At 49.0% G+C, this 141,373-nt stretch overlaps 2 protein-coding genes across 3 annotated transcripts; both read right to left on the bottom strand.

The window, feature by feature from the left end:
* Positions 1–4,460: 4,460 nt before the first annotated feature.
* On the bottom strand, positions 4,461–58,831 carry Crispld2 (cysteine rich secretory protein LCCL domain containing 2). Its single transcript, XM_050165185.1, has 15 exons — positions 58,691–58,831; positions 44,484–44,798; positions 42,091–42,209; positions 40,438–40,570; positions 40,014–40,129; positions 37,540–37,640; positions 32,620–32,763; positions 32,229–32,289; positions 29,204–29,270; positions 28,663–28,793; positions 27,636–27,679; positions 26,702–26,774; positions 24,249–24,324; positions 17,852–17,985; positions 4,461–7,183 (listed from the first exon to the last, which is right to left on the bottom strand). Exons 2-15 carry the CDS (start codon positions 44,721–44,723, stop codon positions 7,129–7,131), a joined length of 1,494 nt encoding a protein of 497 aa, XP_050021142.1. The 5' UTR covers positions 44,724–44,798; positions 58,691–58,831; the 3' UTR covers positions 4,461–7,128.
* Positions 58,832–87,881: 29,050 nt separating this feature from the next.
* On the bottom strand, positions 87,882–136,604 carry Usp10 (ubiquitin specific peptidase 10). Of its 2 annotated transcripts, none has more exons than XM_050165239.1 (14): positions 136,456–136,604; positions 119,980–120,048; positions 115,167–115,224; positions 109,988–111,019; positions 101,260–101,351; positions 100,674–100,783; positions 99,983–100,038; positions 99,657–99,760; positions 97,446–97,545; positions 95,923–96,100; positions 93,095–93,260; positions 90,875–91,019; positions 89,167–89,232; positions 87,882–88,873 (listed from the first exon to the last, which is right to left on the bottom strand). In XM_050165239.1, exons 1-14 carry the CDS (start codon positions 136,474–136,476, stop codon positions 88,686–88,688), a joined length of 2,385 nt encoding a protein of 794 aa, XP_050021196.1. In that variant the 5' UTR covers positions 136,477–136,604; the 3' UTR covers positions 87,882–88,685. The 2 variants fall into 2 exon arrangements, with proteins under 2 accessions (XP_050021196.1, XP_050021198.1); XM_050165241.1 differs by having other exon boundaries at positions 109,988–111,016.
* Positions 136,605–141,373: the final 4,769 nt, after the last annotated feature.

The raw sequence follows: 141,373 nt of genomic DNA, 5'->3' as shown, positions 1-141,373 counted from the left end.
GATTTTTGAGACAGGGTTTCTCTGTAGCTTTTTTTGGTTCCTGTCCTGGAACTAGCTCTTCTAGACCAGGCTGGCCTCAAACTCACAGAGATCCGCCTGCCTCTGCCTCCGGAGTGCTGGGATTAAAGGCTTGTGCAACCAACGCCCGGCTAGATGTTGTCTTAGTCACTGTTCTGTTGCTGAGAAAAGACACCATGACCACGCAACTCTTTTTTTTATTATATTTAAATATATATGTGTGTGTGTGTGTGTGTGTGTATCAATCCAAATTCCCACTCCCTTCCTTTTTTTTTAATTTTTTCAACTCTTATTTAAAATAAACATTTAATGGGCGCTCACTTACAGTTTCAGAGAGTTAATTCGTTATCATCATGGCAGGGGACGTCATGCGGAGCCTGGCAAGCATGATGCTGGACAAGTAGCTGAGAACTACATCCTGACCCACAGGTGGAGACAGTGAAGGACTTGGTCTGGCACTGCTTTTGGAAGTTCAAAGCCCGCCCCCAGTGACACACTTCCTCCAACAAGGCCACACCTCCTAAATCCTTTAGAAGAGTTCCGCTAGTGACTAAGTGTTCAAATAGATGAGCCTTTGAGAGCCAGGATCATTCAAGCCACCACAGATACCAACAAGACCAGCATCTCCCTGACCCCTGATTTCTGGAAAGAGACCAACCATATCCACCGAGTCTCCCTATCAGGAAGCCACCAGCCATCTCGTGAAAACTCACACCAGAGTGTCCATGCAGAGGACCCAGGCTCCGGCTATGGCTACCACACAGGGATTTATTTATTTATTTATTTATTTATTTATTTATTTATTTATTTATTTATTTGACACGGGGTCTTACAATGTAGATCAGCTGGTCTCAAGCCCACAGAAATCTTCCTACCTCCATCTCCCATGTGCTGGGACTACACCCTCTGAGCCACCATGCCTGGCCTCCGAGGGTTCTTATACAACAACAATAACAACATGTGAACTAAAATAACCTGCTTTTATGAAAAGGCCACTGTTCCGTAGCCGTGACCAGATGTTTGTCTCAGGAAAGAGACAACAGAAGCTAAAATCAGTGAGAGTTTTCTAGAGACCAGGATGCCCAGCCTCAAGCTTTCTGTAGTGGTTTGAAGGAAAATGGCCCCTCAAAGGGAATGTCACTATTAGGAGGTGTGGTCTTGTTGGGGGAAGTGTGTCACTGTGTGTGTGGGGGCTTTGAGGTCTTATATATGTTCAGCCACGCCCAGTGAGACAGACCACTTCCTGCTGCCTGTGAGTCAAGATGTAGGTATTTCAACTCCTCCAGCACCATGGTGGGGGACAATTCTGTATTCTGTCAATTACGTTTTAAATAAACACTGATTCGCCAGTAGCCAGGCAGGAAGTATAGGCAGGATAACCAAACAGGAAGTAGAGTTAGGGCAATGAGAACAAGAGTATTCTGGGAAGAAGGAAGCTTCCTCCACAGTCCTGCCCAGATACTGAAGAAGCAGGATGTGATCTACTCCGCTGAAAAAGGTACTGAGCCATGTGGCTAACATATACTAGAATAATGGGCTAATGTAAGTTATAAGAGTTAATAAGAAGCCTGAGCTAATGGGCCAATCAGTTCATAACTTATGTAGACCTCTGTGTGATTTTCTTTGGGGCTTACCGGCTGTGGGAACTGGGCAGGACAGAAACCCCAACAAGCAGGCCTTCATGTTACAGCACCATGTCTGCCTGTGAGTTACCATAAACCCTGCTGCCTCACTCCCCACCATGATGATAATGGATTAAACCTCTGAAACTGTAAACTGTTGCCTCCATTAAATATTTTCCTTTATAAGAGTTGTCATGGTCATGGTGTCTCTTCACAGCAAGAGAAACCCTAAGTAAGACACTTTCTCTATGTAAAATATTTAGTTAGTTAGTTAGTTAGTTAGTTTCATTTTGCTTTTTTGAGATAGGGTCTCAAATTCCCCAAGCTGACCTCAAACTCACTATGTGGAACTGAGAGTTCCAGCCAGCCTGAGCTCCATAACAAGATGGAGGCTAGCCTGAGCTACATAACAACCTGGAGGCAAGCCTGAGCTACATAACGAGTGAATTACTGTCAAAATAAAAAAAACAAAACAAACCCAGAAGTGGAGTTTCTCATCTGGGATCTCTTAACAAGTGAACAGAATGGACACCAACTGGGCCTCCGGTGTGACACACGAGGACACAGCGTCCCTTCTGTGATGTCCCTGCCCAGCATCCACACCCTGTATCTTACTGTGACCAGATGCTGGCAATCTCGGCAGAGGCACATCCCACAAGCCACACTGGCAGCATAAATGGAGAAGCAAAGCACAACCTTCAGATGCGAGGGTGCCCAGGACACGTGAGCCACACGCAGCTGCCCGCCGGCACTCTGCCATTTGTGCCACAGGGGTGGTGAATGTGCTGGGGCAGGCTGGGGAGGGGGAAGAGGAGCCACAGAATGGACCTGGACCAGGGCCTGGCTTTTCTGGCTACCACATCCCTCTGACAGGGATGGGACTCACAAGATGGTTCCTTCGTAAGCTTGGTGTAGTGTCTCCCTGGAACACACACTCACTGGAAGCAGCCACTCACAGCAAAAAGACATCAGCACCTGTGTGTGACAGCTGTCACACTATACCATGTGCTCAGGGCCACTCATGTTAGCCTCATTCCACCCATAAACACAGGACCATAGACAACAAGACGCTATTGTTGCTGCCTCTGGCTGGCATGGTGACAGATGCTCAGAGGGGTGCAGCTGCCTGACCAGTGTCCCACGGTGGGCACTGAGTAGTGTAGGCCCGCAAAGTAGAGCATTTGAGTCTCAGCTCCCAACCAGTACCTGAGGCAAGTCTTTCCAAGTATGTAAAGGTGACCTTCATGGCCCTGAAGCCCTCCTCTGACCCCTTGCTTATGGTTCTAGAAACAGGTGTGTGACTTATTTATTTATTTATTTATTCATTTATTTATTTATTTTGGATTTTTGAGACAGGGTTTCTCTGTAGTTTTTGGTGCCTGTCCCGGAACTAACTCTTGTAGACCAGGCTGATCCTCGAACTCACAGAGATCTGCCTGCCTCTGCCTCCCGAATGCTGGGATTAAAGGCGTGTGCCACCACCACGAGGCGTGTGACCCATTTTAAAGGGACATAAAAGCTGAGAATTGGGATGAGGCTCAGAGGGAAAATGCTGTATGGCACACAGAGTCCTGGGTTCAATCTCCAGTACTGTAAGTCTACCAACCAACCAGCCAAGCAACTGACCAATCAGCCGACCCTACACACAACCAACCAACCAAATTAACAAACAACCAGCCAGTCAATCAACTAACCAGTCATCCAAACCCACCAACCAATCAATAAAGTTGCCAAACAACCAGACAACCAATCAATCCATCAAACAAACTAACAAATAACTAACAAACCAATCTACTAACCAATCAACCCAGCAACCACAAGCCAATCAGCCAAACCCACCAAACAACCAAATAGCCAAACAAGCAATCAACGACTTATCAAACAACTAATAAAATTATGCACAAACAAATAATCAAACAACAATCAACCCCAGAAGCAGGCTCACACCCCTCTCTTTTCTGACAAAGATGCCACAAGTAGGAGTGGGGTGGGCCTTCCACACCTTTCTTCTTGTGTAGGGCTCAGGCCACCAGTCCAGTGTCCTCGATAAAGGGCAGAGAGTGAGAATTGGGGACTCCTGGCCCAGCACCGCCCCAGCTTTCTGATGCTGTGTCTGTTGTGATGAGCAGAGTCCATGTACAACAGATCTCAGCATGGGTGCTTAGGAAGAGTGCTAGGTGGCAGGGTCCCTGGAGGAGAAGCCACCCCCTCCAGGTATTGCAGGGCTGTCCCTGAGCTCTTGCTTTGAAGAAGAGGCCAGGTTGGGACTAAGTGCATCCTGTCTAGACGCCTGTGTTGGATTTCTGACCCTTGAAGGGGACATGTGGGGATGTGGGGTCATGACATGACTTGTTCTTACAGGGATGAGGGAGAGGTCAGGTGGACACACAGAGGCCCTGCCGTGGAGGGCACAGCAAGAGGATATAAACTCTGGCCAGAGGCCTCCAGGATGCCAGCCCTATCCACATCTGATGTTGGATGCCTGCCCCCCCCTTCTGTCATTAAAACCACTCCCCCAGTCTGCAATCCTGCCACTGTAGCTCTCACTGACAGGTCCTTGACAAGGGCCCAGTGGTCGGCACTTGCTCAAAGTGCAATCTTGGGGCTTATGGGAAACACAGCATCTTGACTCCTGTCCTTGCTCTGTGTTCCAGAACCTACATTTTCTTAGGTCACTAGTCTCTTGATCACACTTTCCGGTAATGTCTCTGAGGTCCCCCACAATGCCACCTGGGTCTCACCGGCTGCTTGGGACTTGCAGGGACAAGACAAATGAATTCACAAGTGACGGGTCTGGAAAAGACGCGCTATAGGCGTGTGTTAGAAATCAAATCAGTTTTATTGAAACCATAGCAACAACCAGTGTGGCCCTATTCATGCAAAGCACAAAAACTTACAATAAACTTTTGTACATAGGAAGTTGTAAAATATATCATTTTTCATAGAAAAAAAAAGCACACAGTAAACTGTGGGCCAAGAGAGCCTACAGATCACGGAGAGTCAACACACCCCTCGGGACAGACCAGGCACAACTTGGAAGCAAATGGAAGTTGTTATCACAGGACAGAGCAGGGATGCAGCTGGCATGGGCGTGGTCACTTTAAACTTGGGAGAACTGATGGGCACATGGGGTCAGAAGTGCTCTGATGTTAAGATCATTCATGGTTTCGTTTCCACCTTTCTTTTTTTTTTTCTGAAGAAAGGGGCTTCCAGTTTCTAACTATTGGTGAGGATCAGTGAGGCCCTTCTGCCTGGTGGAAGGGCCTGTCGAGGAGCGAACAGGACCCTAACGCAGGCCCTCAAAGCAAGACTTCCCTGGAGATGGGATTGATTGCTTCTTCTAGAAACCCAGGAGCAGAGCAATTTTCCTTTGCCATCTCAACCTTGCCCTGCAGGCTGGGTGAAGTCAGAGTCCCACAGTACTCCTTGCGGCTGGGAGTTTCTCAGATGGTTGGTAGCCACCAGGAGCCCCCTCCAGAAGCTGAGCAGATGTGTGCTCTGACATCTGGACTGGAAGAGTGGATGCCTGCCGAGATGCCACACTCACGCAGGTGAGGTGGAAAAGGCCCAGGGAAGGCTAGCTGAGGCTGGCTCAAGGTTGTGTCCTTTTTATAAACTCCCTGGAAGGGATGGACTTGGGGAAAGCTATCTCAACACACAGGAGGCCAAGCCTGGACTACAGGATGAGGCAAGGCCAGCCTGGACTACAGAGTAAAACTCTTGTCTCAAACAAATAAACAACTATTTAACCCAACTAGGTCCACCTGGCTCCCTGTGGGAGGAGCTTTGCTCAGACTCCCTTGGGTTTTTTTTTTTTTAAATATTTATTTATTTATTATGTATACAATGTTCTGTCTGTGTGTATGCCTATAGACCAGAAGGAGGGCACCAGACCTCATTACAGATGGTTGTGAGCCACCATGTGGTTGCTGGGAATTGAACTCAGGACCTTTGGAAGAGCAGGCAAATGCTCTTAACCTCTGAGCCATCTCTCCAGCCCTCCCTTGGGGTTTTTTAAAGAACTATTTTACTTTTCTTCAGGTGTATGTGTGTGGTACCTGTGGGGATCATAGATCCCCTGGAGTTACAGGTGGGTGTGAACAGCTTGTGAGAGGCGGGAACGGAACTCAGGTCTTCTGGAAGCCATAAGAGTCATCAGCCACCAAGCCAAATGTTAAGTTAGTACCTTGGGGGCAGCATTTTGTTTTATTTTCTGCTTTTTCTTTTTTTGTTTCTCTTTGCCTAGGAAATAGTTGACTGGACCACGAAACTCCATTTGAAGCCAGCACTCACGGAGCTCATGGGCAATCTGCAACATCCCCAGGGCTGGGGTGGGATTTCACCTTCGCTAGAGTAAGCTGTTTACAAAAGCATGTTTCATTTTACAGTGGGTTTGGGCCAGGTTCCTAAGTGATGGAAGCCAGGGCTCACCACACTCTTGGAACTGTGGGGATGCTGGCAGGAGCTGAGCTCCACCAATAGGAACAGGAGTCCTTCCTGTGTGTCCCGGCCCCTCTCCCTGGTGGCTGGCGTGTCATGGGCGGTTTTACAACCACAAGCCACTCCATTAACCTCCGTGAGGAATGTTCCAGGAATCCATTCCTCCCACAGCTAAAAAACTAGGTCACCCAAACTAAGGGGAAGGTGACATTGAGTTGTCATTCACACAGCAGCAGGGAGACAGCTCTTGTTCTAAGGAGAGAGCAGACATCTAGACCTGGAGCCTTGTGCAAAGCCAAGTCCCAGGGGAGGACACCTAGACCAGCCTGGGGTGGGGCAGAAGCCACAGGGTCATGGAATAGGGAGACAAGGAAGGCTCCTGATGCATCGGTCCTCCATGAGACCAAAGGTCATTTGAAAACAGGCCACACAGACAAGGACAAAGACAAGATAAATCTCTGGAGTGCTGCCAACTTTAAATAGACCAGCTCTGCTGGATACATAAGCACGTGACTGCCAAGAGGGTTGGGGACACAAGCAAAGGACACCACCAGGGCAGAGCCCAAGTCTTGCCCCGGGCCTCTCTTGCAGCCCATCTGTCTGACCAGCAAACATAGAACCTATTTCTCTGTTGATAGGATATACTGTGACTTTAGGGCTGTCGTCTCTACCCAGACAAGAGTCCCACTCGTGACACATCTCAAACCTGTATCCTCAAGGGTTCGAACGCCTCCCCCTCCCCCCACCAAAGCAAACGTGGTGAGGAGTGCGTCGGTGAAAGGACATGAGCGACCAGATGAGGACTGCAGCCTGGTCAGTCTGGGCATTGGTTGTCCACCCGAGACTCCACGGCATTCTGCTCACAAACTGACAACGCTACGTTACCCTCGCTAGAGGCCACAAAGGGACAGGGCATTCGATGACACAGAAAGAAAGATTCCTGACTCTCTGTAACCCCACCCCCACCCCAAAAGGACAAAGTACAGATAGAAAGCAGGACCCCAAACCCGGTAGATGACGGCCCCTTCTCCCCGGGTCTCCACATTCTTCACTGCCTGACAGCGAAGATCCGGAAGGCGTTTCCACTCTGAGGAGCACTCAGGCTGCAAGGGAAGAGGGAGGAGGAGGTTACAAGAGCTGTGGGCAGGGGGATGGCTGATAAGGCCAGCGTGGTGAGGACAGAGCCCACAGAAGTCACACCTAGCTGGACAAGCCCACTCGTACTAACAGGAAGCTGCAGTGTGAGTCCAGGCTGAGGCTTCGAAGTGACATTCTGACTCAAGGGTTTCTGGGCCCCCCAGGGACCTGGATCTGAGCTCCACCCCTGCCACCCCCCCTCCCCATGGGTTTTGCTGACATCTGTCTCAGAAATCTGGCTGACAGATGATTTAAAGGAGGGCACGAGGGAAACACACACCGAATGCAATGCGAATCTGTTATCCTGGGTCCAATATCCTCTCCAAAGCAGGCCTATCGTTACTGCCTGTATGTGCAGGTGAGACACATAGACAGCAAGCAACCAAGAACCCAGCCAGAGTCACGCGGTTCATCAAAATCATGCTCTTCTAAGGGAGTCAAAATTCTTCAGGGGTTTTTGTCTGTTTTTTTAAGACAGGGTCATGCGCAGCCTAGACTGATGTCAAACGTATTACACAGATGAGGATCCTGACGCCCCACCTCCCAAGTGCTACTGCACCTAGCTTATGCGGTGCTGGGAATTGGACCCAGGACTTTGTGCATGCCAGGCAAGCGCTCTGCCGCTGGGCTACCAAGCACTGTGGAATTCAGCCATGTCCTCTGACCTCTATGCCAGTACTGTGGTATGTATCCACACGGGATGAATAAACGTTCACAAAGATTCCCCTCCTCCCCCCCTACCTGGTCTCCCCTCTTTCCGTGCTGCTCCCCTGCCTCTGTGGATTTGCCTGTTCTGGATGATAAATGCTTTCTGCCCACAGAGTCATACACTTGGGAGGTAGATACTGTTAAACTCCATCCACCTTTTAACAAAGTCAAAACCAGCTTCTTCTAAAGTGGCCTCATTGTGTCCCGTGCCCATCCACAGGGCACTGAGTGTTTTGGAGGCTCCAGAGCCCCTAGTGACATCACGGTTGTGTTATGGCCGGCCGCCTTACAGGTGGCCTGAATCTGCATCTTACTAGTGCTCCAGGCGCATGAGTGCCCCATGGCTCAGTAGCTGTCCCTGGAAGGAACGGCTGTGGCCAGGGAGATGGATCGTGGAGCGCTGACAATTCTTTCTAACATGGTGGTGGGGATGGAAACTGAGGCCTGGTGCACGTTAGGCGAGAACTTTACCGAAGAATGGCAGCTAGAGTTGCAGCCCCGCTCCGTCTTCCAAGTCAACCAGGTTATCTCAGTCTTGAGTTTATACACAGGTGTGTTCACGTGCAGGCACACGCATGCTCACACACACAAGCATGCCCACTTGTGGTGTGAAATCCTTTAGTACATATACAATTTGCAAAATGGCTCTGTCGTTCTGCAGCCAGCCTTCCTGCCTACCCCTCTCCCTTCCTAACCCTCACCTTCCTCGCCTCCCCTCCCTTGAGGGGAAAACTTGTCTCCTCACAGTTTTAGGGTCCCATCACAAAGAACTCCTGTGGGCCACACTCTTTGGCAGCAGACAGCTAGGATGTTTTGTTTGTTTTCTGAGACAGGGTTTCTCTGTGTCAGGATAGCCCCGGCTGCCCTGGAACTCTCTCTGTAGACCAGGATGGTCTACAACTCTGAGGCCCCCAGTCTCTGCCTCCAGAGTGCTGAGATAAAAGGTGGGCACCGCCACACCCAGCTCCTGGCCAGGCATCTTGCTGGCTGTCACGCAGCTTACTCTCTCAGTACACATACATTTGGTGTCTAGTTTTCTTTCTTCTTTTATGACTTTCTTATTTTTATTTTATGTGTGTTCCTGAGTGTTTATATGTGCACCACATGCCCACAGTGCCCGCGCAGGACAGAAGAGAGTCAGAACCTCTGGAGCTGGAGTTACAGGCAGCTGTGAGCCTCTCAGTTTGGATGCTGGGAGCCAAACCCAGTTTTCTGCAAGAGTCCTGAGTGCTCTTAACCACCGAGCCATCTCTCCATTCCCCTTTTCTTCGTTTCTTTAATGGTGTCTTTAAAAAAAAAAAAAAAAAACAAAAGTTGCTGGGCAGTGGTGGCACATGGCTTTAATCCCAGCACTCAGGAGGCAGAGGCAGGCGGATCTCTGTGAGTTCAAGGCCAGCCTGGTCTACAGAGAAACCCTGTCTTGAAAAACCAACCAAAAAAAAAAAAATAAACAAAACCCCAAAAGTTTAAAATTACACAATTCATCAATTTTCCGCACCCACACTTTTGGTGCTATGCTTGAGAGAGCAATCCCTAGCTCCTGATCACACAAGCCTAAGTTCATCTGTTCTAAGAGCTTTCTAAGTTTTAGGCTTTCCATCCATTTGTGTCTGTCTTTATACATGGTAGGAGGCCTGGCACAATTTCACAATTTTGCCTGTCAATTTTCAGCTAGGGAGGCCTCTTACACCAAAATTAAAATGGAAAATAAAGACCAGTGAGATGATTCAGTGAGTAAAAGTCCTGGCTGCCAAGCCTGCTGGCCTGAATGTGAACCCTGAGACCCTCTGAACTCCACGCACATATGTGCACACGTGTGCGCACACACAGAGAGAGAGACACACAAAGCTATTTAATGGGAAGGCAGAGTACTAGCTGTCATGTGGGACACCCTGCACACAGTTCTATACTGAACAGGAGGGAACCCTTTTCTTTCCAGTCCTGCGGCTTCATAGTGAGCTCTGCTCCCTTAAAGGCCTCTGCTGTTTAGGTTACCATATCCTACCCACAGACATCTCATGGATGTGACCACATACAAACCACATGCACAGAGAGAGAGAGAGAGAGAGAGAGAGAGAGAGAGAGAGAGAGAGAGATCTGAATCTTGCTTTCTTCACTTAATAATGGAACTCAGGCTTTTATTTTTGTTTTTGGAGCTGGGTTGTGGCTGGGTAGCCCAGGTTGGCCTTAAACTTGTGACAATCCTCCTACCTCAGGGTCCTGTGTAGTGGGATTACAGACATGGGCCACCATACCTTGCTAGAATGTTTTTATTCTGTTTTCTCAGCGGCAGAGTACTCTGATAGGTTGAAGTTATTTTTTATCTGGGACTCCACAGATGGAGATCGAGTTCTCTCTAGTTATTTCATGGCAGTCAAGGCTGTCACTGTCACACACCCACTTCTAAGTCCTGAAGCCCTGGGAATGGAATTGCTGGATCAAAGTACAGATGTGAGCCGAATGGGGTGGCACATGCCTATAACCTAGCACTTGGGAGGCCGAGGCAGAAGGATCATGAACTCCAGGCTAGCCTGGGCTACAGAGCAAGATTCTGTCTCCAAGGGGCAAAGAAGGCACGAGTACCAGGGTCATGGCCATATAGCGAGTGGCAGAATGTTTACTTAGCATGTATAAAGCTCTGGGTTCCATCCTCAGCACCACATATAATAGTAATTGTGATAATAATAATAAAAACATGGGTGCATCGGAGAACCTGATAGCTGCCAAAATGTTTCTCGTAAACATCGCACTAATTGATACCTCCTGGAGGAGGCGTGCAGGGTGGCCGGTTAACTCTCGAGGTCCCATTCTCAGTGGGGAAGGGTGTCCACAGTTGCAGCATACATAGCCTGATCATGATCTAAACAACCTGTCCATGATTTATCAATGCTATTTCCCGGAGGGTCTTCGCCGGGAGCAGGAGATCCCAGATTGCACCAAACCCCTACACCTGACAGCTGGCCAGGCCCTGGGCAGCCCAGGGAGCTCCAGTCCTGCGGGAACAGCTGCTTGGAATTCCTGCTTGTTTTTCTGCCTTCCCCGTGGCAGCCTCATGCTCTTGGCTACCCCAGGGATGAACCCTGGAAAAACATATCAGATAGGCATGCTCAAAGAGACCAGAACATGGTGGGATGCTCCCAGAGGTTGCCAAGGCCAAGCAGGGGTAGATGGACAGCTACCCAGAACCAGGCTTACCTAGCAGCTGGGCTTTCTGGAAAGTGCCTTCTGCTCCTTGGTTGAAGGGCTCCTAGGGATCTGTCCAGTGAGTAGCTGCTAAGAACCACCCACTGCCACGTGCTCCCTGCCTGCCCCACATGTGAACAAGCCACGTGGGGGAATAAACAAGGAAGCTGGAAAGGGTTCTGGTAGAATGCTGGGTGCTGGTATGCACAGCCCTGTCAAGAGAGCCCCGAGGCTGCCAACCAGGTGGGAGGCTCCAGCCTGGAGCACCCAACATCGTGCCTGTAACTAAAGAAGCACTTCAGAGTACTCTGCCCACCTTGCAGCAGAGAGCCCAACAGAGGGGTCCATGTGAATGCTGGCCCCTCTGCTCTCTCTTCCTGAAGCCATGACACTCATTAAATAGGTTAATCACCCACCCGCTGTGTGTGTCTGAGGGAGGCGTATAGGCTGTGGTAAATCATAAAGTAGTCTTTCCCCAACCTGCTTTTCCCAATCCTGGCCCTCAGATATTCTTTATAGGTTAACTCATGACCCCCACATATGTCTGAGGACAGTATAGTTAAAGCACTTCCAGATTGTCTCTATGAAATTGGGATGGGGGGCAGGGGGAGTTTAGGGGTGTGTATGAACCAGAAGTTGACAACGGGTGTCCCCCTCAATTTTTCTCTACCTTACCTTTTTAAATTTTTGTTTTGTTTTGGTTTTTGGTTTTTCAAAACAGGGTTTCTCTATTTCTCTGTGTAGCTCTGGCTGTCCTAGAAGTTGCTCTGTAGACCAGGCTGGCCTCACACTCACAGAGATCTTCCTGCCTCTGCCTCCTGAGTGCTGAGAGGAGGCATGGGCCACAACACCCAGATCTACCTTACTTTGGGGAGCAGGGTCTCTCACTGAAGCTGGAATTTGCCCTGTAGGCTAGGCAAGGTGTCCAGCGAGCCTCCGGGGTTCGTCTGTCTCCACCTTCTTTATAACATGCACCACCATGTCCAGCTCTATGTGGGTGCTGGGAATCTGAACTCGGGTCCTCATGCTTGTATGCTTTACCTACCCAGCTATCTCCTTGGTCTTGGGGTAACTGGATTTCATAAAAATCAAAGATAGCCAGGCAGTGGTGGCACCCACTTTTAATCCCAACACTCAGGAGGCAGAGGCAGGTGGAATTTCTGTGAAATCGAGGCCAGCCTGGTCTACAGAGTTGAGTTCCAGGGCAGCCACGACTATATAGAGAAACCCTGTCTTAAAAAACAAAACAAGGGGCTGGAGAGATGGCTCAGTGGTTAAGAGCATTGCCTGCTCTTCCAAAGGTCCTGAGTTCAATTCCCAGCAACCACATGGTGGCTCATAACCATCTGTAATGAGGTCTGGTGCCCTCTTCTGGCCTGCAGACATACACACAGACAAAATATTGTATACATAATAAATAAATATTTAAAAAAAAAGAAAAAAGAAACAAAACAAAACAAAACAAAACAGAAAATCAAATACCAAAAATTTGATAAAAAGGCATCAAGAACCTCTCTCAGCTAGTTGTAAATGACTAGCTAGACTCAAGAGTTTGCCTATCATTCAACCACTGTTTACTGCAGACCTGGCACATGCCAGGCTCCGAGTTCAGTATGTTGGGGGTAGGGCTGGTAGCAAAACAGATGGAGCCTTCAAGGTGCCTACACCAGACAAACATGCACAAGGAAATGCCACAGAGTGGTGACTGAGGAAAAAAACAGGCAGACTGGACCTGGAGTGGGCAATGTCAGGAGGAAGAAGGCCTCCCAGAAAGACAGCACAGGATGCTGAGAAGGCTCAGGGTCAGAAGACAGCCAGTGCAAAGGGCCTGGGGTAGAAATGGCCTTTGCAAGTTCCAGGAACAGAAAAGACCACAAGGATGGGGGGTGGGGTAACTGCAGGCAGAGCAGTTGTGTTTGTAAGTCCCCAGCACGGCAAAAAGCCATGAGTGGGAAGGGGCTCCACAGGAGGCGAGTGGAGCCCGAAGAAGGTGGCTGTGGCTGTTTTCAAAAAGGAAGCTACCTGAGGGACCTGCTGGGAGCCAAAGGAATTGTGCAAAGGTGTTCCTCATTTGCTTAGTGCAATCCGAACAAGGAAGGAAACAGCTGCATAAGAGGCCATCTGGTAAACAATGAGGCCACCCTGGTAAATAAACAGCTATCTGCCTGCCACATGAGTGAGTGTCCTGTGCCTCCCAGAAGGCATGTCCACAGGGTGCTCTGATCCCCTCTCTCGGTGGTACACCCTTCTAATCCTAGAACTTGGGAGGCAGGGGTAGGCAGACTTCTGAATCTGAGTCCAGCTTGGTCTACACAGTGAGTTCTAGGCCAGCCAGGGCTACACAGTGAGATCCTGCCTAAAACATAAAAAACTATTTTCACTACCAAATCCCAGGAGATGGCTCAGGAGGTAAAAGAGCTAGCCACAGGAGCCTGAAAACCTGAGTTTGATCCCTAGAAACCAAGTAAGGAGCCAGTGTGCTGGAATTCATCTGGAACCCCAGCACTCCTGCCGCTAGATGGAAGGTAGAGAAAGAGGAAGCCTCTGGAAGGTCACAGGTCAGCTAGTCTGGAGTACCCTACTCAGCAGAAACAAGTGAGACCCTGGCTCAAAAGGAGAGAACTGAATCCCGACATTTATCCTCTGGCCACACACACACACACACACACACACACACACACACAGACTGAGACTGAGAGACTAAAAACCTCTTGGCTCCACCAGGCAGTGGTGGCGCACAACTTTAATCCCAGCACTCGGAAGACAGAGGCAGGAGAATCTCTGTGAGTTGAGGCCAGCCTGGTCTACAGAGCTAGTTCCATGACAGCCTGTATAGCTCAAAAAACCTCTTGGATCCTCTGAAGGTCTGAAGGAGAAAAAAGGAGGGGGAAGGGGGCAGGGAGGCCCTCTTGAAGGCCAGGGCACAGCTGCTAAGAGATGTCTAGGGAATCAGGCCTTCCTCAGGGCAGGAGGATCAGCCCAGCAGAGTTTCCTTCTAAGAGGATGAGCTCTTGCCATCTGGAACCTTCCAGCAGAGCCTGGAGTGAGAGAGGGAACAGCTGGTTCCGGAGCAGCACGACCTGTGCCTCTATGGGCTGGCGGCTGGCCCCAGGGAATCATGGAATCCTGGGACACAGAGAGGTCCATGACTCTGGTCATGGAAAGGTGGGGTTCTGTTCTTATTGCTAAGAGATTCTGAAGATGGGCCTGGTGGAACAGGCCTGTGTCCCCAGCTACTCAGGAGGTGGTGGCTGAAGGATCCTTGATTCAAACTCTATCTGGGCTACAGAGCGTGCTCCAGCTCAGTCTGTGAAACTTAGTGAGACCCTGTCTCAAAACACAATGCAAAAAGACAGGTTGGAGATGTGGGTCAGTAATGAGAGTGCTGGCCTAGCATGGGACACTGGGTTCCATCCCAGTCTAATACGGAAGAGAGGGAGGGAAAAGAGAAGGGAGGAAGCCCTTGCTGGCTCTAGGCACATATATGCAGCTCTCTCCTAGGTAGACAGGTGTGCCCAGCCCTGTGTGTCTGTTCCTGCCGGGTGACCAGCCCAGGAATGTTTCTGTCGCGTGGTCTAAGAAGAGCCCTGAGTGCCTGCTCTCTCTGAGGATGCGGCTTAGCCAGCCTAGGCCCCACATCTGAGAGAGAACAGGCTGTCCTGGAGAGCCTCACTTCTACCCACCCACCTTTCACAACTTCCAGGAAACCTCCTTCTCCAAGAAACTGTTGCGAAATCAAAACTGTCACACCAGCCAATGTGAGCGGCACCCCATGCCACTCAGGATTTAAAATGCCACTTTCCAAGCTAGGAGCAGTGGCATTGGGCCTATATAATCCCAGTACTTGGGAAGTGGGGGCAGGAAGATTAGAAATTCAAGGTCATTCTCAGCTACTCAGTAAGTTGGAGGCCAGCCTGGCTTACGGGAGACCTGATCTCAGATAAACAAAATGAAAACAACAGGGGCTGGTGAAAGGGCTCAGCAGGTGAAGGCGCTCGCTGTCAGCCCGGTGACAAGAATGCCATCCCTGGGACCCACGTGGTGGAGAGAGCTGACTCTTGAAAGTGGCCTCTGACCTCCCCGTGCTACTGTGGCACATATAAGTGTACACACACACAATAAACAGAAAAATAAAGTTATTTTAATTAGAACTAAAATGCTGCTTGGAAAACACTGGCCACCGAATGTCCTATGCCTTAATGACCATTGGGACTATCTGTGACTCCAGGGTATCAGCAACCACTGGGAACAGACCTGCCCTCTGACCTTGAAACAGGTAGAGGAACTTGCCAACCACATCACTTCATGCATCAAGGGTGGCTGAGGTCCTTAGACATAAGAGGAGGCCAGGGCACTGCCACACTCAAAGACAGGGTCTCTGCTGTAGACTCACTGCCAAGGAGGGCCCAGGGTCCCCAGTCCTCTGCCCCGGGTGTCACTTCTGTCTGTTCCTATCGGGTGACCAGGCATGCACTACAGGACAAAGGTCCAATGTCATGCTCCTTGCTGGGTTCAGTGCCTAGGAATGCAAGGGCTTCCCATGTGGAGGAATCCCCATGGGTGAGTAGGACCTAAAGAGCCCACACCTTTAATTCCAGCACTCAGGAAGCAGAGGCAGGCAAATCTCTGTGAGTGTGAGGTCAGCCTGGTCTACAGAGTGAGTTCCAGGACAGCCAGGGCTACACAGAAAAGTCTTGGAAAAAACAAAACAAAAGCCCACTGGTGTCAGGAAGAAGGAGTGTATATAAGGGCCTTGCACCCCTCTGAGAGCCAATTCCTGTGGGTGTTTTCTGAACCAGAGCCACCTGGCTCTGTGAGAGGACCCAGTGTCCAAGGGTTTGGAACAGACCAGAGAGTCATGCAAGCAGCCACGGCCGCTGGACCCCATCATCCACTTACTGGGAGCCACCTGCTCTAACCTTTGTTTCCCAACCAGAACTTTCTCTCCTGGAGGGAGGGAGGAGCCTCACGATCTTAGGAAGATCCTGAGGGGTACAGGATTCACAGCCTGGGAGAGAGACAGACCTGGGACACACGAAAACACAAGAAGCAACTAACTGTCCACAGCCTCAGGAGACAACGAACGTGCTCACACCTCTGCAGCCTCCAGAATCATCATGGCGGTCAGAGTGTACTACTGTGAGCCAGGCCCTCTACTCAGGCCCTCAAGGGAGGTTTTTTTTTTTTTTTTTTTTTTTTTTGGTTTTTCGAGACAGGGTTTCTCTGTAGCTTTGGTGCCTGTCCCGGAACTAGCTCTTGTAGAGCAGGCTGGCCTCGAACTCACAGAGATCCGCCTGCCTCTGCCTCCCGAGTGCTGGGATTAAAGGCATACGCCACTACCGCCCGGCTTAAGGGAGGTCTTTTGACAATCCTGCCCACCTTATAGGTCAAGGCTGCACAGTGTGTGTGGGGGTTTGTGGGGGGGTGGGGGGAGGGTGGGTATGTGGGGGTGTGTGGGTGTCACTTCTCTGAAGTTAGTGCTGTCAAGAGGAAACCGCAAGGGAAATGGGTCTTCGCAATTCACTCCACAGAATAGGGTCACATGAATAAAGCAGCCTGGTAGCCTGGAGCAGAGGCTGTTCTGGAGAACATTCTAGAAAGCCATGCTAAGGACTCAGATGTCAGTAAGGGATCTGAGAATGCAGCTGGGGTATGTGCCAGTGTCACACAAGAAGGGTGCTCATCGCTGTGACTCAGGCCTCAAAGTGGAAATGGCCCTAGTGGGAAAGTGCCCAGAGCCATGTGCCCCCAGTGCTGCTCCATACTGCAGCCAACAGACACAGCAGAGGCAGGAAGTCAGGCCTGTGATTGCATAAGAGAAAACCCAGAACAGTCAGCATGACCTTTACTTCCTGCCCGTCACCACCAGGCCCTGTCCCAATGACTCTCATCTTCAAGTCTATGAGGTGAGAGGAGCTGGCAAAACTGCCAAACATAGATGCATCTTCAGGGAGGAATGGATGTCACAATCACTTGGCACTGTTGTGCTCCCATCACAGAGATTAAAAAAAAATAAACAAAAACTTAGCAAGACCAGCCTTCAGGCTGAGGTGACAGGCCAGCCTCCAGACTGAAGTGATGAAGCCACCTTCAGACTAAGGTGATGAAGCCAGCCTTAAGGCTGAGGTGACAGGCCAGCCTTTAGGCTGAGATGACAGGCCAGCCTCCAGACTGAAGTGATAAGGCCAGCCTTCAGGCTGAGATGACAGGCCAACCTTCAGGCTAAGGTGAGAGACCCGCCTTCAGGCTGAGGTGATGAGACCAGCCTCCAGGTTGAAGCGATTGTTGCCCAAAGCACAGGCAGGTGCAGGTTTCCAATCGTGGAGTCTGCAGGGCCCTGCATCTGTATGCAGCTTTCAGAGCTTTTGGGAAACTAGACCTTGGTCCTCAAAATCTTGTGGAATAAATGAGCACACACACACACCAACATACGCATGCACATATACACATACAGACACATATGCACATATAATCCATGTGAGGAAAAAGAGTTAGAAGCCTACACACCCAAAAAAATGTGCAGCAGTTTTTAGGTGATGGACAACAGACAGATGTTCTGCTTTGGACATACCTAAAATTTCTACACTTTCCACAAAGCATACATCAGAAATAGAGAAAGAAAGCTTCTGGGAAAACAAAAGAATCAGAAGAGAGAATCCCAGACTGGACCTGGACACTGTGGTGACAAAGAGTGAACCAGCTTTGAAACATAAGGAGCCGCGGGGCCCAAGGGCCAGCCCTACCTTTCTGACTGCACCCCATTCCTGAGAGAGCCCACGTAGCTTTTCTTTTTGTCCACGGGCATCACATCTGCGTAGCCGCCGTTCTCGTCACTGAAGACACCTGCGTGCACAGCTGCCTTGCAAATGCTGGACGTCTGTGAGGACAGGAGGCCGTGGTTAGTGCCAGCGCCCAGGCACCTGGTGCCGTCCATCACACTGACTCCAGGAAACAGCCCAAACCACCTTGGCTCCTGAGCGTCCCTCAGAGAACTGCCACTGTCACTCACCCACAAATTCTACTCTCATCCCACAAGTCTGAGCTGTTACGCTATGCCTGACCCTGTGGGGTTTCGGGCTTCAGCAGGGACCAAGCGAAGACCCTGCTTCTATGGAGTCGAGGGAGCCAATAAACACACAAACAAGGTTGATGAGGGAAATAAAATTAGATCACAGGAGGCAAACGGCTGGAAGAGGCTGATTCAGAGAAGCAGTGGGCAGACTAGCGACAGAGAAGTTCCAGTCACAGTCCTGTGGCTGCCATCTGTAAGCGTAGTGTTCTAGGCAGAGAGAGCCGACTATGCAAAGGCCCTGAGGTAGGAGTGAACACATCATGTCCCAGGAGGAGAAAGGAAGCTAGGATGGCTGGGATGCATGCTGGGATGAGGGCAGTGTGAACATGGGTGGGCACTCTCGGGTCCTCATAATACACTAAGGCTCAGGCTGGTGTTGGGTGTTGTGGTTTTTAGACCTCAGGTGATGCGGGCCCAGTTGATAAGGCTCTGAGTTCAAGGCTCATGGGGTCTTAGCACATTGGGTAGAAGACAGGAAGGACACATCCATCTACTTTTCATCCAGAGGCAGGAACATCCAGGGTGGTCCCAACCGAGGTCCATTTAAGGCCGAGAACTGCCAAGTCACCTCCATGGCCATGGCCATGGTGTTTTCCTCAGGCTGTGGCAACCTATGTAGACTGCATATTCCATTTCTTCCTGTGTGCTCCATGGAGATGGAATCTGAAGCCTTGTGTGCACCGACCAATTGCCCTGCCCCAGAACTGCACCCCCAAACTGTGGTCTCTGTCTTTGACGCACCATGGGACCAACTGCATGCAGTCTTGTCATGAAGATGGTGCCCCAAGCATCTTAACCTCTTTCCTGGAGGCCTTAGCTGCACTGGAGCTAAGCTATCTCCAGCCTGGTATGAGAACACGTATGCTAGCTCTGAGTGACTCTCAGTTCCGGCTATGATCCCGTTTGTCCTAACGAGGTGGGTGGTAACCATTCCTCCCACTTCTCGGGCCAGCGAGCTGGGCACACAGGGTCAGTCACTTTGCCAAAGCCACTTGAGAACTGTCGTCGCCAACTGAAGCCAGGGTGAGGGCAGGGTCTGTTCCTGCGGTCAGCATAACAATGGTCCCCAGAGATGACCACAGCCTAATCCCCAGGCCCATGAACAGCAAAAGGGGCTTTGCAGATGGGATTAAGTTAAGGAGGTTGGGGTGGGAGATTTACCCGGTTTATCCCAGTGGCCCAGTGACACCACAGAGTCCTGTAACAGGGAGGGGCTCAGAGCTAGAGCACGTCAGACTCCTCTGGCCATTGCTGACTTTGAATAGAGAAGGAGCCAAGGCACGCGGGTGGCATGGAGAGACCAGCAGAGGCCAGGGCTTTGGCTCTGTTGGCTGTCCTCTTGCCACACCGAAGGGTGGAGTCAGCGACACGCCCCACAGTCTCCGGAGGTGTGCGAATGAGGGAGGCTCACACCAGGGAGTGTCGCCTCCCAGAACCGTGACCAAGGTACTCCTTGGACAGCCTTCTTCAGCCTGGTTGAGGTCCGTCTTCCAGAACCATGAGACTCAAGAGTCACTGACACCTAAGAAGACTCCATGTTGGCTCGACCATGGCTGTCTTCAGTCAGAGCAGCTGGGATCATTACACAAGAACATCACCTGATCCGGCCTGTGGACATTCCCGAATGAAGGGAAGGGGGGGTTCCTAGAACCTTAGAGACCCCTTGCTTCTTTATTCAGAAGATAGAGTTGACTGGTGGGGTCTCTTCCTGTATAATTGTGAGCCACCCAGGGGGACTCTTCACTGGTATGTATGGCTGCCTAAACACCTGTGACTTCCTGGTGGACTGTGAGTCATCCACAGTGCTGTAAGTAACCCCAGTAAACTCACTGGTTCACCAGGCTGAACGTGGATGAAATTCTTTCTTTTGTCTATGGGCGACCTCTCTGCTTTGGGGAGTCAGTATCACATGGTCTCCTCGGAAAAGCTACCCTCCCCACTGGCCAGTTAGAGCTGCTGTCAAAAGTTCAAGTCCAGGAGCCACTTGAACACTCCCACACCCAAGGCTCAAAAAACTGAAAAGGTGTTCTTTAATGCCCTGGGGACACATCTAGTCTTCTTTAGCCAACAAAAGATGCAAGCAGGATGGTTAGCCCCAAGTCCTGGGAAGAGCCTAGGAGATCAGGAAGAGCTGTTGATTGGCAAGGTCTGGTTCCAATCCTGAGCACGACAGGATGACTGGTCCTTATGTCTTCGTGGAGAAGCGGTTTTTTTTTTTCTTATCCTGAAGAAGGATCCACAACTTCCAATGCCCTAAGAGGTTTGTGCTTTGTAAGGTTAAGCGGCAACAGACCAAATTTGTCTTCGAGGAGATGCTGGTGACATCAAGCCATCATTCAGTTCCAGAATCCCCAGGAACTACTTCTTGGAGGCGCATTATACAAGTGGCTTATTGTGCTGACTGGCAACTGGCCAATCACTGTGCCTGTCCCCCAGCAACGCTCATCCTGTCTCGGGACTGCCATTTCCAGGAGCAAGGCATCGGTTTCCACTGGGGCAGATGCCAGGAAAGGTCTCCTATATTCCCCAAGTCCCCTGGGGTTGCACACTCACCCCAAGGGAGGTGTATCTTCCCTGGAGGCCAAGAGGCCGAGGCTGCAGCCTCAGGGACAGCTCTTCACCCGCTCCCTGGAGAAATTCCAGATACCATGACGCCCACATTTCCTGGATGAAACATTCATGCAAGGCAGGCTGTCCTCACATCTCATGCCTGGAGATGCTCAACATCTCTGACTACTGCTAGACAGACACGTTCTTTCTCCTTTCCTCTCCCCACATCCTTCCTCCCTCTGCCTCTCCTGCCACATGTAGGAGCTGGTCACTGTCTGCTCATGCTGGCTCAACATTAATTCAGGGCCATTTCATAACAACTTCTATGAGGCTAGAGGCTCATCAGCCAGCCCTGGTATGTGGTAGCTGTGGGACCCACGATGGCCTAGTGGGAACAGCACAGGTAATACTGGAGCTGTGGCCAGCCTGTCACTTATTCTGACTTCATGGTCCCCCAAGGTAATGGTCATTATCAATCCTTTTTGGCAGATGGAAGACGGAGGGCCAAGAGCTAAACAACCTTCCCACAGTCACTTAGAAGGACGACAGTGCCATGATTCCACAGACAGGGGCGGTAAAGCACAAAGGGCTGTGTTCCTCAAAGCAAGGCTCAGAACTGCACACAACCTCGTGCACGGTAACTGCCATAGGCAAAGGCCAGTAACTGCCAAGCCTACTGTCACCACCACCAGGACCCCAAACCCTCAAGGACTGTCCTTGACCCCCAAGGACCTTCAGCTGCAAGTCACAACCACCAGCAGCCATGCCCCCCGGGAAGGTGCTCAAACACAGGCTCTGCAGCTCCCCTCAGGTCCACTGGGTCAGGACATCTGAAGAGGGGGTGTCCCATCTAAACACAGCTCCTCTCCAGAATCCCGATGCCCGAACAATGGGAGTTTGTCTGAGCAGTAGATGAGACCAGAAGGATGGGTAAAGGAAACTGAGGCTCAGTGGGAAAAGACATCCACACGGGTAACTCCCCCGGCTGGGGCCAGCTCGGGCCTCCTGGCCTTGGCTCTGCTGTCTGAGCCACGCCCGGACAATCCTGCTTGTAGCTCACCACAAAGGGAGCTGCCGCCAGGACAGGCACTCTGCTAAAAGGCTGTATCCGTGGCACTCGGAGGCCCTTCAAAGGTCTGGAGACTACACTCCCAAAATAAATCTCTTAGCTAAACAGACATTTTCCAAGAGGCAGCATCATTTCCCAGAATACAAAGTGACCTAGAAACACAGGCCAGCAGTGCCTGGGGATGGAGACACACGCTTCCTCCCTTCTCCTGCCTACAGCTCTCTCTCCGTCTTCACCCTCCCCCACCACGCACACCTTTCCTGATTTCTCCTTCCTTGCTACCTTCTTTATAAAGGGTTTCTAGCATCAGTGACTGCAGTATCATTTTTTGTTGTTGTTGTTCGATACTGAGCCATCACTGTGTGCCAAGCCAGAAGCCCTGCCACTTCCAAGGCTCATAGTTCAAGCGGACACACTCATTAAAGGCTTCCTTCACATGTGCCTGCTCCTGAGGGCAGAGGTACAGGTAAGCAGACCAAGGCAGACTAAGAGGAAAGGGAGCATGCAAACCCATCTCATCTCGCCATGTGTTCACTGTGGGACCTGAGCCAGGCTCTTCTAAGCCTTAATCCGCCCCCTCTTTGCAAAATGATAAGGATTCCTAAGCAAGGTGTTTTTCTAATAAAAAAAAAAACTTGAAACATAGCAGGTACTAAAGAAAAGCTTTGTGGCCTTACTATCACACAGCCCCATGTAGGAGAGGAGAGTAGTGCACCCTAGTTTCGGATTTCTAAATTTTTTTTTTGCTTTATGTGTTTAGTTGCCATGTTATTTTGCGCATACAGATTTGACTTTTATATCTCCAGAAACTGCATCTCTTGTGCTCTTGCTTGAAGAATCGTTCTGTTCCGTTCAGTACATTTCACTTTGGTCAGCTAATAACATGCAACTTTTTAAATGGTTTGTATCTGGTTGAAACAGTTTTGTCCAGTCTTTTATTTTGAAAGCATTTTAAAATCACAACCAGGAGCTTGTTTTGTTTTGTTTTCTCCTTTCTTTGTTCTTTTTGTTTTTCTCTTTTAGTTATGAGGATGGAACCCAGGGTTTCATATTAGGTGAACTACAGCAATCGATGCATGGTATTTTACTTCTTCAAGGAAAGTTCTAACTTTTAGAACTTCATCTCAGCTAAACAGCTTTCCAGGCTCTTTTTTTTTTCTTTTTTTCTTTTAAGGCTCATAAAGAAGAAGAAAAAAAAAAGACAAGGAGAAAAGCTTAGTCATGAAGGAGGCCACTGTGGCCTTATGGAACCAAGTGACTTCACGGTTACAGGAATCTGGGACAATTGAAGGCAGATGGAAGCAAAGATGGCGGTGGTGAGGGGAGAGGACCATTAACAGGATGGGGAAAGTGTGAGCGATGCCTTAGCTGGGGACAGATGATATGACCAGCTGGCAGGTTTTCGGGCTAGAAGATACCCTGGGCTGGAACAAGTCTGGCTGGCTCTGGGATTTTCACTCAAGAAGAGGAAAAGAACTCCTCAGAGGGACTGCACAGGCCTGTGGGCAGCTGGGGTAGGGGGTGGGCTCGAACCTCTGGGTCACTGTGTCCCTAAGCCCTGGACACCAGAGGGCACACACTGAGCTCTGAAAATCAACAAAGGAAAACTGGGCCTTCACATCTGTGTTAGGAGAAAAGAGAGGAGACAGGGGCTGGTGGGTATACCAGGGTCTCGCCAGAGCAATTTGTGTGTGTGTGTGTGTGTGTGTGTGTGTGTGTGTGTGTGTTTATAGCTAAGAACCAGCACAGTGAGTGACTAACCAGCACCTGTCAAAAGAATCCAGAGGAATGGAAAGGTGACTGTACTGGCTAGTTTGCTGTCAACTTGACAGGCTAGCATCTTCTGGGCAGAGGAACTCTCAACTGAGAAAATGCCTCCATCCGATTGGCCTGTGGGCAAGTCAGTAGGCCTTTTCCTTGATTAACAATGAATCGGGGAGGGCCTAGATCACTAGGGTCAGAGCCACTCCTGGGCAGGTGCTCCTAAGCCATGAGAACGCGAGCGAGCAGACCATGAGGAGCCAGCCAGTAAATGGTGGCCAGTCAGCTCTTGCCTCCAGACACCTGTCCTAGCTTTTCTCAGGGACAGCATGAGCCCTGAGAGCTGCAAGCTGAAATAAACCCTCTTCTCCCTAAGCTGCTTTGGCAGCCAAAGAAACCCTAACTATGTCAGTGATTGAATAACTGAGAGAGCGAAGCTATGAAACAAACACAAATACCTTCAAACCATGAAAGACCTTCCAAGTGTGGAGAGACAGGCTAGGGCTTCCATTCATAAAGACAGACAGTGGGAGTCCGACCCATCTATGGATGGAACACTGGAGCCATGGCTGTAGCCACAGGTGGGCTAAGTGTAACCAGAGGCTACGGCATGGGATCTCGGGTCCTAGCTTCCACACCTCGGGACTGGGTTTCTGAGGTGGCCGCTGAGCAAGCTGGCCCTACTCACGTCAGCATAGATGTTGGTTCCGAACACAGGGGCCCAATAGGATGGCTCTTCTCCACAGCGCGCAGGACACCGGACTCTGGAAATGAGAAGGAATTCTATGGAGGACCAGCAGAAGATGCGTCCTGGCCTCACCCCTTGTCTGAGTTTTCAGATTTACAGTCTTTAGATGAGGAAGCAAAGTTACCATACTGTCTTGCTTTCTCTCCTCACATTTTTATCTGCTATGTGTGTGTGCGCGCACGCATGCGTGCATGCATGCGTGTGTGTGTGCGTGCGTGCATGTGTGTGTGTATGTGCACGCACGTGTGAACTCAGACATGCCATGGCACATGTGTAGAGATCAGAGCTCAAGCTGCAGGAGTCTGCTCTGGCACCCCATGGGTCCTGGGGAGCCAGCTCAGGTGGACAGGCTTGGCAACAAGAGCCCTCACCCCTGAGCCATCTTGTTAAGTCTCCAGCTTGCTCTTTACAGACAACACAGAGGCCTCGGAATCATGGCTCAGGGGTGGAACATTTTCTTGTACACACAGGGCCCAGGATCTAGCCCAGCACTGACTGAAGCAAAGGAGACAATTGTCGTCACACACCCCCCCCCCCGCCCCATGGCCGTGGGAAACACATCCTTGTCTTTGTGTAACCATGCATGTAGAACTTGAAAATCCCATGGAAACGGTTGCAAAGAAATAAAGCAGAGAAATAAGGCCCCAGGGGAGGCAAGCTGGGCTGTGGGATTGCACCTTCCTTTCCTGGGTGTTGGCGGGGTGTGCCGTGGGTACAGAACAGAGATTGTTATCAATGAGCTTTCCCTATGTGGGGAGGAAGGGTGGAGGGCCCTCACCTCAGTGACTCAGAATATTTCAAGAACGGCACAGATAACTTGGGGCAGAAAGGGTTAGATTACCATGGTGGCCTCAGCCCAACTGATGGCCCCAGGGATGAAGAGGGCTCCTCAGACTGGAAATGGGTGGGCCCAGGTGACTGGCAAGCCCCATGCCAGGAAGAAAAGCATGAACTTTGCCTAAGAAAAGGCCTTTTGTGTCTGTTTGGAACAGTTTACCACAGGCTGAGCCCAGGGACCACAAAGCCAAGATGGCGGCTGAAAGCCACCTGGCCCAGAGACAAGCAGGATGCTTGGCAGAAAGAAAACCAATCAGCCAGACTGAGGCAGTTCCTGGAGAGGAAGGGAAGGAACAGGCAAAGAAACAGTGTGTGTGCTGTGTGTATGTGTTGTGTGTGTGTATGTGTGTGTATGCTGTATGTATGCGGTATGTGTGCTATGTGTATGTATGGTGAGTGTGTGCTATGTGTATGTGATGTGTATGTACATATGTGATGTGTATGTGTGCGTGTGCAAGCTGTGTACTCTGTGTATGTGATATGTATGTGTGTGTGTGGTGTGCGTGTATGTATGTGATGTGTGTGCATGGTGTGTGGTATGTGTGTGGTAAGTGTGTTGTGTGTGTTTGTGTGGTATGTGTGTGGTGTGTGTATGTGTCTTTGTGGTATGGTATGTGTATAGTATGTGGTATGGGGTGTGGGAGGGTATGTGCTTTATGTATGTGTATTTGTGGTGTATGGGGTGGAGTATGTTTTAAAAAACAGTTTAAGAGTCTAAGAACTCTCAAACCTGCTCCTGGGGGTGTCGGGTCAGAAAGCAGCCTGGGCACATGGACCCTGGCAAGGCTTTCTCTGTTTGTGTTTCCTGCCCTTTCCTTCTGTTTCTGACTAACACTCAAGAAATCCATTAAATTGCTGCGATGTTTCCTTGACTGCTTGAGCCAGAGTAGTCTCCATAACAACATCCTTGCAGGCTCTCCCCTGTGCAGACCTGGGGGTTCTATCCCTGTCCCTTCCAGAATCCAGTCTCCAGGCGCCAGGGCTCCCAGGACAGCACATCACCCACACTAGAGGTGGCTGTCCAGCTCAGGGTGCTGGATACACACTGCACCCCACCACACAGCAGCTACCGTGGGGCTGAGCTCTGCTCTGGCTAGAGATCTTCTCTTTGCTGTCTTTTCTGACAGGGGAGCAACTTGTAGCCAGCAGGCACATTCAGGCTCTGCTGCATCCAGGAGGGAGAGCATCCAGGAGGGGCTCTGGGGGAGCTTTAGAGACATGGGTCCCCAGGACAAGACGAGCCCTCTCTGGCGAGTCAAGGCTCAGTAAGACACAGTGGCTTTGTTATGTTCACCAAGGCTGGGTAGAGAAGTTCCCAAGCCCAAAGTTCTCTGCATTGAGGCTCTGGTGTCTGGGGAGGGCCCCGGGTATCTGATGATCTTAACCTGCCACCCATGAGAAGTAGGGGGACTTAGGGTGGGAGTTAAATATCTCCAGCTTAGATAGAGGGCTGGCTTCTGCGTCCAGCCCTGTACAGAGCCTTCTACACATGCCTGACCGAGAGGAGGCAGGCCTGCAGGAAGACACCTCAGGCGAGGGGCATCTGTTCCTCTTACCTCGGGCAGTGAGTGGCCGGCTTCTCAAAGGGACAGAGCTGCGCGACTGTGGCGTGGCAGTCCACACTCTGCTCTGAGGACAGGAGACAAAGTGTCAGGTCACAGCCCAAGAATCAACAGACTAGAGACAGCCCCACAGCCCAATGTGTCTGCCCGTGTGTACATCTCCCTTGGTCTCTCCATGAGAGAGTCCCAAGCTACCATCTGAAAACTGATGCTTGCTTTCAAAACCTGTCCCCTGTTCTGCCACCTTTGACCATCCCGGGTGTGATTCTGTGTCTACCCACGGAGAAGCTGGGGGACACTAGTGGCCACAGTGGCCCGATCGCTAGCTCCTGCCTCAGTTTCTCATCTCCCTGGCATCTATCTCTGCCAGGACAGTGATTCCACCCATGGAGGCCTTTGACCAGCAGACCTGGCATTGACCATGTCTATGGTATTCAGGTGGCAGCCACGCCCCCGTGTTTCTGGCTCACCCATTTATAGCCAAGTTCAAAGCTAAATATTCTTAGAAACCAGTGAGAGAGCAGGTGGTGGTGGAGCAGAGGCAGGCAGATCACTGAGTTCCAGGACAGCCTAGTCTACAGAGCGAGTGCCAGGACAGCCAGGGCTAAACAGAGAAACACTGTCTTGGAAAACCAAAAAAGACAAAAAAAATAAAGAAAAAAAAGAAAGAAGGAAAGAAAGAAAGGAGGGAGGGGGAGGGAGAGACGGAGGGAGGGAGAGATGGAGGGAAAGAGGGAGGGAGGGAGGGAAAGAAGAAAGGAAGAAAAGAAGGAAGGGAGGAAAGAAGGAAAAGAACAGAGCCTTTCTTGGGCACAATGGTTCAGGCTGAAATGATAACTACAAAGCAAAGATGAAGGAAGGGAGATTTCCTGGGAAACCCCAGGCTCCCCATGCATCATCCTTCTCCCTCGGGGCCTGGCTGGCTTACCTTTTACTTTGGACACTGTGAAGGAGCTAGAAGGCTTGTATTTGCTGGAAAGGAAAACATGAGTCAGGGCATTCTGAGTACTAACAGCCCACATGCCTCACACTGCCTGAAGCTTAGACTATTCCAGAGTGGGATTGCACGACATTTTTGTTTGCTTGTTTGTTTTCTTTTTCAAGGCAAGGTTTCTCTGTGTAACAACCCTGGCTGTCCTCAAACTCGCTCTATAGGCCAGGCTGACCTCGAACTCACAGAGATCCTCCTGCCTCTGCCTCTCAAAAGCTGAAATTAAAAGTGTGCACAACTACCACCCGACCAGAACCCTTCTTAGAATAATACACTTCTTTCTTGGTTTCTTTATATATGTTTCAGGAGGGTTGGAGCTCACTGTAGTGTGGGCTAGCCTCAAACTCATGGTGATCCTGCTTCAGACAGAATAAAGGTTTTTAAATGCATAAGATGAAGCAGAGGTCAGAAGCAGAGGTCAGAAGGCTAGAGGAAGTAAGATCCAGAACGTCACCAGGTGGCCCGACCCTCGGAGACCTCTGACTGGATCAGGATAGCCAGAAGTTAGTCAACTGTGCTGCATGGGTTGGCTTTTGTTTTCCTGTTTTCTTAGAATATTGCCAAAGTTTCAATAACATGTGGGGTAAGGATGTGTTTGGGAGGGGTGGGAGGGGGTGTGTGCTTGTGGGTTGCACATGCAAGTGTGTGCACACATGTGTGAAGACCAGAGATCAGCCTCAGGCACCATTCACGTTTTGGGGGGTGGGGGGCTCTTACTTGCCAGGAGCTCAGCAGGTAGGCTAGGTTGCCACTGAGTTCCAGGGACCCTCCTGTCTCTGCCTCCCCAGTGCCAGGATTACAAGTACACACCCCATACAGGGCTTTTTACACAGGTCCTTGTGTTTGCATGGCAAGCACTTTACCAACTGAGCCCTCTCCCTGGCCCTCAAAACCACTTCTACAATAAGAGATCACTGTCAGGATGCCTCCCCCCTCCCCTCCACACAGAGAACAGAACAGGTACCTCAGGGACTCCACGCCATTTTTTTGAGATTTGACAAAGAAGGGGACCATCCCGTTCCTGGTGACATCCACCAGGCCACCTCGATCATCGATGACGCCATAATGGACAGCAGCTCGGCATATGCTGGAAGACTACAGAGCAGAGAAGAGAACACAGATGCAAAGTTCCTCTCCCAGAACCATCTGAGGCTCTTGTCCCCGGCCAACCAAAAGTCAAAACTTTGGACCAAAATACGCCCCACCCAACCATCCATTCATGGCTGTCCTTAGCCCCACCCTTGTTCCTGGATGGCTTAAGAGCTCATTCTAGCTGCGTAAGCCCTTTTAGCCAAGCGTGTTGACTCCAGTCCCACAGTGATATCCAGTCCTGGTTCCCAGGAGTGGCTTCAGCAGCTTTTGAGCCACTAGACTACGCAGATTGGTTCATTCAGACGGTCCAGGTTGAGTAAGAACCGAACACCCGTCTCCATGAATCTCATTTGCTTTAAGCTACCTGGTGGGGTTTCCCATGTGCTGGCTACAGAAACTCTGGCCACACTCACACTCTCATAAAACAGAGATCCAAAAATCTTCGCCTTGTTGTTCAGACAGCCTGCAGGGCACTGGTACCTGATGGGTGGGAAAAAAGCTCATTGGTGAGAGCGCCCAGGGACGCTGCCATGTTTCCTCTCTAGCTTTCTCACTGAATTCAGAAATGTCACTGATGGGTCCCACTGCTATGAACAATTATGTGTGCTTCTGTGTGTATGTGTTGTGGGTGTGGGTGCTGGCAGGTGCCAGGGAGCTATGTGTGTGTCTGTGTGTATGTGTTGTGGGTGTGGGTGCCAGCAGGTGCCAGGGAGCTATGTGTGTGTCTGTGTGTATGTGTTGTAGGCGTGGGTGCCGTCAGATACCAGAGAGCTGGTGGGATCCTTGGAGAGGAAGTTACAGGTGTTTGTGAGCCACCAGGGTGAGTGCTGGGATTCGAACACTGGTCTCCATTTAGAGCAGCCATTCTTAACTGCTGAGCCATCTCTCTGGCCCATGTGTTTGTTTTGAGACTGAGTCTTACTTTGTGGCCCAGACTGGTCTGGAACTCATTATGTAGCTAAGACTGGCCTCAAATACATGACGATCCTCCTGCCTCTGCTCCTCAGTGTTAGGATGACAGCTGTACAGTACCCAGTGTATGTGTGGGGGGTGCGTGAGAATGGTAGCCAAAGGTCAATGTTGGGTGTCTTCCTTACCACTCTCCACTTTATTTTCTGAGACAAGTCTCTCTCTGAACCTGGGGCTCCCCAGTTAGGTATGCAGACTAGTCGGGAAATCCTCGCAATCCCCCTGTCTGTGCTTCCTCCCTCCGGCCCTGGGGTTACAGGCTCACACCCAGCTTTTTCATGGATGCTAAAACTCTGGTTCTCACAGGCACAGAACAAGCCTTCACCTGTCTGGAGTCGTCTCCCCAGTCCAAGGTTTATGGTTGTTGAATGAAGTTAACAGAGCAGTGAGGTTCCTGTTCACCACAGACTAAAGTCTAACCTATAGGAATGCCGTCAAGTTCATGTTCACAGACCCTCCAACTTCCCTTGTACATGCCAGGTACAAAGTCAGCAGGTTCGCAGAGTGGTGGTGGCGCCCGCCTTTAATCCCAGCACTCGGGAGGCAGAGGCAGGCAGATCTCTGAGTTTGAGACCAGGCTGCTCTACAGGGTGAGTTCCAGGACAGCCAGGGCTACACAAAGAAACCCTGTCTTGACAAATCACAACCAAAACAAAATAAAAAAAAAGTCAGTAAGTTACCCAACTGTTCATCAAGTATACCTGGACTCGTAAGGACTAGACAGTTGGCAGCAGGTGATAAAGGCACAGTCAAACATAGCTTTGTGTCACCGTATGTCAGCTTGTTATGTAGCTACTCAAAAATGAAAGGTCTGAGGAATGCTGGTGGATTCTGGAGAATAAGCAGCGAACACATGAGCAGGACTGGCCTCAGCCACATGGATAAAAAGCGGGGCATGCAAAGCTGAGGGGGTTTTGGGATGCTTAGTATTTTAATGAATTACTCCTTTCTTGCATTACACAATGAATTAAAATGCCTTTTAAAGGCAGGGGTTGTGGAGAATCCTCATGGATGTTACTTCTATGGTGAGGCTAGGCTGCCATAGTTTATGATTTGGGTTGAGTTACCTTGGCTGCCTGGAGGCCTCTGGAGCCACTGTAGAGAAACCCACAGCTTCGTCCTGCCCAGGGAATGCCACCTCACCGTCTTCTGAGCTTAGACGGCTCCAGAGCGCTCATGAAATGTGGTCTGAACATACCTGCTCGCTACCCAGTTCACCCAGTGCAGACGGTGGATGCCGCCTTGGGTTTGGGTGTGGTCATTCCCCCACATCTGGCTTGTGTCACTAACACTCGGTGGTTTCCTCCCACAGGGCAGTACTGCACAGATGTCCATAACTGAGCAGGGCACCCGATGGGTGTGCCTGTGAGACAGCCACATCCTGGCTACTGTTTCATGTCACTCCTTGTGTGAATGAAGGCCTCTCCCACAGAATGGACTCCAGGTCCATTGGGTGATATGGAGAAGCCACCTTCTCCTTCCAGCCCCAAAGAACTCAGCTCAGCTCTTGGCTGACTCAGACTGTGCTGGCACCCCTGGGCAGAGGCCTTCAGTGACACTCTCCAAACACTCCCCTAGACGAGGCTAACATCCCTCAGGGAACAGGGCTCATGTTCTGCCTAGGGAGGGCATCCTGCTAAATCCTTAGAGACTGCAAGCTGCTGGCTAAATTCCAGGTAGTTTGAAGCCACCAGCCCCAAGGGCAGAATTCACACCGGTGCCCATCAGGGTTGAGATACACTGGCAACAATAAGAGATTTCATGTCAACTTCTCCCATAATGCACTGCAGGTTCTCCCCCTGTCCCCGCAGGGTGTAGTATCCTCTCTGGACCAGAGACAAAGTACTTGGCAGTACTGTGTGCCCAGCAGGGTTATTTTAGGATACACTGGTTATTTTAGGATACCACCCCCAGTTTTGGTTGTCCCCCACTCGCATTTGGTGGAGATCAAGGTCTTAGAGGTTGCTCAAAATTCTCTAATATACAAGGTATCCCACCTTAATAATGTTTTAATGTCTCATGTACCCTAGGAGCAACAGGTGAGAAACTCTGGTGACATGTAACGGAGACAGAACATTCGTCAGTCAGTCTGAGGTAGTGGTCAGGAGTAACAGTGGGTGTCATGGTTGGGGGACAGCAGGATGCCAGAGTCAGGAGGACTGAGGAGTGTCATGGTCAGTCTAATTAGCATATGGCATGTATGGTAGCTTCTAGCTGAGTCTGGTGTACATTGTGCTAACAGTGTGAGTACCATTGCCCCATGCTTCCGGGAGACTCAGAGTAGGCAGCAAGGCTTTAGCAGATCTTGTGACTGACTGTGTCTCTGTAGGGTCCCAAGGGCAGCTAGCTCAGCCCAGCCCAGCCCAGCCCAGCTCAGCCCAGCTCAGCCCAGCTCAGCTCAGCCCAGCCCAGCCCAGCCCAGCCCAGCCCAGCCCAGCCCAGCCCAGCCCAGCCCAGCTGGGCCCTCACCTGTTACATGTGGATCCCTTGCACGTGTCCTTCATCTTGGTGTCACAGCGGACCACTTGGGCTAGGAGAGACATGGGAATGGGACTATGAGACCAGGAGGGTAAATCTGGGTTAGAAAACCCCTCCCGACTATTCCAAGGGACTTTCTGGAATGCTCTGGAGTCCACACCATTACTAGAGAAAGAGCAATGACTCCTGGCTCTGGGCTTCTATGGGAGGCTTGAACAGCAGAAATAAATAGACTTCGTTTTCCAAATAAGAATATGGGGTTGCACCCCAGCCAGGTCTGTCCCACCCTCTCCTGTTGCCTGGTTCCAAGCTCCCTTTCTCCACCAGCCCCTAGCAAAGGGAGCTGGGGGCAAGCGCCCCAAAGGCTAGGAACACCACTCACTCATGAAGCTGACGGCTGGGGTCTTCTTGGGCTTCGAGGGTCTTACCACCCTGGGTTGAACCCAGACATGTTTTTCCTCGGGAGCAGGGGGCGATTCCACCTCGTTCATCTCATCCACCTCCGGTTTCTGACTGTTAGACTCTTCTAATGGTGGTAAGGAAGAAGAAAGAGAACATGCTGCATTCAACCACAATACTCTCAGACTTTGTTTTGTTGTTAAGACTGGATTTTACCGTGTAGACGAGGCCAGCCTCAAACTCAGAAATCCACTTGCCTCTGCCTCCCCCATGCTAGGATTAAAGGTTGGTGCCACTGGAGCCATCTCTAAAAGGCTCTTTGGAAAAAGCAGCCTGCAGACTAAACCCTGAGATTTGGCTTCACAAAGACTCGTTTCAGCTAGAGAGAGGAGGTTACTCCGGGGACAGGCCTGCCCAGGTGGAATTCTACCAGCCCTGGGAGGATGGATGGTCAGCTTGCTTCTATGTTTACCTTGGAACTCAGAGAAGTAGCCCTAGGTGCGGTGGGGTGCAGCACCCACACTTGGAAGTCAGAATGGTCACTTGTCCCACCTCCTCTTCTACACAATCATCTGTCCCTGTCCCTAACCATAGCCTCAAAGGTGTAGCTCTCTCCGAGGTCCCTCTGATTTCTGGTTTTGTTGGGGAACAGTCACAGAGACTCATATCACACTTCTACCCCTAGTGACAGGGACCACTTGCCTGGCTCAAGCCATGGCTCAGCAATGGAGATTTATAGTCTTAGTATTGGACCTAGCCACACATAGTGTGGTTCATGCCTGTAAGCTCAGCATGCAGGAAGCCGAAGCAGGGGGACTGCTTCAAGTTCAAGGCCAGCCTGGCTATAAAGTGAGTAACACGATAATCTAGCCCACATGATGAGACCCTATGCCTTAGTTGGCTTTCTATGGATGTGATAAACACCATGGTCAAAAGTAATTCGGGAGGAGAGGGTTTACGTGGCTTACAGACAACAGTTGGTGAGGGAAGCCAAAGCAAGTACCCAGAGGCAGGAGCTGAGGCAGGGGCCATGGAGGAGTGCTGCTTACAGGCTTGCTGTCTGTGGCTTGCTCAGCCTGCTTTCTCATACAACTCAAGACCACCCGTCCAGGGGTGGTACCACTCATAGGAGGCTGGGCCCTCCCACATCAGTCATTAATCAAGAAAAGGCCCCCACAGGCATGCCTACTGGCCAAGTCGACAGGGGCATTTTCTCAGTAGAGGTTCCCTCTTCCCAGACCACACTAGCTTGTATCAAGTTGATCCAAAAACAAAAACAAAACAAAACGCCTAACCAGTATACTCTGTCTCAAACAACTTAAAGGGCAGGATGTGTGGCACAGACCTGCAATCTTCACATTACAGAGGCTGAGGCAGGAGGATTGTGAGTTCAAGGCAGCCTGGACTATATAACGAGACACCATCTCAAAAGGCCTGGTACATAGAGCTATCTAAAGCTTCCAGCTCCTGGTTTAAAAGAATACGGCTTATTCAGTCTAGATCTTTTTCCACCCAGAGCATCATGTGCTCCTCCATCCCCATGATCATGCTCCGACCCCAGCCCCTTCCAGAGCGCTTCACCTCATGGGCTGACCGTGCCTCCGAGCGTCAGTCAGCTCGCTAACCTCCGTTCTCATTTGGATGGGCAATAGAAGCGGGACCACAGGGACACCAAACTCTGACCTCCAGCCAAAGCAGAGCCTGAGGGTGGGCTGGCCCTCCTGTGCCACCTGATACATGATGAGTCCCCAGGTGGCCCCACCAAGGACCACAGTTCTCCACAAGTGTCTGTGTGGCAGAGCTGGAAAGCACCTTCCACACACCTCAGAGAAGGCACAGAAGCTCTGTGATGGCCAGTAAACCCACTGAACACACCTCACAGCTCAGCACACCCACCTCAACCTTGCTGATTAACACTCCCATGGGCCAATGAGGGGGATGAGTCTCCCACCCTCCAGGCTGGCAATCTCCTTCATAAGGAAATATTTTCTCTGGTACAGAGTTGGACTATCAGTGGATACGCTTGGGCCAAGACTATTTCAAGGAGCACCCACAGGTCTCCCTGATTCCATAGAGGCCCATCATCACCAAGGGCTACTGCCTCTCCTGGAGCAAAGGACTGTCTTCACAGAGGGACATCCTGGATCTTGATGTCCTCTTGTCACCATGACAGGTATCCAAACGAAGGGTCAATGAATGAGGCGCCCTGTCTTTCTAGGTGGCGTGCTGGGCAGTGTGTGGAGACTGATTTATCCCAGGCCAGCCCAGGCCTGAGAGGAGAAGGGATAGGGAAGGCGGAGGTGGAAAGACATGCACATGGCTGGCTGAAATTTCATCTTTGCTCCCAGGAGCCCCAGCTTCATGACCCACTGCACCCCCAACACCCCATACACAGTAGAAGCTCAATAAAATCCCAAGTGAACGAGAGACTCAACCCCCACCCCCTGAGAGTCAAGGAGAAAGGATGTCTACCAATAAGGCCTGAGGCTCCCAAGGTTGGAATTCCCAAAGCCTAGGAGCACCAACCCTGGCCTGAACCTCCATGGAGCCCCTGGGCTGCATAGGGAGCCGCAAGGCCTGTTCCATCAATGCAGCCATTCACGGGCCCCTTGCTGACAGCCAGGCTGTCTGGGAGTGAGCTGGCTTTAGGATCTGACAACTCAAAAGGCCAGTTTTACTGAGAAAATCTAGTTTGGGAGGGTCTAAGGTAGCTCACTCTTTCATAACAAGGGCAGGCAGTTTTATATCATAGGGATGTGTGACCCAAAGGGACTTGGGTACTTCCTGGTAACCATAACTACATAGATCAGGGTCTATTCATGCCCAGGATATTCAACACACACAGTCTGCTCCAAGCCAAGGGTCTCAGGACCCAGGGTATTGCCATCCCACCGGTTCCCCTGGCTTTGTGATTGGCGACATCTGAGCATCCAGGTCCTGACCCCACTCCTCATCTTTCTGCCATAAGAGACATGGCAACCACTTCACATATGAGGAAACTGAGGCTCAGAGAGGCAAGGAGATGTAGAAGGGACCCATCTGGGCTCACAGAGCTGGGATGTAGCTGAACAGAAAGTTGGGTACCTGCTGGGCCTGTTATCCCCTATAGGGAGGTACTGGAAAATAGGAAACTTCTATCTTTATCCTTAAATCCTTGTGTCCCCATTATAGGTCATGGCCTTAAGGGTGCCACGGCACACCCTTATTTAGTGGCTTATGTAGATAAGCTGAGTTAGGGGAGGTTTTCTGCATGGTTAGCTAAGAAAACGACCATGTCTGCCAAGCAAAGTTGGGTGTTTTCCATCACAAATAAAGAAATAAGCACATGGGCACCGTGGGATGGGTAAGCTAGTGTCTGGGGCCTCTGTGTGCTCTGACTTCTTGAAAGAGCCCTCTGTGGAGGGGAGAGCCTGTTTATCCACCAGCACACAGGACACACCTGCCCAGGGCCCTGGAGTGCGCCAGCAACTGTAAGACAGGGCAGCCAAGTTCCTGAGGAGTGTGGGGGTCACGAGAACTTGGTGGCAGGTGCATGTCTGTCTGATACCCAGAGACTCCCTGAAGATGGGGACATCAGACCTGTCTCCAGGGAAGAGCTGTCATGGGGACCTGGCACAAGGCAGTTCATGGGGCAGACTGCAGGCAGGATCATGCTCTCAGGGATCCCAATTGTCCCTGCTTCTGTCCCTGTCCTCTGGTAGTGTTTCTCACATCAGTTAGCTGGAGTGGTAAAGAGCCTGGCCTTCTGTGAACTAGGATCTCTGCTATTCCACATCCTAGAGCTCAACAGAGTGACCCCACGTCCATCTCAGGGACGGAACAGGTCAGAGAGTCACTGCTGCAGGCCCACGCTCCCATGCGGTAGAATCTGCCCACTCCCTTCCCAGTCAGCCCTGGGCAGCTAGTAGAGCCATACAGAACAGATATCACCCTGGAGAACCCCCACACCAACCTTCTGAGAGTCAGAACTACCCCCAGAATGTCAAGAGCATGTTAAGCTGGAGAATCTGTAGTGTTTACAGTGGGAAGAAAAATGGATGCTTTCTAAAGCCCTTTGGGAGTCAGCAGTCATGGATGGAAAGCATACTGTCCCCAGGCAGCCTTGACGGCAGTCACTATCAATAGGATAAAGGAATGGGTTCCAGATAAGGGAATGGGTTCCGGACAAAGGCACCAGTGCCTGTGGCCGATTGGGTGAAACTCAAGCCACTTGCTTCAAGTTTCATATTAATTGCCTGGATTTTGCCAGGTAGTAGTGGTACACGCCTTTAATCCCAGTACTTGGGAGACAGAGGCAGGCAGACCACTGTAAATTCAAGGTCAGTTTGGTCTACAAAGCAAGTTCCAGGACAGGCAGGAGAACTACATAGAGAAACCCTGTCTCGAAAATCAAAAACCAAAACCAAACCAAAACAAAACAAAACAAAACAAAACAAAACAAAATCACCTGGATTTTATGTGCAGGTTTTGTTTTGGGGAGGTCCCAAGAGGTCAAGCAGAGTATTGCTATAAAACCTAGGCTGATCTCAGATTTGTGGCAATCCTCCTGCCTCAGCTACCCAAGTGCCGGGATGACAAGCGTGAGTCACCACCTCTGACTCACAACCCTCTGTCTTAAGCAGACGTGCTGAGGAAGGTGTGGAGGGAGTCTGAGTCCAAGGCCATACCCACTGTCCACTGGGGCCAGGCCAAGGAGCTACCTGCGGGATGGGGCATTTCAGGACAGTGGGGTCAGCAGGTGTCAGGGACTAAGTGCAGAGAGCAGAGGGGTGCAGACCTAAAGGGTGGCGGGGGTGGCAGCAGGGCAGGGTCTGAATCTGACTCCGTTTCCATCTTAGCCATCACCACCTGCGGCTCCAAGGGCCGGAACCCACACCAGAGCAGGAGTCCCCGAGCCACCTACCTTGGTAGCATAGGTTGTTCCGGCAGCCGCCTCCATAGGTGGGTGGGCACTCGGAGCAGGGACGACCATGCTTGTAGGGGGCCTCACCAATCCAGTTTCCCCTGGAGACAAACCAGAAACACCATGAGCCACATCCTTTAGGCCCAGGGGCCCATTAGGGAACCTCAAACAGAGTCCCTGATGTTGGGAGAAGGACGCAGTCCTGGTACAGAAACAGCAGCTCCAAGGCCTCCCCCTCCAGTGCCAGTCATCCAGAGGGCTCTGGGCACCATGATGAGACCCTGTCACTGAGTACCTGCTTAAGGAATGGTTCCCTGGGTGACATATGCAACCCCAAACCCATCTGAGCGACCTCAGACAGTGTCCCCTACCCTGAGCCATGGCTCATTAATCATACAGTGGGTAGCCACCAGGACAGTCCTTGACCAAGGCTCTTGATAGCGTCTATAAAGCAAAGTGGCCCACCAGGGTGGTCTGTAGTTGCTTTCGAGGGAGGCAGGGGCTCCTGTCAGAGCCACCAAGAGACCGCACAGGCTCCTCTGTGCACTCTGTGGTCTACTCCAATGGCCGAAGAGTGATGACATCACTGAGTCAGGGAGGGAAGTGGCCCACACTGGGGAGGGGTCTTGCCTCTTTCTCTGTCACTTTCAGTACACCCTCCTCTCTACAGATCCACAAAGACAGCTGCAACAACCTCTGGGCATTGGTGTGGACCCCACAGTTCTAACCCTGCGAGTATTTGTGCTGGGGACACAGTGGGGGACACTGAGATGAACCCCAGTGGGACATCAAGCAGGGAATGAAACACACTCCCTCACTGTCCATGGGAGAGCTCGTTCTCCTCAGGAAACTGAGGCCCCACAGGGGTTTGTTCTGCTCCCCAAAACCAGTTCTCCTCAACACACTTGATTCTGTTTCCTGACAGGCAATGCCTCCCTGGTCACAATGAAGCCCAACCTACCCTGTGGTCACATTCCAATGTGGACCTTTAGGAAAGTAATTAAAGTTAATTAAATCAGGAGAGTGGAACTCTGCCCCAGTGGGACCAGTACCCTCACAAAAAGAGGCCCAAAGAGCATGCTCACTTTCTGCTGTCTCTCATGGCCATGTGGGCACATGGCAGGAAGATGGACACCTATGTGCCAAGTATAAATGCCTCCAGGCCTCCACTTCAGACGTCCCTTCCAAACAAGACAAGGACGAGCAAGTGTCTGCCATTAGGCCCTGGAGTGAGGTGGCCACTACAGGTCCTAGGCTGGTTAAGCAGAAGACTGTGACAATATGGTGCCTTTACCAGGAAGGAGGAGAGGAGAGTGCCCTGGGAGCTGGAAGTTTAATTTCTGTTAAAAATCTTTTTACATTTATTTATTTAGTGTGCATCTGTGTGTGCACATGAGAGCTGGTTTTCTCCTTCTGCTACAGGTCCTGGGGATCAAATTCAGGTCGTCACATCAGGCTTGGGGGCAAGCCTCCTCACCCGCTGAGCCATCCCACTGGCCCCAAGAGTTACGTTTCTGATCAGAGCTGCTGGCTTTTTCTTAAACATATTTAATCCAAGCTATCCCTCGCTTTCCACCTTCAGCTGTGCTAGGGACTGCCTCAGGAGCCAGAGCCTTCTGGGGTGTGGCTGTGCAGCTACTGCCCCAGCAACCCAAAGCCACGCGCCATGGTTTTCCTACAGTTTTTCCCTCCCAAGCCCACAGCTCCTGACCCCCACCTCATTCCACCTCCTCACACCACCTGCTTTATCCCTCTAGTAAGTAAGTATGCCAGAGAGCCTGCCACAGCGCCTGTGCCCGTGCCAGGATGGTGACCAGCATCATCGTTCAAACCGCAGACTGCCAATGGGTAAGTGGATATGTGCTCTGCACAGATTTGTGCGGTGAGCTGTTGGGTGAGGGACACACTGTGACAGGGATGCTCAGGCCTCTTCAGGAAGGAAGTCAAAGCTGATACAAACCAGCCAGTCTGTGGCTCCATTTCAGAGAAAACAGCACTCACCCCACGCCTCCGTTATCTTTTACTCTCTCTTGCCCACCCTCCTCTCTCTCCCCACTCTGTCTCCCCTCCCACAGCCAGACAACAGCTACTCTTACTTGGACAAGTGGCTGTGGGAGATGACTCAGAAAACCAATTGGAGTAATTGTGGTCCCCCTTGTCTAATTCTGGCCAAAGATGTTTTGTGGGGAAATGCCAAAGGAGACAAGCCATTCCTACACTCCTGCTATGTGAAGTAGAATCGTACGGGAGGGCAGAGTGCTGAAACTCTGCAGCTACCTTGGGGCCATGAGGACCTTAGACAGGGCCCAAGTCCTTGCTAACTCTGAGTCATTCCCTCACCTGGAAGCAGGGATTTCTACTCTTTGTTACTGAGGTAACTAAAGCTTCACTCTTGAGACCTGCTGCAGCCAGTTCCCCCGCGACAAACAAATGCATCCCAGCTGGCTTGTGTGACCCAGACGACACAGTCTTACTTGGGGGAATAATTGCAGACAAGATACACAGCATTCTCCCAGATGTCTCCCCAGACGTTTATCCTCCGACAGGTGTGTACAGCACAGCCAACCTTGTTGGTGGTGGCCCAGACCATCTGAAAAGACAGCACCGTGTTACAGCTCAGGGGCAGGGCATCCCAGGGCAACTCTGGTAGGCAGGGCGCCAGAGAAGAGCCATCCACTGGGGGGAGTGCACGCTGCCTTTTCACAACACGCTATATGCTCAGCCATGTAAATTGCTATAGAAGTTTCCAGAGAATACTCCAATTTTTTCCTCCCGTGAACTCAGCCAGAGCAGACAGTGGGACCCAACCAGTGTGCTCTGAGAAGCACCAAATGCAGTTAAGCACTCCTGCATTTGCCTTAGCAGACACGCTCCCCAGGTCTGGGGCACCCAAATTACCTGTGTGTAGTGGGTGCACATGGCACCTGAGCAGCGCTCTGGGCACCACGGGTTGCACTCGTGGGGGTAGGGATAGGTGTAGTCCTTCACCTCGTCATACCAGGACTGCACGTGGAACCCAGGAGAGCGGTACCTATAGGGACAGAAGCGGTGGGTGGTCCATAGATTGGGACCCGGGCGCCCAACCCTGCCAGCCCCTGCCAGAAACTACCCCATCTTGAGTGGCCTCCAAGCTGCCTGCCTGCGCAGGAAAGCTTTACCCATGTCACCTTAATTATGTATTCATTTTCAAGCACCACGGGTGAAATACAAGCAACTCAAGAACCCAAGACATCAGACACACTGCAGCCAGGACCTCCTTGATTTAAGATACGAATGTGTGTAGGGCAGGCAAGGGGCTGCAGGCAGGCCTGTCAGCTCAGCTAGTCCAGAGGTTAAGGTCGGAAGATGTCAAATTCAAAGCCAGCCTGGGCTCCAGAGTGAGTTCACTGGACAATTCAGTGAGAACTTGACTCAAAAAGTGAGAAAAGGGGCGGGGTGTGGCTCAGCCATAGTGATTACACGTGGGAGGCTCCAGAGAGAGAGAAACAAGGAGGGAGGGAGGACAGAAACAGAGTCCGTCAGGGCCAAGCAGGGGGATTTGCAAGGAGACAGAGAGGAAGATGGTAGGCATGCGTTATAGGTTCACTTAAAGCCGAGGTAAAGGCCGGCAGACATTAAGTGAGAGGCTGAAGAGTGACACACAGCTAGGACACTGTGGGGAAGCCACTGATCTGTGGCCACTGCCCCAGGCTGGCCTTGAACTCAAGGTTCTTCTGTCTCCTCTTCCCGAGCACTGGTGCTCTGGGTATGAGCCACCGGGCACTCACTGTTATGTTTTGTTTCCATCAGGAAGAAAAAGAATAACTCGCCTATGAACCCACAGTCCCTTGGTCACCAGCAAGTGTAAACAGAGTGGTTTACAGAGAATGACCGTCGGTGACAGCGCTGCGGTCAGCCAAGCACTTTGAGGTCTTGTAACAATTACTGCCTGGGCCCAGCACCAGCAGCCGCGGTCAGCAAGTCCCCAGGACACAGCCTCCCACCCTGGTCAGCCCCTCGGAGGCACGTGCCATGAGGAGCTAGGGCAGAAGTGGGTCTGCCTGTCACTCCTAGGAACACTGTACCCGTGCCAGCATGTCTGTGCCTCTGATCCCATCACTGTCTCAGGGCCCCTGGATGGCCTCAGAAGAGGACCAAGCACCAAGCCGAAGCCATGGGGACAGAAAGGCTGTATGTGGGTCTGTGAGGCAAGCCATTCTCGGTCGAGGAGACACCATGAATCTAGAGGAAATGGGCTGATAGGAGGAAAGGAATACCATCCAGGGTGGGGCAGTCTGGGCGGCAATTGGAATTTTGTTGCTGTCTGGCCAAGCAGTAGGCCGTAAACAAAGAGCTGAGCCTGTCAGGGCTGCAGGTTGCCCCATTAAGTGGTTTGTGTGTTCATGATGCTGGGGGCAGAACCCAGAGCCTCGAACCTTCCAGGCAAGTACTCAACCACTCCACATTTGACAACAGGCAGGAGCGCCAAGCCCTCTGTGCCAGTCACCCTGCAGCAGGCAGATCACTGTCAAGTGGGGGGACGCTGCAGCTTGGGGCGCCGGCCGCTCTTACCTGCCCCAGTGCACGGCCAGGTTCTGCCCGATGGACACCAAGAGGCTGGCGGGCCCGTGCTCCCACAGGCACTCCTGTGCCCATGCGGCCGCGGATCTCTCCAGCTCCTCATCCCAAGTCTGTAGGGGAGAGAGATGGCAGAGAAGTCAGGAGGGAGAAGCAGAAAGCCCAGTCCACAGCTGTCAGAGTTCTGGCTGTGCTCTAACAAGAGGCCTGTGAGCCCAGCTTCTCAACATGAGTGAGTGCGAAACTGAAGGGGTGGCAAAAGACAGCAATCAGACAGACACGGAGAGGGCAGGTGAGCGTCCTGGTCACCCTCAGGCCATCCTCAGGAGCTGAGAGCCCACCCGTACCCTCGGTGAGAGCCCTGGGTGCATCCAAGTCTCTCCTTGCCTTCCTGCCACGGTCCTGGAGAGTGCCCGCCTTATTTCATTTTACGGAAGACAGCCAAGGCTGTGAGAAGCCAGGCTACTGGGTCACAGCCACACACCCAGCTAGTCTAGAGCTAGGCTCTGGCTTTAGGTCTGTGGGACCCACTATGACTCTCCAGGAGCACCATGATATGTTGTGGGGGGGAATCAGAAATCCAAGCACCATGCAACTCCTCAGAGGCACCCCACTTGTTTCCTTTCTAGGGAACAAGATGTGGGAGGTGGTAAGGTTTCTCCATTCTGTTCCCTCACACCCTTCCCTGCCTATGAGCTCACTCTTCCTAATCCCACTGGCGACCACCTCAGCCTTTAGCTTCTGTTACTGCCTTGAGCCCCTCATCCCCCTTTTGGGTTCCCTCCACCTCCTGGCTCTGCTCAACTTGTCACAATGTCACCTCTGGTCAGCAGTCCCATGAGCACAAGGTCTTCCTCTGGGCAAGCACACAAGCATATGCGCAATAGTTAGTTAATCCTCAGGCATGCGGAGGACTGAAAGGTAGGGAAGGGAGCCCTGTCCCCGGACACTCTCGTGTTCACCGCACACATCAGGTGTGGAGACAGGCAGCCTCACCATGGATGTCAAGGGCCAGACCCTTCCAGATCACTCGCTCTGGGTCTAGCTTCCCATGTGCAGCTTGGGACTAATGCTTCCTGTTCTCCCAGGTTCCCACCAGGGTCCCTCGGGTCTTCATGCTCGCACCTCCAACCCAGTTCTCCATGGCACCTCTGGTGGAAGACACACTACCCCATCCACCTGCCCAGGGAGTGCTGCTGGGGCGTGGTCCCCCAGCAGGAGCTGTCTCAACCTTGGCAAGGGGGTATGAGGACGGCCTGAAGCTACCATCGACAACATAGCCTCTCTGAGCAATCGCTGGAACCCCATCCATGTGTGAATGGTACCCAGCCACCCTGGGCAGTGCCTGGGAAACAGAAGGCTTCAATCTCTCTAAGTTTTAAAAGCTACCAAAGTAGAGGGTCTAGGCCATTGAGCAACAAGAGACCCTGTGGGACATGACCAGCCTCTCCCTGTCCTCATCCCCACACTGATTCGGGAAAACCAGTCAAGGGGGACATTTCCACCTTGGTCGGAACTCAGGGTCAAGTGACCACTTCACCTGGCTACCCAAACATCTTGCAGCAAGAGCTCAGGAAGAAAGACCTCTGAGGCTTCTGTCATCCTTTGCAAAGACCAAGTATCTGTCAGAGCAGCCGAAGAAGGAGACAACCCAGGACCCAGGGTGCCCTTTTACATTTCTACACCCCCAAAAAAGCACACAGCCACCCCACGTGCTGACATCTTGGAAGACTGCCCAAATTTCCCAAGGGAAAAGATGGGTGTTTGTACCATGTTCCCCAAAGGTAGCCTTGCTCAGGGCCCACATAGCTGGCCACTCATTCCAGAGCTCGAGACCAGGAAGGACCCATTAGTACCAGAGTGGTCTCTAAAGGAAAGTCATTGGCTGCTGATGGAGGAAGTGGGACTGGGACCTGGGGGACAAGGACACAAACAGGGCTGAAGAGGGAGAGAAGCCGGACCTTGACACCACTGAAGGAAAGAGAAATGAGACATCAGAACAGCACAGGTGAGGGAGGGTGTGGTTCGGTAGGTAGCATGCTTGTAGCTGAGCTGGTCGGTAGAGTGCTTGCTTAGCATGCACAAAACCCTGGGCTCCATCCCCAGCACTGCAGAAACTGGGCATGCTGGTGGACACCTGCAACCCTAGCACTTGAGAGGTGGAGATCAAGTTCAAGGTCATCCTTGACTACGTATTGAGTTTGGAGGCAGCCTAAGCTGTCAGAAAGGGAGCCTTGCACACCAGTAACCCCAATACTTAAGAGGCTGGATGTGGACCAATCAGAAGTTGAGTCATCCCCAACTGCATAGTAAGTACATGAGACCTCTCAAGAAACCATAAGATACTGCATCGGCCTTTGCCTGCCATCATCCCAGTGGGCACTCACCATATACTCCATGTTGGAGGCAGAGGGATATACCTGACCTCGCAGCTTGTTGTGCAGCATGAGGATCTCTTGGCGGTCGGACCAGGGGATGGCCCTGCGCGCCCGGGAGTGTGGCTCGGCCTGCTGGTACTTGCTCAGCAGCTTCTCCAGGCTCGTGGTGTTGGGGAGGAAAAAGGCCTGTGCTCCACACACCAGCAGAACCAGCCCCATTGGGACCACAGTATTTAGAAGACAGCTCATGGCCCCACGCTTGCAGCCACGCTAAGGGGACAGGGTAGCCTGGGCTCCTGAGGCAGGGCTGGGTACCAGAAAGTTCTGGAAAGAAAAGAGGAAACAGGAGACAGCAAGTTAGAACTAAGTCAGCTCTGCCCAACACCACCAAACCAGCATAGGAAGGGCTCCGTCCCTTTGGCCAAAGTCTCCCGTAGTCTTTGCTCACACAGAAACGCCTGGTATGTACCTGTCCTATGGGCTTGGGACTGTCAGGAGCAGGGTAAACAGAGGCGGGGAGGGGATGGAAGGTGAACTAGAGTTTCTGAGAGAGCTGCTGCTGTCCCAGGAGGCAGGGCAGAGTCAGGGTGCCCTGACAAAGTCACAGTTCTCACCTCCCACCCTGGAAACTCTCCAGGGTCCCATCAGCGGCTCTCTAGTACATCAGAGTCAAGCCTGCCTGCCCTGCTCAGCCAGAGGACCATGGAAGGCCCACTGGGTGCAACGGCCCAGCCACAAAGAATGTAGAACATTCAGAGGGCCCAAACCCTCTCAGGTCAATCACTGCTATATAGGTGCATCCCCACCTGCACATAGTCAGGTCAAAGTGACACACCAAAACATGTCACTGCCTGTCCAGCCTGGGACCGTGGCAATGCCCCATCTGTGTTGCTTTGTACTGGAGTAGCATGAAGGGTAGGGCCCAGAGGCCCAGAGCATGGATTGCCATGTGACACTACTCTGTTCAACCAGATGAAAACCTAGGCCTAACTGAGGCATACACAATCAAAGTACAATCAGTAAGGGGAATAGTAAATAGACTGGTGACAAGGAAGGGAAAACGGAGTGGAGAATTACACAGCGGGTAAAAGGAGCCAGATAGGGTTATGCTTTGGTCTTAATAAATACAGCATGGAGCCGGATGGTGGTGGCGCACGCCTTTAATCCCAGCATCAGGAGGCAGAGGCAGGTGGATCTCTATGAGTTCGAGCCCAGCCTGGTCTGCAGAGTGAGTGCCAGAACAGCCAGAACTGTTACACAGAGAAACCCTGTCTTGAAAAAAACCAAAATAAAATAAATAAAAAAGAGATCAGGACACAAACACAAGCAGAGGGACAAGCATGGAAGGACACAGAGAGATGGTGCCACCTGTAAGCCAAGGAGGACCCCAGGAGGAGCCAGCTTCACCCACAGCTCCATCTCTGCTTCCTGGCTTCAGGTACCATGACTGGCATGTGAATTGTGAGACCAGGCCACAGCAGATTAACTACACACCTGGCAATACAGAGGCAGGAAGAGGTGTGTCTCAGGTGTTGCTGGGCTGTAGCTATAAGGAACAAGAGGGAGGGAGAAAGACAAGAGACCCCACGACCTGGTGCTTGGTGTCAAAGCAGTAAGCCACAAGCATGGTACACAGGGACATGCCCATCATCCCAGCCTATGGGGACCATTCCCCATTCATTACCCAAACAGCTGCATCAAAACTAGAGTCAGGGCCAGATGTGGTAGCATATTCCTGCATTCTAAGGCTAAGGCCAGAGACCACGAGGTCAAGGCCAGCCTGGAGTATATTTTGAGTTCAAGACCAGCCTACACTGCTTGACAAGATCTTGTATCAAAATAAAAAACTAAGAGGCTGGAGAAATGGCTCCGTAGTTAAGAGCACTTGCTGCCCATTCCTTGGTACTGCATATGTATATCAGCCTTTTCTACCATTTTCACCTGTGTGTGATACGTGCTTGTCATGGGGTACACAGGGAGGTCAGATGACAACTCACTGTAGTCGGTGTGGGCCCCAGGAATCAAACACAGGTCATCAGGCTTGGACACAAGCACCGTTACCCACTTATTAAGTCTTTGCACGGGCCCCAAACCTTTTGTGAAGGAGGCACACATGCTGTCCTGGATCACCAGAACTGAGCAACGACGAGCTGATTCGGACAAGGAACCTTGGCGGCTTCTAGAAGGAGTCCTGCCCTTCTCTAGTTGCCGTGTGAGCCCCTGGCTGCCATGGCTCTCCATTACCCAGAGCTGTGGTCCTATGATTCTCATTCTACAAAAGGGACAGAGCTTGAGTTAAGATGGTTGTCCATCCTCTGGGATACTCGCCCAGGACATGCCCCTCCTTGGCAAACACACACGCAGTACCATCTGTGCTGTGTCCCTGACACGCTGTGAGCTGCCCTCTCCAGCTGCGGCCGCATCCTCATTCCCTCGGCCTTTCAGCTGGACACAGTGGGGCACGGGGCCCCAGCTCCCCCAGCGTCTGGGATAAGACTCACATTCCTGGTATCTTCTCTCTCACCTGCTTCTCCCTGGCCTCACCAAATTCAATACCCTCACCTCTTTTCTTTTCTCTTCTTTCCTTTTCTGCATACAGTGTGCATGAGTGCGTATGTATGTCCCCACATGTTTGCATGCATACCCACAGGTATCCACGCATGTGCAAAGGTTAATGTCAGAGGTCTTCCTCAATCCCTCTGCACCTTATCTGTTGAGGCAGAGGCTCTTGTTGCTTCATCTAGTCTGTGAAGTCAGCTTGCTCCTGGGATTCCGCCTCTGTCTCCTGTGTCCTGGTATTACAGTGGCTGCCACACCTGCCCCAATTTTACAGTGGTCCTAGTGACCCGAACCCTGGTCCTGACGGTTGCACAGGGATCTATTTACACACTGAGCCATCCCTCTGACCCTCAATACTATTTCTAGAGGAGCCTCCCCCTACCAACCTTCCGACACTCTATTGCTCACCAACTTAGACTGCCCCCTGGGGGGCTGCAGGCCCACACAGCCAAGAGGATCTCTGCATGATCTCGCTCTCTTTTGCTAGAGTTACCAAACAGAACTCAGAAGACCCCAGGGAGCTAAAACATCCAGTTCCCACAATAACAAGGCAAGAGGGATACAGGAAGCTTAGACCATGCTTTAGGATTCCAGGGCCAATGGTGAGACTCGGGTTGTGAAATCAACTCTGCTGGAATGCCTACATTCCTAGGGCTGGGCATGCACTGGGCCATGACTGTGGATGGAAGGTCTGCAGCCCCATTTTACAGCAGACAAAGCTGAGTCCTGTACGCATTAAGAGGCTTTGGAGTCTGGGTGGCCAGTTGGAGAGAGAACCAGGGCTGGAAACCCAGCTTCCTCAAGGCTTGAGGACAATGCAGCTGCCGTCATATTAGCCCTCCAGTGACCCCACCAGTCCCGGATGGCACTTGATGCCATTCAGAGCTCTAAAAGAGGTTTTGTTGAAAAGCCAGCAAAGCCCCTGGTCCAGAAATGAGGGGCCAACGGGGAAGGTTGTTGCATCATGCGGCCCAGCTGCTCTGTGTTTGAGGAAGCCTGCCAAGAAGATGTCAGAGCTAAGACACCAGCTGCTGGCCCGGCCTCTGCACACGCTGTTCCTTCAGCCCAGCCCCTGACCCCAGCATGCCCGCTGCCAAGCCCGCCAGTGAACTTCTGCTCACCATGGGCTCCCCTTCCTGGAAAGCCTTGTGGGAATTAATCACTCCATAGACCTGTCAGCCTGCTCACCACCGAGTCCCAGAGCCTGTCTGACACATCTCTGCTCAATAAATATTTATGGAATGAACGGGGAGGGGCATGCCTCCTCCGTTCTGGATCGGAGGAGCCATATAAGGACTGTGGTCCACGGTGGACTCTATTGGCTGTATCTTGGGCTTCCAGGAAAACAGAACCTGGGTTCAATCCCTGACGTTGCCCCCCACCAGCTGTGTGGCCTCAGACAAAGCATCCAGCTTCTCAGGGATGCATCTACATATACAGGGAGGCTCTCTAAGTCCCACATCTTCGAGTGATAGACATAATGAGTTAGTCCTACTGGAAACACAACGCAACAGGCTTTCAAAGGCTTAGACTGGGACTCAACTCAGCCAATAGGGTGCCTAGCCTCTTGGTTCCACCCCCAACACAGGAGGTAGAGGCAGGAAGATCAGACATTCAAGGCCATCCTCGGCCACATAGTAAATTTGAGACTAACCTAGGCTACATGAGACCCATTCTCAAACAAACAAACAAAAGAAGGCAGTTGGGACCAAGGGCTAAGAGGGGATAGGTCTCTGTGTAACTGTTACTTCAAAGTCTTATCTTTGCCTTAGCCAAACGGAGCCTTAAAATCGTGTTAAACATCTCATGCTTGAGAGAAAGGAAGCCCCAGTATTCTTGACTCAGGTATAGCTCAGGATAGCCTTCAGCCTGAGCTACATGGCTCTCTGGGGAAAAGGTCCCAGGACATAGGGCCAGAGGGTCAGTGTCACCGCCTGGCTCGGAACCACCCAGACAACTGTGCACGGATGTGAAGCTCAGCATCTGAGAGCCTTCTCCTCTGTCTGTCTGGGAGCTGGGTCCCCAGTATTGGGTCTGCACTGCGCACCTCTCCCGCTAGCTGCCCACAGCAAGCTTCTTACGTGTTAGACACTCAAGCGGACGGCCTGTTCTGTGGCACTCCCCCATCCCTTTGGTGCACATGTGCCACTGTGGCCAATTTCATGCTCCCGATCCGCGTGAAGTCACTGAAGACAGTGTCCATAGGAAAAATCACCGCAGTTGCCCACCGGCCATCTGCCAGCTCAGGGCACAGACAGTGAGATGCAGCCCAAACAGCCTGAGCCATAAGACTCTGCTGCCTTTGGTTCAAATGTGCCTTCTTCAAGTCTGTGTGAATTAGCCTTCATGGAGGTGCTGTTATCTGATTTGCGAACTATCAGGAAATTGTCAGCCCCCACGAACTGATGGCTCAGTCCTGGCACACTGAAGACTGGTGAGTGCATGACCATGGTGATGACCTGGCCGAGGTGTGACGGGTGGGGATGGCCCAGTGGGTGCACGCTCCTTCATTTCTGGAATCTCATGTGTCATCATCGCCACAATGGATGGGGTCACTGATTTTACAAGCCCATTTCACAAAGGAGGAAGCTAAAGACAGTAACAGCCCAGCCACGGTCATAGGGAGGCCTGAGGGGCAGGGCCAGTTTACTCCTTATACTCCAGCCTCCCGTTATCCATCTCACCCAGGCAGCCACTCTGTCCCACTGCCCCACATGGATGCGATGCCTCAGCCCAGAGCCCTGAGTGGACAGCCACTGAGCCCACGCGGCGGGGCTTCCCCAGCTCTGCTCCTCCTCAAATCTAACAAAGAGAGAGCTTCCATCTGAGGAGAAAGCCAAGGACTGAGCAGAGTCATACCCACAAACCACCCAGAAATCCCGGGAATGAAGTGTGGCTGGGAGGAGGGACACTCAGCCCCACTTCCAAGCAGTGATCCCAGGGCTAAGCAGAGAACATCCCATTACAGATGCCTGGGTGAGCAGCAGACAGCAGGCTGAGGTGTCTCCCCCTCCTCACTGGATCCTGTCTGCTTTTTGACTCAAGGGAGATGGCAGGCTGGCTCCGGCCCTGCTGGCCACCCCCCACACCACCCGAGCTCTCCACACCCAGGTGCCGGCCAACAGTGCACACTGCCTCACAGCATACTGTCCTCTGTGCCCCCAGAAAGAACACAGTCCTTCGAGGATTCGTGGAACAAATCTGGATGCTTAATAGACACAAGATGCTAAGCCAACTTGATGGAGTGTCTACGTGGTGCTGGGAAACGAGCTCAAGGCCTCTCTCGTGGTTGTTAAGCAATCTACCACGGAGCTACATCCCTGGCCTTCTCTTCCCGTCTCATTTTGAACCAGGCTCTCAATAAGACATCTAGGCTGGCCTTGAACTCGTAATCCTCCTACCTCAGTCTGTTCAGTAATTGGGATTCAAGGCCTAAAACATTATTCTGGACTAATTCTGGACATAAATAAGACTCAGCCAACAAATGCTTAAACTATTTTGTACTGAAGCCAAGCATGATCACTGCAGGCCAAGATAATATGGTTTTTTTTTAAAAAAGCCAAATTAAGCGCCCAGATAATAAATTAGGGTATTCTTAAAATAATAACCCATGCGTAACTCCTAGGTCTGACTTCCTTCTACTGATGTGTGACGGTCTCCCTGACAACAATACTTCATATCAAACTCTGGATGAAGAAAAAGAGCCCTCCATCTCCAAGGAAAAGGAAGTGACTTGTGCCAGAGTCATGAGCAGTGCGGGAAACATGTCTGAGTCAGGCCTGGGTTCAAATCCTACCCTCCCAGAGGGCCTTTTCCACAACTCTATTTCTTAGGAATACAGCTAGACTGGGCCAGGATGAGTGCAAAGGCCCCACGAATCAATGTCTGTCTGGTCAGTGCCCACTGTATCTCTTTCTGTGCTCCTTCTTGGTGAATCTGAATCCCAGATGGACTTTGTTTCGAAAGACAGGCTACAACCTGGACTAGCCACACAGCCCCTAGGACTGCAATGCCCCTAGGAAGGCAGAACAACTTCAGCAGGACAGAGCAAGGACTAGGACATGGAGTCTCCTCTGTAGGGCTCCCCAGGAAGGGAGGTAACACGCAGCCAACACTGGTACCAGGATCTAGGCTGGAAAAGGCCCTGAAGAGGTAGGGTGGTGGCCCCTGTCTTTGGGGTGGAGAAAGGATGAAGGCGCAGAGGCTATACTACTTGCATGGGACCAAAGTCAAACACAGAAAAGAAGTGAGGTTATAGGCAGCCAGGGCCAGGCAGCCGGGCACTTCGAAGGCCACTGTGAGGGGTCCTGCTTCTGGCTAATGCAGAGAGGAGCCTTTGCAGGAAGTAAGTGCTGGCTGAGGTCTGGCTTAACTTTGGAAGCCTGTCCGTGTGCAGCAGACCAGCAACGCCTCACCTTTGCGTGTGGCACAAAGCCAGCCAGACTCTGAGGATTAAACACACACAGTTCCTTCATGTGAAGTTCAAACCTGGCCTGCACCATTAGAAGTCTGGATATGGTTACCCTGGGGGTGGGGTGACAGGAGGGCCCTGAGAGACCTCTGTAGGCTGGCTGGGCTCTGTGGCCTCATCTGGGAGGAGAGTTACCTGACAGCAGATGAGTAATTGCCCATCGTCCCTTAGATGTTGAGCTTCAATGAAAGCCGGGTTTGTTTAAGTTTGCTCAGACTGTTTGAAAGACGAATTACAAGAGGCATGAATGGCCACTCGAAAACCTCACCAGCACACAGGGGAGAAGCGCACCCACCCTAGCCTGGGCCCTCAAGGGTCTCTAGGCTGGGACTGACCCCGACAGCCCTGAAAAGTAAACAGCGAGGAAGGAGTCCAGATAAGGGCCCGCCAGGCAGCGCAGCACCTCACCCAGACAGGGCTGGGTTCATCTCCTAGCTGGCAGGGCACTTTGTCCCCCATTGCCAAGGCCCTGATGAAAATATCTCTTGCTGCTCACCAGGCTGCCAAGGTCCTGGAAATAAATAGCGTGTTCAGCCGTGGAGGACCGCCAGGACGTGTGGGGAAGCTGTGTGCGTGTGTGTGGTGACGATGCTACTTGTTGCAGATAGGCCTAGTGTGTGTGTGCACGCGCATGTGTGTTGTGTATGTGTGTGTGCGTGTGCGTGTGCATGGGTAGATGCTCTTCAGGGTCATACACCTTATTTGTTTATTTACATTTTTGAAACGCAGTTTCCCACTGGCCTGTGACTTGCAGATTCACCTAGGCTAACTGGCCAGCAAGCCGCAGTGCTAGGACTGCAGGCACACGCCACCACACTCAGCGTCGTTGAACTCGGGTTCTTGGGCTTGTGCAGCAAGCACTTTGCTGACTTAGCCGTCTCCACATCCCTGCAGCTGGAGCAGTGCTTGGCTGGTGCAAAGCTGGCTTCAGAGCAGGTAAGTAAATGCACCCAGCAAGGTCCCCGGCACACAGAGCCACTACGCATGCTCTGGAAGGATGCCAAGATCCTTGTGACACTTGCTGGGGTTCCAGAGCATCTGGAATCAGCCATGCACATGGAGCGCCACCATGCGGGGCATGCTTCCCAAGAAAGATTTCGATTTGGGCTTATTGGTTGCTACTAAAGCAGGCCTCCCACATGCTGCAATGCTAAGGGGACCCCAGCCCCAAACACCCTTCTCTTTAGTTTGGGGTCACGAGAAGGTTTCAATAACCAAGTTCCTCCAGAGGCAGGAGGATTAGCAGATTCAAAGCCAGCCTGGGCTACATAGCAGTACCTGTTTCAAAGACAAGAACAGATGCCAACTGCACTCCCTGGTTCAGGTCTGGGGTGGGACCTGGTCACCTATGTTTCTATTGAGGTCACAAGGGTTGCTGCTGATCTGGGGACTCCACTGAGGGAATCGCTGTTCTAGAGAGCCTGGCTGTCTCCTCCATCCCCACCTTTGGTTTTGTTCTATTATTTGTTTGCTTCAGAAGGATCTTCACATAGCCCAGGCTAGCCTCAAACTCATTATGTAGTTGAGGATGACGTTGAATTCATGATCCTCCTGCCTCCATCTCTAGCACTAAGATTAGAGGTGTGTGCCACCATGCCCTGTTTATGGAGTACAGGGAATGGAACCCAGGGCTCCGTACGTTCTAGGCAAGTGCTCTCCCAACTGAGTCATTACATCCGCAGTCCACCTTACCCCACCTTAACCCAACATTTCCCAGACTCCAACACTTCCAGAGTTTGGCTGATCCTTCTACCACCTGCCCAATCCTAGAACCTACTTCATGTTTCGTGCAGGAAGGATTGCTTTGAGTGTTTGAAGAGATTTATATTTTCAAGTCATTTCCTATTCCCTACCACTCAGGAAGATTGATGAATTTTGCTAGGGGATAAAAATCAGACCAGAGCAAACCATACAGTGGCCACTGGCCAGCTGGGCACAGCACAGGCCAGAGGTGTAGAGGGTTTGCCCTTAGTTGGCAAAGAAAGTCAGGGCATGGCATGGCGCGATATACAGATGGCCCCACCTGATGCTTTTACCCTGCCCCCTGTAAGCGCAGGGCTCCAGAAAACCCCATATTCCCAGAGTCCTTGGAGTACCCTTACTGTGGCAGCACAACTTATTCTAGGGAAAGCTACATCCCCAGGCAAAGGACTCTATTTCCTTCATGACTTGCTCCTAGGTAGCGGCTGCTTAGTGCTTCAACCCATGATGGCAAGGTAGACCCTGAGTTACCCTCGTTTGAGCTGATCCTTCACCCTGGCCATCCCCATCCCAGGTCTGTGGACCTATACAGAGCTCAGCCTAGCATGGTCAGCAGCTCCTCTCAGCCCACTCCCTTTCCCTGCAGCTGAAACATGATCTCTTTGGCCTGGTGTCCCGGGCCCACTCCACGAAGGGTCAGAAGACACAGGCTTAATGCCAGCCCCACTCCTCGAGAGCAAGTGCGATTCGTCCCGCCTGAAAGACTTTTGGGACAGGGTTAGCTCTGGGACCTCTGGCCTACAAGCAAAATGGAACTGTGGCTGCCTTTTCTTCTGGAATGTTGCCATTCAGCATCCAAACATGACACATTCCAGAAATTGGATTGAAAATGCGGGCTTTCAGAGTTTGTAAGGTTTTTTTTTTTTTATGATGGTCCAAAAGTTGCAAAATCCCTCATTAGGCCTCCCCCGCTCCCAATTTTGTGGGTTTTCCTAAGCTGACGCAGCACTAGAAGCCAAGCAACCTTCCTTCTGGCTGGATCATCATGTCCCCATGGCCTGGAAAGGGGGGTGTCTGCCCGAAAATACCACAGTTGCAATCTGGGGGTGAGGAACAGAGCAGGGCTCCCCCAGGGCAATGTCTCAGACAGGACTCTCAGTGGGTTGCTGTGACTCAGGCCAAGACGTCAGCCCTGCCACAGAACTCCAGGCCACAGTGTCTGCCTGTACCCACCACGGAAGAGCTCACTGCCATCTGGGTGAGAGAGCCAAACTGATGGTGCTTCCTCACAGAGGATGAAGGAGTCAGCTTTCTCACCATTAGACATCCAATGGGCACGTGACCTGCTGTCTCCTCAGCATACACATCTACAGAACTATGTGCATAGTGTTCCCAGAATACTAAGCAGGGTATTTGCAGAAGTATGAGAAGAAATATATGCTCGACAGAGGATGGGATATACAACCCAGAGGTACAGCAGGTGCCTGCCTAGAATCCCTCAGTGAGGGGCTGGGATGTAGCTCATTAGCAGAACACTGGTCTTGCATGCCTTTTTCCAACCCCAGCACAAAAATGAGTCATGGTGATGGCACACCTATAATCAATAAGAGGGTTGACCAGCCTGGGCTACATTGTGAATTCTAGGCCAGCCAGGCCTACACAGTGAGACCCATCTCAAAACCAAAAAGAAAGAAAATGCTATAGAGAAACCATCACTTTGCACACTGAAAAAAATAGCAGTAAAGCCAGGTATGTTGGTGCATGGTTTTAATCTCAGCACTTGGGAGGCAGAGACAGGTGATCTCTGAGTTCAAGGCCAGCCTGGTCTATAGAGCACATTTCAGGTCGTCCAAGGCTGCATTGTAAATCATTGTCTCCAAAAAAAAAATGCAGTAAATATATTCACATATATGCTACCAAATGGATGGATCTTGACAATGCCCAGGCACAAACACTAGGTGGCTGCAGGATTCTACCTGTGAGAAATGTCCAGAATGAGAGAAGGTCCAAAGACACCAAGCAGCGATAAGTGCTGGAGGAGAAGCCTGAGGCACAACTGCTCGTGGACACAGGATGTTGAGAATGTTCTGGAATCAGATTGTTGCACTGGCCACACAACACTACCAATGCGCTAAATGCCCTCAGCTGTGCACTTTAAGGTGGTAGCGTTTTTGGAGGGCTGGAGAGATGGTTCGGCAGTTAAGAAAGAGCACTTGCTGCTCTTGCAGAGGACCCGAGTTCGGTTCCCAGCACCTTCATCGCAGGATCACAACCATCTGTAACTCCAGTTCTGCGGATCTGATGCTGCTCTACCCTCCTTGGGCAATACTATTGTGGGCACAAACCCACATGCAGACAAATACATACGCATAAAAATAGCTAAATAAGTATTTTTTTAAATGGGACATTCTGAACCGGCTGGTGGTGGTGCACGCCTTTAATCCCAGCACTTGGGAGGCAGAGGCAGGCGATCTCTGTGAGTTTGAGGCCAGCCTGGTCTTCAGAGCGAGTTGCAGGATAGGCTTCAAAGCTACACAGAGAAGTCCTGTCTCAAAAAACAAACAAACAAAAAAAAGTGGTCCATTCTGGGGCAGTGAGATGACTCCACGGGGAAAGGTGTTTGTGCCAAGTCTGAAAACCTAAATTCAATCACGTGCTTGGATCTACAAGGATAAAAGGAAAGATGGAGTCCCACAAGTTGTCCTTTGACTTCTGCACATGCCCCCTAGCATGTACATACCTACATACATGCACACACACACTCAATAAATAAATACGATTTTTAAATTAAAAAAATAAAAATGGCAGATTTTATGTGTATGTGTATTTTATACTCTTTCAAGAAAACAGAACAAGGCTGGTTCAGAAAAGCCTGGACTCTGTTCCTAGTCATGTGACGGTCCTTGCCTGCTCTGGGGCAGGGTGCTCTGTTGGGGACATTGCTGGGTAAGCTAACTCTCCATTCAGTGAAACGATGGCGCCAGGCTGCACTGCAGTCTCCCTTCCTGAAAAACCACCGAGCCATCAGCCCTCTTGACTGACACGGGCTCTGCACATCTGGGACTCATCAAATGCAGTGAGTTTAAAAAAAATTAAGCTTCCAGTTCCCAGAGTAGCAGACACAGAGGCACCTCCCCTATGCACAAATTACACTGGTGACAGAGAAGAGCCTCGCGCCAGCTCCCACAAGGCCATGGTCAGCACCAGGGTCGTGCCCATAGACATTTCCTGTGTCATCCACGCAAGACGGGTGCCATGTGGGAGCTCCGAAGGTCCCCACGCTCTCCTCTGTCCACCTAGGTCCCCCCCCCCCTGCGCCTGCAGACCGACCCCACCCTTCTGCAGCAGAGCAGCCAGGATCTGGGAGCATCGCTGACCCAGGTCACCAGGCAAGGCTTTCAGTGTGCTGGCCACACCCTGGGGAAGAGCCCTGTCGGTCCCTACTCCCACCCACCCCCACCTGGGGCCAAGTGCTTGGAGATGCTAAAAGCACCCTTATGGCAGAGTGAGAGAAGCGTGTTTGTACCTGGCAAAACAACTTCCTCTGAACCTGCGAGTTGGGGGAGCCCAGCTAGAGGCGAAGCACTCCCTAGGCTCAGCTGTTTTGTGTTCTGCACATGCGTGCACTTTAAGCAGCAGGGAATGGGGCGTGCCCACTCGCAGGGCATGCTGAGATATATTGTTCGAGGAAACCCTGGACATAGTGGGTCACAAGATGTTCCAGAGAAGTGCCAGGTGCCAGCCTTATGGTAACTGTCATTGCTGGTCCCTCTAAGAATCAGCACCTCCCTCTGTGTTTCTCCTCTCTTGTCTGGCTGTTTTTCCTGGACCCTTTTAAATAAAGTCCCCTGTGAAGGTCAGGTTGAGAAGCAGAGGCAACAAAGGACAGAGAGCTGTCTTTAAAAAGGCAGGACCTAAGATAAGATCTCCTGAATAAATTGGGAGCATGGGGATTATGGGAGAGGGTAGAAGGGGAGGGGAGGGGAAGGGGGGGTAGAGAAAAATATATTGCTCAATAAAAACAATTTAAAAAAAAAAAAAGGCAGGACCTATAAGTCATGAGTGTTCACATCTAGACCCAGGTCTACCAAGAGGGGGAGGGATAATACCACAAGCCACACTGCACCTCCAGCCGGGAAGCAGGACTCTGAGCTAGCACTGACCCAGATCCCCAGGCACAGACCCCAGCACAGGCAATATAGCCCCACCCATACCTGCTATTCCTTCTTGGGTGGGAGGTGGTGGAGATGGTGGCGGAAGCAGGATGTCAGATACATGCTACACAAGACTCTGGCACACCCCTCGGTCTGTGTAGGGCAGAGGGTACGTTCCGGCCTTGTTCTCTATGGTTGTCGGACTCCAGACCTTATGTGTGGAGTGTGGGATCATCTGGAAAAGGGGGCTCACTCTACTTGACCAGATCAAACAGTCCAGGACCAACAGTGAACACCCAGAACCCACTCTTGGCTCCAGGAGACCCAGGCATCCAGACAGCCTCTCTCGCAGTCTTAGTCACCCTAGCAACTCACCTTTCCCTGGAAAGATGGCCAGTTCAAACTGGACTGCAGAAGCAGGCATCTGGCGCCAGGCGCCGAGTCTGCACACACCCCATAAGGAGCTGGCCTTGGCTTTCCTCATATGGGGCAGCCAACCTCCTAGTTCCTGGGGCCAAGACTCCTGACAGGAGGAGTTATTCAAGGTGCCCACTTTAGAAAAAAAAAATGTTCCCTAAAATATTCTCTAGAATAACTGTAATTCCAACACGTTGGCGAAACGGAGACAGGAGGATTAACTTGATTTGGAGGCCAGACTGCGCTATACCTGGACACAACTATGTGAAGCTTTGGAAGCAGTCAGAAGTGGGTTCCGGTCCCGTCCCCACTGGTACAGCTCACTTTACCACTCTGACCCTCAGTACTTTTAACTGAAACCGGGAGGAGACCTCCTCACTGCAAGCCTGTTGCCAACGAAACTGGAAAGGGGCGTGGCTCTGTAACTTGGGACAAAAGGAACTTGCCCCTGTGATCACCTGGACCCTATTCACACAGGGTGAAACACCCCTCTAACGCAACCAAGCCATCAGCGTTCCAGCTATCGACGCCCACTGACAACACACTACCCCTCCCCAAATGATGGCAAACAGCACTGAGAGGGCAAAAGAGCGCGCGCCTCCGGTGGAGCGCGGAGCTGCCTCTTCAGTCAGACTGGGGTCCCGGCTCTTCAGTTTCCTAACTGTTAGTCAGTCCCTGCCAAAAGGCTTCGTAACTGTGCTTCCGTTCCTTCACCCGAACAGGCAGAGTGCCGCGGCACGCAGCCCTGAAGCACCGCATCTGCCCTAGTCAGGGAAAGAGCGTCGCAAAAGACAGAAAGAGGGTACACCGCAGCTGAGGCAGGGGAATGGCTGAGAGTTCGAAGACAGCCTGGGCTCGCGGAGAGACTTGTTCTCATACAAACAAAAGAGCAGCGGGACCGAGTCCCCTCTCACCTGAGCAGAACTCTGGTCTCAACCTGGGCGGAGCTGGGCGAGTAGTTTGCGGCGCTGGGACCCTGCGGATGCTGGGCGCTGCGAGTGGGTCCCCGCACTAGGCGAGCTGCCCCTAGTAGCAGCTTGGGGCTCCTTGGGCCACTCCCCCAAGCCCACAGGCAACGCTGATTGGGCTGCGCCGTGCCGGCCCCGCCCCGCCCTGCTGCCTTCGGGCGGGAGGAGGCGCTGAGGACCACAGTGCTCAAGGAGAGCGCGGCCCCTAGCCGTGACCATAAAAGTCGTTTTCATTGAATGCTTACTGTGCGCAGCGGACTGGACACGTGGCCCAAGGACCCCACCCGACTCTGCCACTCAAGTGGAGGACAGGACAGACCACCGAGAGGCATGTGCAGAGCCAGCGTGTGCGGATTTATCCGCCACTGCCGGTTCCCAGGTTAAGAAATGGAAACACAGGATCTCCAGGTCCCCAGCAATACAGGGAGCAGGCAGCATCCCACTTCGTGTGGAGAGGATGCCTGCCTCCTCGGGAACCCCCGAGCAGGTTCCAACAAGCTTAGTACCGTGTGCCTCAGGGCATTTGGCATCTACCTGGGGCAAGTATCCAGAGGTCAGAATCTGGGAAATTAGGTGTGGTTGACTCCCAAACCAAAGGGTTCTTAAGGGCAAGTGAGGAAATTGGGTCAAAAGAGCTAAGAGACACCTAGACCACTCTGAGTCACATAAAGTGGGATTGGAAAAGACCACCCACCACTAAGAGGCTGGCATTGGTCCCCTTGACAATAAGGACTCTCACTAATATCTCCACCAACACTGCTAGGAGCTAGGAGCAGGTGCAGAGGACCCCGGTGGCATCTCAGATCTGGGGTCCTCTAGGACCTCGGCAAGTTGGGGAACCTGATTTCCTACCAGAGATCTTTGCCCAAATCCTTGATGCAGTTCTGCAGATAAAAATTTAGATGTACATTACTATCTTTCTTTTCTTCCTTTTTCATGTTGTTTTGTTTTTCGAGTGTACCCCTGGTTTCTCTGTGTACCCCTGGTTGTCCTGGAACTCTACAGACCAGGTTGGCCTTGAATTCACAGAAATCTGCCGCCTCTGCCTCCCAAGTGCTGGGATTAAAGGCATGTGCCACCACCCGGCACCTTTTTTATTTTTCTTTTTAATTTCCTTCCTTTCTGCTGTCAGTTTTGGGAGCATCATGGTCTGAGCCACACTCACACACCCAGTAAGCAGGTACACACCTGCTGGTACGCGCTGGGCTCTCTTCCAAGTACCAGAGGAGCCAGTGCTGCCGAGGAGTCGAGTGCTGAGGACCCGAGCCTGACCACCCTCAGACATTGGTGCTGCTGCCCACATCCCCATTTTCCCGAATGAAGGGGCTGACCAGCACAGAGATCCCGGGGCACATTCCTGAGTCACAGGCCTCCACGCTCATGCCCACTGTGTCACCATTGCCTGTGACCATTAAGCCTGGGTGCAGGGGAACAGGATAAACTGGGTCCTAGATCCATACCCACCCAGGAACCGGAAGTAATGAAGGACAGGGTTGCCCTGGAGGCTCAACATTTGGGTGGGAGGGGCTTGTTAACAATTAGAAGTCCCAGGCTCTAGTGGCCCCACCCCACGTCCCTACTGGTGTTTTTCATGGCAACTTTGTGAGGTTCCTTGATGGCATAGGATGGCTCTTGGGACACCCCTCCCCACCCAAGAATTCTACAAGCCTGTCATCTTCAGGTCAAATAGCCACGCCAAGTCTTCCTCTGCATGCCTATCCCTGCACCAGCTCCAGAACCTTCAGTTCTCCCTCCTGTTCTCCCTCGGTTTCCCTTTTCCCTTCCCTCTGGCCGTCTCTCCTAACCTGCCCCCTTTCTTCTCCTTCCTTCACCCAAAATCATTTCTGTGTGTCAGGAGCTGTGCACGGGAACTTCAAGGGCAGCTTCTGGTCAACTTCTCACAGCCCAATAGAAAGTGGGACTCTGCTTACAGATAGGGACACTGGGGGACATGGCGGTGAAGGTAGAAGGTCAAGTATAGGCGGAAGTTTCTGTCTCACAAGCTGCTTCCAAATAACCACTCTGAGGCTTATATTAATTACAAATGCTCACCTGATAGATCAGGCTTATTACTAACTAGCTCTTACAACTTAAATTAACCCATATTTCTTATCTATGCTTTGCCATGTGACTTGACACCTCATTTTCTACAAGTCCTGATTCCTCGGAGCATGGTTGGCATCTCCTGAGACTCTGCCCTTCTACATCCCAGCATTCTCTCTGCCCCATAAGTCCTAGCTATCTGCCAATCAGCTCTTTATTACCAACGAGAGCAATACATATTTACAGTATACAAAGGTTTTTCCATAGCACACTTGGTTGTCCATCTGTGAGGCTGGCACCCAATCCAGGTACCCTGTGCCGGAGCCCCTACTATGTCTTAGTGTTTTTTCTCAAGAAATAATTACCAGGGAAGATATGGGGACAGAGCTGGGATGTGGTGAGATCCCCAAAGACTTATAAAGAGGACCAGAGAATTCCTTTCCTTCCCCCACCTTGTGGAAGCACAGGGAAAGACCATCTATGAACAAAGAAACAGCCTTTGGTAGCCTCACTTCCCAAGCTCCACTGTGTACAACTCCTTCAGCCGACAGTGTCTTATCCTAGAAGCCCAAATGGACAAGGAGAGTCCTTGACTTGGGCCTCTAAGTGGCTGGAGCAGATTTAGAGAGCCTGTATTTATACAAGATGAGCACACTGGGTACTTCAGAACTATTTCATTTCTTGTTATTGCATCAGGGAAACTAAACAAATTTCTCAAATGGAATGTCACAGTTACTTCTGCTGTGTAACAAATTGTCCTATATTATAGTGACTTGGCTCAGAGTGCTCCAGTTATATAGTGGTTATTTGTTGTTAAGGATGTGTAATTGTATTCATACATACATGTTTTGATACCCAGCATTATGGTACACACACACACACACACACACACACACACACACACACGACATCTTTAACAACCCCATTATTTTTTTTGGCCTATTCTGTATTAGGTGGGGGAACCTGGGAAGGTGCAGTTGGGTCTGTCCTTAGGGCCCCTCCTTAGCTGCAGTCAGCTGTTTGGCTGGGGCTAGACACTGACAATGGCATTCAAAACTGGCTGGAGGGTGGGAGGAACCCAGCTGGGCTGCTGGCTATAGTGGCTCCATCCAGCCTTTCCAGTGGACAGTGCCAGATGATCACACTTTTCCCACGGTGCCAGGTGGCTTGGGAGGCCTTTGAGGACCTGGGGTTGGCGGTATGCCTCTCTCCGTTGCTGAAACCACAGAGTCTAATCAGCTTTAAGGAGAGGGACACAGACCACAGCCCTACACAAGTGGAAATGAAAGAATTTGAAGAGCTCCTAGGGAAAACTCCACAGATGACCAGATAACCTACACAGCCACACAATTAAAATAAGCTGCCATTCCTAGGGTCTGGGCACCTCTTAAATCATGACAGACTTAAGCTTTAGTCTTCATCCCATGCCCCAACTGTGTGTCTTTGCTCAAGTCACCTGACCTCTCTGAGCCACAGCTGTTCCCAGACAGGAACACCCATGGGGCAAATGGTGTCTTTAGCTTGCTGGTTAGCGTCATCCTGAGCCAGGGAATTTCAAAGCCCAGCAGCTCCCATCTGTTTCCTTGAGAACGTTACAAACTTCTGTGTTCAAGGTCCCATCCATCCCATGGCGACCATCACAGCCACCCCACCCCCTTTCTTAAATTATTCAAGGGTTAATGTGAAATCACTGGAGCGGAATGACACATTGAGGACTAGCAGAGGCATTGCCAAGGCCACGAGGAGTTCAGTTCTGATCAAACTTTTCCCCGCGTTTTGCAATCTCAGGATGTAATTTCTTTAAAAAGGAAAAGAGAAAACTTACAGCCTTTGTATTTGAATAATGGTAACGTAGGCGTTGTGGATGCCCGGGAGGTTCCGGAAGAGAACGAGCCAAGATGCTGCATGTAGTTGTGCCTGGGGGGGGGGGGGGACTGGCCGCAGACATCCTGGGAAACCCTAGCAGGAGTGCCCTTGTGACCTGGGAGACGGTTGGGTTCTGGGGAAGTTGAGACAAACGGGAAAACCCTTCCAGGCTTGGGGAAGTTGGATCTGGAATGATCTGCTCATGCCTAAAGGGGCGTGCCGGGCCACCCTGAGCCCCAGAGACCAAGTGGAATGATGAGGGGCCACACCAGACTGCGAGATGAGGGTGACCAGTGGTCCAATGATGTTTGAGAAGACGCAGGCTCTCCTGACCCTGTGCCAGTCTCTGGCTGCTGGCTCACAGCCCACTCGGAGTTCTTATCCACCAACTATTTTTATCAGTTTGTGAGCTGGACACAGAGCACCAAGGCCAGGGAACGCCACTGCTCGCTGGTTTCTGAGCACCAACGAGCATCTGAAGAGCGTCACCAGGCCGCAACTGCGTCAAAGACCACTAACGATCGGTATTAAAGAGACATGGGGTACCACTTCGTGATGGGCACAGCTCAGGAAAACAACCGAGATGATGAGATGGTGACCCTCTGCACCCATGGTCCCCGTTCCTCTGGGGGTGATTGACACTGGCTGGGTGGAGAGCTCACTCCGACGGGAACTCTGAGGACACGGAGGCCAAGATCCTATTGATACCAAAGTTTCAAATGCAGAAACCTTCCATGTAAGCCTCACCATAGGATTACAGGGAGGGCACAGGATAGCAGGGAGCCTCAGCCCACCAGGACACTCCAAGGACTAGAGGTGTCCAAGACAGGTGCCAGAGGCTCTGGGATCCTTCCAGATGCAGAACTCTAAATCAGGAAGGGGAGAGAATTAAGAGGCGGGATCATCAGGGGCAAGAATCGAGACCTGAAAGGCCCAGGGAGAAGCCTCACTCCTTCTGCCTTCAGGAGGGAGGGCGTAACAATGAGGCCTCTCAGGAGCAGCAGGCGGCCCTCACCTTGACCTTGGTCTTCCTGGACCTTAGAACTCTGAGTGGAATGTGTACTGTTTGTGGGCTGGCAGTGCAGGTCAGTGGTAGAGCACTTGCCTGGTGCGTGTGAGGCCCTTGGTTCTCTAGTAGCCATCTCCCCATTCCCTGTGACCCCGCATCCTCAGCTCAAGGTCTGCTACTGGAGTCAGAACCAAGACACAGACCTAGAGTTTGAGGAAGGGGACCCAGAAGTCGAGGGACGCTCTGGGGACACCCCAGCGTACTTTCGTGTTCCCGATGCGTATTTGTTGAGTGTGTGCTGGGTGATGCTGACTGAGAATGGCCAGGAGGCATGTTGGTAATCACACAGGGGGTGGCTGGCTTCTTACAAGGGACATCATAAGACAAAAGCAAAACTTGAGATTATACAGCTATGTGAAAATTGTGACACTACCCCCCCCCACACACGCACACACAAATAAGTGGCTCAGCCACAGAATGAGTGACGAGGCTGCGAGGGCTGAGTCTGGATATTCTGCCTGTTCCCTGGCTTACACACACACACACACACACACACACACACACACACACACACACGCTCAGTGGCCTTACAGCTGCTACCATCTCTAAAACTATTTTAGTTGAAAAAAAAATGGACCAGTTGTATGTGACTCTACAGGACATCTTAGTTCTTGTTTGTTTTTGTTGTTGTTGTTGTTGTTTTGAGTTTTTGCATATGTACAGTATACATGTTTGTTCATTTTGTACATATGTATATGTGTGTTCAAACGTGTTAGGGCACATATGTGTATGTATGTGCACTCGTGTGTGGTAAAATTCTGAGGTTGATGCCAAGTGTATTTCTTAGTGGGTCTCTTACTTGAACCCAGAACTCAAAGAGTTAGGGGTCTAGTTGACTCGCCTACTTGGGGGATCTCTTCTGTATCTTGAGTGCTGGAATTACATGTGACCTGAAGGCCCACTTAGTTCTTAGGTTCTGAGGCTCCAAACTCCAGCTAACCCACCTCTCAAGACTGGGACATCTTATTTATATTTATAGACAGGGTCTCACTGGGTAGCCCTGGCTAGCCTGGAACTTACTATGCCAACTATGTGACCTCAAACTCCCAGCATGCCAGACTAGAGGGTGTGCACCTATGCCCACCTATTACATTTTGTGTGTGCATGAGTGCATACACACACATGCAATGATGCCCATGTGGCGATCAGAGGACCGTGTGGGTTCCTAAGGATTGGATGCAAGTCATCAGGCTTGGTGGCAAGGACCTTAACCTCTAAGCCAGCACTGGGATTTCAAAAGAGAGGAGGGCACACAGCTTTCATTGCTTCCCAAATACCTGGAATACATATGTGAGGGCTGAAGCAGAGCAACCACATTGGTCCATGAGGTGCTAGGGAACCGGAAGTCATAAAGAGGGGGGTCATGAGTCCCTGACAGTCTTGTTCTCTGTGTCTGCCCCACTGTTTGTGTTATGTAAAGTGGTGTGGCCAAACAAGGAAGAACAAATGTCTACCCCTAGTCAGGTGGAGAGGAAAGGAGGTCTTTCTTATTTAACATGGCTAATCCTGATACACTTTCAAAAGTGAGAGTAGGCTGGGGTGTGGCTCAGTCTGGAAAGTGTCTGTCCAGTGTACCTGAAATTGGGTTTGCTCTTCAGGCTCACGAAGACCATTTGTGCGGCCAAACTCCTGTAATCTCAGCATCTGAGAGGCTGAGGCAGATGGATCTCCATGACTTTGAACTCCATGAATTCAAGACAGCCTGGGCTACAAAGTGAGACCCTGTATTGCAAAAATCGTGATACTGAGAGGTGGAGAAATGGTTCAGCAGTTATGAGCGCTTGCTCTTGCAGAGGACCAAACTGGCAGCTCACAGTCACCTGTGACCCTCAGGTTCAGAGGACTTGACACCCTTTTCTGGCTTCTGTGGCACAAACCTGACAAACACACACACTCACACACACACATATTTTTGAACACACATAAATAAAAACTCGTGTGTGTGTTGGTTTTTTGAGATAGGATTTCTCTGTGTAGCTTTGACTGTGCTGGAACCCACTCTGTAAACCAGGCTGTCCTTGAACTCAGAGAGATCTGCCCAACTCTGTCTCCTGAGTGCTGGGATTAAAGGCATGTGCCACCACACCACCACTGCCCTCAATTTATAAATATATTTTTTAAAAACTGTCTTGTGTTTGAGCAGTATTTTTCTTTTCCTGTTCCTGCGTTTTCTCTTTGACTCCTCTATCTCTGTTTCTGTCCTCAGGGGGGGGAAAGAAATCAGAAAACAGAAATCTGATTGTATCTCCACAGATCAGGGTAGTAGTCTGGGAAATCCCAGGCTCCCAGCTCATGGCCTGCAGCCATTCACCTGGCAGAGCTATAACTCCTACAACAGACACGCTTAGACTCACATCTTCCGGCAAGTTCCCCATTCCGGCTCTTGAGTCGCAACACCTGTCAGACATCCGGTTATAGGCACAGAGTCGACTGGAAGGCACCCCAGTGTGGGGCTCTCTGGCCAGTCCAAGTATGGTGGTTGCTTCCCTGCCTGGGACCAGCAGGAGGTTCTGCTGAGGGGATGGGGGATGGCCCTGGAATTTTGGGACCAGCAGGGGATTCTGCAGGGGGGATGGGGGGTGGTTCTGGGTTCCTGGAACCATCAGGAGGCTCTGAATAGGGGATTGGGGGGGGGGATGGCCCTGGATTGCATAGTGAAGTTTAGAAGATTATAGACCTGAATCTGTAACCCTGCAGTTCTACCTTGGGCCCCATCTTCAAACCTAGGGCAGGAACCAGGCAGGCCTCCTGACTGATCAGCCAGAGTACTTCCTGCCCAAACTTGGGGTGGGAAGGAAAAACCTCCCTCAAACTGCTAGCTAGGAATCAGTTTCCAGGTCCCTGACAACAGTTTGGCCACTTTCAGGCTCAAGACAATGAGTTCCCTCTTGTTCCTCTCCTCCCCCCCCACCCCCGCCACATCTAGAAAATGGACATATTGATAGCATGTGCTTTCCAGAAGCCAGGCATGGTGTACACCTTTTTTTCCCCCTTTGGCTTTTCAAGTCAAGTTTTCTCTGTGGCTGCCCTGGAACTCACTCTGTAGACTAGGCTGGCCTTGAACTCTGAGATCCTCCTGCCTCTGCCTCCTAAATGCTGGGATTAAGGGTGCGCAGCAGCGCCCTGTTGGTGGAAGCAGGCAGACATCTGAGTTGGAGGCCAGCCTGGTCTACAGAGTGAGTTCCAGGCTAGCCATGGCTACACAGTGAGACACTGTCTCAACAAAACAAAGAGCGGCACCACCCAAAGCCAGTGTGCTGTATGAGTTACCACTGAGGATTCCTCAGTCCTGGGAGGTCTCCTTCCTCTCTGACCTCTGAAAGGTCAAAGCTCCAATACTAACTACCAAGAACTACATCTTGTGAGCCACTCTGAGCATCCCATTGCAGAGAAGACCCACCCCTAGCATCCTACTGCAAGAATAGCCACTCCGAGCATCCCGCTGCAGAGATAAGCCTGTGGTCTGAGACTGCTGCCTCAGCCGGCTGACTAGCATCCACACTGGAGGGTGCTCCCCAAGCTCAAAAAGCAGCTCACCTGTGCTTCCTCCCAGTTCTGGGACCAAGCGTCTGTTCTCAAGCTGTGGGTGGGGTCATTAGTGGGTCATACTGAGAGGGCTCCAAGGACACATCTCTGTGAGTTGGAGGTCAGTCTGCATAGCAAGTTCTGGTTCAATAGAGCTACGCGGAGAAGCCCAGTGTCAAAAGCAATAAACAAAAGAGAAGTTAGAGACAGTTATCTGACTGAGCCCCTGTGTCAGAAAAGGACGGACCCTTGAGTCCCAGGACACATTAGATAAGGTTTTGCATACTGAACATGGAAAGTTGGGGAAGGAGAGATCTAGACACAGGGAAGATTATACCTGCATAAAAGGGAGACAGGGACAAAATAAAAATAAAACTCTCAGCTCCACAACTTGAAGTTTCTTAAATTCATTATTACATTGAGTGAGGGTCTCGCTTCTCCTGTCACTTTGCAAGGACACCTGTCATCCCCTCCATCCCCCACTCCCACCCCCTGCCAGCAGCAACCCTAACTCAGCAGGAATGCCTTTACCTCAAACCCCTCCACCTGTGAAGATGGTGTCTAGACAAGGTCACATTCTGAACAGAGTGCCGGCAGGACATGGTTGAGGGGAGGGCTGTACCACCTAACACAAGTTAACCTGTGCCAACGGCCTAGCAGACAGGAGCTGCTGTGAACAGAGTCTCAGGAGGGCTAACTGTCACAGACCCTAACCATCTGGAAAAGGAAACGTGTAGCCTTCATGTTCCCTTGGCTTGAAACCCAACAGGGGCCAAGGATTGAAGCACAAGACTGTGTTGCCTTGGCAGGGGGGACAGGGTGACTGCACCCACAACCGCAGGCAGCTTCTTCCAGCACAGAGGCAGAAGGGCTGACCCTGCAGGGATCCCACCAGGACAGATTGGAGCCCAGGACTGGGTAAAACCATGGGGAAGGAACTCCCACTGTGGAAGCAGAGGTGAGGAGAGTACCGGGGTCCCACACTCCAGAGTCCAGGGCCCATGCCTTCCTTAACCTCCTTCCATCATATGGGAATATTCAGACAGTTCGGTTAGCTTACCTATTAAAGCCTTTGTTCTAGTTTGCAAAATGATCAGAGGAACTGGGGAGATGGATCAGAGGCCTAGAGCACTGCCTGTTCTTGCAGAAGACTAGGGTTGTATTCCCATCACCCACATGGCAGCTCCTCCAGTTCCAAGAGGAGTCCTCTTCTGGCCTCTGTGAGCATTGCACACAGACATGCATGCAGGTAAAGTACCTATACGTATAATATAAAACGATAATGTTAAGTTAAATAAAAAAATGTCCCCAGGATGTAAACATCAGTGCAGGGACTCCAAAAGAAAATACACAACTAAGAGCAGAATCACCCTTGACCCAACTACCAATGTCAGCGTGTACCCAAAGGACCCAAGTCAGTGCCACACAGGCCACCCCCACATCCTGCGTGTTCAACTGCTGCTGTCTGCACTGCCGTTGGGACGTGAGACCAGCCTAGATGGCTGTCAACAGACGACTGAACAAAGAAAATGTGAACATGTATACCATGGAGCCTTAGTCAAGAAAAATCCTGTCGTTTCCAGGAAAATGGATGGAACCAGGAGTCACCAGTTAAGAGAAATAAGGCAGACTCAGAAGGGCAAATACTCATTTCCTTTCTGAGAAGTGTGTGCACGCGCTTAGGGCTGTGGATGCTCGCGGCCAAGCCTGATGAACTGTGTTCAATCCCCTAAAGCGATGGTTCTCAACCTTCCTAACACTGCGACATTTTAACCCAGTTCCTCACGTTGTGGCGACCCCCAACCATAAAATTATTTTGTTGCTACTGGTATGAATTGTAATGTAAACATATGATATGTGACCCCTGTGAAAAGGTCATTCTACCCCAAAGGGATCACATCCTATAGGTTGAGAACCACTGGCCCAGAATCACACAGTGGAAGGAAAGAACCAATTTCATAGGTTGCTCCCTGGCTGCCACACAACCTCCATATTCCATATACCCTCCTGCCTAAGCCAAGACGGATGACGGTGAGGCTCTGGGAAGGCAGAGTGAGAAAATGACCTGAGGCCACGGGCCTGGCCCTGGGCACTATAGGGTGACGTCACCTGACTTATCCTTTGTGTTTACTACAGATCGTTCCCATCAGTCGGCTGGGTTTGTGCTCGCTGCAGCTGGCGATGGTTCTCCCAGAGAGCAGTGATCACATGGTCCATCAGAGAGCTAGCCCTGGGTGATTCTGCCCTTACTCCCTTGATCCTTTGCGGTGTGTCCTTTCCCCCCCACCCCCCGTGCCCACAAAGGCCGTGTGACTTTGGCCTATGGAACGCAATGGGACTAACCATGCGTCAGTTCCCAGCTTGAAGCGGGAGACTTGAGCCTTGGCTTTAGCTCTCAAGGGACCTTTGTGACCATCTAGCCAACATGGAGCCTGAACTGAGAGCCAGAACCAGCAAGTCACACTCTGGACCCTCCCACCCGAGCTGAGAGGTTGGCTAACTAGCAGCAGCGTGAAGGAGCCCTGATGAGATCCTCAGAGGGACCACCGGGTTGCCAGCCTCCGAACATGAAGACGTGTTGAGGTTTCAGTATCTACAGTCTGGGAACTGAGACTACAACGTGTCACCACAAACCACACTGAAGACAGAATGCTCTGGAAGCTACATGTCCCTTCCAACACAGCCAGTTCTGAACTTTAGAACTCCGAGGAAGGCCTGAGATGGCTCAGCGGGCGAAGACTTGCTGTACAAGCTTGAAGACTGAGCCCGGATCCCCAGAACCCACCAAAGCCAGGCTGGCATAGCTGCTGACTTGCTCATAATCCCAACAATGGAGAAGCAGAGACAGGGGTTCCCCAGAGAATGTTACAGTGCCATCGAGGGTTCCAGGCTCAGAGACCCCGCCTCACTAAATAATGTAAAAAATAATGGAGAAAGATACTCCATGTCAACCTCAGGCTCCACACATACATGTACACACATGAATGTGCCCCCACGTTCACATGTGTCCCCACAGACGCACACACAGAGACACACATACAGATACTCACCCATAGACACACACATGCAGATATATACTCACACATAGACACACACATACAGATACACACACACACACACATGCTTGTACACGCATGCTCGCAGAAGAACATCCTAGAGAACATTCTATACTTCTGTTCTCAGTTTTCCTCTTCACCCTCAGGAGACCAGGATGTGATTGTTCTCACAGATGGGCACAAGGCCAGAAGTCACACATGGGCTCCTGGGCTGAACTGACCAGTGTCTTAGAAGGAGTCAAACCTAGGGCAAGGGATGGAGACACCGCAAGGACCGGCCACCAGCAAGCCCAGGTGGGTGTCTTCCCAGCTACCTGCCTGCCAGCACCCTGCCACAGAATTGTGCTCCTCAGATTGGGGAAGGGGTGTGATAGTACTGTTAAATAGACAGAATCTAGAACCTCAGGCTATACCTGGGGGGCTGCCTTGATCATATTTATTCACATGGGAAGACCCATTTTAATTGTGAGTGGGTCCAAAAGACAGGGCAGCACAGGCTGAGTAACCGCAGGAGAGCAGAACACTCTGTGGCCTTCACGCTCAGTTCTGTGATTGTAGATCCTTGGAACGTCAAGTTCCTGCTGCCACCCAGACTTCCAGAACCCTGAACTGTGGGCCAGAATCACCCTCTCCCCTCGGGTATTTAGTACAGCATCGGGAAACCAAGCCAAGATAGGTGGGTCAGTCTCTGAGGGGCCCACAGCAGGGAACACGGTCCATCCGTCTCTGGCTCAGGCCTGTGTTGAAGGTAGTCTTCTTGCCTCAGTGGTACTGAGCCTTTGGATGGAGGTTCGTGTCGTCCTGAACCTGATGAGAACAAGGAGCTGGCCCCAGCATAGCTCTCCCTGTTCCCACCCGGACTGTTCCTGCCACGGCTCTGCGGTCGCTTTCTCTGAGCAGCTGGTGGCCCACAAGAGCAGGAACAGTTATTTGGCTTGAGACCAGAAGATGCTGTAGATCGTCACCCACTCACTGCCAGCATGCTCCGGAGGCCAGGACCTCTGTGGGGCTTCCCAGCCCCAACAGCAGATTCCGGAACAGGATGCCATGCACTGTCCCTGGGGCTACTGGTTTCTCTCCTGGTTCTGAAAGTCACAAGCCAGGGCAGAGGTATAGACAGACTAGGGCTCTTTCTAGACTTCAGGCGAGAACCAACTGTGAAACCAAAAGAGGAGCCATATTGATGCTAAGGGGCCACACTGTCATGCATTGCTATTTAGTCTCCAGACTTTATGAGAGTAGGTTTTGATTTCCTAAGCCTAACGTATCCTGCAAACCATGTTTTTCAGCCTATGCTGAACTTGTGACCCCATGATGTACAACCACCCCTTCGCCTTGCTAATAAACTCCCGAGCCTGTGATATATGACTGCCCTTCTGCCTTATGAAAATATGTCTTCCCTGATACCTTCATGATCCCTTTCGACATGATGGATTCTCACGCTTTCCTACCCCACAGGCAGCAGCCTTGAACCCCGAGTCCCCCCACTCTTCTGTCCGGATGCTAATGACCAATTATCCCGACAGCTGCTTTCTATCAACCCTAACCCTTCCCCATACAAGGGACCTCAAAAGCCTGCGAGGGGCTGCTCTCTGGAATCCCGACTTTGGGAGAGGCAGCCGGCTGGCCAGTACTAAACACAGCTTGCTTTAATCAAACAGCCATGGAACTGGTTCCCCCCCTCCCCCCGCCTCAGGTCTAACACACCCGCCATGCCTCCTCTCAGCTTCTAGCAGTGGCCAGTGTTCTCAGCATTCCTTGCCTTGTGACCACATCTAAACCCCACCACCGTCAGAGGGCATTTTCTCTGTGTCTGCACCCACATCTCTCTCTTAAGAACACCCCAGTCACTGCTATGGGACCTCTTGGGTGTGAGGATGGATGGCCTTAACTTGAGCAAGGACCCTGGCTCCAAATAAGGCCACAGTATAAGGCTTCTTCAGCTGTGGGTAAGCAAGAGACGCAACAACAGAAGTTGGGTCACGTGACTCTAAACACACCTGTGGGCACACTGATCTTCACGTGCCGTCTCGTGACACGGCACTGGGCTGTAGCTGTTGATGCAACTCTGCTCAGGTGGAAGCCACTGCACCCTCCACCTGCCCTGCAGAGTTCTGACTGAGGAGACCGTGCAGCTCTCCTCACGGAAGCACGGAGGTTCCGTGACCGAGAACAAAGACTTCCAATAACTTTTTACCTCCGTTCTTCAGGGCATATATCTCAGGTTCCTACCTCTTTCAATTGCATTGTTTTAAAGGGTTCAGTTTTCATGTTAAAGGAATCTGCATTTGGGCTTAGGACAGAACTTTCAAGTGTTCTGAAATGGCCCTGAATGTACTTCTGCCGCTGTGTACTATGGGCCATGTAAAGGCAACGTCAGAACATAGGTTAATCTTGAGAACGTTACGGATGCCTGTGCTGCAGTATCGAGTATTCAGCAGGATTTAATGCTTTATGCAAAACAGATACATCCATTGCATAAGTATATAAATTTACATTAGTCTCTAATGGTAAAACTATATGTATGTGTATATATAAATGTATATATTGTGTACACATATATGTGGTGTATATATGATATACATATATACCAAAGAACCATTCTATTGTTTTAGTTTCTAATTTTATTTATTATTGCTATGTGAATGGTAGGAGGAGGTTGTGCCACAGAGGACAACTCTGTGGAACCAGCTCTCCCGTTCCACCTTTATGTGGGTGCCAGGGAGACCCAGGTCACAAGGCTTGCATGGCAAGTGCCCTCCCTGCTGAACCACCCTGCTGCCCCTTATAAAAACTTGTTTCAAATGGGCTGGATAAATGGCTCAATGGTTAAGGGCACTGGCTGCTCTTCCAGAGGACCAGGGTTTGAGTTCCAGTACCACATGGCAGCTCACAGCTGTCTGTAACTCTAGTTTCAGGGGATCTGATGCCCTAACACAGACATACATGCAGGCAAAACACCACTACACATGAAATAAATAATAGATAACTTAAGAAACTGTTCAAATGATTCTTTATAATTTTCTGACAGCATATTTTATTTGTCAGCCTATAATAAATGCATATGTATGAAAGTTAAAGGAAAATGTGTGCGGGCCTGAGATGGCTCACCGGGTAGAGCTCTAGGTGTAGCTATGTAAGCCTTACGACCTGTGTTTGCTCCTGGATCCCACACAGCCGTCAACCCAGCACTCCCCGGGAAAGATGGGAGGTGGAAACAGGAGACTCATCCAGAGGCACATAGGCCAGCTAGCCTGGAGTTTGCAGTAGTCCCCACCCCAACCCACCCCACCCCCACCATCATGCCCAGGTGTCATTTGACCTCCCTATGTGCACTATGCTAAACAACATGCACGCACACACTCACAGAGGCAGTCACACTTCTGTACACACACACACCACATACATGCAAAGAAAAATTTTGGACACAAAGGCACCTCGGGTGTGCAGAACTTAAAGAGCCCATTGTTAAGGTACCCGCTGGGTGCAAGTGTTGGGAGATGCCATTCAGTGCTCTGTGAGCAGGCCTCTACAGATGTGATCCTGCTATGGATTGGGTCATAAGGACAGTATCCTGAAGGAAATAGTGGGCCAGATGAAGTCATGCACATCACCTCTAGGAGGGGAGTGTGAGGGAAGGATTGGGGGAGAAAGATGTGCCGGCAGGAACAGGGCTTGAGGGAAACCCTCTGAGGACAGAGAATGAGGTGTACAAGGCCTCCAGAAGCTGCAAAAGGAAGCTAATGCACCCTCTCCTGTGCTTCCAGGAGTCAACCTCGCCACGCCCCCTTCCCCACTAAGACAGAGCCGAGACTTCTGACTCAGGGGCTAAGACGGTAAGTTTATATTGTTTAAAGCAACTCAGCTTGTGGTCGTTTGTTATAGCAACCACAGGGAACTCATACGGACCCATGGCGAGTTGTGTCTGTAAGAGGGTGGCAGAGAGGCCACAGACTGGGGCTGCAGGCTCCACAGGAAACCACCATAAATCAGCCCACAGCACTGGCAGCAGTTTCTGGGCAGAGTCGCACAAGGGCAAGGTAGCCAGAGACTCCCAGACCACACACCACCAGGCATGGCCCCAGCGTCTGGCTCTGGAAGGGCACCTAGTCAAGCCGCTTTACCAGAAATGCCCCACGATTACCCTACGTATTTTCTAGCCATCGATTAACACATCCCAGATGAGCAAACTGGCCGCTGGCCAGTCTCAGGCTGCCAGGTAGGGCAGCCCACACAGGAGATGTGGGGACGACCAGAAAGGCTGTGGATGCCTGCAAAAGCCCTGTAGGGCTAGGGAGTGGCTTAAGTCACAGACAATAGGCACTTGGGGCCACTGACCTTCCCTTTAAAGTCCTCTGATGTCCTCCAGGAAGGACATTCATTTCAACCCTAAAACCATCAACACTTACTCTGCCAGCCTGTCTGAGGCCACTAGACTATGAAATGCCCTTTCCTTGGTGCCAAAGATGGGACCTAGGGCTCACTCAAGTGTCTAACCACTACACCATAGCCATGGGATTTCTGCGTGCATATGCGTGTGAAGGTGGTGTGTGTAGGTGTGTGGGGCATGTGTATATGTGTAACCCACAGAAGTGCATCAAAGGGAGCCAGAACAGGAACTCAAGACGAGACAGGAACCTGGAGACAGGAACTGAGGTAGAGGCCATGAATGGGTGCTGCTTACTGACTTGCTCATCATGGCTTACTCAGTGCCCTGACTAGCTTTATGTCAATTTGATACAAACTAGAGTTACCTGAAAGGTGAAAACTCCAATGAGAAAATGCCTCTGTAAGGTCCGACTGTCCGACATTTTATTAATTAGTGGCTGATGGTGAACAATGCTGCGGAAGCCAAATAAACCCTTTCTTCCCCAACTTGTATTTTGAGCATGGTGTTTCACTGCAGCAATAGAAACCATAACCAAATAAAGTTGGTACCAGGGTAGAAGGGTATTGCTGTGGCAGACCTGACTATGGAAGAAAGGGTTTTGGAACTTGGGACTAGAAGAGCCAATGGGTGTTGAGATCTCACTGGGCTGTTCTTTAGGAGTTTGGAGGATGAGAACGTTGAGGACAATGCAGAAGATGCAGGCTTGGGACATTTCAGAGGGGAGTTTAAAGACTATTGGGGCCATTTGTTATTTTGAATTAAAGTTCTGTGGTTCTGGCTAGCTGGGGCTGTAGAACCAGCTGTGATTAACAAGATACCCAAGCTACTGATGTGAAACCTTGGCTTTCCTGGGATACTCGATGCTGCTTGCTGGAGCTGAGAAATTAGCAAAGGGACCAGCATCACTGAGGTGAGGTCTTCTGGGAAGTGTCTCCTGAGAGCAGAGAGAAGCTGTGGTCCAGAGGCGGCCAAGGCTGTACCTCGTGCTGACAGCCGAACTTGGTAGTGTAAGAGTCACCCAGGTGGTGCTGGTTTTAAAGTCATGAAGGGGTCATGGAGAGCAGCTGATTGAGGCGTGGCACTATGGAAGGCCGATAGAGGCCACTGGTGAAGGTCAGCCTCCATGGCAGCCCCAGGATGGAAGGGGTCATGCAGAGAGGCTTGGCACCATGAGGAGAACCTATGAGAGGCTACTGGTGGAAGCGCAGCCCAGGAACAGCAGAAGACCCCAGTGGTTTTGGAGATTACAGGACCATGGGTTGACTGCCAAGAACAGCAGCAGCAGTGGAGGGGAGCCAGCCCGAGCCTAGAGGACGAGCTGTGTGTGCTGCCTAGGGCAGAGTGGGAAAGGCGGCTCAAGCCTTTTGGAGGAGTCCCGGAAGATCGTGAGTGGATCCCGGATATCGGACACGGAGTTATTTACACTGTTAGAATTTGGTTTTGCTTTGTTCAGATGTGACTGGTTCTCTCTTGAAGAAAGGATTTAGCTTAACTTTGATTTTTACAGAAGCCCACAGCTGAAGGAACTTTTAAATTTTGAACTTTTAAGCGAGGCTTTAGATGTTTAAAGGGATTGGATATTTTAAAGAGAGGGGAGTTTTAGTGTATTTGAATTTATAAAGACTGTGGGCCTTTTAAAGTTGCTTATGTTTTTAATATGAGGTCTTGAGGTCGAATGAGAAAGGAGGGTGTGGCTTAATGTGTTTGTGTGTCAAGATGACAAAAAAAAAAAAAATGTGCCGGATAATTTAATGTCAACTTGACCCAAGTCATCTGAGAGGAGGGAACCTCACTTAGGAAAACGCCTCCGAAGATGGCTCTGCAGACAAGCCTGTGGGGCATCTTCTTAGTGATTGATGGGGGAGACCCAGCCCATTGTGGTGGCGCCATCCCTGGGCTGGTGGTCCTGGGTTCTATAAGACAGCACGGAGGAGCAAGCCAGCAAGCAGTTACCCCTCCAGAGTCTTTGTATCAGCTGCTGCTTCCAGATTCTAGCTCTGTTTAAGCTCCTATCCTGGCTTCAGGGATGAAGGCGATGTGGGGTAAACTGAGTGAAATTAACTCTTTCCTCCCCGAGTTGCTTTGGTCACAGGGTTTTGTCACAGCAACAGTGACCCTAAGATACCATCCATCGGCCCAGCCTGTCCTAGACCTCGGGGTCACTCCTGGGGTCTCTCTGGGGTCCCCTCCCCCCTCAGCGTCACTGTACCTGCTCCTGCTCACTTACCAGAGTCGCTGCCTCTCCAGCTGGGAGTCCCGTTCTGCAGGATGGCGCGGGCCTCACAAGCTGGGTTGGTTGGTGCCCTCAGCAGAATCTGCTTCATCAAGCAGATTCCTTCACTGCTGCTAGCAAGCTGGCTTTTTCCTGATATGTGGGCAATGTCAACCAAGAAGGCCTTGAGGGAAAAGCTGCTCACCAATTTTAGAAAGTTCAACAATGACAGGCCTCCCTGGATTGCTTAGGGGCCCAGGCTGTGGACCCTGGGAGAGACACAGCCTGTGCTGGATGGAATTCCAGCAAGAACCTTCAGGACACCGAGTTTCTGTCATGAGCCATAGAAGGGACTGACACGGCTGGTCTTGGTGGTACCTGTTGGGAAGACTTTGAAATAAAACAAGGCAAGGAAGGCTTCATGCAGTCCACAGGGTCAGCTCCCATTCCAAACAGCATACTGGATGGACCACATGGGCCAAAAAAGTATGGACTCAGCTTCCAACAGCAGGCCCGGGAAGCTCTTGCTGGAGAAAGGCCCCACTAAGCCAGAGAAGTCTGAAGTATAAACAGCTCCAGAGAGGGAGCAGCAAAAGGGAGGGAAGGCTGGGCCTGTGACCCGGGGCTCATTGCCTGGCTCCTCTCATGACTCAGAGCAGGGAAAGGCATTTGCCACCAGTCCAGCTTCCATTCTGTTGCCTGTGATGCTCACAGGTTAATCCAGATGTGCATGCATGGTTGATAGCTTCAGGCTCAGAGAGACCCTGTCTCAACCAAAAAGTCCAGATCTTCAGTTCCCTGATACATGGCTCAGAATTTTAGAAGCCTGTTTGCCATGTCTCTCTAGTGAAACTTCAGTCTTTAAGAAACTGGACAGTGGCCAGGCAGTGGTGGTGCACACCTTTAGTCCCAGCATTTGGGAGGCAGAGGCAGATGGGTCACTGAGTTCAAGACCAGCCTGGTCTACCTAGAGAGTTCCAAGACAGTCAGAGCTATATAGAGAAACCCTGACTTGAAAAACCCCTATTTTAAATCTAGATAGGTTAAAATCAGACAAAGGAGACTTCATCAGGCATGGTGGTGAATGCCATGACACATTATCAGACTCTCAGCCCTGGCCACATAGAGAGACTCTGTCCCAAAAACAAACCCAGAGAGAGGGCAGGTAGGGAAGACAACTTAGTCCCTAAAGCACTTGCCACGCAAACACGAGGGCATGAGTTCTCTCTCCAGAAGCCACACAAAGAGCTGGGCCTGATGGAGACAGGCAGACTGTGGGGATCACAGGCTCCTCAGCCAGAGCAGAAGCTCCCGCCAGAGAGACTTTGTTTCAAAAACAGTGGAGGTGGAGGTGCTTGAGAAATGACCTGGGAGATTCACACATGAGCACATTAAGCCTCAGGGGCTGGAGACAGACACACAGCACCGTGGGTAAAGGAGGGATCAGGAAGCCCAGCAGAGGCTGAGAAAGAAGTCTTGCAAGCCTGGCAGTTGGAAGCAGGAGGGGTGGTGTGTGACGCTCCAGCAGAAGGAACTCAAACTCTCAGGATAGGAAAATGATCCCACCTGCCTCCACCTCCAGACAAGCGAGGGGCTGGCCCTTGACCTGTCTGGATCCCTAGAAACCACATAAAACTTGAAAAGGTCTGCGGGCGACCTGTGACCCCAGTCCTCGGGGAAGAGACAGGAAATCCTTTGGGGCAGCTGGCTGGCTAGACTACAAATGTGTAACATGTATTCACTCATGCACAAATTCCACACATATACCAAACAAACACGGACCTTATTGGAAAACGAGAAACTACTCTTAAAAGGGCAGATGTACTGGAGAATATGCCTTTATTCCCAAAACATGGGAAGTGGGGGGAGAGGCAGATTCTTGTCTACATTGGTGGGGGAAGACTTTCCAGAAGAGAGGACTTTGGCCAAGCCTGTTTGAGTAGCTGCACCCCCTGCTTGAAAACCAAGGGAAGAGAGTCCTCTTGTACTGGGCTGTAAAATCCCAGCCCATGGGAGAAGAAAGGAAGGATCCGCTACATTGAAGAACTGGAGGATCTGCTACGTTGTTGAAGAACAGAAGAAGGTCTGCCTTATGTCTAACAGTAAAGAATGCTGAGCTTTGCTGTCAGGGCAAACTGATATGCTGTTGTTGAGTGCCTGCTTCACCCCAATGCTCATTCAACAACAGTAACTCTTACCAGGTGTCAGGATCTATAGGTGCACACTGGATCCTAAGAGTGACACCCACAGCACTCTCCAGGGGCAAAGAGAGACTTACTAAGCAGATTAAGCAAAATCAGCACTGGGCCACAGGCACAGTACTGAATAAATGAAGAAAAGGCCGTAATAAACACATGAGGTAAAAGGTGACAGGCGGCCTGTTTTCCCCATTCTGTCAGAGCAGGGAATGTCTGCATGTGCACGTGGGACTATGAGGGGATGAGAGACAGGAACATGAACGAAAAACGCAGAACAGGAGGGAGGGGCCATTAGAGGAAGAGCATGAAGTCCAGAAATGGGGGCGGGGGCAGAGGCTAAGAGTAGCTGGCAGCCTTCCTCCTTCCTCCACCCAGTCAGGTACAGGAAGACCGTAGGACAGACAGCAAGACATCTATGGTCCAGGGCAGACGGTTCACACTGGGTGCAACATCACCTGCCTAGGAGCTGTCCACAGTGACTACAAGGGGCTGACACCACTGCATAGCCTCTTCAGGGACTATGCTGTGACAGTCACCACAGCTGAGGGACCCTGATACAGCCACTGGAACCTACACCTCCTGGCCATGAGTCAGGCCCGCTTGCTGCAGGCTAGAGTCATCAGGTTCCCACGGGCAGGAGAAAGCCAGAACTCTCAGAGTGGGAACGGCAGCTCAGAAGGAGTGCGGGCTTCCCAGAACTCTTAACCAAAACAGAATGCCCAGCCTGTGAGCTCTGAGGGGAACCGCTCTTCACTAGCATTTCCCACCAGCAAAACCCACGTCACTGAGACCCTGTGGCTCAGTGGCTCCCAGGCATCCCTGGCCCAGTGTTCGCTGCCACCACTGAAGCTGGCAGAGTTTGAATCCCTGCTGTGCATGCTGCTGTGCCCTCCTCTTGGCCTCCTTTGCTGCTCTGTAAATGAGAACGGGAAATTCCCTGGCCTCTGGGCTGCTGTGGAGGAGATGTGTGTAAGGTGCTGACCCACGGCCAGTGCTCAGGGCCCTCGTTCATCAGCGGCAGCTTACAACCCTTTAAAATACAGCAGACAGCCACATCGCTCAGCCCTACTAGAGAAGATTCTACTCGCAGGAAATGGGGATCAGCACAGATTAACTGGTCAAGGTGCAGAGAATGAGATACTGTGGCACACGCAGCCCAAACTGGGACATCTGTGTCACAGACCACCCCACCCCCCGCCCAGCCTTAGGGTCCTTTGGGGGGAAGGAGGCGGAATGTAAGAGCCAACCATGGGCCGTGGATGACTAAAAGAAATTGTCTTCCGGACACAGCAGAGAGGCTGCACGCATAAACTCACGGCAGTTGGGACAGCATGCACAAGACAGGCTCAGGCCGCCGAGTCCTATCCCAAGCAGAAGAGCTATGGGCAACTGACAGCCGCTGGGAGAGGACAGGCCACTTAAGTCAACCCACACTCCAGTAGATGGCCACACATCCAAGAATATACGGGTGGCACAAAACGGACTTCATGGGCGGGGGTGGGGTGGGGTGGACACGCAGTTGGGTGGGAAGCAAGGGGGGGCAGAAAAGAGTTGGGAGAGGGGTGCATATGATCAAACATGTTACACAAAATCCTCAAGAGAACTATTAAAAATACAGGTCAAAGTAAGTGATAAAAAGAAATGAAATAGCCAGGCGGTGGTAGCGCACACCTTTAATCCTAGCATTGGGAGGCAGAGGTGGGCAGACCTCTGTGAGTTCGAGGCCAGCCTGGTCGACAAGAGCTAGTTCCAGGACAGACTCCAAAGCTACAGAGAAACCCTGTCTCAAAAAAAAAAAAAAAAAAAAAAAAAAAAAAAAAAAAGAAAAGAAAGAAAGAAAGAAAAGAAAAAAAAGTAAGAAAGAAAAAAAGAAATAAAATAAAATAGAGGTTCCTGGCTGTGTGTGCCTGACCCAAGTCAAAGTCATCCTCCCACTAGGTGAGCACTGGTGACTGAGGTCTCCAGCCTTCCTGTAGAGGCTGGACTGGTCAACCAAGGCCCTGATAAATGGAAGAGGAGCTTGGTTCCTCTAAACTCAAGAACAAGCCTGGCTGAAGACACAGCACGTGCAGGACTCCCGATTCCAGACTTTTATCTTCTCTGTCTTCTATCCTTTATCTTCTGATGTCCTGATTCTCTCTCTCTGGACCCTGTCACTGAAGAACGTGACCTGCTTGTCCAGGTCACCCTCCATCCACCACCGTGGACTGGCTAGGACTCTGCTTACCACTGCCCAGGATCAGGAATGGCTCTCGGTGCCACCATAGTTAAAGTCACACAGGCCTTCTTTGTGTTCCCTGCCTCTGTATGCTGTGGCTTGGATGGCGGCACTTAAAAACCACGTGTGGAATGAAGACTTGGCCCCCAGCCTGTGACATTATGGATGGTGGTAGGGCCGTGCCCTTGGATGGGGTACTGGGGCTGTAGTGCCTTCTGGGCTCTCCCCCTCTGCTTCCAAGCCACCATACATGATGCACCACAGGCCCAGATAAACCTTTTGTCTTTATAAGGTGTCTATCTCCAGCATCTGGTCACAGTAGTAGAAAGGTGATCGACAATCTGGTACGTGATTGGATGTGATAACCTCCCAATCTCCACGTTCCACGTAAGGAAGACAGAATTAACTCAGCAAGCAAAATGCAGGATGAGGAAGATGAACAACTGGAAAAGCTGACCCTCAGGTAAAGCCTTTGGCTGCTGTAAAGACAGCTGGATCCTTTGCGCATCATTGCTATGAAAAGTAAATGGTGGCTGGGTACAGTGGTCCACCCCTGCAATCCTGGTGTTCAGGAACAGAGGCAGTGAGTTCCAGAGCAGCATGGGCTACAGAGTGACACTTTCTCAAATCAAGACAATCCCCCTGCCCCCCCCCCAAAAAAAAACACCTCTAGAAAAGCAGAGAGAATAAGAGAAGACTACTTCTCAGATCTGGCAAAGGAAATAAACTAAGCAAAACCCCCAGATGGCATCAGATGACTCTCACACTTGAGCTTCCCTGTCCCTATCTCATCAGAAGGCCTAGCCAGAGGGCAGTAAAAAGGGAAACCAGCTGGAGACAGCGCAGTGGTTAGAGCACTGGCTGCTCTTGCAGAGGACCAGACTTCCACTCTCAGCACCATAGGGCAGCTCCCAGCCTTCTGTAACTCTAGTCCCAGGGAATCTGCCCTCTGCTGGCCTCCTCAGGCACTGCACTCCCACCCTCTGTGGGCCAATTTTGTGCCAGCTTGACACAAGCTTGAGACATCTGAGAGGTGGGAGCCTGGATTAAGAAAATGCCCCCATAACACTTGGGCTGTAGGCAAGTCTGCAGGGCACTTTCTTCGTTAGTGACTGATGGAGAAGACCCAGACCATTGTGGGTGGGGCTACCCCTGGCCTGGTGATCCTGAATTCTAAGAAAGCAGGCTGAGCAAGCCATAAGAGCAAGTACCAAGTAAGCAATACTCCTCTGCATCAGCTCCTGCCTCCAGGTTCCTGCGCTGTTCAAGTTCCTGCCCTGATTTCCCTCTGTGATGGACTATTGCCTGGAAGTTTAAGTCAAATTAATACTTTCTGCTCCAATTGGCTTTTGGTTGTGGTATTTATCACAGTAATGGAAACTCTAAGACACACACAAAATAAAGAAATCTTGAAAAAAAAAAAGGTATATAGACTAGACGGGAAAGAAGCCCACTCTCTAGGCCATAAACCTCACATAGTCTCTACAGACTAAAATTCAAGGGATGATGATCCCAGAATCCACCGAGATGTGGTTCAGTAGTTAGAGCAATGGCTGCTCTTTCAGAGGGCCCTGGTTCTGTTCCTAGCACCCACATGGCAGCTCACAACCATAACTCCAGTTCCACAGGATCTGATGACACCCTCCTCTGACCTCCGAGGGCACCAGGCACACACCTGGAGCAGACACACATGCAGGCAAAACATCCACACACACAGTTCAAAAATAAAAGAGCCACTGACAAGAGTTGTCCGCAACATGAGCACTGTGATAGTTCACCTTGATTGTCAACTTGATGAGATGCAGAATCACCATGGAAACTCCTCTTGTGTGTCTGTGGGAGTGCCTGGCCTGGGTTACCTGAGGAGGGGTGATGCACCGTGAATGTGGGTGGCACTATGCCTAGGGTGCCAGACTACCTAAAAAGCAGACAATGAGCTGGGCACCTGCATTCACCTCCCTGCTTCCTGAGGATGCCACGTGACCAGCTGCCTCATGTTGCTGCCACCATGCCTTCCCTCCCAGGATGAGCTGCGTCCTTAAATGTGTGCCAAAAGGAACCCTTTTTCCTTAAACTGCTTTTCTCAGCTTGGTCTCAACAACCAGATAAATAACTAAGACAGAAATTGGTACCAGGAGGTGGGGTCGCTGCTGTGATGGGCCTGACCAGGTGGCTCCGAGGCCTTGGAGGAGAGCTTGCAGCTGTGTGCCAGAGAAGCCCCGGAATGCTACGAGCAGAGCTCAACAGGTCTTTCTGCAGGGAGATTGAAATTCAAGGTGACATTCCTACAGTCCTAGGTCCCTGGGCATTCTCTCACCCCTGTGAGCTTTTCAAAATAGTGGTGGGACCTGGTGGCTCAGGCCGTCACCCCAGCTGTTTGGGAGGCTGAGGCAGGAGGGTCAAGGTCACCATGGGCTCCAGGGTGAGACTGTGTCTAAAGGAAAAAAATAAACAAAGGTCTGGTAAGAAAGCTCGGTGATAGAGCTCTTGCCTCGCTTGCCAGGGCCCTGGGTTCAATCCTCAATGCTGGGAGAAAAGAGAAGGAAGAGGAGGAGGAAGGGGAGAGGCAGGGGGAAACGGGGGAAAAGGGTGTGGTCAGAATTCTCACCTCAGTTTCCTAGCAGCTACAAGCATGGTGCAGAAAGGGATTTGGTCCATCTGTGATGAATAAATGCGCACATTTGAAAATGAGCTGCCACCTGACTCTAACATCAGATTTGGGGCAGCTATTTCTGAAAGCCCGAGTGTGTGTGCTGCAGCCTGCCAGCCAGACCATGGGAGTCCCCAGGTCAACTCATACCACCTTGAACTCTCAGCAAAGTCATCTCCTCAGTCAGTCATAATAATAATAATAACATGATGAAGCCCCAATAACTATGGTTATTAAAAAACCAACTAGGATTTAGGCTGAAACCATGAAGGGTTTAGAAATGTTTTCAGATTCTTTTCCAAGTGTTTGATGGAATCCCAAGACAGCGTTCCCAGGCAAACTTCCCCCTCAAGTTCAAAACCCACAAGTATTTAAGGGGGAACTTAATCCTCAGGGCTAGGATCTGTTTGTGCTTAGGTCACCCGAATGGAATGGCACCCGGCGCCCAAGAAGTCTCGGTACCCTGTGCTTTACACGTGGAATTAGGTCCTTGCATCTTATGGGCACAGGACTGCCATGCTAGCTTTAGAACCTGAACTTAGTGCTTTCCTTTTCAGAGGGTACAGACTTGGCCAGCATGCTCCCCCCAGCTAAATCTCCTGGGTTTGTGGCACAGTGAAACCTCAGGCCTTGGAGACTCCTGTAAGGAGGACGGTGAGCAGGAGAGTCCACCAGCTACCCCAGGAAGGCAAGTTGTGTAGACAAAAACTGAAAAATGGCTGGATGTAGTGGTACATGCCCAGAACTTGGAAAGCAGAGGAAGCCAAAGTCACTTTAGCTTTATCCAAGTTCAAGGCCAGCCTGGGTTACTTGCAACCCTGTCTCAAAACACAAATAGTGAGAAGTGCCCACTGTGGAAAACGCATAACGTAGACGCAGAGACACAGACTCCCTAGCTTGGCTCACAACGGTCCTTCAGTTTTGTAGTTGGATTTTTCTTTTGGGCCACCAATCAATTCCCAAATAGAAAACATGGAGACTTATTAGTAATTACGAATGCTCACTCAGCCTTAGCTTAAGCTTCTCCTACTAGCTCTTTTAACTTCATTTTACCTGTTTCTACTCATCTATGTTTTGCCTTGGGACGTTTTACTTTTCTTTCACTCTGTGTGCCCTACTTTCCTGCTTCCTCGGTGTCTGACAGACTGGCCCCTGGAGTGTCCCTGGCTCTTTCTTTCTCCCTTCCCCACCAACCCCAGTCTAAATCCCTCATCCCACTTACTCTCCCCCTACCTGGACGTCCTGCCTAGACCTGTTCCCTCACTACTGGTCATTTAGCTTTGTTAGACCAATTAGGCGCCTTAGGAAGGCAAGGTAAAGAAGCAACACATTTCTACACAGTTAGGGAAATCCAACACATCTTTACATAGTCAAACTAATGTTCTGCAATACACATTCCTCCCCTGCACCCTGAGAACTGGCTCTGGAAGTGCCAGGAATGAAGCTAAAAGGAAAACAAAGTCTCTGGTCTGTCACCTATTGGTCCTCCTGATAAAACTTACAGGGCACAGAGAGAGGGGCTAGGTGGCTCAAGCCAGAGAGGCCCAGCAGGAACCAGCACCCACGTGCCAACAGCACCTCTGCCCACAGAAACCTTCCCCACAAACAAACCTGAGGTCTCTGCTCTTCTTGCAGAAGTAGTAGGAGTTTACCAGAGGCAAATAAGGGCAAGCAGTGGGGGGACATTAAGCTAGGCAAGCAAAAGTGACTGAAATCTCCCATTGCTGCGTGTGATGCCTACCCCTCTGCTGTGCAGGCTCAGCTGCTCAGCCCAGCCCCCAGAGTGCTAGGTGACAGTCAGTGAGTGGCAGCCATGAAGAGAGGACAGCAACACAGTTCAGAACCAAGAGATATTGCCACCAAACTGGTAAACTTGGGACCTTTCTGTATCCAGAAGCTGGAGGACCTGACAGTCAAACTGACTGTGTGTGGTTTGCCTTACCCTGCAAGAGGCTTCAGCTCCTGAGCAGAACTCCCCATTGCAGATTGCAGACATAGGCTGGAAGAGGTAACAAAGTGGCAGTAACTCCTGCTGAAGTCCGAGAATGCCTGAAAAGAACTGTTGTGTGCACCACACACAACTCAAGAACATCTAGAGTAACCCTCGCTGGTAGCAAGTCCATCCACGCACAGGAAACATGGTAGTGTGGGGACATTCCTCAGCAGCAAAAAGGAATGAAGGTGTCCAGACCATGGACACTGCTGATGGAAGCTCCAATCCAAACCCACCTAGGCTAAACTGGGGGAAAGAAGCCCTGGGGATAGCTGGCTATGTCTGGAAACATTTTTGTAGGATTTACAGAGACCCTGATCTAGGATTCCAGGGAGCATCCTAAGCCTCTACCATCCGGTCTGACTCCTGAAGGGCTTTGAGGCTTCCAAGTGTCCAGTTTCCAATCTTGAATGTCAGTCCCAGAGACATGACCGATGTCACCTCAGCATTCACCTGGACGTAAGGACATTGACAGACTGAAATTTGGTTAGGAAAACGTCTGCTTCAAACAGTGAAGTCTGCAGGAAGTTCTGAGTATGAATGACCTAAAGCCAGGGAAACCCAGCAGAAAGTTAACCCCTAACAGGACAGGATTAGATTCCAAAGCCTCGTGCTCTACCCAAGGACAGAATGCATCTGTAACCGGCAGTGTACTGGTGCAGCTTAGACCACACAAAATTGTAGACCAGCCTGGTCTACAAGAGCTAGTTCCAGGACAGGCTCCAAAACCACAGAGAGACCCTGTCTCGAAAAAAAAAGAAAAATTTTTAAAAGAATCCTGAGTTGAATAGTGCTGGGTCCACAGGCTATGTTCACCTCTCTCCAATGCTAAGATGTCAGAACCTTAAACCCCAGGGACCAAGTTGTTAGGGCTCCCAGGGAGCCATTAGGGTTAGATGGGGTCAAGGAGGGAGAATCCAGAAGGAATGCATGGCCTTCTAAGAGAAAGCAGAGCTCACACTGCCTTGGGAGGACGACTGAAGCCAGGTTACACACAGGATCTGCCCCTCCACCTTAGCCTCGGCCTCCGGCTGTTGTCTTAGCACACTGTATGGTATCTGGTACAGAAGCCCAGTCAGGAATGGGCTCAATTAAGCACACTGTCCTCCATGGCCAGGGTAGCGACCAACAACATTGGCCACATAAAAGGGAGCACACCACATAAGAGACAGCCTCCTGCCTGAGAAGGCAGATCACCACATGTCCCTAGCTGACAAAATGCCAAGTACTCCACTGGACTTCATCTCTGTTCACTGCACAAAGGTCTTCAGATGGGGTCCCAACATTTTAATCTTTTCCAACCTTTTGGGCTAAAGGAAACACACACAACTATCTCGTATAGGACAACACAGACACTGGAAGGGAAAATGGCTCCAGTACACACACAGGACGCTTATACATTTCATTTGGAAGCATGACTGCATCCGTGGGCCTCCTGCTCTGGCCACATTTGTCACAAATACAGCAGAGGACACAACCATTCCAGCGACAACACCCGGAGAATAAGTGCTGGCATCCGGGAGGATGCTTACTGGTTTCTAGAATGCACAGGAACCACAGTTCCACGTCCTGAAGGGATGCTAAGTAGGACTTGGGCACCATTAGTGACTGACAGAAACATTGTCGCATCACAGTGGAGCCTGGGAGAAAAGGCTATCATCCACTGCAAGCCCTGCTTTGTAGAGCCCAGCGCTGGCAGCCTCATCTGTCAGAAGCGGAGGGGAGCATCAGAGACACTCAAAGTAAGACTAGGCCTTGACCTAAGTCACAGGATCAGAGGGAGCAAAAGTCAAAGCCAGGCCCTCTCATGCTAATTGACACAGCCAGAATCCTAGCTGAGTTCAGAGGCTGACCAGAAAGAAGGCTTACAGGACTGGAGAGAGGCCTCTTATAGAAAAGGTGTTTCCACACACGCAGTTTTAAACCAACTCTGTGATCTTTATTGACGGGTGACAACTTTATACGCCTAGGAACCACTACACTGTGTACAATTAGGGACACGGCATCAGAGAGGCGCGGACAGGAGGTTACACAGTAGACATTGGGAAATGTCAATCTTCATTATTTTGCCCACTTTTCTTCATGTGTACACAGATCATGAATGTGATTTAAAATTTTTTCATGGTAATAAAGTTACAATCACCCACCTCTGTAGCCTGACATCTGCACTTCAAAGTCTGACCCGCAGTGTATAGTCAGCAGTTTCATCTCACAATTGTTAAAATGTTTCCTTCTAGGAACCAGTGACATGTTTTGTGTATTTTATTTCCTCTTGAAGTAAGAACTCTCTCATCTCTGATAACTGGCTCATTTTTATCGTTTATCAAAAACTAAAGGGTAAGGGAGGAAAGTGTGATGAATTAAAAAAATTATTTTTTAAGGAAAGATAAAATTCATTTTCACAAATGTACAAGAGCTGCTGGTGTGGGACTCATTTCACTATGCAATCAGACTGGGACACAGTGTGAGCCACCTCCTCTCTCAGGAGCCAGCAGGTCTTCAGAAGCGCCACAAAGTCGTGTGCATTTCCTCACTCAAGCGACAGTCTCTCAAGTTAGTCATCATGAGCTGCGCTGTGCAGACCCCGACATCTTCTCTCATTCAAGCCCACTGTTGCAGAGGGAGAGTTTCTCTCCAAGGAGCCACTAGAGAGGTGGGACGTGAGTGAGCTGGGAGTTGTAGGAAGCAGCGTCAGGCACACACGCAGGCACACAGACACGGCTACAGCAGGTCCACACGGCGGTAATACAGGAGGTAGGCTGTGCGGTCAGCAGTTGGCTTCACCACCTGGTACTGGTTAATAACCTTGACCGTTTGGTCATCGATTCGCAGCCATCCATTAAGCCCAATCTGGAAGACGTCTGTAGTGTAGTGGCCGCCTGTGGCACTGTTACCGTGATGGTAGACCACTGAAAGACGATGTCCAGAAGGCAACCATGAGAAAAGGCCCTCAACCCCATTGCCACAGATCCCCACCTAATCCCTCCAAAGGGAGGCGTCTCCACTAGGGCCAACAGACCACTGACTCAGCGGGACACTTATTGTGAGAACCGTCCCATGTCAAACCCAATTGCTTTCTAGACATTCAAGCTCTCCCAGTACCCACTCTCTGGGACACTGTATTCTAGCAGGGTTCTGCCGAGGTCCCACACAGACCCGCTTGTGCTATGTCTGTGAGGGAGCCGTGGGCAAACACACTCACCTGCGAACAGCCTATAGGTTCTGTGGCATTTAAAATTCTTATTTTTGACTCCCGGAGAAAGTAGTTCTGGAAAACAAAACAGCAACACTGACTGGTGACAGCCTCGCCTAACAAGAGCCACCCCACTTAGAGGTCAGAACAGGGATGGGCAGGTCCTGCACCAGAGCTGTGTCAGGACTGGATCTGAAGGTGTCATGACAGTCAAGGGGCAGAGGTGATAACTGCATACCCAGCTGCTGGACCAGGAAACAAGAACCCAAGCATACAGGGCTTCTGCTCCCCAGACCCATGTGTTCTGTGGACTGCCTGGGTTTGCTGCATTCCTAGTCAGGCTCTGGCACTAAGATGTTTGTCACAACTGTAACATTTCGGGAAAGTTCTTCTGTGCTGGCAGAGCAGCTCAGAGTGTACAGTGCCTGCCCCCTAGAGCCCGGACTTCCAGAATCCACATGGTGAATGGAGAGAACTGACAAAGGCTGTCTGACTTCCACACGAATGCCAGTGTGTATGCAGGGGAAACAAATTATTTTAAATATAGTGAAAAAAAAATGAGGGGAAGCAGTAAGATGGCTGGCTCAGCGGGTAAAGGTTCTTGCTATGCAAGCCAAGTGACCTGAATTCAACTACAAGATCCCAAATAAAAGGTGAGATTTGTCTGTCCACTGACCGGCATGTGTGCTCTGGCATGCATTCTTACCCCCCCACACAAAACCTTCAACCTACATTTATAGTAAGGTACCTTTCTTTCCCGGGGGCTCTTTAAGACATGCTGTCAGAGCTGGTGGAGATGGGTAGTTGTGTGGTGCAAATACACACAGATAAAACACTTATATACATAAAATTCAAAAATCTACAATACAGTGTTGTCACTGAGCTGCAGAGGCCTATGGAAAGCAATGGCCAGCACATCACTGCACAGGCCACAAATCACTGTCTGGGGCCAGAGGGCTTACACTGCCAACACCTGCTGCTCATCAGAGCTGTTCTTCTACTTCTCTCATCTAGTTAAAATGTTTCATTTCAGTTTTGTTTCTATCTTTGACAAAGCTACTCAAAGCCAGGTGTGGGCACAGCTTTAATCCCAGCACTCAGGAAGCAGAGGCAGACAGAGATCTCTGTCAGAGTTCATGGCCAGCCTGGCCTATATAGTGATCTCTAGATCAGCTAGCACTACCCAGTGAGACCCTGTGTTTAAAAAAAGGAAAATAGCCGGGCAGTGGTGGCACACTCCTTTAATCCCAGCACTTGGGAGACAGAGGAGGCAGATCTCTGTGAGTTCGATTCCAGCCTGGTCCACAAGAGCTAGTTCTAGGACAGGCCCCAACGCTACAGTAAAACCCTTTCTCGAATAAACAAAAAAAGGAAGAAAAAAAGGGGGTGGAGAGAGGGCTCAATGGTTACGATTATTGGCTGTTCTTTCATAGGATCAGAGTTTGAGTCCCAGCAACAACATGGCAGCAGATAACTCTAAACTCAGGGGATCTTCTGGCCTCCACCAGCACCAAGCATGTGCTTGGTACAATCATACATGTACGCAAAATACCCATAAATCATATTAAAAAATAAGAAAACTACTCTAATGAGAATTTTAGTATAAAAATCCACAAATGTCAATAAATTTAAAGAACTTTGAGTTGGTGTCACATTCACTGAGTGACAATTCCTGGGCCTGCAGGGGGTGCTGCAGGAGCGCAGGGCTGGGCATTACCTTTGCTGATCTCCAAGTCCACCGGGTAGTCAATGTTCTTGACCAGCTTCTGACACCCACCCGTCTTCTCATAGACAAAGCGCTTCAGGTGCAACACAAGGACAGGAGGGAGCTTCTCCAGAGTCACTCTCCGGCTGACTTCAACCTGTGACACAATGTACCTAGGCTCAGAGGCCTGCCTGGCTGCAGCAGCTCCCTCTGTAGGGCTCCACAGCTCTTCCCAGCCCTAGCCACATCTGCACCCCCACAGACACACCTGCAAAGGAGCCCTTAGTCTTGAAGCCCATCTGCAGCCTCCAAGTGAAGACAGTAAGCCGAGAACACAAGCACTGAGAAGAGGGAACTGGCATGCACTAGCCTGTCTTTTCCACTCTCATTCATAAACCTATCTAGTATCTTTCTTCAGACAAACACTGAGTAATCCTGAAGACATGTACTGTGGATCAAACACTGTGTCCTGATGGATGCTGCACTATTCTGCCCAACCAGTACTGTTCCCGGCCTATGCCTGGTGCTGGGGTTTATTGTTTTTCTCCATTAAATGCACCTTAGTTGGTCATTCCTTTCCTTGAAGCTCCACTATTTATTTGAAGACAAAGAGAATATTAAGTAACAATGTAATAGACAGCAAGACATTGAGGAGAGCAGTTCACTAGAGGCTACATCTGGTAGGACCTGGGCCTCCCAGATCATCTATTTGTATCTCCTCCCAGATCATCTATTTGTATCTCCTTGGGTAAGAAACCTAACAAACACAGAAACCTGTGAGCTAACAAAGAGGTGGGAAGCTGAGAGGGGCACCAACCAACAGTTTAATCTCCAGATCATAAATTCTAGACTCATTCCAGGTACTTGATGTCATAGTTTCAACCTTTTAACTTCTGGCCCATCAGCCAGGTGGTGGGGGCACCGCCTTTAATCCCAGCATTCAGGAGGCAGAGGCAGGTGAGGTGGATCTCTGAGTTCAAGGCTAACCTGGTCAACAGTGAGTTCCAGGACAGCCAGGGCAACACTGAGAAACTGTCTAAATAAACAAACAAAACAAAAGCTTAAAACAAAACATGGTTACTAAAACTCTCAGTTCTAGGGTTTCATTAAACTGAGACACAAATTTTCTTAAAAAACAAACAAACAAAAAAACCTTATTCTGCCGGGTGGTGGTGGTGCACGCCTTTAATCCCAGCACTTGGGAGGCAGAGGCAGGAGGATCTCTGTGAGTTCGAGACCAGCCTGGTCTACAAGAGCTAGCTCCAGGACAGGCTCCAAAACCACAGAGAAACCCTGTCTTGAAAAACAAAAACAAAAAAAAAAAAAAACCTTATTCTTCTCTCATACAACACATCCAAACCATAGCCTCCCCTCCTTCCACTCCCTGTCAAAAGTTCCCCAATTACCCAGAGCAATTTGGGGGGGTTGGGGGGAAAGTGGCCACCAGAAAGATGCCAGGGGCCAGTCAGTCATGGAATAAGTGGGAAGGCAGAACATAAACAATGAAAGATAAAGAGTCCCAAGGAAATCGTAAACAAATAGAATAGAAGCAGGTTAAATTAGACGAGCTAGTGTGAGAAGCCTAAGTCGAGCATTCGTAATTAAAATAAGTCTTGTGTTTTTATTTGGGAGCTGGTTGGTGGCCCAAAGCCACCCCAAATACCAAGGCAACAACCATAACACAAAAGTAGAGGTCCCAGCACAGACACTCACAGGCTGCACCTGATAATGAAGAGAAGGTGGCCTCCACTACAAACCAAAAGAACAAGCACACAGAGCCAGGTAACAGCCTCTCCTGATGAAGGTACAAGCCCAGCTCATCACTATGAGGACAGACAGACTCAAGGATTTATCTTTGTCTAGTTACATCAAAGAGCAGCATGTATCCAAACAGCGTATTGTCTGACTGTGGGTGTCCTGAGTGATCTGTGCTAAAATGTAAAATACATGTGTCCAGAACTGTTCTATATCTTGACTTAGCCTCTGTTGGAGGTAGGCTGACTTCAGGATACCAGGACTAGGACTGCCAGAAAGTGAAAAGCAAAGTAGGGCAGAAAGGAGACCTTTCCTCAGGTCACAAGAGTGAAAAAGACCATCTGTCTCCATTACTCCATCCCGAAATTCTGGAACTACTCAGGAAAGCTAACTAACTGGTGTAAGAGCCTTCCTACTTCTGTCCTCTTCGTGCATCTAGAGGGCCTTCGCACAGGTTCCTGACCAGCCTGAGCATACCTCCTGCTTGGTTTTGGTGGTGTAACCTTGGACAGACTCTCTTGCCACTAAGCTTTCCAAGGCATCCTGGACTGTGCGTATCTTGTCAGACTGGATATCCAACTGCAATGTGAAAAACGGCTGCAGAGTGGCGGATTCTTTGGAACTCTGCTGGTAAACCACAGACCTAGGATGGCAATTGAAAACAAAAAAGATGTTAAGAGGCCACTCTTCGTCACTTTTTAAGATTAACCAACAGATAAGGAATAAACATTCAAACAAGTTTATTCAATATAGAAGACCAGAGAAAATAGGGAAGCAAAAAAGACCCAGAATTTCATTTAAAAAAAAAAAAAAAAAAGCTCTGAGGACTACCTCCTGTTATTAGCAACTGATCAGTACATGTTCCCACTTGCTCAGATGTTTTCAACTTCCAAACTCTTACCTTGCACACATGAATACAATGCGGTACCAGTTAACAAAAGTGACCCTCAAAGGGCTTTCAACAAAGCACCACAGCCTGTACTAATGAAATGAAGGAAATTCCCAGGAAAACATGACTTTTAATACTGCTTTTGTTCTATAAAAACAACATGAGGAGGAAGCAAGCTCAGGATAATAAAAACCATGTTAGCAATCCAGGAAGAGAGGCAACCAGCCTTGTGGGTAGGATGCCAACTCAACTATGTTTTCTTAGGTTTTTTATTTTTCTCTTGTTATTTTCTCTTGTTTATTTTTTCTTTTTTAAGGTCTTTAGAGTAGTAACTATAAGCTCATCTCATCTCATTCAACCTCATCCAGGAAATATTCTAAGATAACAACAAAGCCTCTTGTTTGCGCAGCCTGGTGTCTAGCTTATGAGCAGAGTAAAGTTGGTGGGAGGAAGACTGGACTGCATGGGCCAGGAACCCTGAGAACCAGCGGGAAGCTTTTCTGTCAGGGTCTAATACTCCAACCTTCCTCCCGGGTGTGAAAGCCATGACTGGTGCTCCTTGTGTTCCCACAGGAAGCTGAAAAACATTAATGAAAGTAAAGCTGGGCAGTGGTGTGCATGCCTATAAGCACTTGGGAGGCCGAGGCAGGCGGATCTGAGTTAAAGAAACTGAAAACCCACAAGAATGAGTAACCCGAGGCCAACATGGGCAACTACATAGGCGCAGTCTTAAAACAAAGAAAACACAAAACAAAACAGAAATAGTTCCTTATCTAGGCCTAGGTCTGTAGCAAGGAATGGAGAGTGCTTGCTGGTGTACATGATGTCCTGGGTTCTATCCTTAGCACCTCACAGGTCAGGTTAGACTGCACATCCCTGTAATCCAGCACTTGGAAGGTGGGAGAGCGAGGATCAGAAACTCAAGTCATCCTTGGCCATGGCTACACCTACATGTGAGTTCAAGACCAGAACTTGACTAAAATAATACTTAATAACAATATAGCAATCTCTTCAAGGGGAACCTGGTTTCCCCCACTGTCACTCTAAGGCACATCTAAGATCTGTCATGCTGGCTGTGGCACTAAAACTCCTATTGCCCTTAGTGCAGAGGAAGCACTCTGGCTGCCTGTATTCCCACTATCCCCTCATCGCCCCCCAAAGCATGTTCAATAGTCCTCCTAACTCCAGGCCGTAGCAAAGGAAACAGTCATCTCTTGCTGCCCCTGCCACCAAGGCTCATCTCAGGGGCAGGGTGTGTCTACAGTGACAATGGGCAGGGCATGACACTTCCCAGACCACACCTGACAGCACAGTTCCACAAAGATTCCAGAACCCTGGAGTAGAAGGGGGCCTGTGCAATGTCAAGGAGCAGCTCAACTGATTCCTTAGCCCTCCTCATGGGGGCCACAGAGAAGGCGGCTTCTGAGGCATGGATGGCAAACTTTCTGCTTAAAGTTGGGCATTCTGCTGCCGAGCAGACAGAGCTGGGCTAAGAGAGCTGTCTTTTAAATACAGCACCCAGGAGATGCCACAAACTGAAGCCCACTAAGACATCCTTGAAAGTTATGTCTTTTGGGGGATGAGGTGAAGAAACAGAAAGCTGACCAGGGGTCATGTCCTCCAGTGTGCCAATGTCTCCACTCACTTCACTTTCTAGCTCATAAAGTTCTGGTATGTATATTTGTCCAGTCCATACATAATTAGTTCCTAGATAAACAATCTATGTGGCCACCCAAAAGCAAATGGATGAAATCACCATGGTGGGTGTACTCAAAGGAATATTACTCAGCCTTGGAAAAGGATATTTCCTATGATATTGGCCAGGGCATGGATGGACTTGGAAAACGTACTAAATGAACTGAGCTGGAAACAGAAGAAAAGCCGTATGTGTTCACACTACCGGAGATCTAAAAAAAGGAAGTCACTCACAACGACCTGTCACTATGACAACGTGGCGCAAGAGAACAGGAGGAGGCAAAGAGGAGAGGGCACAAAGCACCGATCTGGGAGGTGCACACTGAATGAGAAGAGCACAGCTGCTCTTGTCTACAAGGGGAGGGAAACCAAGGAAGGTGGCAGGTGTGTTGCCTGGTTCTCTGTGGCCGCCACTCTACATCTGTGCTGATAACATCATGATATAGACTTTAAATGCAAGCAACCCAGTTGTTAAAATATAGCAATTCAATGCCTATAATCAAACACACGAGTCGAGTTTCTTTCACCAGAACAAACAAGTCAGCTGGCTTTCTACTCTCAATAGGGAGTGACGGGAGAGCCCACAGGAGCACTGAAGCACACGGCCCTAGTGGCAGGGCTTTAGAAAAAGCAACTGAAAAAAAGCAGGCAAAAGCAGATGGCAGGAAGCTTCCAGACACCTCAAAGCCCCTCCCCTGTGGCAACATGGAAAAGCATGAACCTGATATGTCCGCCAAAAATGCCAGTGATAGGAGTCTGAACGAAATCAGCCTGCCGGGTGACGGACGACTTATTCCTAGGACCCACTTGCTCCCACTCATCCTCACTCCCTTCACCGGTGTCTTCCTGCTCTTCGTCCTCTATCAAGTGGCTTCTGGGCCCATTGGAAACAGTAAGTTCTGAAAAGAAAAGGGTCTGCTTAGGTTACTATTCTCAACAACAAAAAATCCAAGCAAATATACATTCTGCAGAAGCTGTTCTCGACCTTCCTAGTGCTGCAACCTTTGAGTACAGTGCATGTTATGAGACCCTCCCCAACCACAATTTTCATAGCTACTTCATAACTATGCTACTGTTCTAAACTGTAAATATCTGTGTCTTCTGATGGTCTTAGACAAACCCCAAAGGGGTCACAATCCTCAGATTGAGAACCACTGGTGTAATGATTTGTCGGGCTGGGTGAAAGGGCTCATCAGGTGAAGCCACATGCCCTAGGCCTGAAAACATGAGTTTGATTCCTAGTACCACATGACAAAGACTAACTCCTGCAAATTATCCTGACCTCCATTTTGTACACACACAATTGCACAGGCACAACCCACACCCACCCCTCCATATACACACACACACACATTAAATAAATATAAAGAACCAAAACAACAGCAAAAAAGCAGGTCTGTCAACTACTTTAAAAAAAAAAAAAAGCCTAGCAGTGGTGGTACACGCCTTTGATCCCGGCAGGAGGCAGAGGCAGACAGATCTCTGTGAGTTTGGGGCCAGCCTGCTCTAAAAAGTGAGTTCCAGGACAGCCAAAGGCACATAGGGAGACCTTTTAGTACCAATCAGCAACTCAACTATTTCCTCCAACTTCACATCATAAGGAGACGGGTACAGGTGTGCGAAGTGAGCCCATGCCTGTAGGTCCTCCAGCTACCTGTTCTGCTTTTCTGCATTTCAGAAGTCGTGTGAATGAGAAATGTACCCTACAAGCTCATGGGGCTGGACACTTAGTTCTTGGTTGGTGACATTGTTTGGAAGGATCTGGAACCTTAAGACAGTAAAGCCTTGCTGGAGGAAATACATCACAGGGGCTAGGCTTTGAGGGTCTACAGCTCGGCTCTGTGTTCTGCTTCCTGTGTGTGGGTGAAATGTGGCTGTCTAGTTCGCCACTGTGCTTCTCCACTGTGCTGGGCACAATCCTTCTAGAACTGTAAACCAAGGTAAACAAACCCTTTAGTACCACTGTACTGGTCCCACGTTTTACACAAGAGATCAGTAACTAAGGCCTCAATCTTTTTGGAGTAAAAGTTAAAGCAAAACAGCATGCATCTAGATAAATTCCAGTTATCCAAACCTAACTTTCTCACTGCTGGGCTAAAGGTAATGAAACAAACTAGTTATTAATGCACCCTAGTCACTGTTGATGGACATGCGACTTCAGATGGGTGTGTGAGAGAGAACATGGACATGCACCGTCCTTGACAAGCAGCTGTCGGGCAAACAGTCTCACATAAAAGAACTTACTTTCATGAGTGGGGGAGAGAAGCTTCTTCAGGCTCAGCATTTCCTCATGAAGTCCATTAAGAATGAAGCCTAAGTACTCCTCGGCATCTTCCTGTCGGCCCTGGAGGTCAGACATGACCACATTAATTCTGATTGCAGAGAGGTCTATAGGACTCTCATCACCTGGATCAAACCGCCCGACAAAACAATCCAGATTGGCATATGCGAATTCCAAGAGCTGTCGCGAGGTTTGGTCCTTAATTTTTTGCTTTTGTAACTAAATTCCTATACATATTATGCTAGAAAAATAAAAATAGTCAGGCTTGGTGGTGCACACCTTTAATCCCAGCACTCAAGAGGCAAAGGCAAATGGATCTAAGTTCGAGGCTAGCCTGGTCTACAACAGAGCAAGTTTCAGGTCAGCCAGAGATACATAGAAAAATCCTGTCTTGAAAAATAAAACAACAACAACAAAAAAACACAACAACAACAACAACAACAAAAAACCCCACCCATGAACAAGACATTGAGGGCCACAAATAAGCCCTGAGTCACATCACTCAGCAGTGACTGGCAACATCATCTCCATCTCCATTCTCTGGACAGGAACTGCTGAGAGGACTCTAGTCATAAGTAATCAGCTGACTGTTACGGACATTCCATGCCAAAACCAGTCAGAGACAGCACAGCCACCAGTCACACACCAAAAAGTGTGTGTGCGCGCACGTGCGCGCGCGCGCACACACACACACACACACAAGCATGCGCAGGCAGAGCAAACATGAGGCTGCACTCCCAGAAAGCCCTTGGCTGGTATCTGAGAATCTGGCCTTCCATCACTCCAAGAATGGATAAGGGACTGTGTCAAACTCTATATAAACAAAGTAGTTTTGTTATGAAGTGCTATTTTCCCCTCGACATCTGGGATTTCCTGAGCCTGTGACACAGTTCCTGAGATGCGCCCCCAGAGTCTCTACCAACCATGTGGGCTACCATACAGAACTGAAGGACTCCATGAGCAGCATCGTGGCTGGGCATTGGGGCGGCACAAATGGGGGCGGCTGAGGATTTTTCTCTGGATCTGTCTGCTGCAGTACTAGGTCCACAACACCAGCTGCCCCAACTCCTGCTAGGAAATCATCCAGCTTGAGGTTGGTCTTAAAGCGCTAGCTCTAGTCAGCTCTGATGTAACTTCCAAAGTGCTTTTTTCATAAGCATTCTTTTGGAACACACACTTAGAAGGGCTCGGCTTCATGGAGCCATCCCTGAGGATCCCTCTATCTCTGTTCCACTGGCCCCTGGGCCTCCTCCAAGATCTACAACATCTGTACGTTGTCCTCACACTTGTCTTTCTGTTGCCTAGGCTGTTTCTAATCCCTACCCTTGGCAAGGCATCCCTAATAATACTCTGAATCCCAAGTAGGAGGAAACTTAAGTCCAAGCCAACAAGAAAAGCTGTAACATAGGCATTTTAAAAAGTTAAAGTTGTATGGCTGGGGTCTCTCCTGTGTATCTGGAGCTCACTCTATTTCAACCACTGTAGCTTCCATACCACTTCATTTAAATGGCATTTTCTTAACTATTTTACCTGTAAGTTTCCTTTAACAGCATTTGAAGTGTGAATGTCAAAATATTACAGACTTGGGACTGAAAGAACCAGCTGACTATTCTAGACAAATACCTTCATCACTCTCCCATTCTCAACAGCTCTCAGGGCCATCTATCTGTAAGGCTTCCCAGCTTCTCTGCTCACTTGTCTTTACTAACACAATATGCAATACTTAGGAAAAAGCAAGAGGTAAGAAGCAAGTTGATGGAATAGCTGCTGTAGCCTGAGCATGAATACAAGGCTGGGCACTCCAGGACCAACAATCTCCACTCTATCCAAGTACAGCGCAGCAATAAGGGAAGACTCAAAAGCCAGGTTCTGCCCATTTACCAGCTTGAATTCACAGGGTTAGTGGAATTAGTGAGACTCAGTCCTTGCTTAATGCCATTTAGTGTGGGTAACTAACACACTCATTAAACAACTCCATTATAACCTCACCTACAGCACGGGGCGTGCGACACACACAAACAGGAGCAACAACCACTAATGGTGGTTCAGGCTCATTTGCAACTCGCTCTGTAGCTCAGGCTAGGCTTGAATTCCCAAAGGTCCTCTTGCCTTGCCATCTACTCACTAGAACTATAGGCATGTCCCCCTCCCAGCTACCATCGAGCACCCCAGACCTTTTCAGACAGGCTTGACTTGATAACTGTCAGGAGTCTATAAATGTACGTAGGTTCAAAGGCGGCTCCTGGGCGAATATCTCTCACGATTTTATCCCCGAGAGCTACAAGAGAAACAGACATTCTGGTAACTAAAAGCACAGTATGAATTAGGACAGAAAGCAAAGCCACCCAAACTCCGACCACCACCCAGGCAGGAAGCCGAGACTGGCACAGGGCGAACACCCAGATTTAAAAGGACATTTTCTTTTCAACAAGACCACATTTACCACATTCTGGTTCCCTGGCGCCATGTTCCCATAACAGGCCCCACAGCTACGACTCACCTTGACGGGGTTTGGGAGGCACTGGCATGTTAGTGAACTCGTTCATTAGCCGAACACTAAGTAGAGAAAAGAAAGTGAAGCAAAGCATGTTAAGAGCAGGCAGGCCTCGGCACAACACATGACAACCAGCAGTTGTGCGGTCCACGTCGGGTGACGTGACAGTACCCAGTGGGTTCTTACATTAAATCTGTACACATTTTGGGATCATTTTTAAATGCTATTTTTAAGTTGGCAAACAATACAAGGTTTTCTACTGAATCTGAAGGGTAAAGAAGCACGAAGTTCAGTTATACTTCGGTATAAAATCCCAGCAACATCTTCCTTTAAAAGAGAATTCCAGAGGCTGGAGAGGTGGCTGGGCAGTCCAGAGCACTTGCTGGAACCCCAGGCTCAGTTCTCAGCACCCACGTGGCAGCTTACAATAGGTTGTAACTCCAGTTCCAGGGGTCCAAAGTTTTCTTCTGACCTCCATGAGCATTGCACACATGTGGTACACTTATACATGCAGGTAAATACTTATACACATAAACTAAAAAAGAGCAGGAGAATATCCCAGTACTTATCTGTAGGAAATCGAGAGTGGAGAGCTGGACTCAACTCAGGGAGCACCTCCTTTGCCAACCGTTCAAGTTCCCATCACCAGGGGAAAGCCCCCCCCCCCCACTGGCATATGTGTGAACACTTTACTTACAAGCTATCTATCATGGGCGTTGACGTGCAAGGCCTTTGCACTTTTGAATACAGAGGAATGAACTTCATCAGGTGATACATCGGAGGGCAAGCCACCAACGCCTGCAGGGTCTAAATGTCGCAGTAAGGAAGTGTAAAGGAAATGAAACAGACAACAGCAAACTTCCTAAAGGCATATAAAAACAAGAAAAGCCAAAGACACTCAAAAAAGCATAAACCAAATAAAAAAGATAGCTGCCTTGTAATGGCCATGTAAGGATCTGCTGTGGGCCAGGGTGACATTCAAGAACCTAGTAGAGCAAGATACTACCACTAGTTAGAGCAAAGCTTCTATTCTGAGTGGTCACTCTATCCTACTATCTACAACCACTGCCATGAGAATAAAGCAGGCCTGATTCTGTCCATTCACAGGTCAACAGATCAATACTCTTACAGAGGGTCGAGAAGTGGGGCTCAGAGTATCATCAACTATGAGGTAGGCACACCAAGTGATGGCCCAGCTGCCCTGAGGAAGTTTCACTAAGTCAAATGCACCCAGAGAGAACACCATGGTAGCCAGGCCTGGGGATGGCATCCAGGAAGGATACGGCATTAATGTAGCACCAGTTTCCTTTATTGATCAGCCCGCGGGGTTGCAGTGACACTGGCTTATGTATCAAGGTTACAGTCTCCAGTAACTCTGCAAGAGTGAAGAAGCAAATGAAGACATTAACAACATTCTAGCCAGCAGCATCAGCATCCATGAAAAGGCATTCTGAAGTGCTGAGAGCTCTTCAGGAAAACGTGTCCTCAGAAAGCCCTCATTATTAAAGTCTCACTTAGCTTTGTTACTGAATGAGGAATTGTTTCTTCCAATTAATATTTTCCTCCAAACATCAATGTTTACTTATGTTCCTGTGAGAATAGACTAGGAAGCACAATCGAAGGAAACGCACACAATCATTAGCAACAGACAGCAGATACGAAAGATGCTGGCTACCCCACCAAGGCTGACAGTGTGCCTCACTAGCAGCAAGGTGTCCTAGACACTTCAAAGGGACTTAGGGAGCAAAATGTGTCTCCTGAATTCGCATGAGACCTGGCATATCACAGTGGGAGCTTCATAGCTCCACATTAAGGGATAATTGCTCCTGTTAGTCACAGTTTCCATCAGCAGTCACGCCAGCAATCCATTTACTCTGCACTCTTAGCGCCTCACTCAGTTCAGAAGCAGGTTTTTCTATTCAGATTTTTCCAGTTTTAAGTAACTATAAAGCCAGGCATGGTAGTGCACATCTAGAGACTGGCAGATCTCTCCGTGAACCCAGCCAAAGCTACATGGTAAGACCCTGTCTCAAAAAGAAAAGGAAAAAGAAATTACGAATGTCATTTTCTACAACTAAGCATCTTTACCACCACTGGATTTTGAGGCAAAGTCTTGCTCTGTGGCTTTGGATGGCCTGATATTATGCAACCCAGACTAACCTCAAACTCACAGCAATCCTTCTGCCTCAGCACTGGGATTACAAGTACATGCCACTAGACCTATCTAGAAATGCACTTTTAAAACAAAGACAAGGAAGTCATGAGTGGTGGCACATCACTATAGTTGTAGCATTTGGGAGACAGATACAGAAGGATCACGAGTTCAAAGTCAGCATCAGCCTATGCAGTAGGTTCTAGACCAGCATGGACTTCATGTGACTATTTCAAAGACAAGAACAAAAACAAACCTAGCACTACATGGCATTGCACAGGCCTGTGAGTCTGAGGCTAGCCTGGTCTATACAGCAAGGCTCTTCCCACACGCCATAATGAATTCTGTAACAGTCATAGCTAGAGTGAACATACTCCTCATACTCAGTCTGTCTCTATAACTCCTAAGTGTTAACTGGCAGGACCTAGTTCTCAGCCATCTAGGAGCACCCTGTCTGCTTTCTGCCTATGATCAACACACAATCGAGGCTCCAATTCAGGGCCACAACACGATGCTGCCTCATTTCCTTTTAAGCTGTTTCACAGGAATGAACCACTAATGGGCACATGTGATACCATGCATGGCAACAAACCAAAACTGTTGTACTGGCAGGTCCCAGGCTGGTGTCCCAAAGTCAAATGAGAAAATTAATTTCATTGTTTAAAAGTATACTTATGTACACACACGTAAAACACGTATATACACAGACACACATACAACTTCCTTCTCCTTTCCTCCAGCGAGGAAGCACAGTGAGTGATTCTACACGGCTCATCTTTTTTAAATGAGTAAACTATTACTTGTGGTTCAACAGTTACAGGTACTTGCTGCCAGACCTAATGATCCGGGTCATAGCCCCAGGACCCATTTAGTGTAAAGAGGACTGACTCCCACAATCTGACCTCACAAACACACACACAAAAGGAGTTTTTAAATATCTGTATTGTATGGCATCACTCGCTGTCCCCTTCCCACCATGTTCCCACTTGACCCTGGGCTGTACCACAAAAATCCACACTTTCTACTATGTACCACAGCACAGGGATGATCACAGTAACCACCAAACCTGTGAGTGCTCAACCAAACACTCCCCAACATAATGTCACAGGGCTTCAAAGCAGTAATCAATGGCAAGTTTTTACACAATTACAAGGTTTGGTCTCTCTGCCATAGTTGACCTCTGATGAACAGCTAATTCAACCTATATGGCACTCCAAGACTACAATTAGCCCTACTTTAGGCCAGTTCACGGACCAGTAATGAGTGGGACTCACTGTCCAAGCTGAGATCATCACACACTGCGGGCTTAGCTGGACAGGTCTGAGAGGTATGCTTCATCTGCAGACACACTGAGGGAGCAACTAGAGGCTGAGGAAGCAGATGTGAGAATGAGGGGGGTGTCTACCAGGAGGAACGTAAAGGACACTGTCATACAGTTTGTGTGGTGCTGCAATAGTGAGCCTAGCCTTAGTCAGCAGGAGCTAACACTGAGAATGGTGACTTACACTCGAAAATCAGTGTGCCATATTCCCAATACTCCCACAATAACGCACACCTCAAATTCAGAGTGCAAAGCATATACTAAAATGGCATTAACAGGAAGGAGCCAGAGGTCTGGGTAAGAGTAGAGAACCAGTGTGAACTGCTCAAAGAAACGCCTGGCCAAGAAATCTGACAGCCACACGACAGGAGGAACTAAAACAGGAGGTGGCCAACCATACTCAGGTTTCTGAAGGAAAAAAATTCTGTTTTCCTGGTGGTGTAAGCAACAAAGTCTTCTCAGTTTGAAGGTGGGAGAAGGGATGGTGTACCTTGACATTTACACCTGTTTGGGCAGAGGCACTGGAGGAGGTAGAAAACAAACAAGGGACAGGCACAGAGATCCACAAGGCACCTTCGCCCCTCCCCTATTCACTCATAGCTGAGCAGCCTCAACTATGAATTGCAGGGGCAGGGAGAGGATGCAAGCCCAATGGCCTGAGTTCAGATGGCCGAAATCCACATTTTAAAAAAGTAGATGGCTATGGGGATGCTTGCCTTTAATCTAAGCACTTTGGAGGAAGAGGTTGGTGGGTATCTGGGAGTTCAGGATAGTTACACAGTGAGTTCTAAGGTTACATAGAGAGACGCTGCCTCAAACAAACAAAACAAATCCTGGCATTCTTATGGAGAGACCTCAGGCTGAGATGAGAATTATCCCAAAGCCATGGGCCACCTAACCTGGATATAATACGCAGTGAAGGGACAGAGACAAGACTGCTCTAAAAACAAAACAGGTGGAGGTAAGAACTTCCTAAAAGATAACCTCTCTGACTCCCAAGATGCTTTTAGCAGTCATGCACACTCACCCACGCATACCATACATGAAAACACACTGTGATTAGAGACAGTGCTTCGAGTTTAAAATAACCCAGCGTCTATGACAAAGCTAATTCCTTTTCAAAATGTAATGAGGCAAGCTGGTTGCACTAAGCCTGAGGAACAAGCTTCTTTCACTTTCCTAAGAAAAAACACTGTAGAGCTCTGTGGACATAAGAACACATCCTATCTGAAGCCAACTATAATGGCTCCCTTCAGACATTTACTGTGAAACCACATGCTCAGGGTGGTTTCTACACTGCCCTTCCCTAAATAGCCAGCAAGTCAAAAAGCAGTTTCCAGTGCCCTTCCAAGATAGTAAGCTCATCTCTTAGCACCACCCAGTGGCTTATTCAATAACTGCAAGGATACAGGCATAAAATACAAAGGAAAATGTGGAGCAGATGAGGCTACATAATTGATTCAGGCAATGCTCAAATCTTTGTCCTCTGATACAATCTTCAGGTGCTCTTTACAGAGAGATATAGAAGAAATATCTAGACCTTTTCTTAAAGATTATTCTATTGTTTTCTTGGGGCTGGAGAGATGGCTCAAAGATTAAGAGCACTGGCTGCTCTTCCTGAGGTCCACAACCCAGCAACCACATGGCAGCTCACAACCGTGTATAATGAGATCAGATGCCCTCTTCTGGTATGCAAGCATGCATGCAGGCTTTATACATAATTATTATTCCAGACAATCCTTTAATGGCATTTCATAAAGTAAAAAGCAGCACCAATCATAAAGTACAAGCAGCCTTCTAACCACCCTTGCTCTCTGAGACTGACTGAAAAGTGCCACAGCGGTACCACTCACTGTCTGCCTTTTATCACTACTGGCAAATATCTTCCTGGACTCAAAGTCCTTTGAAAACAATACCCTACCACTGATAATTCTCAACAGAACTCTCCATGCCCTTTGTCCCCAGACTGCTGCCCCAACCCTGCTGGCTGTCTGAAGTCTTCCTTTCTTATCTCATGCCTTAAACAAGGGATAGCCAATCTACCCTCCATGCCCCACACAGTATACCACAAAAATTTGGTAAGACCACACAAATCCTTCCAGTTCATCAGAAATGGCCCAATATATCTTAAATAAAACTCATTTATCTCATAGTTAACAAAGTTCAGGCTGCTGAGATGGCTTGGTAAATGCTGTTGCCACTAGACCTAATTATCTAAGATGCATATCTGGAACCCATATGTTGGAAGGAGAGCTGACTCTCCAAAAGTTGTCCTCTAACCTCTACATATGCCATGGCATGTCTGCATGACCATGGGTACACACGCCCTCCAACAAACACACAGCCTGGACATACAAACCAGAGTTGGGCTCACACTCTGGCACCGCCACTTCATTCATTTAGTAATCTGAAGTAATTTAACTTCTTGAACAGATGCAATGAGCAAAATAATTCACCCCTGGAGTGAGGGCAGTGACAATGTAGAGAACCGCATGGGTAAACCCCTGACATGGTCAGTCTATTACAGACATCCCATAAGCCTCCTGAGAAAGAGGCAGAGCAGAAGCCAGGTGGCGGCACAAGCCTTTAATTCCAGTGTTGGGAAGCAGAGGCAGGTGGGTCTCTCTAAGTTCAAGGCCAGCCTGATCTACAGAGCAAGTTCTAAGACAGCCAGGGCCACAAAGAGAACACTGTCTTGAAATACAAAAGAGAAAGAGAGAAAGGAAGAAAAAGGGAGAATAGAGTCACCTGCCATCAAGTTTTAGAACCTTAGGACCCACACAGTAGAGCAGAAAACCAACTCCCAAGCTGCCCTCTGACTATGACACTTGTGTTTGGGTGCTCATAAACTTGGAGGTGTGCACACACACGCATACACACAGATAAATAATGAAATATAACTTTTTTTTTAAAGAGGCAGTCTGCGGGCTAGAGAGATGGTTCAGTAGTTAAGAGCACTTGCAGTTGCAGAGGACCAAGGTTCAGTTCCCAAACACACACACCTAACAATGTCTACAACTCCAATTCCGAGGATACCACACCCTCTTCTGGCCTCCATGGTCACTGCACACATGTGGCACACAGACACAGATGGAGGCAAAACACCCATACACCTAAAACAAATCAATCTAGTACACACTGCTAATGCCTACTCACACGGCAGGGGCAGGTGGATCTGAGTTCAATGCCAGTTTGGTTTATATCATGAGTTTCAGGACAACTAGCCCCCTTTCTCAAAAAAAACAAAAACAAAACATTTTTAAAAAGGCAATCTAAGTGGAAAGGGAAAGGAAAAGTATAGACAAGGGTTTGAAAAAACACTTTTTATCTTCAAAAAGAAATAATCTATATTTCCCAAAACCACAACTTTGGAACATTTTGTGACTGTATCCCAGTAAGTTCCATTTCAAAAGAAATGAGCAGCTGTAAAACTGACTGCAGTTGATTATCTTTAGGTTAAGATCAAAGCCTCCACACCCACTGCTCCTGCTCCTTCTCATGCCCTGCTCCTTCGGTGAATGCCACACCATGCAGCCAGAAGGTGAACCTCCACCCTTCTCGAATCACAGTGAAGATTGCTGAAGTCCTTAACTCCCTCCCGCCTTGGGTCAGCTCAGTTACTTTAATGAGGTCTGCACTCGTTCTAGCCTGATCCACCAACCTATAATCAAAAAGAGAGGGTTTGGGCACTGCTGACTTGTGCTCAGGACATTACAGCTAGCTTCTAAAGCTCCCTCTTCCCTTAGAGCCAAACACTAGACGCTGGCTGCAGCATCACATTCTCCAGAAACACCTTTCATTCAAGGCAATTTAGGGAAGATGATCCCAATGCATCTTTCTCACAGAAGTTAATAGAAACAATGCTTACGGACTGAAAATGCCAACTGGCTCATAAAATAAACTGAAATCATCAGGGTCTCCACTTTGGTAAAACTGCAGACATTAAAAGGCTGAGCAGAGTCCAGCTTTCTTATGCAATCTGTTGGCACCAGAAAACTCCAATCACTGAATATCCTTTTTAAATCTCAAGAAATACAGACCTCACATTCGGTAAATGACTCAACACAGACCACCTACAAATGGACAGTTAGTAGCGAGCATTGAGTTTCCACAACAGCTCAAGCTTAATTCCTAAAGGTTTTTTCCTACATGGTTTGTTTTCACACGATCTGAGGGTGGAAGTCAGAAGTGGAACTTGCACTGGTTCTGGAAGCACAGCAGCTGTAAAACCCCAGAAAGACCAAGTGCATTAAAAATAAGGGTGCAATGATAAACAGCACACGCAGCCTTCTGAAGCCTGTGCTTATAAGGTAGTCACAGCAATTGACCCTCATCACCTTGCTGCCTTATTGACTCCTGACAGTGGTGTATAGACATTGCTCTCCAACCAGCAAACACCAGTCCCAAATATTCTCAAATTTTTTTTCCACTGTTTTCACGATTCAGTTACTCTTACTAAAAATAATCAATATGGGTGGAGGTGGTACACACCTTTAATCCCAGCATTTAGGAGGCAGAGGCAGGTGGATCTGAATTCAAGGCCTGCCTGGTCTACAAAGTAAGTTCCAGGACAGCGAGGGCTACATAGAGAAACCCTGTCTCAAAAAACCAACAACAACCAACCACGCCCTCAAAAGACAAAGGGGGCAGGTATGCATTTGGAGTGACATAAACAGAAGACTGTCTCTCCACCCCTGAGACCTGTCTGGTTAGGAACTGGGAGGCTTTTGGTCTAAAGATCTGCCCTGGCTAGCCTAGAAGTCAAAAAGATCCACCTGCTAAACTTTTACTTGCCAAAACGTCCCAGACCTACTTGTCTTTAACTCCTAATGGTGAAGCTATAGATACTCAGGCCCTATCTGGCTTTTCAACATGAATGCTGGAGATCTTCATGCATGCAAAGAAATGTTCCTACTGAGGCACCTGCTCAATCCCATAATGAATACATTTTAGGAGAAACCTATCTGAAACCAGGCAGGACATACAGGTGTGCAACTAGAATCCCAGCACTTGGAAGACTGGCAAGAAGACTGGAATTTGTGAAAAGCTTTGTGCTACGGAAGTAAAACTGAAAAGAAAAATGGACTGGAGAGATGGCTTGGAGATTAAGAGCCCTTGTTGCTCTTGTATAAGAAAGATATGGGTTCAATTCCCAGCACCAACAGATGGCGTGCATGCAGGCAAAATACAAATAAAATGAGTAAACCTTTTTTAAATTTTTTCAATTAAAAAAAAAAGAATACTAGGGGATGCAAAGAAGAAAACCACTTTTCTTTAAAACTATGATCCCAAAGGGCTGGAGAGATGGCTCAGCAGTTAAGAGCACAGGCTACTTACTAGTCCAAAGGACCTGGATTTGATTCCCAGCACTTACATAAAGGTTCACAACCAACTGTAACTGTAGTTCCGGGGAATTTGATTCTGTCTTCTGGCATCTGCTGGCACTAATACACAAGTGGTGCCTAGACATACATGAAGGCAAAACACCCATACACATAAAACTTAAAAATTAAAAAAAAAAATAATGGATTATTCCAGTGGAGTACGGTGACACGCCTTGTGATCCCAGCATTTGGGAGGTAAAAGCAGAAGAGAAGTCACTTTGGAGATAGACTGTGCTAAATAGCAAGTTCAAAACCAGCCTGGACTACAATATGAAACCCAAGACAATAAAAATAAAACTCTATCAATCTTCTCATTTGAAGAGACTTCAGAACACTAAGAACACTCAGAATAATATATCTCACATAGGGAATAAAATGTTCTCATTTTGTTATGGTTTCTTTTTTGAGACAGGGTCTTGCTTCTGAAGCCAGGCTGGGCTTAAATTGCCATTCCCCTGCTCGGTCTCCTGAGAGCTGGAATTACAGCTCTATGTTTCCACACACAGCCATAACTGTGACAGTTAAAAGCCAAGACTTGTTGCTACTCCCAACTATCAAGAGGATACACCTTAATATCTGTTGGGACTCTGAGCACTCCAAGGGCACACTGCAGCAGTCTCTGGAGCTGGGGACCTGAAAACCTGTTTTTGCACCTAACCTCTCAACCTCTGTGTCTCTCCACTCCCTACCTTCAGTTTGGTGCTACAATTCTGAATAAAATCCATCACTTAACCGAAGTCACTATGGAAGGGAGGGGGGGCTGCATTATTTTTTTTTAATGTCTATTTCTATACTGATAGAGAAAAGGAATACAAACTGAGTACTAACTGAGGAGGATCATCACACCGAAAGTACACCCTAGTTACAGCACAGAACATATGTGTCACACACTCCAACGCTACAGCAACAAGAAAATGGAAATGGAGTTTGTCAATAAGGAACTTGCAAAAAAAAAAAAAAAACATGAAGATTTCCCACTTACATAAAGGCATGGCACCCTCTCCTTCCATCTTTCTTCTTATAGACATTGTTTTACAACTGAATAATGTTAATGCATACATGCCCTTTACCACCACTGTGCATACCAATACACTACACACAGTGTGTCCCTAAGACAGATCCCATCTCCACTCAGTCTGTCTGTTTAACTGTACCTGCAATCTTTATGGCTACAGGATCCTCTGAAACTGGAACAAGCCCTTCTTTGACTTCCACCTGCTTTTCAGAGGCCAGGGGAGATGGGACAGGGGGGGAACACTTAGTTTCCACATATGCCATGGGCGAGGAAGAAGAGGGCTTAGAATCATGAAAGAGGCTAGCCCAGGACTTTGCGGGCTGGCTAATGGGAATGGCCCCAGATGCAGAGAGCGCACTGTCGGCAGGAGGTGACTGGCTCTCAGGCTTTGCAGGGTCCAAGTCTGGGCTCTCCTCAGTGTGTAACTCTACCCCATTGGCAGCAGTGTCCTCGCCCAAGGATTCAAGTATTTTTCCATTAGCAACTGCAAGAGTCTCAGTAGTATCAGTGCCAACGTAGGGTTGCGTCACAGCTGTCCTTAGAAGGCTGTCTGCAGGGAGACAGGGTTGCTCAAAGTCAGTTCCATGGCAACCCTCAAGCAGCCCTGCAGTCCTGCTATCACTACCTAGTGTTCTGGGGAAAGGACTGTCAGGCACAGGGTCACTGATGAAGTCCATGGGATTCTGAGGGCTGTCACAAGTCCTGGGCATAACTGAAGGAAGCATGTCGACCATGAACTCAGCATCCTCCACACCCACACTGTTCGTAACTGCTGAACTGGCATGGCCGTTGACCAGCGCAGCTGGGGAAATAACTTCATCACTGCCATCTTTCAGATAACTGTAGTATCCAGGGGGGCGCTTCTTCTTCTTTTTCCGCTCCCTTTGACCAAGACCACCAGTGCTACCATCGTTCTCCAAGGCTTCTCCCTCCACATTAGAGCTGTTTTCCAGAGTCAGGGCCGAATCTGGGTACTGGTCAACAGAGCTGTAGTTTTCATCTTTATCTATGCCATCAGGGGTCTTTTTGGAAGTTGTGCAACCAAGAATAAACTCAGGTGCCTGGGGGTTCAGAGTGCTTGAAATACTGTAGCTGGGGGCTCTCGGCAAACCATCACTTGGTTTGATGACTTCATCAACCCCAAACTCAATCCTCTGATGTTCTTGTCCTGCTGGGAAGAAATAAGCAATCAGTGCCCATCCATTGCAAGCACAGGGAGCAAGCTCTGCAGTATCAAGACCATTCATCCTCTTTGAAACAGCTACAACAGGCTGTATGCCTATCTTAATAATCTGTTGAAAATGGTATCTATAAAACTAAGAGCAAATTGGGGGTATGAAACAAGGAGCCTGTCCTTACCTCTGGTTATCTGGGTAACTAAGAAAAACTTTCAAAAGACAGAGGGTAGAAACTAAATTAAATCTGTGATTAAAAAATTAGTGGGGCACGCGATTCCAGTACTAGAAAGATAGATACAGGATTAGGAATCCAAGGCCACCCTCTATCACAATGGCAGTCACACTATATAAATAAACAAATAAGTAACTTGTAACATTGCTTAAAAATATTCCTTTGGGCGGTGATAGTGCACACCTTTAATCCCAGCACTCAGGAGGCCGAGGCAGGCAGTTCTCTGTGAGTTCAAGGCCAGTCTGGTCTACAGAGTGAGTTCTAGGACAGGCTCCAAAGCTACACAGAGAAACCTGGTCTTTAAACAAAACAAAACAAAACAAAACAAAACAAAACAAAACACAGATATATATTCCTCTGACATACAGTTCCGTGGTAGACAGTGTGCTTACTGGCTGCATATTTGGTGAATGGTCATGCATGTGAAATAAAGGAAACGTGTCTTCAATTCTGGTACAGAGCAGCAATAGTTTCCAAGTCCCACATTTCAAGGATGAAATTATAACTCCAAAATCGTGTTCTAAGTATGTTTTATTCTGGAGGGCTTGAAAGACTTCATGGGAAGGAGGAAAAAACGTAGGTTCAGGGAGAAGCCAAAAATGTGCTAACTAGATAAAGAAGGAGGACACCCATAGCAGAGGTGGGAAGAAAGGCAATCCTACCCCTAGAGACTACAAACCACAGCAGGTTTCATCTGTATGCCACTGACCAATGAGCAGTTCTTTTCCTTACTTTGAAATGGATTACCAAAGAACAATGGCTTCTATTACACCTGGGAGCCGCAGCTCTCCCATGATGCTCCAGGTTCCATCTAATCCACAATGCTTGGAGCTACCAGTGACAGACACTGAGGTGTGTGTGCTTGGAGGAAGACTACCCTTTGAGACATGTATACTGTGAAGTCACACTCAGAATTACTGTGTTCTATACTATGAAGCTTACAGAAGATTGACTATTCCCAACAGAAAATGCCTTCCATGGGGCTGGAGAGATGGCTCAGTGGTTAAGAGCATTGCCTGCTCTTCCAAAGGTCCTGAGTTCAATTCCCAGCAACCACATGGTGGCTCACAACCATCTGTAATGAGGTCTGGTGCCCTCTTCTGGCCTGCAGACATACAGACAGAATATTGTATACATAATAAATAGGGGAAGGAGGGGAAAAAATAAATAAATAAATATTTTTTAAGGATGCCTTCCACATCCATTCTCAATCTTATCAGAGAACAATATTCTAGGATGTGACTGGGTATCAGAGAAACACTTCAACATCTACCCAACATGGTACTTCAGACAGTTTTGTCTCTTCATGAGGGGCACACACTGACAGCAGAAAGCTCAGACTGAGTTCCATCTTTCAGGTGAAAAATGAGAGGCCTGCAAACAATACATAAGGAAGACAACGCCCTGGCATGTAAGCTTGGTGGTTAAGAGCACTAGCTGCTCTTCCCAGAGAACCCAGGTTCGATTCACAGCAACCACAAGGCAGCTCACAACTGTCTGGAACTCTAGTTCTAAGAGATCCCATGTCCTCTTCTGGCTTCTGTGGGCGCCAGGCATACACTTAAAAAGGTATGCCACACACATAATTTTTTAAAGGGGGGGGGGGCGTACCTTAAGGCAATATTTCTCAAAAGTGAGTTCCATCAAGTACATATAACTCCATGGTGTGTGAGAGATTTTCCCAAGCAGGGAAGACAAGGCTCCTGCTCCAGGAGTTTACATTTATTGACAAGACCAACCTGAGTTCACAAAGATTAACAGTCCACAACAAAGGTAAGAGGGATTGCAGATCCCTCTGCCTCAGTGGGAGGCAGACTAGTCAGCACAAGAAAAAAACTATGAAAAGCTTATGAACATACTGTCCCAGTGGGGTGTGGTGACACCCTTTAATCCCAGCATTGTGCTTGATTCCCATGGAAGGTATGCAGAGAACAGTAAACTTCAACAGTTAACTTAATGGACAGCAAGGACACACTGATTCAAAGTTCAGCAACTGCCTAGAAAGGATAGCAGATAAAGTGCAAAGCACAACAAGGTTCGGTTCCCTGAGGTCACCCGCTGTGACTTTCTATGCTGGGAGAAGAAAAGCACTTTCTTCACACATTCTCCCACATGCTGAAGGGTCACAGCATTTTACACTAGGCAATCACAGACACTGAGAAATGAATGTGGTCCCTGTGGCCTACTGCTGGGCAGTCTTAAAAGAAGATTTATTAACATAGTGTGAAAGGCTCTATGGTAGTGGTTCACCCTTCTTCTAATGCTGTGACCATTTAATATAGTTCCTCATGTTGTGGTAACCCCCAACCATAAAATTATTTTCGTTGCTACTTCATAACTGTAATCTTGCTATTGTTATGAATCACAATATAAATATCTGATATGTGACCACAAAGGGGTCATGACCCACAGGTTGAGAAGCACTGCTCTGAGGAGAGAAAACACAAGAGACCAAGCTTTAGAGGAAAGAACCTTTAAATGGTCCTGACAACTTTGGGAGCATTCCCAACAAAATTAAAGTCAGATTTTGGAAGAAAGAGCAGAGAATGGAGAAAAGGACCCAATAAGTAAGTTGAGACTGACACCAACACCAATGCAGGTGTGAGCAGGAGACAAGGCCTCTGATAAGCAAGAAGAAACACTTGAGAAAGAACAGACCGTCACAGGTGCAAACATACAAAGCAGAGACGGATGTCCCAAGCAAGGGACCCAGACTCCTGGAGCTGGATACCAGCAGATTAAAGGGCAACTCATTTTGCTAATTGAGTAAAGCTATTACTAAACCTGTTCGTTCCCTTCAGATCTATTATAGCTCACTGCAGAACTGCTAACCTTAGTCACTTTCTGAGATGTTACTGTAGATAAGGCTGGCTTAGTCTTTTCAAACTTCTATGTAAACCTAATTAACACCAATCACAAGTATAACATGCTAACAGAACATGGAATCCAATCCCTGGCTCTTAAAAAAAAAAAAAAAAAAAAAAAAAAAAGACTTTCCTTTAGATTCTTGAAAGCCACCAAAAACCTACAACAATCCTGACTAGAAATGGTCTGGTTGAGTTTGGGTCTGTGATGAATGCACAATCAAGATGTGTTAAATATCCATGCTCAGCAGCAAACACTACTGCACTTGATAAACACCACTCTTAGCCATCAGCCAGGGCTCAGGCTGGAGACAGAAAAGGAGCAGAGCAGGTCGTGAGAATGGTACCTAAATGCCCAGGAATCTGGGACAGATGGGACATAAACATCAACTGCTGTAACAGCTCCACACAGCCCTCAACTGACAGCACACAGGCTCACTGCCAAGAGGACCCAAGGAGACTTGAACACAGCCATGTGGAGCGACACACCCACAACACCAGGGCTTCTTGAGGTAACAGAAAGGAACACCTCTCTCCTGACCAGAACTTATGATGCCCAGTGTTCTGGGGCACAGCACAACCTTGAAAGCACATCTGTCAATCAGAGTGACTTGGTAGTTGAGTGAGCTGCAGTTCACAGCAGAAGCTTCAAGTGCTAAGGAAATGTTGACTCGAGTTGGCCTAGTACTGCAGAGGCCTGCTTCCCCAGCTTCTAGGCTAAGCTAAGAGCACCAATTTAAGCCTGCAGGGCTACAGGTGGGACTCCAAGACATGAACAGACTAGGAATCCAGCTCAGTAAGGAATACCTACTGCACAAACCTCGATCTCTGTCCAATCCCCGGAACCCATGTCAAAGTAGGAGAGAACCTACTCCATGAAGTTAGCCTCTGCCTACCACACACACTAAGCACACTCCAATAAACTCACACATCATAGCCCAACTATGAATAAACTCTTAAGTGGGGGGTGGGGTGGGGGATATAAGAAAACGGAGGACATGTTTGCAGGTTTCTTGCCCACCTAGCACACATGACCCAGCTTACCATCTGGTAGTTCATCTTCAGCCTGTATGCCACACAGAGTCCCACTGTATGGAGGGAGCTGTGCAAGAAATCAAAAAACACATTAACAGGATATTAAGACTCAACATAAATCACTACATTAACTCAACACTTCAAGTTCCATCTCATGATATCATGTTCCCAGAAAGACACACACCAAAATCTGATAAAATCTGAATCGAACAGTTTAGGAATGCTTTCAATTATTTACCATTACTGAATACACTGAAAGAGAGGGTGGGAACCTGAAAATGCACTCCTAATGGCATGTGTACAGGTTACAATAAAACCCTCCCATCACATCCTGCCTGCCTTCCACAGGATGTCAGTCAGTGGTGAGCCCAGACCCTGGGCTGTCCGTCTGCTGGTGGAAGTCACTCTTTTTAACAAGCAGCAACACAGCTGGCAGATGTAGAGCCAGGGCTCTGGGCAGAGACAGAAAAGCCCGTGAGGAAGAAATGGCCTGGAAATTGTGGCTCCCTTCTTACACACTGTCCCATGCAACTGAATTAATGGTTTGAAATCACCTTTCTTGTTTGGAAGAAAGAAAATATATGCCTGGCTACTTTGTAAAAACCAGGGGAATGTTAAGACCCTCTCAAATTCTTCCTGCCAATTCTACATTTAAGAGCTGGGAATGTCTGAGAAGTGAGACTGACAGAACAAAGCACCTGCTGCAGCATTTCTCTCTGGTCACTAAGGTCCAGAACACAGTCTAACAGTCTGGAGAGCCTGAGGTGTGCAGCTTCAGCGGTCTCTAGCTAGTGTCAGACCAATCACTGTCTGCTGTTTAATGGTCTCCTAGGCTCATGTCTCCAATGGATTCTTTTAGGTAGCCAATGCCATTGTGGTTATAAGAGGTAAATTTACTTCCCCCCAACCAACTAAAGTAAAGTGCTAGGTTCTCTCCCCAGATAGTAATGACAAATACCAAGAAAACGGTAACTGGAAAGGAGTCTAACTGCTCACTCAGGTTCTGGCGCCAAGAGGCAACCCAGGACTTAGCACCCTGACACACGGGCAAACCCGTCCGTCCACGTGTCATCACTGACAGCACACATGTGGTGCAGCAATCTCAAGGAAGCTTATAAGCAAAGCCCTGTATTTCTACAGAGAAGAAAGATGAGACACTGTGTGTAACACAGAATGTCTGCTCTATCAGTGACTAGGGTGCCCTTGGAGACAGAAATCTATGAGGCACAGAAAGGTCTTATGAATCAATCCATTCACAGTAAAATTCCTGTGACACTGGGAAATCTTTTGAATCCAACTCTGGGAGGGAGGACCAGTGGCAATGTGTATGTGCCTACTGGGAAGGTGGAACACCCCAGAGTCCATATAGCAACTTCAATTGCAGTGTGCAGAAACATGGTCTCTGTAAAATAATAAGAGCAGATAAGCCGGCAGGGTAAAGTCTCTATTACTGAACCCTTTTATAAGAGAGGCAGAGACAGCAAACTACCCTGGGGACAATTCAGCAGGTCAGCACAACACAAGCCACCAATTCCTACACCCCAGACCTTGTAGGGCCAGAACTCTAGCTAGTTCTTCTCAAAACAGCCACCTCACATAGGGCAAGACATGTTATTGGTGCTAGCATCATGATATGTATCATGAATAGGACTGAGAAGGACAGTGGCAGTGAAAACACTGACCAAGGGTTCCTAACACTCCTATTCTCAAAGACCTCAGGAGGAGTTTCTGGGACAGCAGACAGATAGGGAAGCCAGGCTAACTGTTCTAACCAATTAACAGATTACCACTAAAATCTGGGGCAACCTAACAATTTCATTTAAGCTTCTTTTAAAATTCCATTCATTATTTACCGGGGTAGTGGTGGTGGTGTCAGTTCTGGCATGACACTATTCGGGTCCTAGGGATTGAACTCAAGTCATCAAGCTTGGCAGCACAGACCTCTACCCACTGACCCATCTCCCCAGTCCTCTCTGTCATTTTCAGTTAGTGTATTAAGGCATTTAGGGGCTGGTGAGATGGCTCAGCAGGTAAAAAAGTTTGCTGAACAAGTCTAGCAACAGAGTTTAATCCCTGTAACTGACCCCACAAAGTTTTGTTTTTCAAGACAGGCTTTCTTTGTGTAACAGTCCTTGCTGTCCTGGAACTCACTTTGCAAAGCAGGCTGGCCTCAAACTCATTGAGATCCACCTGCCTCTGCTTCCTTATTTACTTGAAGCCAGCCAGAGTGCTGCCATCCATGGACCCACATGGTAAGAAGAGAAAACCAGCTTCCACAGTTACCCTCTGTCAGCCGAGCACTATGGCACACACACTCAGGACACGTTAGCAGGCATGAAGATGCACATCTATAAACCCAGTACTCAAGAAGCTATGGCAGAAGGATTTTTATGAGTTTGAAGCTGGCTTACACTACAAAGTGAGACTTTAAAATCATATATCCATTTACTTTGACTGTTGGCCTGAGAAAATCATAACCGCGGAATGGTTGCAGACAGGATGCAACAGCACTGCAAAAACATGATTGCTTTTGCTGTCCAGGTGTGTGGCACCTTTCACTCAATAAACTGCCACCAAGTTAAGACCTTCCCTCGTGACAGAAGATGTAGTAAGCACAATGAGACAGAACTATCCAAATGGATCAAAGCTGTCCAATTCTACAGCAGGTTATAATACAAAAAGTACCAGATTTGGTGGTTTACACCTGGAATCTCAGCAGTAAAAGGGCTGAGGCAGGAGGATCACCATGAGTTCAAGACCAATTTGAGAAACATAGCAAGTTTCATGCCAGCCTGGACTATGAAGTAAAATTCTGTCTCTTATACATCAAACCAAAAATGTAACTCCCCATACAAAGGTGAGACGCTGGAGACAAAGTAGGTCCAGTTTACTCTGAGAAGCATGTAAGCCTGGGGCCCTGCACAGCGTAGTATCTCCAGCTTCCTCACATTCAGGAAACACAATGTAATAATCTGAAAGCAAGCCCCTGAAACACCAATTCAGGGGGCTGAAGACATGGCTCAGCAGTTAAGGGTGCTTCCTACTCTTGAAGAGGACCCACTGTCAGTCAGTTTACAATAGCCTATAAGTCTACTCCAGGAAGTCTAACACCTATGGTTTCCATATGCATTGCACACACAAGCGCACAAACCACATGAACACGCACATACATAAACAATTTTTAAAAATTAATCTAAGGTGGGACATAGTGGCGCACGCCTTTAATCTCAGCATTTGGGAGGCAGAGGCAGACAGATCTCTGAGTTCAAGGCCAGCCTGCTCTAAAGAGTGAGTTTCAGGACAGCCAGAGGTACATAGGGAGACCCTATGCCAAAAACAAACATAAATCCTTAAATGACAACCAAGAGCCTTATCGGTGCCCCCCCCCCATATTCATTCATTCATATTCTCTCTCTCTCCCTCTCTCTCACTCAGCTATGGTACTAGGGTGATCTGTTCAGTAACACTTGATGTATATGTTGCTTCCAATACTAAGATCTGAGTATCTCCTGGAATAAACACTTTCCAGCACCAGTAGACAATAGAGGGCTCAAACAGACCAACTAAATTACCTGACTATTCTCCACTAGGGAGATGTACTTTCAAGCCACTGCTCATAAATCAGAGCACAGCTCTAGAAACACCAGTAATCCTTATAAACAATACCAATACTAAAGATCACACACAGAATCACCTGTTTGCTTCTCCCTGGCTCCCTATCTTACTGGGGCAAGTTTTTAAACAAACAGGCACAAAAGCTCTCAGTTGATATGCTTTACACTTTAACACTCTCCCCGTTTACCCCCAGTTCTTGATCTTAGAAACAGAAGAAAGCGCTTCACTAAAATTTTAAAGCCCACAGTACATAGAAAATAAAGCCAGATCAAGCTATACCACAGCTATGGGCAGGAATGAGTGTGTACGATATTACTCGGATGTGTGTGTAGGGGACTGTGCCTTTAATCCCATTAGTGGGGGAAAGACACAAGTTGATCTCTGTGAATTCAAGGCCACAGTGAGACCAGAGAGAGAGAGAGAAAGAGAGTTGGGGATGGGAGGAGTGGATCTATGGGATAGGTCATAGAAATGAGAAATCATCATGTACTCCCTCAGGAACCCACTAACCCAACCTAGCAGCTCCCACAACACTCAGTAAACACACACTAATATAGTGTAGTAAATAAATTACAATGTGTGTGACGAACCTACTGAGCAATTAAAACCAGAAAGCAGGTGCTGGAGAGGTGGCTCAACATTTACTGCTCTTATAGAGAACCTGAGTTCAGCCTCAGCATCAACAATGGAGCTCACAATCATCCATAACTCCACTTCCAGGGCATCCGATATTCTGATCTCCATGGGCCCCAAGCAAGCAAGTGGTACATATACATACAGGCAAAACACTAATACACACAAAACAATCTTTAAACTAACAAGCAGTAACTACAAAACAAAACAATAACAAAAAACCAAATGTATAAACATAAACTTGGGAATACAGCACTGGCTTAAAGTGACCTGCAAAGGGATGATCTTAAAGCACACAGCACTCGACAGTTGCTATGGGCACAGCATGTGCTGCCCACCCCAGCAGTTACTACCTCTGGGAAAGGAGCCAGGAAGAAGAAATAAGGGTCTAGCTGTGTGTGCAACTATACTGGCACCTTCTAAGTTTAAAGCAAATACAAGAGCAACAAATGGGTCCAAGCACACTCATGGTATAGTCTCTGCTCATCTATGCATTATTAGGGACTCTCAATTAAAGTGAAAATGAACTGTCAATCATTTTTACAGATATGAGCATGAAAAAATTTTTTCTTACCTCAACTGAAGAGCGGGGAGTCACAAAAAACTGATTGAATTCATCAGGGCTGAAATCGCCAAAAATATACTGAAAACAAGAAGAACATTTGATTACATACAATAAACACATTACTTATTTTTTAAAAGTCAATATTTTACAGTTTGTCCTATGAAACATTATTTAGACTAGAATCCCCCAAGTCCTTTTCAAATAAGCAATGAGGGACCTCAAGTTGAAAGCTGAGGTTCTTAGGGGTGGTGTTTTCTCATGACATGCAAGAAAAGGCCACCTAACCTTTTCTGTAAACTCTCAACCCTCTAGTTTCATAGAGTGCTAGGCGTGATCTTCACTGACAGGATTGGTATAGGTGAATCTGCCAAGTGGCCACCAGCTCCTAATTGCTTTAAGAAATCTGCCACTAACAAGTATCATGAAATTTCCACAACACTCATTCATTCATTCATTCAGCCAGTAACCTGCTACATGAAAAACTCAGGACTGAGGGTCAAAGTACAAGCAGAGCTATGTCTTCAGCTCCATTGCATCTTCAAGTGTAGAAATGACTTATGGGGAAGTCTATAAACGCACATTCTGTAACTAGTATTTAATACTCGTTATTCTTCAAAAAGTCACTGTTGGGAAGACCATTTCCTGAGGTTATTTGGCTGTGTCTACCAAAACCATAACAAACACTGAAAACAAAGCTGTCCTCACATAATGCATATCCTTGACCAAGTCGACAAGGAGACTGGACAGATGGCAATGGTGGAAACACTGAGATTCGACATGGTTTGGAGTCTTCTCTTGAAATGCTTGGGGACTCGGCCCTTTACCAACTGCAACATTAACTAATCACTTACAACATGGGAAAGCTTATATTACCATCACTCTCAGCATGGCAGGTGGAAAAAAAAACAGAAGAATCACAGTAAGAAAGGAAACACCCTATCAGAGAACAGAAAAGTATAAAAATTAGACTAAGTTCAAAACACTAATTTAAAAACTCAGCTGGTTTTTAGTAGAACAGATGTATATAGCAATAGGACAGTTTTGAAAACTCAAGATAAGTACTTTCCCCTAGAATGCTAGAGTATTATTTCCACAGAATTCCATCCTATAAATATTTTACTCAGGTGTATAAAACATTCTCAGAGAACAGGGATGTGGTGGCTCAGTGGTAAAACACTGGATTCAACATCATTACGCTAACATCCAAACACCTGTGTGCAGTTTGTAACTCCCATTAAATGAACTATGATGACAGACAAGGATGGATACAGAAGTAGGATCCAGGGAACTCCGTCTCAGGGAGAGCAATGCTCAGAAAGCCATCCCCTTTTGGAATACATCCCCTTTTGGGAATAAAAAGACTGCAGATTCACAAAGCAGGAAAAGATATGTATGGATGAGAATTAATCAGACATGTTAGATCTTCTGCAGCTAGGAGTTCTGGGTGGCTGCTGGGAGCTGAACCAAGGAGTGCAGTAAGAATTCTAGCCACTGGCCAGGTGGTGGTGGCACACACCTTTAATCCCAGCATTGGGAGGCAGGGGTAGGCAGAACCAACCAAGAAAGCATGCTACAGATAGGAAACCTTCAATAAATGACTGAACAAATAAGCCCCCACCACCCCCACCACGTGATGAGAAATAAAAAAATGCACATTTTTGTTTGCAGAGGCTCTGGATCTATAGCCCAGTCTGACAGAGATCTATGGAGGTGTACAGTTACACATGGGAAGAGATGGGTGCTAGTGTGTGTTATTTTAGAATATTTGTTTTTAAAACATGTTTTATTCAAAAAACTAATTAGGGACTAGAGATGGATGAGTTAAGAGCACTGGCTGCTCTTGCGGAGAACCTAGGTTCATTTCACAACATTCTAATGATGGCACACAATTGTATCCCAAATTCCAGGGAATTCAATACATTCTTCCGGCCTCTGTGGGCACCAGGTATGCACATGATGCACAAACATATGTTCAGGAAAAACAGAAACTAATTAAAATGTCAGTATAGCACTCAGGAGGCAGAGGCAGGTGGATCTCTATGACTCTGAGGTCAGCCTGGTCTACAGGGTGAGTTCTGACAGCAGGGCTGTGTAGAGAACCTATCTCAAAAAAAAAAAACAAAATGAGTTGGGCGGTGGTCGTGCCCGCACTCGGGGAGGTAGAGGCAGGTGGATCTCTGTGAGTTAGAGGATGGTCTACAAGAGCTAGTTCCAGGAAAGACTCCAAAGCTATTATGACAGGCTCCAAAACTAGAGAAACCCTGTCTTGGAAAGAAAAAGAAAAACAAACAAAAAGAAAAGATGTGTTGGTATAAAGAACAGAATTTTAGACATGCTTAAATCTACCCCTGCACAAGGCACCTCTCACCCATCAGCCAACACCATGCTGAGAACACTTAATCCATCTAAGGACACCAAGAGAACTGTTAACTAGCAGCTATGTGACACCAAATACCATTGAGTGAATGACAAATGGATAGCCAGGACTGCTTGGAACTCCATCCCCCTTCTCACTGGTTCACATACATCAATGTTAACTCCATCAAGAAACATGAAGCACATCCTCCTGCTGTAATCTATTTTCATGAGTTTTTGTAAGTGAGTGCACCTCTAATATAAAAGACTAGTTTCAGTTTAGTTGCTGAAGCCAGAAGTCAAGGTTCTGATATCTGTGTACAGCATCCACTATAGGAGCCTGGGTCAGGATCTCCAACTATTGTGAATACATCCACATAGGCCTTTCCTATGCACCAACTTTGCTCACAAAAAACACCATTCTGATGGAACACAGATGTGTAACAGAATCCTCGATGCTTGGAGAAGTCATTGTCAAAGGTCGAAAAGATGAAAATACTGAGATCTGGGGTCAAGGGACTCATTAAAATTAGGGGCGTGGGCTACAATTGTACTGGATACACGAATACATCTGCCTAGCCAAAGTGATGCATACCTGAGTGGTAACCAGTAACATCCTCTAGGAAGCTGACAGTCCAGGAGTTAAGAGCACTTGAGTCCCATTCCCAGCACCCACGTATTGGCTCATAAGCATCTGTAACTGCACTTTCAGGGAATTCTAGGCCTTCTTCTGACTTAAGAGTACAGGGTACATAGATACACAGGAAGGTAAAATATCCACATAAATAAAATTTACATTTATAGAAAAAAGGAAAAAAATACAATATGCTGATAAAACTGCAAAAACAGAGGCCAAGCTCCAGGGAGTGGCACACAAACCTAAGAACTGGAAGAAAGACTAAGAAAAGGCATCCTGCTCAGAGTACCTTCCCAGGTTCACCCACAGAAGCATAGATGAGAATCACAGGAAACTAGTGTCGGCCAGCAAGGGAAACTTAAGGTCTGCCATTACTGTGAGGCACTAGGGGGCACTGGAGAACAACATTCTTGGCCCCTAAGCTTCTAAAGGCCTCATCTCTAGAAACTGAATTGAGTATGTCTACTGCCCCCAAATTAATGTTCTTTGCCTTTTGAACAGGTTCCTGGTGATTCAAGAGGCAGCTGTGAGACAAGTAATCTGCGGGACCTTGGCTCTGTTCAGTTCTTTTCAATTTCTAAGGGAGATAGGCAGTTACCACAAGCTCTTACTTAGGACAGTCTCCCACTGTAATGCACAACTATGCAAGCAGGCTGAGCCCTACCACAGCTAAAAAGGGGTTCTGGTCAGCTTTTCTGCTCTCTGGAAGTTTAGGCCATTCTTCGAAGCAACAGATGCTGTGAAGGAACAAAGCCTTCATTCTCTGCAGAAAATGAGCTGGGTCAGGTAGCTCCAAGATGCCTCACCAAGTAGAAGAGCTCCTGGGCCTGACATGGATTAAGCAATAGGTAGGACTGGGGTAGGGCACGCCTGGCATTTGTGAGGCTCTGACTTGTGTCAAGCGTGGCAAAACGAAAGAAGCAAAAACAGTAAAGAAGGGGAAACATGGCCCTGGAAACAGCGCACCAAAACCTACCTGCTCAACACTCTGAACCTTAATTGAAAAAGGGAAGTGAGCCAGGTGAAGTGGTCCACACTTTTAAGCTCAGGAGGCGGAGCCAGGTAGATCCCTGTGAGTTCAATGCCAGCTCTACAGAGCTAGTTCCAGGACAACTAGAGCTACACAGAGAAACTTTATCTTTTAAAAAAAAAATGCTCTAGAGTGGTGTGGTTGCATGGATGGGAGACACCTGAAGGTGACACTGCTCAGTCCATGCAAACCAGGAGTTTCACTGACATAACAATATTTACTAACCATCATCTACCCCAGGCGAACTGTTTGAGACTGAGGGTAATCTGAGCAGATGCTGAGAACTCAGGACCTAACAATATTCACAGGCTGTCACAATGCAAGTGCAGGCTGATGAGTGTTACAAAAGCAGGGGAAAGGCTTATTTCTCCCCTGACTGAGCTGCAGGAGGGGAAGTCCCGGGCAAAGGGAACAGAGACATTAGCATTACAAAGCCCCTCTCATAGATAGCAACCCACAGCTTTGGAGAGTTGTGTTTCAGTTTGGTGTCTACTTTACTTCATTTACATATTTTATTCCAAATATTAAAATTCTGTCAGGCTTTAAATTGGCTAGCTGCATATTCTTGGTGCTTCCACTGAAAATTCAAGCTAAGTGGTTGCTACAGACACAATCTCAAAATTAGAAACCATGATTCATATAACAAAAGCCCACCATTAGCTGCTTCCCAGTCCTTTCTATAAGAACAGCAATGGGAGCCAGGCAGTGGTGGCACACACCTTTAATTCCAGCACGTGGGAGGCGGAGGCAGGCAGATCTCTGTGAGTTCAAGGCCAGCCTAGTCTAAGAGAGCTAGTTCCAGGACAGGCTCCAAAGCTACAGAGAAACTCTGTCTCAAAAAAAAAAAAAAAAAAAAAAAGCCAAACAAAACAAACAACAACAACAACAACAAAAAAAAAGAATTTTCCTCAAACTTCACTTGCCCACCACAGTGCTTTCTCCCAACAGTGTACATGTGTTCCCTGGAAAAGCTCTTCCGGGATGATCAGTGAACAGTGAATCTACAAGCGCTCTCAGGAACTGTCTACCAAACTCACTGTGCACCCACATCCTCTCCACACTCCAGTCTCCTGATACACAAGCTACACAGGCTAGACTTTCTCTTGGGCACTCTGTGAACTGTTCCCCCAGCAACCCTTTCTGAATATCACCATGTCCTTTTGGGACAGCATTCCTCACTCTAGATCTGAATAGTGACCTGCATAACCTTTCCCACACTTGACTCTGGGCTTCAAACATAAACGACAGTATATCTTCCATTAATTAATCTATCCATACTAATTGAGCATTTTCCATGCTGTAGACTCAGGAACATAGTGATGAGCAAGCAAAAGTCTTCGCCCTAGGCTTACAGAGCAGAAAATGAGCACAAAGCACCCATATCACACCTATGGGTATTCAAAGGTCATAAATGCTGGGGACAAAGCCATGCCACAGCTGTTGGGGGGGTTGTTGTAAGCCACGTTTAGGGATGACTTTTGTCGCAGTTCAGCCACGGTGGGTTGGTATGTTCCAGCATGGGGGTGTGTGGATTAGAAATGTCAGGTAGGATAAACAGAGACAGGCACACACAGAAGATGGAGTGGGGAACCAGGGACATGGGCAACTGGGCAGCTGAAGAGCTCTAACTGGGAAGGACAAAGCCCATGGTCCTAAGGTCTCGGGGACAACTTGCCCTAACTCCAGCCATGCCAGCAAAGGAACAGGCATGCTCACTAACTGGCACTCGCACACTTACTTTTTTTATTTTTTATTTTATTTTATTTTATTTTTTTTTGGTTTTTCGAGACAGGGTTTCTCTGTGGCTTTGGAGCCTGTCCTGGAACTAGCTCTGTAGACCAGGCTGGTCTCAAACTCACAGAGATCCGCCTGCCTCTGCCTCCCGAGTGCTGGGATTAAAGGCGTGCGCCACCACCACCCGGCTCTGGCACTCGCACACTTGCTGGTACTACAGAGTGCGGGTCGCTCACTCAGCCCTCAGGACTGTGCTTGTCAGGAGTACAGAAGGATATGACACAGTAATTGCAGTATGACACGCTGATGCACATCACCTGGCCTGAAGAAACATGAGAAAGAGCGTCTTAAAAACAAAGAACTGTGAGTGGTGGTGCACACTCAACAGAGACAGGAGGATCTCTATGAGTTCAAGGCTAGCCTAATTCAGTAGTAATCAACCAGGATTACATAGAGACCAGCAGAATTCCAGTACAGCCAGGACTACATAGACTCCAAGAAAGAAAGAGAAAGGGAGGGAGGGAGGGAAGGAGGGAGGGAAGGAGGGAGGGAAGAGAAGGGAAGAGAAAGGAAGGAGAAAAGAAAAAAGAAGGGCAAATATGGTTGATATGGTTTGGTGGCACATTTGGGAAGTGTATTGGAGTTCAGGGTCAGCCTGAGCTATGACCTATCTCAACAAAATAATAGGGCTGAGGAATGCTTGCCTAAGATGCATGAAGCCCTGGGTTCCATCCTCAGCACTATAGAACAGGGTAAAGCTGTCCATACTCGTGAGCTCAGCACTACCTGGCCTCGAACTCAGAGAGATCTGCCTGCCTCTGTCCCCCAAGTGCTGGGATTAAAGGCGAGTGCCACCACTGCCCGTCTGGGTCAGCAGTTCTTTTTTTTTTTTTTTAACATTTATTTATTTTATTTATTTATTATGTATACAATGTTCTGTCTGTGTGTATGCCTGCAGGCCAGAAGAGGGCACCATACCTCATTACAGATGGTTGTGAGCCACCATGTGGTTGCTGGGAATTGAACTCAGGACCCTTGGAAGAGCAGGCAATGCTCTTAACCACTGAGCCATCTCTCCAGCCCCTGGGGTCAGCAGTTCTTAACTACTACTTAATTGCTACTCTTCCTAAGTACTGGGGGTTGATTCCCAGGACCCACAAGGTGGCTCACCACTGCCTGGAACTCAGTCCCATGATATCACCCCCTCTGGCCTCTACCAGCACTGTATGAATGCAGTGCAGACATACATGCAAGCAAAAAGACCCATACATATAAAGTAAAAATGTTTAAAAAGAAAAAGGAAAAGAAACATTTCAGGTTAACTAGCAGATTCCTCTCTAGTCACTCAGACGACAGACCTACCACTCTCTCCAAAGAATGGTCGCTCCTTTAGGCCTTTATAGAGAGGTAATGGAGCAACAAGAACCTACTAGCTGAGATCACCTCTTTTTACAGTATCAAGCTAGAGCGCAGGACTACAGTGAAGAGTGGAATGTAGGGCTAGAAAGGGATATAATGCCCTCTCTTGCCTCTGTAGGCACCAGGCACATGTGTTATATACAAAAAATAATAATAAAAAATTTACTGAAATGTTTTCAGAAGTTTCTGAACTGTTTGTTCCAGTATATGGTACACTACAACCCGAAGATGGGATCCCAGAATGGAGTGGTGGGGTAGGACAGACTACGGAGACAGAGTGTGGCAGCTCCAGTCCCTCACCCAGTACTTGGGCAACAAAGCACATTCCAAATCCAGACTACCAACTCAGAGAGACCCTGAGGCCTAACCAAAAACAAACGAATGACAAGCAAACTGAAGATGAAGGCTCACTTGGGCACACTTTTATCTTTTCCTTTCCCATATCCTTTGCGGGAGTAAGTTGCTCACAAATGGCATGTCTTTTTTTTTTCTAAGCAAAATTAAAATCTGAAAGGACTGTTATCAAAGTGTAACCCACACATTAGCCAGCACAGTAACACCTGCAAGCACGCCCAGCTTTATTTCATCCACTCCTTCACTCTATCTTTCATTTGAGAATCACTATAAGAGTCCCTCTATAGACAGTAGGTCCTGGCCTAGTGTCCTCTAGAAGATCAAAGACCCGTGTAAGTAAGTCTCCAGAACCACCGGCTTATCAACCTCCTGATCTAGAGCCCTGCCTCTCTTCTGTGGTGTGTGTGGAATAGTGATAACACATGGCTGACACAGGCCATATAGACCCATGCACGACCACACAAACCACAGTGCCCAGCAACCGCAATGTTCCTTCAATGCTCAGGGTTGTACTGCAAGCCCCTTTCTACCAAATGATTGCAACTACCCAGGAAACCTAATTTGGGTCTTAAATAGAGATGCCCTGGCAGCCACTGATAAGAAAAGGAGAACATTGGCCGGGCGGTGGTGGCGCACACCTTTAATCCCAGCACTCGGGAGGCAGAGACCAGCCTGGTCTACAGAGCTAGTTCCAGGACAGGCTCCAAAGCCACAGAGAAACCCTGTCTCGAAAAATCAAAAAAAAAAAAAAAAAAAAAAAAAAAAAAAAAAAAAAAAAAAAAAAAAAAAAAGAAAAAGAAAAGAAAAGGAGAACACTACTTAAAAGTTTACAAGTGGGAGGAGATGTCTTCATCTTCTCAATTCAATTTCTCTCTCTTTCTTTTTTAGTTTAGTCGAGACAGTTTCTCTGTAGCTTTGGAGCCCGTTCCCGAACTAGCTCAGGCTGGCCTTGAACTCAGAGGTCCACTGGCCTCCACGTCCCAAGTGCTGGGATTAAAGGCGTGTACCTCCACCACCCTTCTCAATTTTGTTGTGATCCTAAAATAACTCTTTTAAAAAAAGGTCAGTCGGGAGAAGGTGGCGCACGCCTTTAATCCCAGCACTTGGGAGGCAGAGGCAGTCAGACCCAAGTGTAAGGCCAGCCTGGTCTACAGAGTTCCAGAACAGCCAGAGCTATCCTGACTGGAAAAACAAAAACCATTTACATATATCAAGATATCTGCTGGGATGGTAGTAGCTTAGCTCAGGGGTACCGCACTTGCTCCATCACAGAAAAAAAAATTAAATTTTAATAAGGGTTGATACAGGGTTTCTTTGTATAACAGCTACATTTTAAAACAGGGGTTGGAGGGCTGGAGATTGCTTAGCGGTTAAGAGGACCTGGGTTCAGTTCTCAGCACTCACATGGCAGCACACAACTGTTTATAACTCCAGTTCCAGAGGATCCCAGCACCCTTAGACATACATGCAGACAAAACACCAATGCACAAAAGTTAAATTATTCTTAAAAGGGGCGGGGGGTATGGCTCAGTAGTTAAAGGCACCAGCTGCTCTAGCAAAGGGCCCAGGTTTCCAGGACCCATATGGTGCTCACAACCATATCTATCCAATTCCAGTTCATAGGATCCAATACAGTTTTCTGGCCTCCAGAGGGCCACAAACACATGCAGGCAAATGCTCATACACATGGGGAAAAAAATAGAATGGACAGAAATCACAAACCTAGAATTAAGTCTCAATTATAAATTCTCTTGGGCAGGACCCCTGTTCTGATTTGTGGGGTCCCACCTATCTCCCCACAGCTTTGGCCTTGTGGCTACAATTAGTGGAAGGTAAAGAAAGCAGAAGCATGTATTTTAATGTTAAGTCCTAGGAAAGCAAGATAGCTCAACAAGTAAAGGCAGCTGTAGTATAACCAGGACTTGGGATTCATCTCTAGAACCCACAAAGAAGTGAAAGGAGAGAACTGAACTTACAGCGTTGTCATCTGGCTTCCACACATGCACTCCCCTACCACACACACATCACACACATCAGAGATACCCTAGCTTTACTTCTCTGAGACAAGCCTAATACAGGCGAAATGCAGAAGACAGAAAGAAATGCTAGAAAGCCTCTTGACAGTTGCTAGAATACCAATAAACCCGTAAGTTAATGGGTGATCCCGACAACACTTAGATAAAAGCAGTGTAGTCAGGGTGAATGGCTTCTGTTCCAGCAAGGGCACCAGTGTGTTAGTGTGAGAGCCCCAGTGGTGTAGCCTTGGATCCTTTATGAAAGGGGATGATTGCAGGTTTGCTAATGGATTCCATTAAATACTCTTCGGCTCTCTAGATGACAAGGTCCACGGCTTGCAAAACATAATCCATATATTACTTCAGCCTTACTCTGGTATTTTAAGACATAAAAATGAATTTTGCAGGACATAGTGTACACCTCTAATCACAACATTCGGGAGACCAAGACACGATTGTTACATGTTCCTAGCCAGCAGCTGTGACACTGAAAGACCTCAGTCTTCCAAATTCTGTCTTTGTGAGCACAGAGTTGTATCAACCATGTCCTACACAGTCAAAACACCCAATTAAGGATTCAGGGTACACTCTTCACCAGGCAGCTTCTTTCCATCCCAGCCTGGGTACCCACTGAAATTGACCTATAGGAGAGCCACTGTTGCAGGCTTAGTACTTTTCTACTAAATTAAGTTGTCTGGCATTTTGTTGTTGTTTCGGGATAGGGTTTCTCTGAGTAGTTTTGGCTCTTCTGGAACTTGTTCTGTAGATCAGGTTAGCTAACCTCCAACCCCCAGAGATCTACCTACCTCTGCCTCCCAAATGCTGGGACATGCTCTACCACTGTGCAGCTCTGAATTTAGTTCTTAAGGAACACTTAGATGCCAACTGACATCTATCCATCTGTATTTCTTCACAGTGAATATGGTACAGTAAATCTTTTGGATCCCCAATCCCCAGCATCATATAAACCAGCACTGGTAGCCCCCAGCACTGGAAAGGTAGAAACAGGACGCTCAAAAGCCGTCTTTGACTATGTGGCTAAATAGCAAGTTTGAAGGAAGCCTTAACTACATTTAAAGTCTCTGTGTCTCTGTGTCTCTGTCTGTCTGTCTGTCTGTCTGTCTCTCTCTCTCTCTCTCTCTCTCTCTCTCTCTCTCTCTCACACACACACACACACACACACACACACACACACTTGACCAGAATAAAAAAGCAAGGGTCTACCAACATACCAACATGTTTGCACACCCAAAATATTTTTGTTTGAGGTGGGGTTTCTCTGTGTAGCCCTAGCTGTCCTGAACTTGCTCTGCAAAACAGGCTGGCCTCATACTCAGAGATCCACCTGCCACTGCCTCCTGAGAGCTGGAATTAAAGAAGTTTGCCACCACTGTCTGGCAAAGTTTTTAAAAAGCATAAAGAGAGATGGCGTGGCTGCTGTTAACTAGGCACCAAATGACAGAAGGATAAGCTTTCGTTTAAGCCGTTACTTGTGAGACTCTTAGATCAGAGTAGATGGTCCTCAAGATGACCGACAGCAAAGATGCAAACAGACACAGCCCCCTAAAATAGGATCATAAGGATCCTAAAAAGTCAGCCAAGTCAACCCCAGCATTGGGGAGGTCGAGACAAGCCGACCCCAGAGCCTGCTAGCTAACTAGCTTTTCAGTCAGTCTAGCTGGAACTAAAGTTTTGGCTTCAGTGAGAGACCCTGCCTCAGGGAACTAAGGGAGGGAAGCACCTAAGTGTAGCTCTCTGGTCTCTGCATGAACATGGCCACGTACCTACACACAGGAAGCAGCCCTGTTCCCATGTGTCCTGTACAGCCTCTCAACTCTCCTGTGAGGATGAAAGTTCCAGGAAGAGGTCCTTGAGTCTTCTGATACCAGTCCCAAATCCCTCTTCTATCCCAACAGCTCACCTGCCCTGTTCTCAGGAGAGTAATTGAAATAACAACAGGTGTTGAGATGGGCAGAGAACCAGAGCGGGCAGCTTCTAATTTTCTAGGTCTTCCAATGAAAACTGGATCACTGCCAAAGAGTGTCTCAATACTAAGGAAATAACCATCTGTAATCATAAACATCTGTAATCTGAAGAGTCACACTCAGGTTTACTACAAATCACAATTTCCTTTTTTTTTTTTTTTTTTTTTTTTTTTGGTTTTTTGAGACAGGGTTTCTCTGTAGCTTTGGAGCCTGTCCCAGGACTAGCTCTTGTAGACCAGGCTGGCCTAGAGCTCAGAGATCCACCTGCCTCTGCTGGGATTAAAGGCATGGGCCGCCACCGCCTGGCGCTACAAATCATACATTTTTTGATCTTTGAAACAAACATGCATGTGGGCAACCTTTATGTTCCAATTTATGTTCATTCTGCTTTTTTCAGACAGAATTTTGCCCATACTGGCCTCAAATTCCCAACCATGCTCAGCCTCCCACATGCTGAGGTAAACATGTACACCAGCAAAATTTATCCAATACGTGTTTTTGTTTTTTTCTAATTTTATGAATATGAGTGTATTGCTTGCATGTATGTCTGGGTATTGTGTGCATTCAGTGCTTGAGAATGCCAAAAAAAAAAAAAAAAAAAAAACTGGCAAATATCCTGGGACTGGCGTTACAGGCAACATTCTGAGATACCACATGGGATCAAATCCAGATCCTCAGGGGCTGGAGAGATGGCTCAGAGGTTGAGAGCATTGCCTGCTCTTCCAAAGGTCCTGAGTTCAATTCCCAGCAACCACATGGTGGCTCACAACCATCTGTAATGGGATCTGGTGCCCTCTTCTGGCCTGCAGGCATACACACAGATAGAATATTGTATACATAATAAATAAATAAATATTTTTAAAAAAAAATCCAGGTCCTCTGCAAGTACCATCACCTCCACAGAGAACCATCTCTCCAGCTCCCAACACTAGTTCTTAATCCAACCTGTCCCAACAGGGTGGTCACAAGGCCTTTTAGGAGATCGCTTCCACAGACAGAAAAACTGCAGTCCAAGCACAAGCAAATCTTAGAAATGAATAGTGCCCTGCTGAAGTGGCACTAAGAGACAAATGACACTAATCCGATATCCCACGGCCAGCAAATTCCACTGCAGTCGCATGTGTCTACTCTGTGACAGTGACTCTCCATGTGTACCAGTCAACTGCAACACACTAGCCTAATGACAAATTCAAACAAGTGCTGCTAACCACTTCCCATACTTTGGTAAATTATCACTAAGAAGTGTCCCCCAGTGACATCAAGTGTGCCCTAAAACTTGATCCACTGCTCACAAGTACTTCCACACCTATAATTTTCAAAACTAAAAATGACTAGATGTACCTCATCCAAGTGGAAATGGCAGCTGTTTCCCATTCTTGACAATCTAGCCTGCATGAGGCAATCACCAAATTATGGCATCTCTTAAAGTCTCCTTTGAATTTCCTATGTGTGCCACCGTTCAAACCATTGTACTTCCACATAACAAATGTTAGCCCTAGAGAAGAATCCAAAAATCCAGTCTGTCCACTTACTGCCCACCACCGTTTTGAGTTCCCAACAGGGTGGGCTGAAAGGACCCTAAACACAGCAATAGGCATTAAGGAGACTCCCAGTTCCTGCACTTCTTATTGCACATAGTCTCAAAATTGACTGAAATGTTTTACTGTTGTTATGTTCTCACCAAAATACCCCGTTACCACTTCAAAACTGCTATTTATTTCAGTTGCACGCACCCCTGTAGGATTGTGATTCTGATGGCACAGCAGAATAAGGTAGCTCAGGAAACTGAAGTAGGAGCTGTACAGTCTCAAGTCTGAGCAGAAACCAACAGCAATCTCTCCAGCCTGGGTATAGAAACAACACTGTGGACTCAATATGGACTTTTCTTCAAGTAGAAAGCATGTTGGTAGCTTCAAATTAATCCCCTCAACTCACTGAGCAGTTCAGGCATGCCAGCTTCACTTCCAGCTCAGGTGACAGTTCCTCCCCGAACTGGTTAGGCTGGGGGACAGGAACGCACCCTACACGTGTTTCTAAATTCTACACTGTTGCTCTTTAATCCACAGAACAGGGTTCAAACAAATAGTTCAAAACATGAAAATGGCTACAAAATATGAAAGCCTTAACCTGTAACCTCTGCAAGTCCACTGAAAACTAACCCTTATCTGAACCTGTGGAAACTACTTCAAGGAAAACCTAGCACAGGCCTTTAATCCCAGCACCCAGCACTAGGGGAGGCATAGGCAGGCGGATCTCTGTGAGTTTGAGGTTAGCCTTGGCTACAAGAGCTAGTTCCAGGACAGCTAGAGCTGTTATAGAGAAACCCTGTCTTGAAAAATAAATAAATAAATAGGTGGATGAGCTGAAAAGAGAAACCAGTTTACCTATCATCGAGGCTAACACGCGGTGAACTGTCAGTACATGAATGAATGAACAAACGAACTAATTGTTAAAATACTCGAAACAAGACAGATCCAATAGTGAAATCTTGTCGTTTCTTTTCTTTTTTCTTGTGTGTGTGTGTGAAAGAGAGAGACAGACAGAGAGAGAGAGAGAGAGAGAGAGAGAGAGAGAGAGAGAGAGAGAGGACTCTCATAACCCAGGTGGCCTGAAACTAGCCAAGTAATCAAGGTTGACCTTGGACTCAAGAACCAGCTTGCAGCCTCCACCTCTCCCAGCCTGAGGTTACTTACAGGTCTTTAATCTTACAAAGCTTTTGTACTACTATTCTTTTAAAATTGCAACAGGACTCAAACTATTATTACCTTTCCCCCTTTCTGCCACTAGACAATCCAAGGCACTGCTAACACTTATGTTTAGCTACACCTGCCAGTCTGACTCCTGAAGAGTCAAATTGCAAGCTTCCAAAGGATCAGGAGCATTTCCATCAACTTGACATTGTTTCTGGTGATTGAGAAAGCCAATTAAGCTTAAACATGCTCTGTTCATCTCAAAAATCACACAAAAAAAAAAAGCATTGCATTACAGCTCAGTTCAGAATGAACTCTTCAGACTATCTCCAAAATTAACAAGGCAGTCAACTAGAATTTGTTTTGAGACAAGGTCTCACTATATATAGCTCTGGCCATCCTAGAACTCCTATGTAGAACAGGATAGCCCCGAACTCACAGGGCTCTGCCTACCTCTGCCTCCCTAGGGCTGAGACTAAAGCAATATTTGAGTTGAGCAAGAGGCTGAAATCTCCGAAAACCTCTGAGGAAGGGCTGGACAGATGACTCCAAGGTTTAAAGCAGTTGCTCTAGCAGGGAACTCAGGTTCCATTCCCAGCACTCATACAGAGGCTGGCAGCCATTCTAATTCCAGCTCCAAGAGTCAAAGCTCTCACCTCGCTTCGATAGGCACCAGAAAAACACATACACAAAAAGCATTCATTCACATAAAATTAAAAAAAGGCCAGGTGGTGGTGGTGCACACCTTTAATCCCAGCACTCAGGCAGAGGCAGGTAGGTCTCTGTGAGTTTGATGCCAGCCTGGTCTACAAGAGCTAGTTCTAGGACAGGCAGCAAAACTACAGAAAAACCTTGTCTCAAAAAAAAAAAAAAAAAAAAAAAAAACTGGGGTGAGGGGGTTAATTCCAGGACAGGCTCTAAACCTACACAGTGAAACCCTGTCTCAAGAAAAAAAAAAAGGTCGGAATAGAGCCCAGTAAGGCCGTGAATGCCTGGAACCCCCAGCACCTTGGAGGCAGAGGCAGGCAGTTGTCTGAATGCCAAGCCAGCCAGGGCTGTGTTGTAAAGATCTGTCTACCACTTAAGAACTAATAAAAACTCTGAATGGTAACATTTGTCAAAAATATTTTTCAACAATTGCGAATTCCCTTTCTATTGCAAAGAACTACACCAAATACAAAGGTAAATTTACAAAAGGAGGGAAAAGGTCAAACAGGCAAAGTTCTGATTTGATCTAAGAAACACCACATATTTAATAGAACTGCAGTTTCTCCGAGGATCTAGCCTTTCATTTCAAAAAATTTCGAGGTTTAAATCCATCCTACCTTCATTGAAACCGTTATTAAAATAACTTTTCAAAAGCACATGGTGGCTCGTGGATGCAACCCCACCAGGCTGAGGCAGAAGAATCCCAAGTTGGAGACCAACCTGGACTATAGAGACCGTGCCCCAAAATAAAAGGACACAAACGTTTTTCAAAGGTGGTCTAACCAGATCGACCTCGCCTGCCAGTAAAGACCCAGCCACCAAAGGTTGAGATTTGGCTCCCCAACCAGCTTCCCACGGCTCACTTTATTCCTCGGTATGGCAGGAAAAAAAAAATCACTCAGATAATTATAATAAAAGGAAACAATTTCTAGTCTAGGTCTGAGACCTCAACGAATGCCGGGACCAAAGCAGCCCTGAGAAGCAGCACCACGTGCTGACTTCTCATTTCTCCGAAGTGCGTCTTTTCAGGGGGTCTGAGCGAGCAGCTCCCGCACCGAGAGCAAGGCGCAGCAGGCGCTCCGGCCTGCGGGGCCCCAACCCAGCCCGGGCTCCGTGCAAAAGGTGTCAGCCCCGGGCCAGACAGAGTGTGCCACGCCATGGGGTTCCCAATTTTCTATGCAACAATATCCCGGAGGCGAGGGCCGGGTGCCCACGACGCCGTAGCGCACCAACCACCCGAGTCGCTGGGCCAGAGCGTCGCCGGGGACTGTGCGGATGCCGGCGGGGCACGCGGAGGCCTTCCCTGCGACCTCGGGCGCTCACGAGGTGGCTCGGGCGCTCTCGGGCGGCTCGGGCGCTCTCGGGCGGCTCGGGCGCTCTCGGGGCAGTTCGGGCGGCCTCGGGTGCTGGGGCGCGCGGCGCTAAGGGGCGCGGCGCGGGCCTAGGCCGGCAGCGTGCCGGCGCCTCCCCCACCGCCCGGCCGCCGCGCACCTCGCGCTCGCCGCCCCGAGGCCTTCCCGTGGCCCAGACCTCCCGCCCTGGACGCGGCCCGCGCTACCTGCGGATTGTGGAGGGCCATGGCGGCCCGTCTCAATGAGGCTCGGCGCTGCTCTGCCTCCTCACGCCGCGTCCCCCGTAGCCGCCATCTTCTCGCCGCACAGACACACTCGCATCAGCCGCCGCGCCTGCGCACTGAGCGCGCCGCGGGAGAGCAGGCGGCGTTCTGCGCCTGCGCGCGACAGGTGGGCGTGTGCCCCGGCCGGCGACCCTTCCGCCAGCGGTGCGTGGAAGGCGGCCGCTGCGGGCGACGGCGTGCGAAAGGAGGTGGCCACGCACCCCTAGACTGCTACGTGGAGTCCCGGTGTCTGCGCCGCGGCCGCATGGAGTCGGCCTTGAGCATCGCCACTTGCGATCCCCACGGATCCTTTACCGTATGGAGCGCTCTCTTCTGACCGTTCATTCATTTTTTTTCACTCTTCATTCTCCACTAGCTTTGCCTGGCATGGGGGGGGGGGGGGACCTGTTTGAAAGCACAGGAATAAACGCTGAGGGAGCCAGTGAGATGACTCAGCGGGTAATGGAGCCTGCCTCCTTTACCCTTGACGACCTGACTTCCATCCTTGGGATCCACATGACAGAAAGGAAAAACTGACTCCACAGAATTGTCCTCTGACATACACAGGGGCACACACAAAATATACTAATTAATTCGTCTGAAAAAAAAAAGATCTCGTTGATCCGGGATTGTTCTCCTATGGTCTCAGTACATAGGTGGCAGAAGCAGGAGGATCATCCATGAATTGCAGACGAAGTTCCCCGTCACACTGAGCTACATAAGGTGACTCTGTCTCAAACTCATACTCAGGTCTTAACACGCTGAGCAGTAGATGCTCCCTATAACACGCATATGCGGGTACATAGGCAGGAGGACGATTGTTAACTCACCACACACTGCAAGCAACCCTTGCTGAGCCCCCTACCTGACTGCACAGTCTACCATCCACCCCCATTCTGTATGCCTTCAGATAAGTTACTGCCCTTTCTTAGTCCTCCCCGCCTGTGACCGAATGAAAAAAACATCTTAACTCGAGGTCTTATTTTGCCCAGCTCAAGCACACCCTTCCGCTGCACTGTGTTTTGAGGTGTCACATGTCTCCCACCCAACGTTTAGTCAGACCTGCTGCTGCTTAGCTTCAGAGATTAGGCCTGTCCAGGAGGAGCGTCCATAGACTATGGCAAATCATTTCTGAAAAAACAGGCTCACTGTTTCGTGGACTATGGGAACAAGTCTGACTCTTGTCAGTATTGGATTCTGATGCCAGCACTACACACAAAGAGGATTAGTAAACGAACAAGTGTATTTGCTGAACAAGTTTGTACTTGCTGTAATCCTAACACTCAAGACTCCAAAAGCTGAGGCAGGAGGATACAGAGTAACAAGTCTCAGGTCAACCTAGGGTAAAAGTAAGACCCTTTGAGGTTGCGAATGTAACTCAGTTGACAGAGTACTTGCCTAGCACTCATACATGAAGCCCTGGGTTCTATCCCAAGCACCAAGTAACCTGAATGTATTGGCACGCTTTTGTGGTCCCAGCACTGAAGAGGTAGAGGCGGGAGGATTTGAGGATGTGTGCAACTCGGTGGGTGCTGTGAACAAAACCTCTCAGCCATGTTTCCAGCACCTGTCTATGGGGTTTTCTGTGTATTTAAGTATCTATCCATGTGTGGATTTAGTTTTCCTGTCTTCATCCAAGCATAGATACAATGACACATAATAATAACAATATTATAGCAATTGTAACAGGTTTTTGTTATTGTTGTTGCAAAATGTTTTATAGAGAAAAATTGAAACATAGTATCACTTAGATCCCATAAGTGTTAACATTTTGCAACAATTTAGTCAATTTAGTTCCTTATTTGCTTGTGAACTTTTTTTTTTTTTTTGGTTTTTCAAGACAGGGTTTCTCTGTAGTTTTTGGAGCCTGTCCTGGAACTAGCTATTGTAGACCAGGCTAGCCATGAACTCACAGAGATCCACCTGCCTCTGCCTCCTGAAATGCTGGGATTAAAGGCATGCACCACCATGGCCGGCTTGAACTTATTTTTTACTTATTTGCTGAACCACTGAAAACTTTTGGCAGACACTGGTAAGTTACTCTGAAATTTTTCAGACTGTGTCTTTCATCAACATAGCAATGAGCACAATCGTCTTCTTACATTGGTTTATTTATTTTGAGACAGGGTCTCACCATGTATCAGAGAGCCTGTAACTCCCTTACTAAACTCAGGCTGGCTTCAAACTCAGAGAAATCTACATTCCCCTCTCTCCGCTGCATTAGGATAAAAGGTATGCACAACCATGCCTCTGCCTCCTTCTCCTTCCTCTTACTTTTTTCTTTTGTGACAGTACCTGGTTCTCCGGATCAGGGTGCCCTTGAACCCATTTTTTTTTTTTTTTCAGGACAGAGACAGATTTTCTCTGTGTAGCCCTGGCTGTCCTGGAACTCACTCTGTAGACTAGGCTGGGCTCGAACTTGGAGATCCCCTCTGCCTTTGCCTCCTAAGTGCGGGGATTAAAGCTGTGTACCACCTCCCAGCATAAGAAATTGGAGGGGGGGGGGGCTGGAGAGATGGCCCAGAGGTTAAGAGAACTGATTGTTGTTTCAGAGGTCCTGAGTTCAATTCCCAGCAACCACATGAGGACTCACACCCATCTATAATGAGATCTGATGCATAATAAATTTAAAAAAAAAGAAAGAAATTGGGGGGGGGAGACAGCAGTTGTGCCCCAGTTTTGTCATAGGAGCCGGGGGGCGTCTCCCCTAACCTGCTACAGTTGGGTAAAACCTCCCAAGAAGATTACACTGGATGGTGCATAGGCCAGACTGAGTTAGGACAGGCAGGGCGCATAGGTCAGACTGAGTTTAGGATTTAGAGAGAGACGAGGAGGGAAAAGGTAGTATGTAAGTATGGACACAGCTGCTCCGGTGAGTTTTTCTTAGGTGTCTTGGGTTTTGTTTTCCTTTGCTTTGGCATAAGCTCTCAAGTAGCCCAGGTTGACCTCAAAATCTCTATTGAGCCAAGGATGACCTTGAACTCCTGATCTTCTGGCCTCCGACTCCCTAGGACAAGACTACAGTTCTTACTACAACCTTTGACTCACCAAAACCAAACAAAACAAAACTATATGAGTTGGTTCCATGGTTTCCCCTAAAAGAGTTTTCTTTTGGCCCTGCTTTTGCACACACCTTTGATCCCAGCACTAGGGAGGTAGAAGTAGGCAAATGATTTTCTTGTGAATTCCATGCCAGAATGGCCTGCATAGACAGATTTTGCCTAAAAAAAGGATAATTTTCTTGTTGTAGACTATTTTAAGATATGTTACATTTATGTATCCTGTGGAACATTTGTTTAATGATGCAAAGATGTATTGCATTCTATTATGTTGCATTTAGGTCCCCTTAAGTGCTCTTAACCGCTGAGCCATCTGTCCAGCCCTGGTGGCACATACTTTTAGTCCCAGTGCTCAGGAGGCAGAAGCAGGTGTATCTCTGAGTTAGTTCCGGACAGCCAGGGCTACAGAGAGAAACCACGCCTGGAAAAATAAAAGAGATAGAGGGAAGGAGAGAGATGGGTGGGGCTGCTAATAGGGTTAGGCTCGGGGACACAAACTTCCTCACTCAAAGTAGGAGTGGCTCATTGCATTATCATTCAGTTGTGCTATTCCTAAGAATGCATTATCTCTGTAGGTAACCTTGACTTTATCAGTTCCAGCTTCAAGACTCTCAAAGAACAGGAAGTATAAACGAAGAAGATTTCCCACCCCCAGGTGTTGGGATTCATCCCTCCCCAAGCCTCTTATGCTTCTCTTTTATCCTGCCTCAGTAGGAGCCCACAGGGCACCCACAGTGCTTAGCAGCCCACTAGAGAGTTTCAAACCCTTCTTGTGCTTGTGTGAACTTGGACAGGTTTCCTAACTTTTCTGCGATCTCTCCTATGGGATGCGGTTAACCCCACCTAAAGATCTGAAGACAGCCCAGCCTGGTGCCGGCACAGATGGAGGCATGACTTGGGCAGTGAAACTTTTGCCTACGGAATGAAACTGAGGACATCAAGGCCAGATGTAAACTGGGGTCAGACAACTTGGTCCCATGGTATCACATGGGTCCCTATAAGGGAGCATAGTGGAAAGCAAGAGAGGCAGCAGACAAGGGGGTGTGAAAACAGAGGGAGGGGGAAGGAGAAAGAAGGGGGGAGAGCTGGAGTTCCATTGGTAGAGCCCTTGCCCAGGGTGTATGAAGCACAGCACACACTAGGCGTTTTGGTGCCCATCCAGTCATCCTGATACTCCAGAGGTAGAAGCAGGAGGATCAGGAGTTAAAAGTTAACCACATATTGAATAGAGGCCAACCTGGGCTATATGAGGCCCTGTCTCAGAGACCTGGATAAAAGCCAGAAGCAGAGGAATGCAGCTGGCTTTTTTTTTTTTTTTTTTTTTAGTTTAGTTTTTTTAGTTTTTCGAGACAGGGTCTCTCTGTAGCTTTGGATCCTGTCCTGGAACTAGCCCTTGTAGACCAGGCTGGCCTTGAACTCACAGAGATCCGCCTGCCTCTGCCTCCCAAGTGCTGGGATTAAAGGCCTGCGCCACCACCGCCCGGCTCTGCAGCTGGCCTCTTACAGCCATTTAGGCGACCACCCCTGTGGAAGGCACTCAGCACCGCCATCTTTTTGGTTTGTGCCTTGTCCATTTTTTAATTTGAAGAGCTGTAGAGGGAATAATTTATGTTCTTCTCTTAAACTAACTCAGGGCAATAGGCATACCTAGGAGATAATAGACCTCTCCCCCCCTCCCCACCGTGGGGTGTGGCCTCTGGTGCTTTTTAACCCCCCCCCCACCTCCTGCCATTCAATATGACCAGGTGCTTTTCATTGTTGTGCAGAGAGAGCTTGAGACTTTCTGGGACCCCCCCCCCCCC

Source organism: Alexandromys fortis, unplaced genomic scaffold, assembly GCF_014885135.2.
Source record: "Alexandromys fortis isolate MF-2015 unplaced genomic scaffold, M_Fortis_MF-2015_v1.1 scaffold_165, whole genome shotgun sequence".
Lineage (NCBI taxonomy): Eukaryota > Metazoa > Chordata > Mammalia > Rodentia > Cricetidae > Alexandromys > Alexandromys fortis.
Note: the sequence above shows the minus strand (reverse complement) of the source record. Positions and strands in the feature narration are given on the sequence as shown.

Excerpts from the sequence above, each read along its gene's own strand:
- Crispld2 (XM_050165185.1), bottom strand. The coding sequence starts at position 44,723 with ATGAGCTGTCTTCTAAATACTGTGGTCCCAATGGGGCTGGTTCTGCTG. Across the intron at positions 42,210-44,483 it reads CCTCCAACATGGAGTATATG|ACTTGGGATGAGGAGCTGGA; the intron begins GTGAGTGCCCAC and ends TCTCCCCTACAG. Across the intron at positions 37,641-40,013 it reads GTCTGCAATTATTCCCCCAA|GGGAAACTGGATTGGTGAGG; the intron begins GTAAGACTGTGT and ends GTTTGTCTCCAG.
- Usp10 (XM_050165239.1), bottom strand. The coding sequence starts at position 136,476 with ATGGCCCTCCACAATCCGCAG. Across the intron at positions 89,233-90,874 it reads GGACTTGGAGATCAGCAAAG|AACTACTTTCTCCGGGAGTC; the intron begins GTAATGCCCAGC and ends TTTGTTTTCCAG. Across the intron at positions 88,874-89,166 it reads AACCTATAGGCTGTTCGCAG|TGGTCTACCATCACGGTAAC; the intron begins GTGAGTGTGTTT and ends ATCGTCTTTCAG.